The following is a 109,935-nucleotide window of genomic DNA, read 5'->3' as shown; positions in this document are numbered from 1 at the left end:
ATAATGCTTGAAAAATTTTAATTCATGTCAAACAATTGTATATATTATATTGGATATGAAAATTATTTAAAAAAAACCACAAAATTCTAAAACTAATTATGATATTATGGAGACCTTAGAATATAGAGAAGTTAGTAAAAACAACAATAAAATATGATGGTATAAATCTTATGCTAACAACATAAAATAAATTTTATATATTGGGCTATTTTGTTAGTGGACCTATTTTTAAGAAATCCTAAAATCTATGTTAAATTAGGAAGTGAAGTTTTGGAGGGAAAAAAATATTATGGTTGTTGTTTTATTATTTTATATAGATATAGATTCACTACCTCGGGAAACCGAGATGGTAACAGTCCTATTTATTTGGGAATGTCTAGCTAAAGGCTCCTGAATAAATGGGGGGGTGTTACAGAAACCACTTCCTATCAAACATACAATCATACAATCACAATCTAACATCAACAATACTCCTAAAACCCCCAAATTACCCAATTTGGGTTTAAACCAAAGTTAACGGATCAACATAAAAACGGTACAAGGATCTTACCCACAACCCTACGGACTCAACGGCGCAAAGAACACTGAATTCCGACGACTCAAGCCTTGGGATTTGATAACAATGCGAAGAAGGAGAAGTAACGTAACTTGTTTTTGTCTTTTATATCACATAACTCCGGTCAACATTTTTTCTCAGCTTACTTTTATCCTTTTTTTCTCTTTACACTCAACAATACCAATTAATAGCTCAACTCCTTATTACTTCTACCTAACTCTTTAGTGCTCCGGTTACCTTCTCATTGCTCCAAAGCTCAAATCCCATTATTTCATATTAATATCATCTCTCTCTTTCTTACCATGGATCTTTTCTTATCATACTATCACTCACTTTTTTTTTGGAATCCCCAAAACTCGGTTCATAACGTTACTTGCCCAAGGAAATCACACATTAGTTTCACTTCTTGATGATACAAATTCCCAAACTCACTCACTATCTGCAAATCCACGTCGCGATATGTCTCCATTAAGTTCACTATATACCACTCTTCTCAATCCCTTTAAAACGAACTTTCACTACATGTATTTTTAACCCACACGACTCCTAACAATCTCCCTCCATAATTCTTTACACATCTCAAGTTGCCACTATCCACATCCTTCCTTTCAACCTTTTCATTCTCACGTTCCTTAGACTCACATCATCCCTTGCCCACATTCACTTACTTTTACATTACTCAACACACAATCATATCACTCATCTCATCTCACAAAACATGTTCCATGCCTTAATAAGCCTTATCAATCTTCCTTTTCTTTTCCACTACCTATCACAACCACATATAACTCATGTCCTCCCCACCGAACTCATACTCACCACATGTGCCACTCCTTACATCACAAGATTGGGTAACTTACGCATCAGGACCAACACATACGTAAAACAATGCATAAGGAAGTAAAAGAACACCTTTGAATTAAACATAATAGGCAACGAAGTCAAAAGATAAACATATGACCCAAAATAGGGGTCACTAGATCGAGTACAGGTCACTCGATCGAGTAAGAGACTTACTCGATCGAGTAGGTGAAGGTCAGAGACACGTATGAAAAATTACCAGGACTACTCGATCGAGTAAGGGTTACTCGATCGAGTAACAAGAGGTGAACTCGATCGAGTGAGGGCCACTCGATCGAGTATCCTACGTATTTCTTAGCACTGTCCAATTTTCGTAAAACGGCCATAACTCACCCGTTTCTTGGTCGTTTTGGGCATGTGATCTATCGTTAGAATCATAAAAGAACAAGTTATTACCTCCAATTGGAATCACATTAAAATCATTTATTCATCTCAAGTTATAACAGTTTAAAGACAACTTCGTTGTAATCAGACAACATAACTATTCGATTTTTACTTCCAAACAACTTAAACAACAACAAGGTAAACAAAAACAACTCAATACTCATAAAACCAGTATCCCTAACCACATGTTACTATTTACAAAAGTCAAACAACAACTTCCATCATGCACATATATTATTCAACTTACCACTCATGTAACGCCCGCATGCTTTTATTCTATAGCCTTACGTAAGAACAATGACATAATATATAACATCAAATTCCCATTCACGTGTTATTAACATATCAACATTATAAAAATCCACTTCAGTCATATAAACATGCTTAAATCATGAAATCATATTCTTATGCAACATTATCTATCATCCATCATACACTTTATTTAACGCATGCATATAGTATATAACTTTATTATATAACTTTACGGAAACAAAATAATGTATAACCATATCACATCGCCTAATCTCATGTTACTAAGATTGCCACATTATAAATCATTCATCCTGCAACATCATTATTCATCACATATTATCATATATGAACTACTTTCTTTTTCCACCACATCATTCATCATTCTCATATACTTTTCTAACAAATCTAAACAACATTGTAAACCAACTATCATGCAACATGCCTATTCACAACACTTTATCATTTACCACATTCCTCATTCCACCACAATCATTTTGCAACATTTCTAAACAACACATCATTCAACATACGCAATAAAACATTAGCAAATACATAGCGGTCCCATGACACCCCATAGTGACAGGTTCAAAATTGTAGGGCGAGTTCGCGACTTTAGAACGTCTCCCAAGTCTTTGCATTAGCTCCTACAACTTCTACCCGGGTTCATTTTAGTCTGACTCCCTATGTTCATTAGGTTCATTGGTTACAAGTTTCAGGATCGTCGCTCTGATACCACTTTGTGACACCTCTATACTCCAAGTGCCTTACTAGGACCACTTAAGGTATGTGAACGTCACCATCTCGGTTACCCGAGGCAATGATAATCAAATGACAATAACGAAACGTACTTAATAAGAATAAAGTTTAAGTGATACAAGTCAAACTCCAAACTGATAAAGGAAATACAAGGTTCTCAAAACTGCCAACTACTAAACAACTACAAAATGTTCGACACAGCGGAAGACTTCTAAACTGCAACGTGAAGACTCATCTCAGCTATCCTATGCGCATTACCGTCTCATACCTGCTCAATAAATGCTCACCACCTCCGAATGGATCATCACAGTTTTTAAAACATTTAACGGGGTCAGTACTGATTACATAAAAACAACAACAACCACAATGAAACAGAAACACAGATAGCTCAAACAGCTCAAACCAATCCCAGTCTCCATCTCCAATCTCAACACAACTGACTACATACTAAAGTATGTAGCCCTGCCAGAATACCCATCGCAACAAGTACTCCACGCCGCCAGACACCAAATCCCCGCTCATCTCCATCGAGCGATAAACCCAAGTTCATTAATGTGCACATCCCTTTTGTGGCGGGTTTCACAGAAGGCGAATCAAGGGCGTGAAGCCACTCCCGCAAGTGACTCCACTCAGCCAGGGACGCGCCCCGAAGATCACAGACAGATACAAACCAATCAACAATACACAACCAACAACCGTTAAAATCAAACCAACAACTTAATTAACTAATAATCACAACAACAATCACCACACATTATGTAGCCAATAGTGAGTAGGGAAACCCTACCTGGAATAGCAATCGCCAAGATCGTCACAATCAGATAATCAAAATCGTTCTTCAATGAAATCACTTCCTATCAAACAAACAATCATAAAATCACAATCTAACATCAACAATACTCCTAAAACCCCCAAATTACCCAATTAGGGTTTAAACCAAAGTTAACGGATCAACATAAAAATGGTACAAGGATCTTACCCACAACCCTACGGACTCAACGGCGCAAAGAACACTGAATTCCGACGACTCAAGCCTTGGCATTCGATAACAATGCGAAGAAGGAGAAGTAACGTAACTTGTTTTTGTCTTTTATGAAACTTAGAACGAATAGGGTAAAATGAAAAGGAACTGACGAAAGATGCTTTTATATCCTTTTCGTGATACTATCAAAACCCGGCAAAATAACCCGTAAGACTCACTTACTCGATCGAGTACCCTACAGGCAGTCTACTGTTTTGCGTAAAAAGCTACTTACTCGACAGAGTAACCCCCACTCGATAGAGTACCCTTAGACACATAAAACCGTAGTATTACACTTATCTTCAATATACGCTCCATCTCCTAGCCACGTCTTATCCCTACTCTGAGGACCTCCCTCGATCCTCATATCCAGCGCCAAGTGTAGCTCGAGTTATAGCCCATCTCCGCATTCAAGAACGAGTTATGTTGAAAAAATTTTTCCCATAAAATTCTCGGCATAAGACTCATCCCATCCGTCAATAATCTCGATGCTTGATTGCCCAAAAGCGTAGCATTGAACTTATTCAAATGTAAATTCTGATTTATAGCCGAGGAAGAACATGTACTTTGATACGTGCATTTTATATAGTCTTTTTAGGCCTTTTTATTCACGTATTTCTATGCTATTATTGTAGTTTATGCTACGAAATGCCCCGAATATGCTACTTTGGTTTGTTTTGTCTTATTTGCAGGAATGAGCCAGAAAGTAGTGAAATCGAGCTTTTTACCGTCCTTTTAGCATGCATTTGGAGGAAGAGTGAATTTGGAGCAGGAATATAGCTATTTTGAGATGCGCAAAGAAGAAAGATAGCTAGGCGAGCAAAGGAAGGACTTCAAATTGCTAGTGCCTACTTTGAAGAGCTATATCTTGAGTTCTAAAACTGATATTCAGGTGATTCCAATTGTAGATGAAAGCTTGTCCTCTTAGCTTTCCAACGCCACTTGAATCGCCCTGTTTGCCCAAGTAACGAAGACATGGCAGCCGTTTGAAGTTCAGTGCGCAAAGCAGGAAATTGTGCGCTGGAAAGTACTCGATCGAGTATATTTATGTTCGATCGAGTCCTTTTTCTACTCGATCGAGTAGATTCAATTTAAGGTTTACTCGATCGAGTAAATTTTCTATTCGATCGAGTGGTTTAAGCTTTATTTTACTCGATCGAGTAGTTTAAAAGCACTCGATCGAGTGGTTTGCTATTGGGCTCGGGATTTTTAGTCCGTGATTGGGTTTATGTTTGTAAAATCTCGCTTCCCTATATAAAGGAAGTCGGGATTAAGTCATAATTATTCTGGATACTACTAGGACGACGCTTCTATCACACTTCATGCTTTTCCTTCTCTCTTTTCTCTGTAAAACACTTTTCCACCATTCTTTTCCGGATCTCTTAATCAGTAATTCCTTTCCTTACTCTTTTTCTTCCTTTACTTTATTTTTAATTTATGATGTTGTTTATTCCTTTATTTTTCGCTCTTGCTCTTCCCTTATCTATGTTTAGCTAATTCCCCTGCTAGGATTTAGGGGAGTCGATGAACCGATGTTAATTGCTAATTAGGTTTACGCATGTGTCGTTGTTGTTAAGTCTATGTTGTTAATCACTGCTTTAATTGTTTCTAGCTATTTGAATCGATGCATTTAGCCTACTTAATATTGGTAAGCCTTGACCTAGACCGAAAGATTGGAAGGGGTGAGACCCGCAGTGAGCAATAGGATGCTTTAGTGAGGACGAAAGTTAAGCTAATAGCATTTTAGGGCGAATTGAGACCGAAAGGAGATATTCGTTGCCCCTTAGACCGACACATCGACTAATTTGTGACCTTAGCTGCAATTGACTGACATTCATTGATGACCCGACAATCCTAGTTCTCTCTCTTTATTGTTAATCCCTTTATTTTTATCGCTCAATTTCTCTTGTCTCCTCTCTTAGTTTAGAAATCGTACTCAAACCCCCGTTACTCTTAGACTAACTTAAAACAGATAAATCTCATTTTTGCCTCCCTGTGGAGATCGACCCTACTTATCGCTAGCTTCTGTTAGTTATATTTAGGTATTTATTTTTGGTACATAACGACCATATCATACTTGATAGCTATATACAAAGTAAGGCCTTGTTCTTTTGAATTAAAATTATCTGAATTGAACTGAATCTAATGGACCTACACTAAATTGAACTGAACTTTTTGAATAATAACATAACAATAAGTAAAACTCTTCTGAACTGAACTAAATTGAACTTAATGGCGGACCTAAACAGAACTGAACTGCATTGAACTTAGTTGAATTTATAAGCCTTGAAGTTAAGTCCAAAGAACAAGTCTGTTCTTTTGGATTTAAATTTCAGCTCATTTTAGTTCAGTTCTATTCATTTTAGTTAAGTTCAATCCCCTATTTACCAAATGAATAGACGAAACTCTAAATTTTCCCGCCTAAAACATGCATCCTAGAATAGGGTTTTGTATTTTTAGCATATAATATAGGTATTTACATGACGGGTTATAAATGGGCATAATCTTTTATATTTGAATATTTATAACATTGAATATTCACATTCTGCATAAATTTATCTCCGGTCTTTCTATGATAAATAATTATTTATTTATTTCTTAAGAACTTTATGATAAAACTTCATTGATTATTTATGGTAAAAAGTTGCCGCTTACATGGCTTCTTACGATTTAATTTTTTATTTCTCAAATCAAAATACAATGATGAGAAAGATGAGAAATAGATGAATTTTCAATTTAAATTTCACAAATACTTAATACTAAAAAAAGTAAAACTCTAAAAATACCGTGCATATATCGCACGGGGTCTATACTAGTTTAGCTTAATTCAATGTAGTTCAGTTCAGTTTAGCGTTAATCTATTCACAAATTAACTGTTACTTTAATTCAGTTCAGCTCTATTCAATACACTTTCATAGTTCAGTTCAATTTAACTCTTTTCAACTTAAAGAAATCGGGCCTAAGTCGTTGATTATCAAGAGTTTGATTTCAATCCGATACTCAACTTAACAATTTACTCGAAAAAATAAATAAATTAATAGTTTATCAGCTTATTTTATATCCGGCTAGAGATCGAAAATATGACCTCTTTCCAAAACCTAGATGAAGATAAATTTCTATAAAACCCTAAAGAGATATAATTTCAATTTCAATAAAATCTCCATTATTAACTTTATCTACCCATCTCCTAAGTATTATATACCTCTCAATCAATTATTAATTATAAATATTATATTATTCTTCTTAGAGAAAACTTTAGCCATGAGTTGGGTGGACGATGATGATGATGATGTTCGTTATTTTTCTGACAACAGCTTCGTCAGTGATGACGGCCATTGTTACGGTATTGACGACAACGACAATGCCAACGAACAACCCGTAAATCGATACACCGTCTTGGCCGAGTCTGACATTCAAAACCGTCAAAACGAACAAATTTCACATCTCTCATCTCTTTTTTCCGTGTCGAATGCTGAAGCAATCGTTCTACTATGCCATTACAAGTGGGACCCGTCTCGCTTACTTGATCAGTGGTTTGACGATGAAGCAACCATCCGAAATAAGGCAGGATTGTTAGTTAAGGGCAATAATGTCGAAAAATCAAAATCCTTGAAAAATAAAAGGTATTCATGTGGTATTTGTTTCGAAGAGGATTTTTTAATCGAACAAATTTGTTCAGCTAATTGTAATAATCATTATTATTGTATAAGTTGTTGGAAAAGTTATATTAGTACGTCGATTAACGAAAGCGGGCTAGGGAGTCTTACACTTAGATGTCCGGAACCAAAGTGTCCTGCAATTGTAGGGCAGGACATGATTTCCAAATTGACATCTAAGAAAGATGAAAAAAAGTACTTACAATATTTTATTAGGTCTTACGTCGATTCTAGGGTGAATATTAAGTGGTGTCCGTCACCAGGGTGTGACCGTGCGGTGGAATTGGAACACGGTGGCACCGGTGAATATGATGTTACTTGCGATTGCTCGCATTCATTTTGTTGGAATTGCGGCGAGGATTGTCATCGTCCGCTGGAATGTAAGATTGTGTTAGATTGGATTGTGAAGAATAATTCGGAGGCTGAGAATACTATGTGGATTTTGGCTTATACTAAGCCTTGTCCCAAATGTAAGCGGCATATTGAGAAGAATCATGGTTGTAGTCATATGACTTGCTCTGCACCTTGCCGGTATAATTCCTTACTACTCTTTATCTTTTGTTTACCCTTGATAAAATACCCCGCACACCGTACTGGACCTAAGGGGGCCTAGTAGGGGCGGTCACCCCTACCAGATGAAATTTTCGAAATTTTAAGTTTGATTTTTTCGGGTTTTTTTTAGTGTACCTTATAATTTGCTCCCTTCAAAGTTTTCAAGCCTTAGTTTTAAATTCTGGTTCTGTCACTGCCCGCACAAAAGATAAACGAAGGTTACCGAACAAGTAATTTATTTTATTGTTTTTTTTTTTTTTTTTTTTTTGATCAAGCGAAGCGGAATACATCCATACTAGAGAAAAAGAAAACTATGGAAAACAAGAACAGAAACTATCTAAGACTCCAATTGAAGTCTAATTTCATCGTTTTCCTTTTGACACGTGACAAATCGACTATGATTCCTCAAACTACTTTTAATTCTTACTCGGAATTACACTGAGAATTATTACTTTGATTTCTTCTTGATTCTAATGTAGCATAATTAACAATTAGATGATGTTTGTGTAATACTGATTTTAAGTCGAATTGAACGTGATGAAATACTCCCTCTATCCTAGTGAATAGTTTACACTTGCTTTATTTCGTAAGAGAAAATTAAAAACTATTGACTGGAACGGAGGGAGTAACATTTACCCCGTGTTACGTGGCAAGCCTTAAGGAACTTAGTTATTATGCAGGTATGAGTTCTGCTGGTTGTGCCTAGGTGACTGGATGAACCACTCGGGGTGCAATCGGTACACTCAGACCGAAGAAAAACAAAGAACATTGGCACGCCAATCTATCATAAGGTACACTCACTACTATGAACGATGGGCAAGCAACCACAAGTCAATGCAAAAAGCTATACAAGACTTGCATAATTTGCAAACTATCCAATTACCCGAACTTAGTGATCGGGTATCCGTACCAGTGACCCAACTTGAATTTATTGTTGAAAGTTGGAAGCAAATAATTGAGTGTAGACGCGTACTTAAATGGACTTATGCTTACGGGTTTTTCATGCCTGAGCATGAAGATGTGAAGAAAAAGCTTTTCGAGTATTTGCAAGGGGAGGCCGAATTAGGTCTTGAGAGGCTACACCATTGTGCTGAAATTGAATTGTCGAAAAAATTATTGGGCGACGAGGGTGAGATTAAAGCCGAGTTTGGCGATTTTGGAAAGTTTCGGGCTGAATTGATTAAATTGACCAAGGTGACTGGTACTTATTTTGAGAATTTGGTTACGGGTTTGGAAAATGGTTTGTCTGAGGTGGTTTCTTCCGAAGTTCCTCCAGTAGATGATCCTTCGGATGTATTGTCTAAGACAATTTTTGGGCAACTAATGATTTAGACCTTGCTTGTTGAACTATGATTAATTGAAAACTATTTATAGTCTCATGTAAAATCATTGTTATTTACTTATCTCTGACGAATCCAAGTCATTTCATTTGTCAATATAGTTATCAATAATAATCATCCATAAAGATAGATCTGTTTCATAAAATGATTCATATAGTCATACCTCATACATCTCTTAAATAAGAATTCGCAACATGTGCCATTAACATGACGGCATGATAAAAGTAGATTAAACTTATTGTGAAATTGTCTTATATAAGACTAACCTTAATAACATCGTTTAATCGACCATCCTAGAGTCAATAACTAACAAAGTTAAAATGGACATATACTATTGCACGGTGTACGTGTACCTAATTACGCACTCAAGAGTCAAGAATGATAGAGCTAGAATCAATATGTTGGGGGTATATACCATATTTACAAAGCCGATCATATGAGAATAAAAGTTAACTCAAATGGTAAGAACGCACTTACTCCAGTCGGATCGCATAATCGTTTATGATTACTCTCCCTAACATAGATTTATGTAGACCTATACTCGGGCTAAGGGCGAGACAGGTTGGAATTTTAGGACCCGGGCCAGGCCCGGGCTAACGGCAGGTCAAGATCGGGCCGTATCAGGCCAAGTTGTATAAAATAACGGGCCAAGGCGGGACGGACTGGATCAGTCCGTGCTAATAGCCAGTTATAGATTTATGGAAAATGAGATGGCGACACCGGGTAAGATACACTCCTTTCAATTCATTTGGTTTCTTATGCTTATGAGCTATAGTCGTTTAGGATAGGGGTGTTAACGAGCCGAGCTTGAATTGGCTTTCCTCTGCTTGTGCTCATAAATTAAGACTCGAGCTCCAACCAATCTCGAGCATACCCGAGCTTGAAAAAATTGTGCTCGTTATCAAGCTTGTGAGCTTTAACGCGAGCTCGAGCCATATTCGAGCTCAACTAGAGCCTATATATAATTGTTGAATGTTCGTTTTTCTTTCTTTCAATATTTTCAATAACAAGGCTTAAAAGTTTTAAATACAAATATTGGAAAATCAATGAGACATTTTTGGTATGTGTGATACAAATATATAAATTATAATCATGACATAATATTTTGGGAAATACCCACTTGTACCCCTCTATTATAGGCTAATCCCACTTGTACCTCTACTTTTCAGGAAAGCCTATTTATACCCTTCAATTTACTAGTTATTCTCATTTATACCTCTCGAGTATAGATTACTCTCACGTGTACCCTTACTTTTAAAGAAAGTCTACACTCTAATATCATAATACTAATCACCAACAATTAAGACGTTAAGTGAATTCTCGCTCGTCATTATGAAGCGGGAAAGAAGTGTTAAGTACCCTTACATACAATGTTAAGGGCTATGTGTAAACAATATGATACTTTAATTGAAATATTTGGTTTTTCTCCAACAAACATCATTTTTCCCTCCAAATACATTTTTATATGCCTCCACTTCATCTTCAACGTTCATCTTTTACCCTTTTACCACACTTCATCCTCAATATTCATCATTTACTATACTTAAGGGGTATATGTGAGAATAACTAGAAAGTTGGAGGGTACAAGTGGGCTTTCCTGAAAAGTAGGGGTACAAGTGAGATTAACTCGTACCAGAGGGGTACAAGTGGGAATTTTCCTAATATTTTTAAAAAATATGAATAATATCTTATCTAATTATACAAGTTCGAGCCGAGCCAACGTTTGCTCGGCTTGACTCATTAAGCTCTCGAGCCGAGCTCACATGAGCCGAACCGAGTTCGAGTTGCTCGCGAGCTGTTCCGTCTCATAAACATCCCTAGTTTTGAGTGAGCCAAGCTCAAATTGATCACGAGTTGTCTCGTCTTATTATCACCCTTATGACGTGACCTATTATCACGATACCGCAGTGTTAGCCACTAGCGGTAGCCCTAACTATAATTATGAAGAGTTTGATTTGAATACAATACTCACTCAATTTAATAATTTTTCAACTTAAGTTTACATCCGGCTATAGAAAATATGATCTCTTTCCAAAAATCTTGCTGAAGATAAATTTAAGTAAACCCTAATTAAAGAGATATACTTCCAATAAAATTTCCGTTCTAAACTTTAGATTACACATCTCCTAAGTATTACTCCCTCCTATTCACTCATTTTGTCCCTCTTTCCTTATTGAAGCTAGTCGGGTTTTTGTCCCTCTTTCCTTTTTTGGTAAGTTTTTAAGTTGTGAATTTACCATCTTATCCTTGTCTATTTTTGCATATTACAACATTTGCCATTCACTAACCCACTTACTTAACATAACCCAAACCCACCTAACACTAACTAATCCAGCCCAAAACAATTAACAACCCAATTACCCCCCCAACTCCCGCCATATAATTCCCTAATCCTTCCCCAAACCCTAGCAGCCTATTTGAAAGATCTTCATCTTTCTAGAACCGTCCATCTCTTCATCTTCAACCCAGAAAACCCTAAATCCTTCCTCTCATCGCCTCCTTCCTCTCATCACCTCCCTCCTCTCATCTTTCCTGAATCCCTAAATCGTCTCTATCATAATCTGAGACACGCTTCTCATCTGTGATCTCCAATCTCTTAAAACCCGATCATCAACATGTCGCATCTTCAAATTAACAATGAATCCTCACGATTTGACTCTAAATCTCCAGATCTGACTCATCTTTTCTCCGATATTGAAGATGATCCTATTGTTGATGTTGACGTTGATGACTATGGCGATAGGGAGATGAGTATTGCACATGTTGAAGGCATGTCAATGAAGATCGTTCCTGATTCGTATGATGACTATTCATCATCTTATGATGAGTTTTCTGAGTTGGTTGTCCCTGAATCTGAAGTTGTTCCTGAATCTGATGTTGATGTTGTTCCTGAGACATGCATGGAGCCTGAACCTGAACTTGTTTACCAAACGTGCTTGACTGAGCAAGATGCTTTTAACATTTGGTTTAAGGAAGATGTTGAGGAGAGGACTAGGAAGAAGTTGGCAAGATATGAGACACCGGAGTATAAAAGAATGGCTTTATTGGAGATGTGCAATTTTTTACCTGCTATGAAGGTGCTCCTTGAAGAATAAGGGAGGTTAATTTCTTTAGATCCATAATTTTATTGTTTTTTTTTTATGTTTTTGTTGGTTGGGTTCGTCAAAATGGACTAGTGATGATTGTTTTTTACAGTTTGGGTATATTTCCTTTGTTAAAATGGACTAATGCCCAATGATCTGTTGTTGAGGGCGAAATCTGAACCTAAATCACTTACTGCATGCATAAAGCCACCACAACTCAAAGTGATGAGGCTATGCAAGCATTAAGTGCTTGGGATCTTGAATTCGTTAAGCTTCTAAATTTTAAAGTTGTACGCCAAGTGAATTGCAGTCAAATCTGATGTTCATAATATTTGTGTCCCAGTTTACATTTAAACATTGTGCAAAGTTCATAAATAAGCATCAAAATACACAAATTATGAAACATTTCTTCTGTTACTTGACTGATCTTCAAAATATGCTGATCTGCTGATGTTTAGAATCTGCTTGTATTCTGAGCTTGGTCTTCTTAACTGCAAAACATGTTCTTCTGCATTTGACAAAATATGGACCAATCTGATCTAGCATTTATGTTCATAATATGCTGCATAACTGTTAGCCAAAAACATGTAAACCACAGCATTGCCTGTATCCATGTTTCAACCTGTTCATTGGTTAGAACATAATGATCCTGTTGGTTCATTACTGCACCCAGGTGGTTCAGTAATGTTACCAACAAGTTCAGCATCTGCAGTAGCATCTGCAGTAGCATCTGCATTAACATTTGCATTAACATTTGCATCAACAACTAATGCATTAGCCTGTATCCATGTTTCAACCTGTTCATATGTCATATCACTGAAGAATGCTCCTGTTGGTTCATTACTGGGGCTCAACAGGTTCAGTAATGTTGCCAACAGGTTCATTTATATCATCATAATGTGCTTTCACTGCATCAACCAAATTTTTTATGCTAGAAGCATCACCCACATTGTTCAAGTATGTTATACACTCTTGCACCAAGTTCAAATCAGCAGTTAGATAGTCAGGCAATAAGCCTGCAGCTGCTAATTTGGATTTGTGCATGTGTGGTAAGGGGTAATCATTTCCTCCTTTCCTTTTCAAAACCTCTATCATGCATGCTTGTAGTGTTATGAAGACATAATTGAGTTTAATTACCTCCAACTTTTCAAAAGCATTATTAACTTCCACAACAAGTTTATCCAACTTGTAAGCATTTTTCCTTTGCTGAAGTGACTGAATAGCTCTGAAAAAACCCAAATCTAAGACATTCAAATCTGGTGAGTTTGGTGGTTGACAACTTAACTCAATATTCCACCCATCCTTGTTTGCTTCAGCTCTGAAATCTGGATCTGAATTCTTTATGTGTGGACGTGCATTATCTTGTTGTATGATAATGTGCTTATTTTCACCTTCAGGCCACTTTGCCTTAATTGCTGGAATAACAATTTTGAGTATCATATCTTTAACAACCTGTTTGTTAATTGATTCTATGCATTTTGTTTCCATTGTACCTGCAACTCTATTCCTAGAATTTCTCTTAGCTGGTACTTCAACTATGAAGGGCCATATACCTATCTTACCATCAAAAAGAACTTCACCGTTTGACCCATACCTTGGTCTGGCAACAGCACACATAAACATTACTTTTCCTATAAATTTTTTGGACTGAACACTTCTATATGGTTTTTTTTCACCTTTAGATAAGTAGAACCTCCTACTAGGCTGAGTTAAGTAAAACCATTTTTCATCCATGTGAATAACAATACTTTGATCATTGAATTTCACTTGCTTACATACCTCATCATAATGTAGCTGTCCAAGAGAGAAAAGTAATCTCTCTAGTTTGTTTTTGTCATTCAACTGAGGTTTGATTGCATTTGTGTGAGAAAGTATTGTCTTATCTGTTACCCATCTTGATATTGCTTTGATCGGCTTGTCCCATAAGCTTCAAAGAGTACTATGTTGAGTGGTCCTTTACGAAAGAGGGATTTTGTTGAACTTCTCAACATCAAACACCCGCCTTGTATGACACTTTTTGCCTTTCGGTTCTTTGTTAACATTGACTGTTTGGCTTTGCATCCAATCGCTTCTTTGTTTGATTCCATATCCTTGTGATACTCTTCCCGCAAACACTCGAATCGGGTTCCGCCACCTCTAGCATTACACCCCTTTTGATCTTTCCATTTTTGCTTTTTAACATTAAGATTTGAGAAATCTTACTTCTTTCTAAGTTTGTCAAGTTTTTAGTCTTCATTTATTCTTTGTTTGTGAGAAATAAATGTGGATGAATCAGATTTTTGGTCATTTGATGTGGATTTATTATTGTAGGAAAGTGTTTTTTTGGTTGTTTGTGTATAAATGATCAATTTAGTTGACACTATTCTATTTATAGCTAACTTGAACTTTGCACAAGTTTAAATTTGGTGAAAATTTTGGGCGCAAATTTTAGAACCATTTTCATTTTGGCTCCTTAAATGAATTTGGTGCCAAATTTGAATCAATAATGCACTTGGTGTCCTTTAGTTTGGCAGTTTGCTTATTCACTATGCACGTCCAGAATGAGAATGAAGGTATAAGGAAGCCCTTGATGAAATCTGAAGTCCAAATCCAACAACATTTTTTTTTTTTTAGCAAACTTGTGTAATATTCTTATGAAGTGTAATTTTTTTATGGCAGATGTAGAAAAAAAAAAATTATCAAGTACTGTAATCGTATGTAGAACAAAAAACTTGTATTGTACCGTATTTGTACTCTTTTTTTATCAAGTACTCTAATGGGAAATTATCAATGTAATCTCAAGTCTTAATCTTTTTGGAGGGAAAGCTTAGCATAAGCATTCCCACTTAAATTTCCTTAATCTTACTTTCCTCTCTCCATTCACCTTGGTCCACCATGTCCTTTATTCATTCTTTAATCCCTCCCTTAATTCTTGAGCACAAAATGAAAGGGACAAATTGAGTGAATAGGAGGGAGTATATACCTCTCAATTAATTTTCAATATAATTCTTGTTAAGTACAACTTAAGCCATGAATTGGGTGGACGATGATGAAGATGCTGCCGGTTATTTCTCCAATAACAGCATCGACAGTGATGACGGTCATTGTTACGGTATTGACGACAACGACGACAACAACAACAACGACGAAGCCAACAAACCATCCGAAAAACGCTACACCGTCTTAGCCGAGTCTGACATTCAACACCGTCAAAACGAACAAATTTCACATATCACATCTCTTTTCTCCGTGTCGAATGCTGAAGCAATCGTTCTACTATGTCACTACAAGTGGGACTCGTCTCGTTTGCTTGATCAGTGGTTCGACGATGAAGAAAGCATTCAAAATAAAGTAGGATTGTTGGCTAAGGGCAATGTCAAAAAATCAAAATCCTCGAAAAATAAAAGGTATTCATGTGAGATTTGTTTCGAAGAGAAACTTTTAGCTAAACAAGTTTGTTCAGCTAATTGTAATGATCATTATTATTGTATAACTTGTTGGAAAAGTTATATTAGTACGTCGATTAACGAAAGCGGGCTAGGGAGTCTTACACTTAGGTGTCCGGAACCAAAGTGTCCTGCCATTGTAGGGCAGGACATGATTTCCAAATTGACATCTAAGAAAGATGAAAAAAAGTACTTACAATATTTTATTAGGTCTTACGTCGAATCTAGGGTGAATATCAAGTGGTGTCCGTCACCAGGGTGTGACCGTGCGGTGGAATTGGAACACGGTGGCACCGGTGAATATGATGTTACGTGTGATTGCTCGCTTTCATTTTGTTGGAATTGCGGCGAGGATTGTCATCGTCCGCTGGAATGTAAGATTGTGTTAGATTGGATTGTGAAGAATAATTCGGAGGCTGAGAATACAATGTGGATATTGGCTTATACTAAGCCTTGTCCCAAATGTAAGCGGCATATTGAGAAGAATCATGGTTGTAGTCATATGACTTGCTCTGCACCTTGCCGGTATTATTCCTTGCTACTCTTTATGCTCCTTCCGTTCGAATCGTTTGTTTACTTTTGATAAAATACCTCCCACAGTGCTGGAGCTAGGGGAATAGTAGGGGCCCTCACCCCTAGCAGATGAGATTTTCGAAATTTTAAGTTAATTTTTTCAAAAATGATCTTAGTGTACCTTATAGTTTACCCCCTTCAAAGTTTTCGCACCCTAATTTCAAATTCTGGTTCTGTCACTGCCCGTAAATACTAAATAATTGAGACCGATTACCGAACAAGTAATTTATTTTATTGTGTGAAACTGTTTTAAAAAGTCGAGGCGAGATCATTGATCTATACTCCAATTGAAGTCTAATTTCATCGTTTTCTTTTTGACACGTTACAAATCGACTATGATGCCTCAAACTACTTTTGATTCTTACTCGGAATTACACTGAGATTTATTACTTTGATTTCTTCTTGATTCTAATGTAGCATAAAATTAACAATTAGATGATGTTTTTGTAATACTAGATATAATATATGATTAAAAATTACTGATTTTAAGTCGAATTGAACGTGATGAAATACTCCCTCTATCCTACTGAATAGTTTACACTTGTTTTATTTTGTGAGGTCGAATTAAAGCAAAAGTGTAAACTATTGACTGGAACGGAGGGAGTAACATTTACCCCGTGTTACGTGGCAAGCCTTAAGGAACATACTTATTATGCAGGTATGAGTTCTGCTGGTTGTGCCTAGGTGACTGGATGAACCACTCGGGGTGCAATCGGTACACTCAGACCGAAGAAAAACAAAGAACATTGGCACGCCAATCTATCATAAGGTACACTCACTACTATGAACGATGGGCAAGCAACCACAAGTCAATGCAAAAAGCTATACAAGACTTGCATAACTTGCAAACTATCCAATTACCCGAACTTAGTGATCGGGTATCCGTACCAGTTACCCAACTTGAATTCATTGTAGAAAGTTGGAAGCAAATAATTGAGTGTAGACGGGTACTTAAATGGACTTATGCTTACGGTTTTTTCATGCCTGAGCATGAAGATGTGAAGAAAAAGTTTTTCGAGTATTTGCAAGGGGAGGCCGAATTAGGTCTTGAGAGGCTCCACCATTGTGCTGAAATCGAAATGTCGAAAAAATTATTGGGTGACGACGGTGAGATTAAAGCCGAGTTTGGCGATTTTGGAAAGTTTCGGGCTGAATTGATTAAATTGACCAAGGTGACTGGTACTTATTTTGAGAATTTGGTTACGGGTTTGGAAAATGGTTTGTCTGAGGTGGTTTCTTCCGAAGTTCCTCCAGTAGATGATCCTTCGGATGTATTGTCTAAGAGAATTTTCGGGCAACTAATGATTTAGACCTTGCTTGTTGGACTATGATAAATTGAAAACTATTTATAGTCTCATGTAAAATCATTGTTATTTAGTTATCTGTGACGAATCCAAGTCATTTCATTTGTCAATATAGTTATCAATAATAATCATCCATAAAGATAGAGACGAATCCAAGTCATTTTCATTTGTCAATATACTTATCAATAATAATCATCCAAAAAGATAGATCTGTTTCATAAAATGATTCATATAGTCATACCTCATACATCTCTTAAATAAGAATTCGCAACATGTGCCATTAACATGACGGCATGATAAAAGCAGATTAAACTTATTATTGTTTAATCGACCATCTTAGAGTCAGGAGCAAATTGGTCAAGCAGATAATAAATGACATATTGGATTAACAGGTTTGACTAGTATATTTCAATTAGCAGATTTAGTAGAAATGTTTGGTAATTATCAGATTTTGGTTAATGGATTGTTGTATTTATGTGTAAATTGTTGACGGATTCATATTTCACAATCTACTAATGTGAATATGCTAGGTAGAGCAGCATATTGGAACACAGTATATTGAGCTCCAATCTACTCTTTCAATATGTCAGTTACCAAACACTCAAAATAGTAGATTGATAAGTCAAACATGCTAAAAGTCTTGAATATGCATAATCGTTTATGATTACTCAAATGGTAAGAACACACTTACTCCAGTCGGATCGCATAATCGTTTATGATTACTCTCCCTAACATAGATTTATGTCGACCTATACTCGGGCCAAGGGCGTGCCAGGCTGGAATTTTAGGACCCGGGCTAGGCCCGGACTAACGGTGGGTCAAGGTCGGGTCGTATGATACCAAGTTGCATAAAATAACGGGCTAAGGCGGACCGGACTGGGTCAGCCCGTCCTAATAGCCAGCTATAGATTTATGTATCTATCTAAGATATACTCCTTTCAATTCATTTGGTTTCTTATGCTTATGAGCTATAATCGTTTTGAATTAGGGGTGTTAACGAGCCGAGTCGAGTCGAGTCCGAGCTTGGCCTTCCTCTACTTGTGCTCATAAAGTAAAACTCGAGCTCGAGCCGATCTTTAGCTTACCCGAGCTTGAAAAAATTGTGCTCGTTATCAAGCTTGTGGGCTTTAACGCGAGCTCGAGCCACATTCGAGCCTCTATATAATTGTTGAATGTTCGTTTTTTTTTTCTCTCGATATTTTCAATAACAAGGCTCAAGTTTATATACAAATATTGGAAAATCAATGAGACATTTTTTATATGTGTGATACAAATATATATAAATTATAATCATGACATAATATTTTTAAAAAATATGACTAATATCTTATATAATTATACAAGTTCGAGCCTGCTCGCGAGCTTTTCAAGCCGAGCCAACGTTTGCTCGGCTTGACTCATTAAGCTCTCGAGCCGAGCTCACATGAGCCGAGCTTTGACCGAGCCGAGTTCGAGTTGCTCGCGAGCTGTTTCGTCTCATTAACATCCCTAGTTTTGAGTGAGCCAAGCTCAAATTGATCACGAGTTGTCTCGTCTTATTATCATCCTTATCGCGTGATCTATTATCACGATACCGCAGTCTTAGCCACTAGCGGTAGCCCTAACTATAATTATGAAGAGTTTGATTTGAATACAATACTCACTCAATTTAATAAATTTTCAACTTAAGTTTACATCCGGCTAGAGAAAATATGATCTCTTTCCAAAAATCTTGCTGAAGATAAATTTATGTAAACCCTAATTAAAGAGATATACTTTCAATAAAATTTTCGTTCTAAACTTTAGATTACACATCTCCTAAGTATTATATACCTCTCAATTAATTTTCAATATAATTCTTGTTAAGTACAACTTAAGCCATGAATTGGGTGGACGATGATGAAGATGCTGCCGGTTATTTCTCCAATAACAGCATCGACAGTGATGACGGTCATTGTTACGGTATTGACGACAACAACGACAACAACAACAACGACGAAGCCAACAAACCATCCGAAAAACGCTACACCGTCTTAGCCGAGTCTGACATTCAACACCGTCAAAACGAACAAATTTCACATATCACATCTCTTTTCTCCGTGTCGAATGCTGAAGCAAGCGTTCTACTATGTCACTACAAGTGGGACTCGTCTCGTTTGCTTGATCAGTGGTTCGACGATGAAGAAAGCATTCGAAATAAAGTAGGATTGTTGGCTAAGGGCAATGTCAAAAAATCAAAATCCTCGAAAAATAAAAGGTATTCATGTGAGATTTGTTTCGAAGAGAAACTTTTAGCTAAACAAGTTTGTTCAGCTAATTGTAATGATCATTATTATTGTATAACTTGTTGGAAAAGTTATATTAGTACATCGATAAGCGAAAGCGGGCTAGGGAGTCTCACACTCCGGTGTCCGGAACCAAAGTGTCCTGCCATTGTAGGGCAGGACATGATTTCCAAATTGACATCTAAGAAAGATGAAAAAAAGTACTTACAATATTTTATTAGGTCTTACGTCGAATCTAAGGAGAATATAAAGTGGTGTCCTGCACCAGGGTGCGACCATGCGGTGGAATTGGAACACGGTTGCACCGGTGAATATGATGTTACGTGTGATTGCTCGCACTCGTTTTGTTGGAATTGCGGCGAGGAGTGTCATCGTCCGCTGGAATGTAAGATTGTGTTAGATTGGATTGTGAAGAATAATTCGGAGGCTGAGAATACTATGTGGATATTGGCTTACACTAAGCCTTGTCCAAAGTGTAAGAGGCATATTGAGAAGAATCATGGTTGTAGTCATATGACTTGCTCTAAGCCTTGCCGGTATTATTCCTTATTACTAACATGATCTTATTCATTGTCTTTATTATTCATTGTCTTTATTAGCTAAATTCTTTAACTGATTGATTAATTTACTCATTCAGCCACCGATCACTCATTAACATGTCCTCATATGTATTAGGTCATCCAATATCCACTACCTCACTTAATAATCAATTAGCATTTAAAAAAAAAGGGCAAAACTTTCATTATTCTTTTATACTTCCTAGCGGTATTCAAAATTCAAAGTAATTTGTAATTGGTTATAGTTATAGTTAGTTTGTGATGATTATCGTAGAAGAAGATGATTTGGGCCATGTTTGGTACTTAGCAGATTATAATTAGCAGAAGTAGATTGGTCAAGCAGATTACAAATGACAGATTTGATTGGCATGTTTGACTAGTATATTACAATTAGCAGATTTAGTAGAAATATTTGGTAATTAGCGAGTTTAGATTAATAGATTGTTGAATACATGTGTAAATTATAGACAGATTCATTTTTTACCGTCTTCTAAAGTGAATATGCTGGGGGGAGCAACATATTGGAAAATAGTAGATTGTAGCTCAATCTACTGTTTCAATATGTCATTTACCAAACACGTAGTTTAGTAGATTTTTGAGTCAAACATGGTAAAAGGCTTAAATATGCTGAAATTTCATCAATCTATTGTTTACCAAATACCCTCCCATGATGTTAATCAGTGAGATTTGAGGTTAAAGAACGATTGTTGGGGAGATAAGGAGTGAAGATAGAGTTCAAAGAATTCATTATATAGACGAAGTAAAGAGTTCAGGATATAAAAAAAGCAGGGGTACAATATGGGAAACGCAAAAATTCAAAAGTACAATATAGGATTTCCCTTTTGTTTTTTAGTGCTTGGACCGGGCTGGACCAAGGAAAATGCGACAGTAGCCCGGTCCGAAGGGAGGAGCGGGTCGTGCTTGCCTGGCCGGGATAAACAATGTGACATAACATATTGTTGTAATGGTTGGAAAACTCGAGGTGAGATCCTCTATCCCAATTGAAGTCTCATTTCATTTTCCTTTCGATATGTTAATTAGATTATGTTTAAAATAATACGGAAAAGAATGCTAGCTAGATTTAGGGTGAAAAATCACAAATTTTATGCCAAACAATAACGTAAAATGACACTTGAAATTTTAGGCCGTCACCTAAATGTTGTCGCAACCTATGGTCACAAATGGGACGATATGTGATGGCTAACCCGTCACATATTTATGCAAAACGCGTGTATTTAACATTGGTTGAATATTAAGTATACAATTTCTTAATTCCGGATCATGTTACAGCTTTGTTACAAGTTTTTATTCTTTGTTAGAATATTTTCATAAAAGGTCAAATAAATACTTATGAGTTTTGAACACATTATCTGTATGTCTTGTGTAGGTATGAGTTCTGCTGGTTGTGCCTAGGTGACTGGAGGAAACACTCGGGCTGCAATCGGTATAACGACGAAAATCAGACCGCAGAAAAACAGAGAACATACGCACGCCAATCTATCGTAAGGTACACGCACTACTATGAACGATGGGCAAGCAACCACAAGTCAATGCAAAAAGCTATACAAGACTTGCATAAATTGCAAACTATCCAATTGCCCGAACTTAGTGATCGGGTATCCGTACCAGTGACCCAACTTGAATTCATTGTAGAAAGTTGGAAACAAATAATTGAGTGTAGACGGGTACTTAAATGGACTTATGCTTACGGTTTTTTCATACCTGAGCACGAAGATGTGAAGAAACAGCTTTTCGAGTATTTGCAAGGGGAGGCCGAATTGGGTCTTGAAAGGCTACACCATTGTGCTGAAATCGAAATGTCGAAAAAATTATTGGGTGACGAGGGTGAGATTAAAGCCGAGTTTGGCCATTTTGGAATGTTTCGGTCTGAATTGATTAAATTGACCAATGTGACTGGTACTTATTTTGAGAATTTGGTTACGGGTTTGGAAAATGGTTTGTCTGAGGTGGTTTCTCATGAAGTTCCTCCTGTAGAAGGTCCTTCGAAAGTATCCTCTAAGAGAATTTCCGGGCAAGTAAAAGCCCGGAAACGAAAGAGGAATACTTGGTATACTTGGTGATGCAGAGTTCGTTATTCTATTTCAAGTCTATTTCTGGTCTCAGGTAAAGACTTATTAGATGTGAATATTCGAATTGGGTCAATTGGTCGGCAATTTACCTATCGTTCTTTATCTTTTATTTACATTAAAACCAATATTATTTGAAAATGTTTCTGTTAGCGAATAGAGTTATTTGAATTATATTTCATTTTATTAATAATTTCGTTATTGTGCTAAAGCTTATGCTGGCGTAGTTGATGAATAACATTTTCTGGCATAATAAATAAACTATTCCTAAGCATAAAGTCATTCTACTCATTGGGCATATAACAGTATTCAACATATGGTTTTAGTTAAACCTGGTTTGAAACCGAGCTATAAACTGAATAGAGTATGTATTTATTCTATTCAGAAATGTCCTTGTTCTTAGTTCTTACCATAGGCCTCATGATATACCATGAGGAACATCAATAATCCTCAACCTAATCACAAATTATAGATTAAAACCGACTGACATTGTGCGCAGTGGTGTATACAGAAACGTACAAGTGTGTGCTCAATTTTAATGTAATTGTTATTGATTTTGTTGTTAAGGGGTTATAAAGACATAAAATTTTCAAATTAGACAAATTTTGATGATAAAAAACGTCAATTGTCGGAAAGTTGTGGAGTCTCAAGACCCCCGCTAACTTGTACAGTGTATGTGGCTACGCGACGTTCTTTTCTTGGTTAAACACTCAATAACCAATCTTTTCATGTATAAAAGACCGTCTTAGAGAGTCTTTTCATAAATAAAAAATCCGTCTCATGCTGTAAGACAGTCTTACACAATAATTACCGCAACTTAAAATGTTCTATGCATATAATCTTATTTATGTAATCAATCTACTCAACTAAATACTCCGTAGAGCAGAAGTACATCGATCAAAACCTCTATAAAAACCCCTCCCTTTCCCATAACACAAAACATAAATCCCCAAATCCATAACTAATCACCGTAACAGAAAATAACTAACTCCCAACTACCAAGAAAAACCTCCAAGAAACTCTCCCATGGCTTCCACTTCCACTTCCACTTCTGCCCTCCTCTTCATCATCTCCCTCCTCCTCACCACCGCCACCGCCACCACCAACACAACAACCGCCACCCACAAACAAACTAACACCACCACGCCACACACCACCCACAAACAAGCCCAATTAAACACCATAATGGATGCAATCATCGGCGCTAGCGACTTCACCAGCTGGTCTAAACTCCTTTCCGGCGCTGACATCAGCACCATCCCTCTCTCCGCCACCGTATTCATCCCCATCACCGCCTCCGCCTCCGCCACCGCCTCCCCTGTCGAAAACTCAAACTCCCCTGTTCTCCTCCCTTACCACATCATCCGCCGTCGGTTTTCCTTCGCGGAACTCCAACTCTTCCCAACCGGAACCCGTCTTCCAACTCTTTTACCCGGGACGACTCTCTGTATCACTAACAACTCTGCTGTCAATTTCACGGTCAACGGGGATAAGTTGACCGAACCCAATCTTTTCCAAAACGACATCGTTTGCGTTCATGGTGTTGAGGGGTTACTTCGCTTGAGCAATCTTTCGGTATCGACATCACCACCGCCTCGCTCGGTCGGGTTTAAGGGTTCTGACGCTTCCGTGACCCAACCAAGAAGGTATCCGCCACGTGTCACGGGCAGGAAACCGCCTCGAGTTTCGGGCAGGAGACCGCGTTTTGTGTGGGTGTCATCAGGCGTATCGGGTTCGTGCTCGTGGGTTCGTGTGATTGTGGGTTTGGTCATCCCCTGCATCTTGAAGGGCATTTTCGGTATTACAGTTGATGGTGTTTGAAGTTCTTGAGCAAGCATGCCTATGAGGTTCTACTTTTTTTTAGTTAATAAAAATAAAATAAAATGTCTGAGGGCATTTTCGGTATACTGTTTCTCTAATTTGATTGGTCCAGCATATGTTCGAAGGCTAGTTTCGGTATTACACTAGATGATACTTTGAAGTTCTTGAACTAAGATTGATTCTTGAAAAAGCATGCCTATAGAATTGGCTGTTGCTTTTAATTTTGTTTAATTCAACTTTGTGAATTTGTGATTTCGGTATTTCAGTCGTCTTTTGAGATGTATTTTCGCTATTACACTAGACTACCATTTACTCGAAGGGGTATTTTTGGTATTTCAGTCGTCTTTTGTAATGTAAAGATTAATCTTTGTGAATTTGTGACTCAAACAAATCAGTTTATTAATTCCTTGTTCTCAATTTCTTTTATTGATTGTTTGAAATTAATTAGCCAATTTTGATGTGAAATTGCAAAATTTCTTGATTAAAGTGATACTAGTTGCGTCCTTAGAGTACATGCCAATGGCCCTTGTATGAGATGTTTGACGATTAATATTTTTTATCGGAAAACCAAAAATTAATTTTCAATTCATTTATGCACACACTTTTGTCTCAGACTTTCCATTAAAATCCATTAACATTAGCAAAACCGAATTTCAGTTCACCCAAAATTTTTACTAATAATATTAACAATCAATTTCGCGATTTATCACGATTTATTTATATTAGAAAAACCGACTCACGATTTACATTCGAGACAAACACTCAGAACTTGTACTTAGATCAATATAAAGTTTCATTAGTAACAATTGTCCTAATAAATAGTTAAATTTCCAAAATAACATTTCTTAATCAAAAGAGTATTAACTAAAATGTTTTAGTCATTAACCCGAAAGCGACCCGACCCGAAATGACCAATACCCGACCTGCCCGAAATGAGCCGACCCGACCCATACCCGATCGGATTGACGCATTTGCCACCTCTACTTGTATTCCCGGCCCTATGTCCCGTCTTCTGTTATTTTGGGGTGTCTCAGTCAATTGTTTACCTTTATATGTTGGGAGTGCTTTTGATGAACAATTTGAATCTTCATTCTTCACACTCAATTTGGTCCTCTTTTCATCACACAATAACGAGCTCCCTTTTCTTTAATTTTTATGCCAAAACCAAATATAAATAAATAACCGAAACAGAGGGGATAACTGCGGTGCTTACTAATTTCACCAAGTCTTTTTTGTGCTATCATATGGTCCATAACATCAAACAACAATTACAAAACCCATATCCTTTAGCCCATACAAAGAACTCCTCCATAGTCCATACTACGTACGTGTTTGTGTTGGACGTTGGTTATAAAAGATCGTACCAAACTTCCTAAATAGAGGCAATACTATACTCCGTATATATTTCGTTAAAAACATTCCTAATATTAAACGGAATCCATCACTTTGATTTTTCAATATATTACCTAAACTGAATCCTCATTAAAATAGGACAATATTTTCTATCTATATAAATAGATACACTACGATATTAGGTTTTCAATCACTAATAATTTCATTCATATTACTCTCTCCTGCCGCCCTTGTATGTGAGACGTCTTACCTAAATATTACCGAGACCGTCTCTCCGGAGTTTTTGTGTTTAATCAATAATGCAACCTCAAGACGACGACGATATGTCAAATTCTTATGAAGACGACGATGATTATAACGATGATGATTACGGCTACGACTACGACTCGGACGACAACGATGACGATTGTATGGACCTTGAAGAAAAAACCGAGTCAGTGATTGAGAAAACCTACACGGTTTTACCCGAGTCGGAAATCCGAAATCGTCAAGAAGAAGGTATTTCTCATGTTTCATCAACTTTGTTCATATCACATGCTGCTGCTAGTAGACTTCTCTACTATTACAAGTGGGACGTGTCGAGGTTGCTCGACAACTGGTTCGCTGACGAGTCCAAGGTTCGATCTGAGGCCGGTTTACCGACCATTGAGACGGTTTTTCCTAACACAAAAGAGGAAACCTTATGTGGAATTTGTTTCGAGTTTTTTCCTCTTGATGATTTCCACTTTTACCCCTCTGATTGCGGTCACTACTATTGTGCGACCTGTTTAAACAGTTACGTTACTATATCAATCCAAGATGGGCCCGGGTGTTTGTCGTTGAAGTGTCCCGAACCAAAGTGCACTGCCTCGGTTTGTCGAGATATGGTTGACAAACTTGTAGGCCCTGATGAGAAGAAGAAATACGACCAATTTTTCCTCCGGTCGTTTATCGAGGAGAATAAGAAGAGCAAGTGGTGCCCTGCACCCGGGTGTCAGAACGCAGTTGAGTTTGACTCGGTCAATGACGTGTACGACGTCAAGTGCTTGTGTGAACACGCGTTCTGCTGGAATTGTGTCGAGGAGGTTCACCGACCTGCTGATTGCGAAACCGTTTCTAAGTGGATCTTGAAAAACAGCTCTGAATCTGAAAATACAGCTTGGATACTAGCTAATTCTAAACCGTGTCCGAAATGCAGTCGGGCTATCGAAAAGAACAATGGATGTATGCATATGACATGTACTCCACCCTGTAAATTCGAGTTTTGTTGGCTATGTCTTGGCGATTGGAAGAAACATGGAGAAACTACGGGCGGGTATTACGCTTGTAATAGATACTCAGAGGAAAAAGCGAAAGGGAAGTATGACGAAGAAGAGACGAAAAGGCGACTTGCTAAGCACCACGTAGAGAAGTACACTCATTATTATGAACGATGGGCGGGTAACCAAAAATCGAGGGAAAAGGCTGTCTCCGATATGAGAGAATTGAAAACGGTTAAATTCGAGAAGCTGAGTAAAATTTTGGACAAACCCGAAACTCAGTTTGAATTTATCCTAACGGCTTGGGAGCAAATTATCGAGTGTAGGCAAGTGTTGAAATGGACTTACGCGTATGGGTACTATATTCCCGCTGATCAACATCGAAAGAAGGCACTTTTCGAGTACATTCAAGGAGAAGCCGAGGCTAATCTTGAAGGACTTCATCAATGTGCTGAAAAGGAATTATCTGATTTCCTTCCTGAAGAAAATAGACGAGATTTTGGGATTTTGAATAATTATGCGGAACCTGAGAAAAAGGAGACAGAGACCGAAGAGGAAATACTGAAGAAAGAAATGGAAAGACTGGAGCAATTCACAAAGTTCCAATATAAATTGACAACGTTGACGAAAGTAACAGGCTCCCATTTCGAGAAACTGGTTCGTGATCTTGAGAAAGGGTTGTCGGAATTTGACATGATGGAAAACGAGTCAGGTGAAAATACAGCTAGTTCTGGCTTGTCGAGGTTTGATGAAGCTTTCGATGATTTGAACAAGTCTGAGTATTGGATTTGTGATGGTTGTACCTTTGCTAATCCAAATACATCAGATGAGTGTGAGATGTGCAGCCTTGGGCAACCATTTAGATAATCTTGATGCTTATCGTTGTCGATTCGCTAATGTTCTTCGATAACAATAATAATTTTAATTATTTTCGATTAGTTTGCGGTGATTGTTGCAATTTTGCAAACTGAACCTGTGGAATTTTACAGTTTGAGCATTCAGTATTTTTTTTTCTTCTTTTAAACGGTATTATTATAATAAGGAAATTGTTTCGGTGAAATGCATAACAATGGCATCCTACATAGAACATAGATTATTAGAATAAAAATAAAACGGTCTTACACTGTGAGAAGGTCCTTTTATAGCACTTAAGAGACGTCTTATCCCTGTAACTTGTTACTAGTAGCTTTCAAGAAGAAATCCGACTGCTGACTGTCAAGCACCTTATCGACTTCTTCAGCTGATGTTCCAAATGCAAGGTCTTTTGCTTCTTTCTGAATGTTCTTCATCAAGTTAACTTTTCCTGGTAAAATATATCAGCAAAAACACATTCAGAATCTTTTCGAGTCCTAATAATAAATTTTGTAAGGCTTTCTTGTGGGTATTTGTTGTTATACCTGCAAGCGAAAACTTCTGATTTCCTTTAGCATTGACTTCATAACAAATAGTTTCTAAAACTTCATCCTGAGAAGCCATGAGGACCATAGGATGCCCTGGAGGAATAACAAACACCACGCCCGGCTTCAATTCCGAGCTGATTTTCAAGTATTGAATTCCTATTGAGCCTTTTTCGACAGGGCGAGAGGCTGCCATCTCAACTCGGCCTCGTCCCTTTACCACCATTATGATTTTTGTTGCCCTTGAGCTAATAAATGGACTATTCATGCAGCCCTGTAAGAATATACGCATTCATGCCCTTTAAAGTCCGAATCACATAGATTCCATCGTTAAACATCGAAAACAAGTTCAGAACAAAAAATTATATACCGGTTCAAGGTTGCAAAAGGAGATGAACATGTTGAAGTCTTGTAGTTTCTTATATTCACAGTAATCAACCATGAAGAGTCTCCCACATTCATTCGACTCTCGAAGATAACTAAGGATTTGGCATGGCGCGAAATTGCTTTCCGTCACTTCTTCTTCAGCAGTCAGAGCTTTAATTTGCTCTTTGGATGCCTTCACTATCACTCCCTTCCCGGCCTGTTGCGAAAAGATCTTCTTTAGTGCTTCATTTGATTCCTGTTATCAGCAGAATCACAACATTAGCTTAATGTCATCTTATTGAATTAAAATTTGGGTAAGACGGTCTTACAGACGGTTACTTGTGGTTAAACAACAGCAACATAATTAACAGTGACCCGAAGTTTGCTATTCCTGTTTTCACATTTAAAACTCCGGCAGACCGGTTCAAGAGAAGAGTAACCCAAAAGAAGATACTTCTATTATGTAAAAAACGGTTTTTGACGGCACAATAATCATAAAGTCCAGGACTAGGAATCTTACATTGTAGGCTGCTTCAAGAACCTCAGTGCTGAATGCATATAGGAATGATTCAGGGTTTTGACCTCCTGCCGCGAAAAATGGCTACATGCAAACACAGGAGTATGTGAATAAATCACCCATATCAATATTTCACAAGTAACATTCTATGTTACTCTGACTCGTCTACAAGTGTCAGTGTCAACAAGTGTCCGAGTGTCGGTCACGCGACATGCAATCAAAGTAACACAGAGTTACATTCATACATAAAGTAAAACACAATGAATTTTTGAAGAGAAAAGGAGCAGTTACCACAAAATCACCAGGATTAGCAATAGAACTGAGAAACATTGAGAGGACTAATTTATCAGTGTCATCTGTGTTGATAATGTAGAATGTAACTCCAGCTGGTATTGTCATGAGATGCCCTTTTTCAATGTTGAAGCTTTCTCTCTTCTTTTCAAAAACCAAGGTGATTGTTCCTTTTCCTGCAATTAATCAAAACAACTTTAGACTAATCCGACACTCAGACACGCACCTGATTCCAGTAGCAGAACTAAAAGGGGGCTTGGACAATGCAAAATTTTAAATCTTTAGTTAATTTTTCCGACCTTTTTCAAGCTTACCTTATTGAATTACATATCATGGTTCCGTCACTACCTTTGTCCCACCGAGACCTTAATCTAACACTCGGCCACCTACCCACGTCCACAACTCCGATTTACACTATATTCTAATGGGCACATGTGTAATTTCTATAACTTTTTTTGTTATGCAGATATCAACTAGCTTAATTGGTAAGTCGTGAGAGATGGTACCAATAATAATCCGTGTTCAAATCCCTTTAGCATCAAAATTGCCCTTGTGGCTTTCTCTACCGCAAAACAACTTTTTTTTGTCAACAAATTTTTAATACTTTTACAATAAACTAGCCAAATCTAACACTTAAACATACGCATGTTAAGCATACTTCTAACCGAATCTGAGTAACATATCGACAACATATAGAAATAATAAACATACCTTGACCAACAAAGAAAATGATATCAGAATCCCAATGACTAGGAGTTAAAAAACTCAAGGGATTCGCTTCGAAAATCAACATCCTATAATTCTCAATCCCTCTTAAAACAACAGAAAATTCATTAAATTTCTGAAGAACTCTAAAACTTCCTTCTGGGGTATAAAACAATGTACTAAAATTTTCATCTTTGAACACATATGGCTTCCCATTTTCTCCATATTTTGCTTTTAAGGAAGCAATTGTCTCCCTCCTATAATCCTCCAATCTTATTTCCATTTAACAATGTACTAAAATTCTTATCTTTGTTATAGAGTATAAGATTAATGTTTATATTGAGCAAATTATATGTTTTGATGAAGTAAATAGAGTGAATTTATACAAGTGTTCAAATTACAGCTGTATGTGTCCTTGGTTTGGTTGGTAGATATGAGTAACGTGGACAATCTAAGGACATACAGTGGTAACGGATAAGTCTCAACTACCATCAAACCGTTGGTCACCGATCTTCTTATTCTCTCGTGTACAAAGGGTTCTACACTCGATATTTTGCATGTGATAAAATTGGCCTGATTGGTATAAGCCGACTCGATAAGACTGATTCGAGATTGACGGGCCCATTTATGGCCCTAAATCTAAATTGACCCAACCTAAACTAGACCTTACTCGAACTTTGATTGACCCAGTGTTAGACACGGCCCAAGTTGACCCGAGACAAAACCACCCGACCCATAATTAACCCGATCTGAAATGACCCGAAGTGACTTGAAGTTATAAGTATTATTAAGTCATTTTAATTATATTACATCAAAATAAAGTGTTTACTGGTTGCAAGTTGCAACGTTCCATGATACATATGAAGTAACTGATCTTGAAAGATATTCTTTATTATTGACATTAATACTAATTAGGCTATGTTCTTTTGGACTTAAAGTCACTTAATTTAAGTTCACTTCAGATCGTGTAAGTTCAGTTCAGTTCGATTCAGATACTATAAGTTTAGTTCAAATCTTATAAGTTCAGTTCAGATCCTATAATTTCAATTCAAATCAGATCCTATAAGTTCAGTTCAGATCATATACGTCACTTAAGGTAAGTTTACTTCAGATCCTATAAGTTCAGTTCAGATCTTATAAGTTCAGTTCAAATTTTATAAGTTTAGTTCAATTCAGATCCTATAAGTTCAGTCCAAAAGAACAGGGTCTTAAAGTATTTTAACCATTGGCCTATGACTTGGCCCACAATCACCTATACCTGTAAATGAACCTAACCCAAAATGACTAGATAACTTCATCTGAAACTGACTCGAAATCTGAAATTATCGAACTGGTCCGACTGGAACAAAATCTGTGGGAGACACAATTCTCAATTTGACTCATTTGCCCCATCTACTGAACACTAGTATATGGGTGTGATACTTGAACCACCTTAATTCAAGCAAAATAAGTGTAGTTTTCATATAAATAACCGAGTTTGGCACTTAGAACATGCAATGCAGTGGTGTTGGATAGTTCTAGACAGGTGGTGGAGCTGGGGGGCTAGCAAGGGCGGTCCCCCCCAACCCAATAAAATTTTCGAAATTTTTTCAAGTATACCTTATGAAAGTAGTCGTTCGTCCCTCCTAAAATTTTTCGCCCTCTAAATTCAAATCATGGCTCCGTCACTAGTTTTAGACAAGTATAAACAACATAAAGTATTACTCCCTCCTACTCAATGAATTATTTACCTTTTTAGTACTTTGTTAGAAGATTTTGATTTGATTCAACGCAAAAAAGAGACTTTGAATGAGAGGAGTTAAAAATAGGACATTCAGACTTTAATTGACACTTGCCATTTTTTCACCAAGAAAAGAGAACGTGGAAATAAGAGGTGGTGTAAACTGTAATCAATATTTTACGGCTTTAACCATACGACGGGTCAAATAGGACAGATGAAACAAAAGAATAAAGCCTAGGGAGTAGGGAGTTAGGGAGTAGGATTATCAAAATATTTGTCTCATCTATCAACAAGGTGTTATTTAACCTGTTTTAACTTTAAGACGAATATATTTGTCTTAACTCTTAAGGACCCTTGAATTACATACATATCATGGTTCTGTCACTACCTGAGTCCCACCGAGATCATAATCTAACAGTCGACCACATACCCGAGTCTAAACACTCAGATTTATACTCTGCTCTAATATGCACATGTCATTTCCGTAACAGTTTTTAACACCTTTTTATAACCAGTTAAGTCTTGCTTAAGACGGAGATAGTTGAAATTAACACTTCAAAATACGCATGTGAAGCACACTTCTAATCGAGTCTGAGTAACATATCGACAACATAAAAATAAACATACCTTGTCCAACAAAGAAAATGATATCAGAATCCCAATGACTAGGAGTTAAAAAACTCAATGGATTTGCTTCGAAAATCAACACTCTATAATTCTCAATCCCTCTTAAAACATCAGAATTTTGATTAAATTTCTGAAGAACACTTAAACTTCCTTCTTGGGTTTTAAACAATGTACTAAAATCTTCCTCTTTGAACACATATGGCTTCCCATTCTCCCCATTTCCATTTGACAAAGCCATTTTATCTTCTTAATTTCTTAATTTTGTGATTTATTTATGTAATTGTTATAAGATTAATGTTTTAATTGAGCAAATTACATATATTGATGAAGTAAGTAGAGTGAATAGAGTGAATTTATACAAGTGTTGAAATCACAGCTGCTATGTGTCCTTGGTTTGGTTGGTAGATATAAAAAAAACTTTTTCAGCAACGTGGACAATATAAGGACATTGGTAAGCGTCAACTACCACCAAAACGTTAGTCACTCATTCTTCTTACACAAATTCTCATTTGTAACGGCTGATATCCGTCACAAACTTGTGACGGGTCAAATAAAACCCACATGGGAAGATAAAGACAAGTCACTTGTGATTCCCTATGCATTCTACTTTTGTCTTATCTACTTATGTGGGTAATACTTGACTCGTCACAAGCTTGTGACGGAAGTAAAACCTATTGTTCTTCTTATTTTGTGTACCAGGGTTCAACACTCGACATTGAACTTAGCTTAGTTTTACCCGAATGATCAACCGATTTGATAAAAGTGATCCCAGACTCGAAAGTGATTCTAAATGTATGATTCGATTATGGCCCGAGAACGAAATTGATCTAATCCGCCTTAGAGTTGACCTGAACTTTGATTGACCCAATGTGACCCGGCCCGAGGTAAGTGTCAACTACCCACCAAATCATTAAACATCAATTCTCCTTATTATCTCATCCACCCGTGGAACCACGCTCGACACTAACATATGAGTGTGACACTTAAACACCTTGTATTAAACAAAAATAGGTGTATTTTTCAAATAATTAACCGAGTTTGACACTTGTACTTTTGCTTCATCCTATTCAATAAATTATTTACCTCTTTTCAATATTTTATTGGAAGGTTTTGATCTAATTTACAAAAATCATGAGAGGAGAAAAAAAATACTTCTTCCCATCAACTTCAAAGGTAACATGAATTCACTTTTTCTCTCATAAAAAGTGACTTTATGTTACCTTTGAAGTGGATGGAAGAGAGTAAAAGATTCGGATTTAAATAGACACTAGCCATTTTTTAACCAAGAAAAAGGATAATGTGGTAATAAGAAGTGGTGTAATCAATATGATATGATGTCTATGTAAGCATAATGCATAGGAGTGAGGATTCTTTGTTTCATTTGGTGTCCTAATATGTGTGTCAGTCCAATCATCTTCTAACACATCAACAAATTAATATAATTATTGCAATATTTTATTTTGCAACAAGTGATGTGTTGAAAGGTGAGTAGAGTGGCACACACAATAAGACACAAAAGTAGGACAAATGATCCTTATTAACTGCGTAGCTAATTTTACTGTAGACGACACTAATCGTCTTACTCTTAAAAATAACACCAAAATACTTATTACTCAAATCTGAAGCTAATTTTGCTGAGTATATTTATTAAATCCCGACATATATGGGGACTGGACTGTGGAGTGACCTTACAATTGGGGAATGTGTGGTAGTACCTACCTCACACTTGACACTCTCACAGCCACATGTGAAAACTAACCACGTATAAATAGCATTTTTTACTCAAACATGTAAAAGTCCTACAGTAGGTCTCTCTTGTGACGGGTCGGATCTTGCGACGGGTATTTTGTGAGTGAAAATGGGTAGAGGGAACAAGGTGGGCACCACCCCATGTGCTCCTTCTCTCACCCCTTATGAGTTTTTTGTGAGACAATATGATACCCGTCTCTTATTTGTAACGGATACCCTCCGTCACAAATAAGAATTTGTGAAAGTCCTATAAGATCATGCAAAGGTTTTACAACGATAAGATCATGTATACGACTATACGTCAACTTAGTGTTATTTTACAATGTAAAAACGCATATTTCGAAGAAATAACCTCCGGTAACATTAGAAAAAGTCAGTACAATTATTGAGTTCGAGATAGCCACAGCTAACCTTCAACAAACGAAAAAAAAAAAAAAAATAGTACATTCTTTACTTCAGCCAATTAGTCATATTTGACTTTTTTTTTCCTCCATACCTTAAATTAAAAATCAAATGAGGCTAATTGACTGAATTACAGCTGAATTGTTGGTGTCTTTAATATGCACCTCAACAATTTATTATTTCCGACGACACAGAAAATCTCAGACAAAGTTACCAACAGTCTTGATCTCAGTTTGTCTTCAGCGTCTCCGGCTTAATTTCTTCACTTCCCATCCAGAAAGCACAGTACTTCAACAGGACGGTCTCACACAGTCACACGATGAAACAATTATCAAACAATAGCCAATGAACATGAGTGAGTTTTAATTGACGGGTATACAGGCTCAGGAGTCAGGACTGATGGAGTAGCTCCTCAGAAAGTGGCGGTGTCTTGGGGATTAAATCGAGTAGGACCTCTCATGAAGAAATCTAGTTGTTGACTGTCAAGTATTTCGTCCACCTTTTCAGCTGAAGTTGCAAATGCCAACTCCTTCGCCTCCTTCTGGAAGTTTTTCATTATATTACCTCTTCCTGTGAAAATGCCACAATATCATGAACTCCCAACTTATACTACTTCCATGTTTTTTGTACTGCCTTTTACTTTGAAGATTAACTGATATCAACTTCGACCATTATTTTCCAAAACACAAGTGGCTATATATACGACATAAAACTTGCAACTTAAGGAATATAATTTATCTACAAGAAAACTATTTTCATTTTGTCATTTGAGAAAATATTGGTCAAAGGCGACATCAGAAATGAGTACAATATACATGGAATGGATGGAGAAATAATGTTTTGGTATTGAGATTCGGTTATCTTTGTAACTTTGTTCACTGTACCTGCAAGTAAGAATCTCTCATTTCCTTTTGCAAAGAATTCCAAGTTCAGAGTTTCCAAACTTTTGTCCTGCGATGCCATGATGACTGTTGGATGACCAGGAGGAATCACAAACACCATGCCTCTCCTCAGTTCTGAGCTGATTTTCTTATAACGGATCCGGGTTGATCCCTCTTCTTCATAGGGGGCTGCCATTTCAAAGCGGCCTTGCCCATTTACCACCATGATTATCTTTACGACCCTTGTGCTATGAAATGGAGTACTCATGCACCCCTACACAATCTAATCAGTCAGAACAAAAAATCATAGTAACTGATATCCTTACTCCTTACACTCATAAGTCATACCTTCCACATCTTAAAAAAAAAAAGTAAAAGTACATTTGAAGTGTCTCATAAAGTGATTGTAAAATCGTATTATTATGAAACTCCATAACACCTGCGAAAAATTCTGGTAGGTATTAAAGAAATCTCTTACAAGGGTATTTGACTATTTGGGCAATTACATGGAAGTTTTACAATCAAGCTTATGTAAACCCGTCTAACATAAGTATTTTTTAAATTTTATTTTACCAGTATAATGTTTGCAGCAATTAGTATTTAATTATACCTGTGAAGTGATGCTGAAGGAGATATACATATCCAATTCTTGAAGTTTCACATATTCAGAAGGATCAACCATGTACAGCTTCCCAAATTCAGTAGAATCTCTCAGATGACTGAAAATTTGACATGGTCCGAATTTTTTCAAGCAATAACTGTTTCCAAATGGTAATTGTGAGTCTTCCTCAGCTGTCAGAGCCTTAATTTGATCCTTAGTTGCCCTTATGATCACTCCCTTCCCCTGCTGCGAAAATGCCGTCTGTAGTCTGTCAATTGATGCCTGTTATTACAAGAATCAGGACATTAATCTGACTGCCTTTTTTTTCACTCAACTTAACTTTATATTCATTAACTTTGGGCTGAAGATCTTACATTAAAGGCGGTTTCAAGAACCTCAGGACTGAAGGCATAGTAAAATGATTCCGGGTCTTGACCTCCTACTCCAAAAAATGGCTGCATCAAAAGTCAAAATGTATTTACTCGTATCATATTACAGTAAATACAGCGGCAACATTACATGACAGCACCTCTACGGCTCACGCCTGTGTTACTATGGTAAATTCAATGAGTTTTTGGATGATCAATGACGAAAATTGAGTCCTAGAACGCATCAATTGTCAAATGCCTCATGTACAAGAAGCATAGAGAGTTTAGTGAGCTTACTCATTATACTATAAGCATTCTTTAATTTAAGATCTTTTATCCATACTATACTATGATAAAACAATGAATGAAGATCAGGTGATTACCGCAAAGTGGCCAGGATTTGCTATAGGCTTGACAAAAGAAGCCAAAACCAGTGTTTCATTCTCGTCACTGTTGATCATATAGAAAGTTATACCAGATGGTATCGTCATGAGATGCCCTTTTTGAATGTTGAAGCTCTCTCTCCTGTCTTCAAAAACAAGACTGATTGTTCCTCTTCCTGCAATTAATCAAAAAAATTCACCAGAAAATCAATGAATATATACACAATCAACAACTTGCTACTTTGCTAGTAGTGTTGCCTAGACTACGCTGTCAGACACAAAATCCTTCGTACTCCTATGTTCACAAACATTGGCCTGTATTATAACATCCAGCGCGTCTACTATGGGACAGACTCATATGTAAGACCAACTCAAATTCTTGTACACTCCTCAACAGATTGTGTGAGACCGTCTCACCAAAGTCTTTATATGGGTAGACACTTTTCTTACTCCCAGTACTTCATTTTTTCAGTAATCCAAATTATGCACAAAACATTTGGAGACTATTTTTTGACAGAAAATTGTTAAAAAACTAGCCCTGTGTCACCCTCGAACATGCACCCAAGTCAGATACTATGATACTCAAACCAAGCAATGTGTTATAACATATTTGAAAACTCAAAAAGACCGCCATGCTCGTAGTGTTAGCAGAGCTCAAGCTAGTCCTGACATGAGTTCGAAAGCTGCCAGTGTCAGAACTATTCTTATACGGAGTAACTCCATTTACCAACATTGACATAAATAACAAATCAAATTATAAATCGCAAATAACTTGGTTTATGTTTGACTCAACAGCACACTATGTTATGTTACTCCAAAAGTGAAAAAGTTTCACTTTCCCTATAGATTTCCAGTTCATCACCTGAAAGTTTCCGTGAACGACCTACAACAGCCCAACAGTATAGATAAGGTGCATAAGCTGTTATAAAGACAGTATACGCCGTACAATCGTCTTATTTCAACTTTGCATAAATCCTATGACACCCGGTCATGGAAATCACACTAGAAACTGATACTCCCCTTGTTCCGGTCAATTGTTTACCTTTGGTTTTGGCACAAAAACCAAGGAAAGAAAAGGGGCCAATTATTTGATGACAAGGGGACCAAATTGTGTGTGGAGGATCAAATTGCTCATTAAATGCATTCGCAAACTAGAAAGGCAAACAATTGACTAAGACACCAAAAAATGGAATAGGTAAACAAATGACCGGACGGAAGGAGTAAAAAATAAGCCAATTGAGTCAGTACAACACTCACACAAGCACACAAAACAATTTCTAGCACAACTGAAACCAATAAACATTACTACAATAAGCATTCCTTTCGTCACAGTCACTTGATTCTTTATAAGAACTATGTAATCAATTATCAAAGGTAAACAAATGATCGGGATAGACGGACTACAAACAGAGGAAAAGAAAGAACATACCCTGTGCAACAAAGAACAGAATGTCAGAATCCCAATGACTAGGAATAAAAAAAGTCTGAGGATTAGCTTCAAAAAACAACATCCTAATATTTTCAATCCCTCTAAAAAGCTCAGATCTTTCTGTAAATTTCTCAAGAACTTTGACTTTCCCTTCTTCGGTTTTAAACAATGTAGTAAAATCTTCATCATTGAATACATACGGGTTCCCATTTTCATGTCTCATCTCGCATTCGACACCGGAAAATGCTAGTATAACTATACAGATAATACATTTGAAAAAACCCATTTTTTTTCAGTGGGGAATTTCGTCGAACAGTTGATGTGCAAAATGTTGGAAAGATCATGAGCATACTGCCGAAGTAATAGGTGTATAAAAAGTGCTAAAACAACTAGAGTTGTTATATTGGGTGGTTCAAAATATGAGTAACGTAGTAAGTGTACTCAGATGTGTCACATGTGTTAACCACCATTCGTTTATATGTTAGTATGTGATGCTTGAATATATGCAAGGCGTCATGGTCCAATACTTTGTACCGAACATTGCACAACTTTTGTGAAATTGCACAGAAGTTGTATTTTCTCATAGGGATTTTTCAGTTCGCGGATATCAACTAAGTTAGTTATTAAATTATGAAAGGTCATATTTATGATCTGGGTTTGATCTCGTCTGCTTTTAAATTGTCAATGTAACCCAAATATTATCTTACAACTAGTTGTATAATAGTTATGTACAACCGCGTTAAAGTTATCGAGCTCTCACACAAAGTTGTTGAGTTATTTTACAAATTTTTGAGCTATTTTACGAAGTTATTGAGCTTAATAATTTATTCTGTTAAGCTCAACAACTTTGTATCATAACTCGATAATTTTATTAATAGAGCTCGACAACTTTGTAACAAAGCTCCACAACACTGAATAAGTACATTAGCTGCCAATGTAACACCAAAAAAATATGAAGTATGAATTTTATAGTGGCAGACTTTAATGCATGCAAATTAGGCTATAGGTTCTTAACCATTTTATATTACACAAATTCTCATTATAGACGGGGATATCCCGTCTATAGCTATAGATGGGCTAAATATTCACCCATTGTATGGTGGAGCCCAAAATTATCACCACTTTAAGCATATTTGACCCGTCTATAGTTATAGACGGATATATTCGTCTATAACAAGACTAATTGTTTATATTATCCGTATGAAAAAATAGCCGATTGCAATATGTAATCTTCGACCTGTCTTAACAAAAAATAGGACAATAACCGGGATAAAAAATGTATCACAACTCACAAGTACATATGGAATTCCGTCAAAGTACTATCGTTATTGATCTTAGAAGCTAAGTATTTAGAATCATATTATATATTCATAATTTGAAAATGTTGAACAATGAACATCTCTACTAAATACTGATTATTATTTGTAAAACATACACTAAGGTCCTGTTTTTTTGGCTATAGGAGCTAAACTGAACTAAATTGAACTGGATAAAGCTAAACTGAACTGAATGAAGCTAAAATAAGAGAATTTTTGAAAAGATGGACTAAACTACTCTAAATTGAACTAAACTAAAATGGGTTAAACTAAACTAAAATGAACTGAAAATAGGTAAAAAAAAATAGGGCCTAAGTGGACTTTAATTAGTTTAACATGCATAAGGTATGTGAAAAGTCTCCCACTCCCACTGTCCACTGGGCTGCTTATATAGATCCATAGTTGGACTTATTGGGCCAATAATTCGCACGCTAATACTCCTTGTTAGTCGGTCATTTCTGCCCTCTTTTCTAGTCGGTCATTTTTTCCCTCTTTCCTTATTTATATTAGTCGTATTTTCTTCTCTCTTTCCTTTTTTAGTATGGTTTGTGTGGTCCAAATTAATTTACATGTGGAGTAGAGTGTTTTGTGTGGTCCAAAATCATTTCCATATTTCTTGTGCAAAATAATAGGGGGAAGAAATGAGCGACTAGGAGGGAGTACATTATACCCCCACTCTCCCTTCGTTATTTGTTTACCTATTTCATTTTGGGATGTCTCAATCAATTGTTTACCTTTCTATTCTGTGAATACTTTTGATGGATAATTTAACCATTCACACTCAATTTGCTCCACTGAACATCCAATAATTGGTCCCCTCTTCTTTCCTTAGTTTTGTGCCAAAATCAAAAGTAAACAAATGACCGGGATAAGGAGAGTTGTAAATTTGGTCCATGTTCTCCCAATATCTCTTACATTGGGCCTGCTTTTGTTGTCCATGTTGAGCCCATTAGAGTTGCATAGGTCCTTTGTAAAGCTAGGTGCGTATACTGCGTAATGTGGCTCATCCTCGGCTAGGATCGATCAATTTGGAACCTGGTTTGGGTATATTAAGCATTAGGCAAGGTAGACGACACGACTACGCGACTTGTACAAAGGCGATATACCAACCGGCCTTATTGCCAATCTTGTCCGGACTCGACTCGATTTTACAAACATTTGAAGCACGACACTCGTTTGTGAAGCTAAACAAATACGGAGTATATGCTATTTTTCTCAAAATAATCGTGCTTCGAGCCCATTGGATCCTTGCTCCACAGATTAGAGTCAACAACTGTATTACTTTGCGTTATATACTTTGTCTCAATTATTTGTTTATCTTTAATTAAAACATCCTTAAATTCCATACAAACAAAAAAAAAATAAAAAAAAATAGTTAAGACGGAACACCTGTGAATTCACCTATGACTGTTCTTTTGGACTTAATTTCAGTTCTTATTAGTTCAGTTCAATTCAGTTCAGCTCTATTAAGTTTTGTTCGGTTCAGTTCAGTTTAGCTCCATTAAGTTCAGTTCAGTTTAGTTCAGTTCAGATTAGTTCTATTCAACATTATTATTATTCATATTATTTATTATTATTATTATTATTATTATTATTATTATTATTATTATTATTATTATTATTATTATTATTATTATTATTATTATTAATTTATTATTATATTTTGGGATATTTTACATGGTACCCCTATTTTTTTTCATATTGTATGGGGTACCTCTCTTTTTGAGCTAAAAATCTTTGACTGTCTATAATTCTTGGTCGTGAACTCGAAAACGACATTTTTTTTCAAATTTAAGATCTCGTAAAGACGATCAATTGATGAGGCGCCTTTTCCGGAGATCAAACGTGCAATTCGAATTCGTATTTTGCATGATTTGAGGAAGTGTTTAAAGGCCAGTGTAGGTATACGTAGAGCTGTGAAACGTGGCGGACTAGCCCGGCCCAACCCGGGTGCATGGATCGAAAAATGCCAGCTGGTCAGCACATAGACCGCCCTGGCCCAGCCCCTAGTGCCGAGCTAGTGCCACGACTTCCTCGGACCGGCCCGGTCCAACAATTTAAGGGATCGGCCCGGTCCAAACACAAATAAAAAACAATAGATATAAGGCCCAGTCTGGCCCGGCACTAGCCCGCTATTCAGTGGGCCGGGTTAGTGCCAGACAAAACTGGCCCAACACTACCCGGTCCTCATTTAGTGCAGTGCCAGTGCCAGTGCCGTAACCATCCACCCCGTACGCCCTTGTCCCGGCCCAGCCCGACCCAGCGCACACCTCTAGGTATACACGTATGACTCAAGGAAGGCTGGTAGACTTTGATGTCAAATATGATCGGTTGCCGACTTTCTTATTGGTTGAATATAGATCTTGCAATTTTATACTGTGTTCAAATGAAAACTTCTTGTTGGTTTTAAATCAAGTACATTGGGCCGTAGTGGCTTATTGGGCAGGTACATCACACATTATATTACCAAGTATTAAATTTATGATCTATTATCTCTCAGTTCCTCTTACAATGGGCCTATTTTGTTGTCCTTGTTGAGCCCATTAGAGTTGCATAGGTCCCTTGTAAGGCTAAGTGCGAAAGGTGGCTCGTCCTTGGCTACCCATTGATCAATTTGGAGCTTGGTTTGAGCGCATTGAGCATTAGCCATGGTAGATGTGACTGGTAGAAAGGCGATATACCAACCGTCCGTCCGTCCTTATTGCCACTTTTGTCCTGGCTTGACTCGATTTTGCAAACATTTGAAGCAGGACATTCGTTTATGAAGCTAAACATATATGCTATTTTTCTCAAAATAATCGTGCTTCTAGCCCATTGGCTCCTTGCTCTATAGATTACAGTCAACAATTGTATTACTTTGTGCGTCGTATACTTTATCTCAATCATTTGTCTATCTTTAATTAAAACACTCGATTCTAGACAAAACACCTATGAAGTCACCTATGACGGTAGTGATAGACTGATGGTGGTTCAGACTTCAGTACATCGACTAATAAGCCAATGGTGGTCACAGAAGAGGCAGAGGAGCTAAGTTTGGTGTGTTTTTCGTTGCCTACGAATCTGCGATGATATGAGTTATAACAGAGATACAAAACAGGAAAATTGATACTACAATTTAGTGTGTAATGAAATGACCTATCTTAGATTTAATTACTAGAGATTATGCATAATACTCTTTACGTCTCAACAGCAAATACCTTACGTTAATTTTATGGGGGTAAATATAAAACAAACGTAAATTATTGTCTGAATAAGAAGGAATAATACTTCTCGAAACTAGATGATATATTTGAAACATAAGAAGCGCTTTATTCATATTCCCCATGACTTATTTGTACAAGCATATGGTGGGTAAAACCAGAGCAGTACATTATATTAAATTAAGATTCATGAATTTTCAAGATTCCTTAGATTGTGCTTGAGATATTAAAATGCGACGCTTTTTGGCTGTCCATGTCGAGCCCATCCTCAATAGAATTGCATAGGTTCCTTGTAAGGCTAAGTGCATACGGTGGATCATCCACAGATAGCCATTGATTAATTTCGAACTTGGTTTGAGTGCATACATTGGTGGGGAACTCATTAGTGGTGACTTTTAGGTACTCAATGTACCAGCCAGCCCTTCGGACGTCATTTAACTGACTCAACTCGATTTTGCAAATTTTAGAAGAAAGACATTTGCTTTTAAAGCTAAACACGTCCAAGTTATTCCTCTCGAAATAGTTGTGGCCTGATGGCATTATCCCCTTGTAATATAGATCAGAGACACCAACTGAGTTACCTTGCGCGTCATATAACTTGACTGACACCAAGGCGTCTGTGCCTGCATCAACCTTATCTCCGGTCTTCAAATAGATGACATAAACGCAATCTAGCTACATAAAGTTAAATCCATGGGTGAGACATTGAGGCCTAAGAGATCACTTTTTTTTATATGAATATCCTAAAAATATTGATCAAAATGAAATTTATTTAGTGTTTAGTTTGATTTGTTTGATAAATAATACACGGAGTAGCTAAAGACTAAACTTAATAGTAAGAAATTAAAGTAATGTGATAAAGTAGCTGGATCCAATAATTACCTGCCCTGTCCAATACATCATTTGACACAAATGATCTGACAATTTTACCTTAATAACCTTTATATTAAGTTGTCTAAATAACAAATAAAAATATAAGTTAGTTCGGTTCAGTTCAGTTTAATTTCATTTTCCTTTCATTTATTATACTCATTGATCATTAAACACATTAATTCATAAAAGTTACTCCAATAACTACCAAAATCAGGAGTAACAAACTCAAACAATTCAGTTTAATACTTTGGAACAATATGTAACAAACTCAAACAATTCATAGAAGTTAATAACTACGGAGTATATCATAGAATCAAGATGCAAGAGCTCATCATGGAATATCAAACAATAATGTGAAACTCACAGAGCAAGTAGAACGATTATGATCAAGTCATAACTTCTCCGTCAATATTAGCAAAGCTGCAAAGCTACATGAATTTTTTTGGTATAAAGGAAATTATAAGAGCGATTTTAATGTTGAGGGGATTTAAATCCAAGTCATGAGCAGTTGAGCACCACCTCTCATGACTAAACCAACTACGCTAGTTGACAGAATCTAAAGCTACACGAAAGTAGACAAGAGAAACTCAATATTGTAGAGACTGTATTGACGATGAATGGGAGGAGAATCCAAGATTTTGGCTGTGGATAATTTTTTCTAATTTTTTTTAGGTTTAACTAGTTTAGCTATTTGTATTGTTTTTTTTTTAAAAAAAATTAAGTGGTTAATTTGATAATATTTTGATGAAACGGTTATTTTGGTGAATATTTTAAAATATAATCATATATGCGAATATTAGTCAAGAACATGCACGTACTTTGAATTGAATTGTAAAAAAAGAAGAAAAAAAAAGCTTGGAATTTGCAAATAAATAAAGTGGATGGGTTAAAAAAATCTTACAGAATTCACAAGATGTACAAATGCGAAAAAGAGCGAAAGACAAGTGAAGGCACCTAGCTTTGTCATAATGTTTTGTTTGAAGTTGTTTTTCCTTGATAAACTCCACGGCTATTTATAGACCAATTAGTAAGGTGATCGGCATCTAGCAAGTAGCAAACTATAGTAATCGGTTAGTCATTCTTAAGAGGGATGTCATTTTTTTTTCGTGTTAATGAGGGGATAAACCCCGTAAACTAATTGTTTGCTATTACACGGGGAATAGCCACCCCAAATATGTCCTCTCAGAGGATAGGACGTAGCTCAATTAAAGGTACATCTAAATAAATAGGAATATTACTAGCATTCACTCCTTTATTAGCTAACAAATCCGCAGCTCTGTTCGCCTCTCGATACGTATGTTCCACTTTGACCGTCCATGAATTATCTCGGATCAAATCTTGGCAATTTTTGACTATGAATTTCAAGTTGTTGCTAAGCAGCTGATTTTCCTTGATAATGTCGACACAAGGAGAATTATCTATATGTATGAGAAGTCTTCGTATTCCCATTGATTTGGCCCTTTTCAACCTGGTTTGGAGCGCTAAAAGCTCAGCCTTCATTGACGTACATGACCACATGAGAAGTAAAACGCATTTAGAAAATTACCCGTCTCATCTCTGAATATTCCACCTCCTCCATCTTAAGATTAATTGTTTTTTCTTATGCATTTTACTTTTGTATTCTTCCATTTGTGCATATAAAACAAATTAATTGTTTTTTCCATTTGTGCATATAAAACAAATTAATTGTTTTTTCTTATGCATTTTACTTTTGTCTTATTCATATTATTTGACTCGTTTTAAGCTTAAGATTGATATACCTAGAGCTGGCAAGTCTGACCCGACCCGAACCCGAGCAAACCCGACCCGACAGGACCCGAGAATAATGCAATCTGAAACCGATCCGACCCGATGGTGACCCGTAACCCGACATGACCCGATGACCAGTGACCTGAAACCAACCCGACCCGATGACGACCCGTAACTCGACATGGCCCGATGATCAGTGACTCGAACTCGACCCGACCCGACCAGGTCCGATACTGACCCGATTAAATTGATGAACTGACAATTATTTAGCTTAATATTGATCAAAATGAAAGTTATTTTGTATTTAGATTGATATGTTTGACTTAATAGTTAATAGTGAAGTAATTAAATCAAATAATGCTTTAAAACTAAATTTAATGGTAAAAAAATTGAAGTAATGTGATAAAGTAACCAGACCTGATAATGACCCGACTCAAACTCGACCTGTGAATCAGAGTCTCTGATAGTGCAACACAGGCAGAAGGACCACACTGCATCATCTTCTTCTACTGCAGCACAACAACATACAAGCACCTGTACATACAAACTTCCATAGGATTAGATATTTCTGATAGAAGCTTCTAGACTCCTCTAGAGGTTGTTAGAGAGTTTGTTAAAGTTTGTAACTACTTTGACTGATGTAACAGAATTTGACTAAGCTGACTAGATTATGACTAGGACAAGTTAGTTAGGCTATACTTGTATATATATACAACATCAACATCTGTACAAACTAATTATTCAATACAATACAAACTTTTATTTACCTCTGCTCTATCTTTCTAAATTCTCTCTACATTTCCTCTATTGAGCTTGAGCTCTTATCAATGGCGTCCGTTCAATGTTATGCCGCCATTGTTGCTCGTGTACTGGCACCATTTAACATGGTATCAGAGAAGGTGTAAAAACCTGTTTCTGCATATCTCTCATCATTTCTTCCGCATTTTTCCTCTGCAAATTTGCAGTATTCTCTGATTACACGATTGTTTTGATTTCTTTGCAAATTCTGCATTTTTCTTTCTTTTCTTCTTATATAACACAAAATCACAAATACTTACATCAAAATCTTAAAAATGTCGTCTGCTACTCCTGATAGTGAAGCTTCTTACAGCAATCCGTATGATGATCCCTTATTTTTGTCTAATTCTGAGACTGCAAACACTTCTTTGACTAATACTCCTTTTAATGGCACGAATTTCTTGTCCTGGAGCCGCGAAGTTATTCTTTCTCTTGGAACGAAGAATAAACAAGGCTTTATTACTGGAGCTGTTCCTATGCCTGCTGCAACTTCACCAAAACTGCTTCAATGGTTGCGGTGTGATAATATGGTGAGGTGTTGGCTTCTATACTCCATTGCTCCTTCAATTAAGGAAGGTTTTCTCTCTTGTAAGTCTGCAAAGCTGTTATGGACTGATCTTTGTGAGCGTTATGGTCAATCCAATGCGCCATTACTGTATCAGCTCAAGAAAGAGCTAAAGAACATTTCACAGGAAGATTCTTCGGTTGTTGAGTATTTCAATAAGCTCAAAAGGCACTGAGATGATATTGATGAATTAGAGCAACTTCCAGAATGCAGCTGTTGAGCTATGGCCAAGTGTTCATGCTGTCTTTACAAGAAATTGCTTGAAATAGCCTCTCGTGAGAAGGTTATCACTTTTTTCATGGGCCTAAGTGACACTTATGAGACCTTGAGGATGAATATTCTGTCCATGGATCCCGTTACTCCAATAAACAAGACCTATTCAATTGTTCAGCAAGTTGAGAGCCAAAAATTGATCACTAATGTGATTAATCTTAATCAGAATGCAAGTGCAATGAACTCATACAATAAATCAGGTGGAAAACAGCCTTGGAATGTTTGGAAGCGAGATCCTAAGAAAGCAAAGACTGATGAGCGTTGGTGTTCTAAATGCCAGAAGAAAGGACACACACTTGATACTTGTTTTGTCTTTGCATCCGAGTTAAAGGAGAAATTCTTGGCTAGGTTTTTCGCTAATGTCTAGCATCATGGTGATGGTTCTTATGTACCTGCTTATCAAAGTGCACCAGAGCACAATATGGCATCTACTTCAAAAAATCCGTCTGGAAGTTCTGGTTTTGACAAACCACCTGCTGCAGCACCTGTTACATCTGTGCATTTTGATCCTGTGATGTTAACATCTCTTTACAATCACATGATGCAGATGGCACAGGGAAAGCAGGATACTCCTTTTGATACTTCAGATGTTTCAGTCAACTTTGCAGGTATATCTCTTGCGCACAATCCTGCTACTGTTGCAGCTGATACAGAATGGATAATAGATTCAGGTGCTACAGATCACATGTGTGGCAATCCCTGTTTGTTTGACCAGTTATCCACACTAAAAATTCCCATTCGTATAGGCTTACCTGATGGTACTATGCAAACTGTTAGTCAAGTTGGTAGGATATCTTTGCAAAATGGTATTATTCTGCACAATGCATTATATGTGCCTACTTTTAGGCATAATCTATTATCCGTGGGGAAATTGCTTGCCACTACTGGGTTGCTAATTTAATTTTATGTGGATAAATGTCTCATACAGGACCCTGCTTCTAGCTGTCCTGTGGCAGTTGGATTGCACACAAGGGGCTTGTACAAGTTGCAGTCTAATAAACAGAAGCATCCTCTATCTCAGCATTCTACTACTTCTTCAAATGTAGTTGTTAATAAAACAGTTGTTGATAACTGTAAATGTTCAAATGCTTTAGAGTGTGAGCCACATATTGGTGTTGCTTTGCTTCATGCTAGACTAGGTCATACTTCTTTAGCCAAGATGCAATGTATTAGTGATAAAGAATGTAAAGGTTTGAAGTCTTATGCTTGTGACACTTGCTTTCAAGCAAAATTGCATAAAACTCATTTTAATAGAAGTGATAGTAGAGCTGCACATTGTTTTGATCTTATCCATGTTGATCTTTGGGGTCCTTATAAAGTATCCTCTGTTACTGGTGCTTATTACTTCTTTACAATAGTAGATGATCATTCTCGTGTTACTTGGACTTTTCTGCTCAAATACAAGACCCAAGTTGCTTCTATTTTTGAAGGGTTTTTGGCTGAGGTTGTTAATCAGTATCACTCTACTGTTAAGACAGTAAGAAGTGACAATGGCACTGAAATCATTCAGGAATACTGCCTGAAACTGATGCTTACCAAAGGTATTTTGCATCAGAAATCCATACCAGGAACACCTCAGCAAAATGGACGAGTTGAGCGAAAGTATAGGCATTTAGTTGAAACAGCTAGAGCTATGTTATTACATGCAAATTTGCCTAAAAGATTTTGGGGAGAAAGCTTATTAGCAGCCACACACATTATCAATAAACTTCCTACTTCTGTTCTTGGTTGGAAGTCACCTTATGAGATTTTGATGAAAACCAAACCTGACTATAGTGAGCTCAGGGTTTTTGGCTGTCAATGTTATGCCTTAAAATTTACTCCTCATAAAGATAAGTTTGCTCCTAAAGGAAGGAGATCAGTGTTTATAGGCTATCCTTATGGTCAGAAGGCCTTCAAGCTTTATGATTTGGAGACCCACCAGATTTTTGTCAGCAGGGATATAGTGTTTCAGGAAACTACTTTTCCTTTTCAAACACAGCAATGTATCTCCCCTTCTTCTCCCTCCAAATCTCCTCCTTTTTCTTCTGAGATTGATGACACAGATGGTGCAGCTATTCATCCTAATCCAACCACAACTCCTATACCTAATAATAGTTCTTCCCCAGTATCTGATACTACAACTTTTATCAATAATGATGCCATTCCCTCCACATTTTTTTATCAAAGCAATGATACCCCTCCACCTACATCTGATCATTCTTTCTCTCATATGCACTCCATTCCTTCTATCCCATCTTCATCTGGCCTTTCTCCTCCAATTACCACTGTCCCTAATGTCAGGCAGTCATCTAGACCTAAGTTTGTTTCTTCCAAACTTAAAGATTTTGTTGTGCCTTCTAAAATTCAGGCTATTCTTCCCTCTATTCCAAATGCTCCCACATCTGTTTCTTTTTCAGTTTTTAATACTGACACCCACTCACCCTTGTGGCCTGCTTATCTTAATGCTGTTTTAAACACTCCCGAGCCTTCCACTTATGAACAAGCCCAGAGTGATTCCAATTGGGTCAATGCCATGGATAGAGAACTTGAAGCTCTTGAAGCCAATGGGACTTGGGATTTGCTCTCTCTTCCACCAGGTGCTAAAGCCATAGGGTCCAAATGGGTTTACAAGGTCAAATTTCGGCCAGATGGTTCTGTGGAAAGGCATAAAGCCCGGCTACTGGCTAAAGGCTACAGTCAAGTAGAAGGTAGAAATTATAAGCACACCTTCTCTCCTGTGGCCAAGTTTGTCACTGTCAGGATATTATTAGCAGTAGTAGTTGCACGGCAATGGTCTATTCATCAATTAGACATCAACAACGCATTTTTACATGGGTTTCTGGATGAGATTGTGTATATGCAGCCTCCCAAAGGTTTTGCTAAGGCATTACCAGGGCAGGTTTGTCTCCTAAAACGTTCTCTATATGGTCTCAAACAAGCATCTCGTCAATGGAACAAAGAATTGACTAAATTGCTTCTTGAACTTGGTTTTGTGCAATCCAAGAGTGATTATTCCCTTTTTGTACGGGTTGTGGGTGACCTCATCACTATTGTTCTTGTTTATGTTGATGATTTGCTAATCACTAGGAATCATGTTTCTTTTATCCCTCATCTCAAGCAAGCACTTGACAAAGCTTTCACCATCAAAGACCTTGGTCTTATATGATATTTCTTGGGCTTGGAAGTTATGCAGTCAGCAGAGGGTATTCTGATCAGCCAGAGGAAGTATGTCCTAGACATTCTTCAAGATACTAGTTTGCAGGACTGTAAGCCTGCTTTGTTTCCCTTACCAAAAGGCTTACATTTGTCTACTGACACTGGTGTGCCAATTTCTGATCCCGAGGTGTACAGACGCCTTGTTGGTAGATTACTTTACTTAAATCTTACAAGGCCTGATCTTTCCTATGCTATTCAGCATTTAAGCCAGTTCTTAAGTGTTCCAAGGGAGCCTCATATGCAAGCTGCTTTGCACGTTGTCAGGTATCTCAAGGGGACACCTGATGCAGCCATTTTTTATCCATCTGCTACTCTTCTGCATCTCAGAGCATTCTGTGATGCAGACTAGGGGACATGTTCTTATAGCTGCAAGTCTGTCACAGGCCACTGGGTTTTCTTAGGGGATTCTCTTATTTCATGGAAAACTAAAAAACAGAAGACTGTACCAAAGAGTTTTGCAGAATCAGAGTATAGGGCAATGTCCTACACTAGATCAGAAATCGTTTGGATACATGCGTTACTCCAGGATTTTCAAATCTCAGTACCTCTCCCTATACAGTTGTACTGCGACAACAAAGCTGCTCAACATATTGCAGCTAACCCCGTATTCCACGAACGCACCAAACACATAAATATTGAGTGTCATCACATCAGAGAAAAGATACAAGATGGTTTTCTTAACACCATTCATGTCAGGTCTCATTTACAGTTAGCTGATTTAATGGCTAAACCCCTAGGTCAACAGCAGCATGAATTTCTTTCTGCCAAGTTGGGTTTGCTGTTGCATCCTTCCTCTGCAAACTCCAACTTGAAGGGGGGCTGTGAATCAGAGTCTCTGATAGTGCAACACAGGCAGAAGGACCACACTGCATCATCTTCTTCTACTGCAGCACAACAACATACAAGCACCTGTACATACAAACCTCCATAGGATTAGATATTTCTGATAGAAGCTTCTAGACTCCTTTAGAGGTTGTTAGAGAGTTTGTTAGAGTTTGTAACTGCTTTGACTGATGTAACAGAATTTGACTAAGCTGACTAGACTATGACTAGGACAAGTTAGTTAGGCTATACTTGTATATATATATACATCAACATCTGTACAAACTAATTATTCAATACAATAGAAACTTTTATTTACCTCTACTCTATCTTTCTAAATTCTCTCTACATTTCCTCTGTTGAGCTTGAGCTCTTATCAATGGCGTCCGTTCAATGTTATGCCGCCATTGTTGCTCGTGTACTGGCATCATTTAACACGACCCGACCCGATACATCATTTGACCTAAAATAACCCGACCCGATAATGACCCAAGCGCGACCCAATATGACCCGAACCCGATATAACTTGACCCGACTTAACTCGACCCAACTGACCCGATTACCACCTCTAGATATACGTACCCGTCTAGTGCATATTCCCGGTTTATTTTGTCTATTTCTAGTGCATATTCCCGGTTTCATTTTGTCTATTTCTTATACGATTACGTCTTTTGCAGCGGCAAGAACGAGATTTTTGACCCGAGGCCTTTTTTTTCTTAAGGGTAATTTTAATGTTGGTAATAGTGGTAATCCCTCTTGTACTAAGAAAGTAAGTAAGAGATTTTCAATATTTTCCCGCCTAAATGAAAATTACTCTATAGGTGGGTTTGATTTTATCATATCTACAATTGGGTCATCCGGTTTGATTCACCTGTAATAAATATATAATTTTATGTCATTTAATTAAAATAGGGGATTATACTTTTTTCAATTTGCTTAATTAGACATATTAATAGTATATTCTTATTATTTTGTTACATAAATAAAATTGTTCTAATTATAAGTATGATGTGAAAGAAATATTTTACTATTATTATTTTAAAACTAAACATGATGGCCACAAACACTTTCAAATGAAATATATTATTCCGTCTTTTAATACAAACATACTACAAGTTGAGAGTATTCATAGATTGTTTTTACTTCTAAAACGAAAAACTTACGTATGATATATCTTTTTTTCCTTACACTTTAACTTAATATCTATCATTGCTCCATATGAAGTGAACATTTAAATTTCGGTTAATTTTTTAATACAACATATATCTTATATGATTGTATTATTAAGAATATTACTTAACGTTTACGCTTTTAGTTGATATAATGATATAATAACAATATTTTAAAACAAAGTTAGCAAAATAGTTTCGGTAAAACAGGCAATCTTATACATATTAAAATGATTGAACCTTCTTTTTTCTACCTCTTAATACAAAACATTACTAATAGTAAATTTTATAATTAAATTTCAACAAAAGTTAAATACTACTTATTAGTATAATTATTAGTTTTTCTAATATGCCTATGTACAAAACCGCGTGTTTTGGTTAATCCGCGTGTTTTATCAAAAAGTTTTTAAAAACCCATATATTTCCGCCGCATGTTTACTATCTTAATTATCGTTATTACGCGGGGGTTCACATCAGGCCCTGCCGGACTTCTTAAATTTAACTTATATTTTATTTTATATGAATAAAATTTTGTTGACTTGCTTAATTCGTACATTTACCATTTATAATATATTTTTATATAAATTTCTTAATTTTATGATTAAGATAAAATTTAATAGAAAAGTAATGAGTCACATTCACTATTCTTATTCCTACTATGTTACTTTCATTATTCCCGTTGTTACAAATGTTACTTTCACTACTCTTGCTCAATTATTTTTACTTTTACTACTCACGTTGACGATTACGGTTATATTTATTACGTTCGATGCTCTTGCAATTATTTTAATACTTACATAGTTACTTTTATTACTCAAACCATACCTCAATACTTGGGAGGATGGAGTTGCTGCTTTATTTGTTGGACATAAAGAAGTTAAGGCCCAAAAACAAAGGTCCAAGTATGGAGTCGAGCGGAAAGCGAGGAAGCGAATGCCTGAAGAAGCCGCTATGTGCGGCTGGCGCCTGGCGTTCTTAACCCAGATATTAATTAGACATTAGAATGCACACAGAAGAGAGGAAAGAACTTGAGTTTTGAGGATCTTAGATTTCTCTGATATTTCTCTATGTAGCTATGTTCATTTGAACACAAATTCTTGTTTAAGACAAACATTATCGATCTTAAGTTTAAGACAGGTTAAATATACTCATGTGTAATAAATAAGTCAAAAGAAGAATGCATTAAAAAAAGGTAAAAGATTTGTTCTATATACACATATGGAGTAATACTTGATCCGTTTTAAGCAAAATTAGCTGTCATATAAAAACACTCGTTAACCTAACCAAACACTTAGATTTTAGCAAAACTAGCTATCTTATGATCATTCCCTTATTTGTACTAGCTATGTATAATTCGGATTTAGCTTATGTATGTACTCCGATTGTATCGGATTTTTGTGGACTCTTTTAAACGATAAACTTATTGTTGGCCTCTAGAGTGACTAGTCCTTATCAAACATTCAATGTACAATAATGGATTTTGATCCTCAATAATTAAGATCCACGTTTTTCCAATAAATGTGCACAAATAATTTCATATGGATGCCTAATTGAAGGCCATCAATAATTGGATATGATCATATTTGTCTTATACGGAGTATTATTGGTTTGTTAATATTTTAATGATTTGTTCTAAAAAAAGACAAAATTATTTGTGTATATGGCATATGACACGTATAGAGTTACTAAAATTTAATTCGCAATGCCCTAATCACGTGGGATAGAGAGGGGCCTTATTCATTTAATTTTCCATGCAAAAGTCACATGCATTGGCCCCGCATAGATGAGCAACTTCGAGAAAACCCTAAACAGGATCAAAATTATCATGAGTTAGTTAATTAGTTTTGTGTGAGGATCTAATAATGAAAAAGGGATTGAAACATAATTAGTTTTACACCCCGTGCATTAATGCACAGGTTGTTTTTAAAATATTAGGTGATTTTTTTTTCAAATTTAAATATTTTTATTTTTATCAATATAAATATTTATTATGTTTTACTGTGGTGATTTTTTCAATGCTAAAAAATCACCATAATAATTTAATCAGTATAATTATTATGGTATTATTTTTTCGAATTTTAAAAATTTTCATTTTAGTAATTTTTTTTGCAAGATCTTTTATACCTATATTTATTATGTTAGTTTATTCCTTAGTTATTAAATTTACTTAGTTAATGATGCATTAAAAATTAGGGAAGTAGGAAATTATTGATCAAAATTTATGTTAGTGATGGTATAAGTTGTGGTGGGGTCAAAAGTTTATTTATCTCCTTAATTTAAGCAGCCAATCATAAGTTTTAAAATGACTTAGCTTTTATATAATGTAGATTTATTAGTGGGTAAAAATGATTACTAAACTTATATAAAATCGCCTTGTATAAAATACTAGTTTTACACCCGTGCAAAAAAATGCACGGGTCGTAACAACAGATGTTAAGTGTTTAATATCGTAATAATTTAAATTGTCCATAGAGACGGTATTGAATTTAATCGGGCCTCTTATTTATTATTATAACCACATATAATAAATTGAGCTTCCTTATTCAAATGTTAAATTCAAATGACGGTATTGAAATTGTAAATATGATATTGTTGATGCCTGATTACTAAATAAATGTTTTTGTCTCATAATAATGCTTTGTAAGACTTGTGATTTTTTTTTAAATAAAAAAATTAGTGTTGGTAATTTTTTATAATCATTAAATTCTTTACCATGTGTATTTTTTTTAATATTATAATTATATGAATCTTCTTAAAATTTTGCTAAATTTTGTATATTTCTTAACATTATGAATTATAATTATATGAATGTGCTTTAATTTTTTATCGAGACTTGTATTTTTTTTTTTTGTATAGGAATGTTATTTAGGTACCTAGCAATAAGAAAACCAGTACAAATAATTTGTAATTTTATTCATTTTGTAATTTTTTTTAATTGTTTTCATTCACATGTATTCCTAACATTTTAGGAAAATATATATGTATAATATGTAATTATAAAAAAAAAAAAAAAAACTATGTATATGTTCACCCCACTGGGTTGTATTTAAGAAACCAAAAGAGGAAATAAATTCTTGATATATGCATTAAATGTATTGGTTAATGTGTAATTTAGTTTTTAATTTCTAAGTTAATACCCAAATTAGAAGGTATTTAATGCTTAAATACAAACCCGATGGGTTGTATTTAGCATTACCCAATTAAAATATCGTAAACTCAATAGTTTGAAAAGGAGAAAAAGAAAAGCAAATCAAGTGAAATATAGGAGAGAGGGTAATTAAATGTGTAGGATGAACATGGGGGGTCCTACCTTAATTTTTTTCTTTTTAATCATTAAAAACCATGGACCAATAAGAGAGCTTTATTGGCTTCAGCTTTTATAGATAAGGGATTTGTATTATCATAAAATGTAGTTAGAAGGACCTCACTTTTTATTTTGTAGCTTGAAGAACGTCGAATTATTTTTCTTGCAAAATTATCCTTACGTATACATTTCATATTGTGTAAAATGTATTAGTCTGATCCAAAACATTTATCCGATTGAAAGTTTGATCAAAACTAGAAAAATAGCTCCCATATTTTCATCAATAATATACTAATATAACTATTTTCAAACTACATTATCAAAATATTTTTATAAATTGCCTAGATATCTTCCGTTTGAAATAACCACAAAAAATTATTATGTAACATATATATTAATTTAGAAATTTGAATCGATAAAATAAAGGTAAAATATATAAGGGATTTTCTATGGTGTATCGCTATATTTTCTCAAATTCTAACATATACTCTCGATTTAAAAAAAAAATCTAATATACCCTTAAACTTTTGAATTAGCACCTAAAATAGTGCAAGTATCCAAATCCGAGTTTTGTCATTGTTACATATTGTCACAAAAAATTGTCTATTATTGATGAGAAAATAAGAATTATATTGATTGCTTTACATACTTTGAATGAGTAATCAACCAAAACCGTCCAAATATAATATTTAAAATAGAAAAGTTTTAGCATTTAGGGCATTTGTAGAACAATTTTTTGAGTTCAGGGAATTATCTTGTGTGATTATCATAAAATTTATTGAGAACAATTTGTGTGAAATGCATATGGTCCCTTGAAGTTTGTCATTTTGCATGAAATATGCAAAATTTTGATTCGGAAAACTTTAAGAGGTCATAACTCGTGTTAACGAGATTGAAATGTGACGACTTTTTTTCAAAAAAATCGTCTTTTCGAGAATTACGATTTGAAAAAAAAAATCAAGTTTGGAATTTGTGACCAAGAGATATGGTCACTGAATGTTTGTTCGGTAAAAAAACTTTGACATACAAAAACTCCTAGCCACAAAATCCAAAGACAACAATTTTTTTTCCAAATCGTAGTTCACGAAAAAACGATCGATTTGAAAAAAAAAAAAAAAAAAAAAAAAAACTGTCACATTCCGATCTCGTAAATACGAGTTATGGCCTCTTAAAGTTTTTCGGATCAAAATTGCAAACTTCAAGGGCACCGTGTGCATTTTCTGTTTAATCTTTCACGTACTTTATAATGCAATAATCATCCAATAACAAACACTACAAAAGTTTTCCCCTTTTTCTTTGGTCTTTTTATAAAAAAAAAGTTCAAAAAATTAAATGAGCGAGATAGAGAGAGTAACTGATGGTCTTCCACCTTGCATTTGTTGCGATGGCTCCCAGCCCTTTTCACGAGCTTAACCGTTCAACTAAATTTGGACCAAGCTTTGATCGGATCGATTCCTGGAACTTGGCGACCCGACTCAGCTCAGTTACTTCCCTAAGTTGCTATTTAGCAAAACTAATAAGCTAATTTATTCGATCAAAATTTCAGTTATCTTATTTTTTTTAAGTGTTTGGTAAGTAACTTATTTACCAAATAAACTAGCTGAAATGAAAAGTTACCTAGGGTAGCATGTGATAAATAAGCTACCTCTTTTATTTTATCTTTCTTTTTTGGCCCCTCAATTTATAGTATTAAATATTTATTATGTTCTTTTACGTCATTTAACTTACAACTACTCATTCAGCTAGTTTGACAAATATTTTTTGTATAAACAATCTTACCAGCTCTTAATTTTCAGTTAACTTTTCAGTTTTCTCACATTTTTATAAATTTCGGCTAATTTTTTGGATAATTTTACCGAACAGAGCCTAAGTGTCACGGTCCGCTACTTTTGCCGGACCGTGGCGCGCACCTTTGCCCCTTCTCTAGGCAAGATGCAAGCGACAAGGCTCTTCGTACTAGTGAGGGATCGCCCACTAGCACGATACTCGGGTCTCGGGGTGTGAGTCGGGATCCTAGTGTCGATCCCACAAACACGGCTTGTTAGTAAAGTGAAGGCTAAGAGTCGTTCACAACAAAGCAACAACAAGCAATACGAAGGCACAAGGTAGGAAGTAGATTTTCATTCACTAGTACTCCCTAAAGAGGGAAATTTGATATTTACATCCTGGTAGCAGGAAACATTGATTTTACAAGTTTAGTTCAGAATAGCGATATACCTATTTATGGAAACCTATTCTAAAACTACTAAGAAAATACTTACTACAATTGTACAAGGAAAATGAAATTACATAAGCATAAAATAAATCTAAGGGCTCAAGTGTGCGGATCGTCACACTCTCCCCCACCTAATCTGTTGCCGCCCTCGGCAACACAAAAATCTTGAACGGTGCTTGAGAGACATCCTCGGTGAGCTCGACTGTCCATGCAAAGTGTTGGGGATTGGCTTGTACAACTCGGCTTGAATGTGCGCTTCGTCCCAAACAATGACTGGCCTCTTCGTCCCTTCAAGGATAGGCTGGAGTTCCTTGACATAGAAGCTGCCGAACATCATGTTCTCCAAGTCCACCACGTGCTCCTTGTCTCTCGGGAACGCCCACTTTGCCGCCGCTTGAAAAGTGCTCTCTCGGGCTTTCTCAATGCGGCTCCAACGGACCTTCACTTTGTCTCTCCTCACTTCAAAGACCGCATTCAAGGGAATGTGAGATCTCCAGACGCCGAATCGGCATTTCGGCGCGCCCCGATGGTACGAGGCCTTCTCTCTTGGGTCGATGACCCAAAACCAGACGTCGATTCAACACATCGACGCGGCCCCCTGATGGTACGAGGCCTTATCTCTTGGGTCGATCGACCCGCAAACCAGACGTCGACTCGGCACATCGACGCGGCCCCCTGATGGTACGAGGCCTACTTGTTTGGGCATCTCGGCCCTCATTGTCTACTCCTCGGTGAGGGGGTAGACTCTTCTTTCGTCCCCCAGGCCACTTAGCATCGTAGTTAGCCTGGGTCTTGTTCGCCCTCGGCTCCATCGAACCTTTAGGCATTCTCCAAGGTCGCATCCCTTGTTTCGGCGTCGGTATCACCCTCATAGCCGAAATTCGATGCTGCCCCTTGTCTTCGTCGCTGTCTACCGTATTCACTACGATAGACCCCATTAGTAGCATCGATCCGTCACTCGGTTTCAATACCACCAATGCTTTCGAAAAGAACGCATCCCGAGTACTAACTTGAAGTCATCCAAATGCGAACGGTGGTGAAGTCGAGCTCTCCCGCCCACTCACCCACTTGGACCGCGACCTTCTTAGCCACTCCTTGGACGCGTCTCATTTTCCCATTGACCGCTTCAGGCAAACAGTTAGCATCCCGCAAAACTAGCCCCAACCGATCAGCTTCTTCTTTCGTAACAAAGTTGTGGGAGGCACCCGAGTCGATCAAAGCTCGTGCGTGCTTCCCATTCACCATCATGTCCACGTACATGAGCCCGTTGGATTTCTTGGCGGAGGAATCTTCGTATTTCCCCATCGCGCTGATCCGTTGGAGTGAGCCCATCTGTGGTTGGTCTTCATCATCACTCGAGTCTTCGTGACACTCTTGGTGATAGACGGCCAACGCCCCATCAAGACGTTCCTGAGCCCCTTTCGGCATCTTCTTGAACATGGCATTGAACTCCGCTTGGTTCGGACAATCAGCCATCTTGTGAGGACCCTTGCACACAAAACACGCGAACGGTCTCTTCGTTGTGGAAGCAGTAGAGTTTCCCGCCTTCGAAGACGAGCTTGAGGGCGAGTTTGTAGTGCTCGCCGATTGGGCTTGACTTCCTTGCGAGCGGAACCGACTGTTCCCAACGGAAATGGCGCTGTTTTGTGGCCTTTGTCCATTGTACCCACTCTGTGACGCACCAGTATTCCCCGTTGGTGCCACCACTCTTGGTGCCTCTCGCTCTCCGTGAAAGTCGAGTAGGCGCTCCGCAGCTGAGATGGCCGAGGACAGAGTTTTGGGATTCTGCCTCATGACCTCTTGTTGTGCCCACCTCTTCGACCCGTCAATGAACTCGAATGTCCTATCCGTCTCGGACATTTCGCTAATCTCGAGCATGCACGCTGAGAATTCCCTCACATATTCCCGGATTGATTTGGTGTGCTTGATTTCCTTCAGTTTCTTCCGAGCAACAAACTCCGTGTTCTCGGGGTAGAAGTGATCCTTCAAGATCCTCTTGAAGTCGGCCCACGATGTCACTGTAATCGTGCCCGCATCGATTTCCTTGTATCTAACCCTCCACCACATCTTGGCATCGTCGACTAGATACATGCTTGCCGTGACAACTTCCGCGTCTTCGTCGAGCCCACTTACTCGGAAGTATTGCTCCATATCGAAGATAAAGTTATCCACTGCTTTCGAATCCCTCGCCCCATCGTAGGCACGAGGTGGAGGGGCCTTCACCTTATGGCTCCCCACAGATTTTCCGTCATTGGCCACCGCTTTCACGAGCGTGGCGCAAGTGTTCTCTAACATCTCGACCTTTCGATGCAGATGATTGATCTCTTCCTCCCGATCGTCGGGGATCGCACCACTGATCGCTTGGATGCGGGTGTCCATCCCGTCCACCTTCGTCTCAAGGTCACAAACCGTCTTTTGCAACTCCTCGAGGCTCGCAGCCATCCGCATAACGATGCTCTCGAGTTTGGGAAGCTTGACGTCGATTGTGTCCATTAAGGCATCCACTCGGTCCTCGATTGTTTCGCCCATTTTCTCGATCTCGATAAACAAATGCGGCTCGCAGACGCCCGTCCGAACACCGGGCTCTGATACCAAATGTCACGGTCCGCTACTTTTGCCGGACCGTGGCGCGCACCTTTGCCCCTTCTCTAGGCAAGATGCAAGCGACAAGGCTCTTCGTACTAGTGAGGGATCGCCCACTAGCACGATACTCGGGTCTCGGGGTGTGAGTCGGGATCCTAGTGTCGATCCCACAAACACGGCTTGTTAGTAAAGTGAAGGCTAAGAGTCGTTCACAACAAAGCAACAACAAGCAATACGAAGGCACAAGGTAGGAAGTAGATTTTCATTCACTAGTACTCCCTAAAGAGGGAAATTTGATATTTACATCTTGGTAGCAGGAAACATTGATTTTACAAGTTTAGTTCAGAATAGCGATATACCTATTTATGGAAACCTATTCTAAAACTACTAAGAAAATACTTACTACAATTGTACAAGGAAAATGAAATTACATAAGCATAAAATAAATCTAAGGGCTCAAGTGTGCGGATCGTCACACTAAGTCTCGCCATTCATATCCGCAAACTTTTGTATTTGTACGTGAGATACCGAAATATGAGATGAAGAGTAATGTTGGGATATTTGTGGCAAAACACAAGAGACATAAGCTAAATAAAGGCGACGTTTGTTGACATATAATATGATGACTTACTAGTAATTTTAATTAGTATCGGGACAGAGAGAGTATCTTTATTTCATCTTAAAATGGTCAGTTGTTAGACTATAACCAATTGTATTATAGTTTTTGAATTTTATAATACATTATTTGAGCTTATATGTACATTATACGAGATTTATTAAAAACAATTTAAATTCCTTTATATAAATGTTAAACTCAAAATATTATAATAAAACTTAAAATAATACATATAATCGCGTTAAACAAGTAATGGTTGTCTTAACTCATTGGCTTATAATGTGATCAATTCTCTCCTCCTTTTTCGATATTAAACATTCACATATGACATTTACTTATTTACGTTGAACACTTGTTCTAAAAATCCGTTAAACAAACAATTGAAATTAAACATAAAAGCACACGAATGTCACTAGGTGGACTTATTTTACATGCATTATTTACCCTTTATTAATTTTGCTTAGGGAATTTAATTAAAGATAAACAAATGCGGTCATTGAGACGGAGAGATAAACTCGGGTTCTTAAATTGAAACTGGGAGTTGAAGAAGTGGCTCAGTATTGTTGAACTCAATAGAGTTGCTGCATAAGTCCCTTGTAAGGTACCTCGTGTAAGGTGGCTCACTCGTGGCTAGCCATTGATTAATTTCGAACGTTTTAGTGGTGCAATGACCGTCGTCGTGATCCGTGGTGATTTTTAAATAGGCAACGTACCAGCCCGCCTTAAAGCCCGAGTTATTGTGTCCCAGGCCGATTTTGCAAAAGTCGGCACACCGGGTTCTGACGCTAAAATAGTCCAAGTTATCCTGCTCAAAATAGTCATGGCCTGATTCCATGATCCCGTGGTTCCATAGATTAAGTATTTCAACCTTGTAATCTTGTGCGTCATATAATGCGACTTCCACGTTTGCGTCTGTGCCCGCACCATCCTTATCTCCGGTCTTCAAATGGATTATATACGCGCAATCCTCCTACATATATACGGAGTACAAAAGAAACAAAAGAATTTAATTGAATTACTCCCTACTCTGTCCCAATAATTTGTTTACCGATGAATAAAATTCTCTCACATAATAAAAAGAAGATAAATAAATAATGGAGAGATCTAGTATATTAATTTATACGGTATATATGCATAGTTAGGTAGTCAATCAATATATCGAGACCAAATGAGACCCTAAAATATATGCATGTACATTAATCGAAAGATTAGATCATACGGAGTATACGTGAAATGTTTTAAAACGATTAATTTCCATAATAATGAAAGGTTGTATGAATGGATTACAAATAAATAAAGTGAATGTGTTGAATAAACTTACAGAAGACACAAGAAGTGCAAATGAGAGGAGGAGAGTAAGACTAGTGAAGACTGCTGCTATCTTTGCCATAATGTTTTGTTTCTAGTGTGAATGGAGAAAGTGTACGTGGTGGTGTGTTTTTTCCGAATAAACTTCACACCTATTTATAGGCTAATTATTAGTAGGGTGATAGTTGACATAAATTACGGATGACCATAAAAATGAAACAAATAATCTCAATTCGTCTAAACTCTAATATATGTAACTGCTAGTACTTCACTTTTTTTTTAATCACGTAAAATAGAACAGTTATTTGAAGTTGGGGTGTTAAATATTAACGGCAGTAGTATCAACAGAAGTAGTGAAACTAATGGCAGACGCCAGACGGACATTGATACGACTCCCGATGTTGGAGGACTCACTTGGGCCTGAATAGAGGTGGACAGTGGGCCGACTTTTGTGGGCTGGGAGAGGGCCGGGTTGGTGGGAGTGAGCCCGAGTCTACACCATGGGCTGGGGTGTGGAGGTTGAGGGCGGGCCGGGCTGGGGTATGATATGATGGCCCTAAATTGGCCCAGATAGACATGAGGGGTTGGTGGGCCAAGCGGGCCATGCGTGCTGGGGCTTTGCCGGACAGAGCTACACCATTCACAACCTGAGCCCGACACGATTGGGTAAGCGGGTTGGACATGCTATGGACTCAGGGCAGCGGGCGATAGGAAAGGGAGGCCCGTTGGGCGGGGCGGGTTAGTGTGAGTCGGGCTAGCCCATAGTTATGTCCACCTCTAGACCTGAATGACCTTAGAAGCCTGATTGGCGTCACACAATGACCGCATCCTAATGATGTCACCCACTATTACTTAACTTTATATACTACATATGGTGAAGGTAAAGAGAAGAGGGAACTTATGCCAATCTTCCACTCTCTCTACCTCTCATATCTCTCTAAATACTTGTACATTCATGTATACACACTAACTTGAGTGCCGGAAGCTCTGCCCCTTGGAACCCCTGACTCGAAGTTCACCTTGTAGAATTACCGCCAATGTACATTTATAGGCCCGACCCGTCAAGCCTAGAGCAGGTAATTCGAGCCCAGGCACGACGGGCGGTCCGAACGCGACACGACTCAAACCCAACTCGGCACAAGCAAGAAGAATAGTGCGGGCCGGCATAGGCCTGGCATGATGGGCTTGTAACGGGCCACAACGCGAGGACGGAGGAAAAGCCCGGCCCGGCCCGGCCCAGCCCAGAAAAAGAACGAATTTAGCCGTTAAAATAGTCGTTTAGGAGGGGAACTGATAGACTATCACACACCTATAGAAAGATAATATTTATACCCTAGCAAAACAAATGAATGTAGTACGTAGGGGTCGAACCACAGAGAGACGGGAGTTGTTAATTATGTTCCGGGTGTGATTCCAGAGCAAGTATTGATACCACCCGTGGCTTGTAGAATGATGTCTTGAGTTGAATCCCTCTTGTCTTTATCGTTCCTCTCGGCCTCTCCTGCAACAATGAACGAACTGAGGGCTTGGCTTTGTGCCAAGCGTACTCACTCCGACGCTCAAGTCAGTAAACTTAGAGGGATAAGTTGTTACTTGGCTAACTGTATATTGTAGAGAGATAAGGAAGATAATACCAGATGAATAGTGATTCTTAGGTTAAGTTGTGGGATCCTTCCCTCAATGAAGGTTGAGGAGTATTTATAGACTTTCACCTTTTGTCACGTAGTGGCTAGCAGGTGGAAAGACCGTTCTACCCTCGGCCGATGGACCTATGGCAGGCCGGCCGAGGGTTCTTGGATATGAGTACGCGAATATGTGCCCCGGCTGGCTGGTTGCCATGCCGAGACCAAGGTGACAGAGCCGATGGGCTGCATCGGCTAGGCTTGTCAAAGTCGTTGACTTACTGTGGATATCTTTGACCTTGCTCAATATGTTGACTTGGTCAGCGGTGCAGAATATGCCCCATCAATTTGCCCCCAGCGTAGTCTATGCCGTGGTATGGGCTCCGATGTATGTTGAGCGTATATTCTGCACAAGTAATTTTGCAAAATTTTTCTGCGTCGGCTTCTTCTAATGCTCCGGCTTCTTCTACCTCGGTCTGGTTCTGCTTAGGCCGTACCATATCCCCCCTCCACATGGATGTGTAAAGGGCATCCGATGTGGAAAAGAAAGTGACGCTGGCCGAGACCAGGGTTGAGAGTGCCGGTTGTTTTTGATTGCCCCCGGCCGGTGCTACGTAGCTTGGTTGATCAAGAGGCCGGCGGAGAGCAGATACCTAGGAATTTGTTGAGGAAGACGAATAGGCGAAGAGATGTGAATGGGCGTGTTGAAGACGCTTGGTCACTGTTGCATTGATTGACGTTCAACTGTTACAACGATTGACATTCCGTGGTTGCATGTCCGACACGTGTGTCGTTCGATTGATTGGGTGCTTCATGGGTCATGCCCTGATTGGTCCTTCTTCATGGGCTTTTTCCTATAAATAGGGCAGTTATTCCGTGAAATTGGCCACCAATTTCATTCTCTCCAAAATTTTCTTCTCTCTAAACTTTCAAGGGCTTCTTTGTCTTCTAATTTTCAGAGTTGTTACTCCGGCGAGTGCTTTTCTTCAAGGTAACAAACAAACTTTCCAATTTTTTAACTTTGTAAGTTTTTGCTGTAAACATGTCTTCTGCTGATGCCGGGACTAGTAAACCGGCGCCGGGGGGTTCCCCGTCGCGTCTTGATGGGGAGGGGATACTAGATGCCATCCCGATAAGGTCTGGGGGCCCTAGGTCTCCTTCTCCTGAAGTTGATCCTCAAATTTTGGAGGAATGGGAGGATGATGATGATGTCGATGATGACGCAGACGACTTTGGTGATGATGCTGAAAAGGCTCGTCCTAATGAGGGGAGGCAGTACGTTATGGATCACGGCGACGCCTGTAAGGTCCGCCTTGACCGTGCTTGGACCCATAAGCTCGCCAGTTGTTCCGGCGAGACATTTTTCGAGAGCCATTTCTTCTTCGGCAGGGGATACAAAATTGTTATCCCTGAGGAGGGTCGGGCCGTCTGTTGCCCTCCACCGGGCTACACCGGCGTATACATGCGGCACTTGGAGTACGGGCTCCGGTTTCCGCTGAATGAGTACGTTATGGCCATTATTAGGGCCATGAACGTTGCCGTTGCCCAACTGCATCCGTTGGCTATGAGGACCATAGTCGGCTTTGTCTGGCTTTGTCTCTTCAAGGGAGAGGCCCCGACGGTGAATTTATTCTGCCGGCTTCATCATCTGCGGCCATCAATTTCTGGTCGCGTCGGATGGTACAGTGTGCACATGGAGCAGGGTTACGTCTCCGTTGACAAACTTTCTTCCTGCAAAGACTGGAAAGATCGGTGGGTGTATGTTAAGGTGCCGGATGACTACCCGCTGCCTCGCTCCTTCCAGCACCAAGTTAATTTGCGGTGTGAGACTAAGGCGGAGCATGACAGATGGGTCACTCGAAAAAAACTTAAGATGGATGCCAGCAAGGTCTCTCTTAAAGAGGATGAGAGGCTGGCGATGAGGCTTTTTGAGGCGGACAAGAGTGGGGTGCCGAAGAGATGGATTCCCCCAACGCAGATCATTCTTCAGGATGAGCCGCTCTGCCATGTCGGCCTCATACCGGCCCTAGCACAGGGTGAGTGGGGTCGGTGTGAGGCCCATCACCGTTCTCAATGTTCCTGTTTCTCGAATTTCGATTTATTTCTTCTACTTAACTCTTGCTTTGTTTCCTTTGCAGACCACTTCGGACCGGACCTGTCTGAGGATATCCTCCGGAGAATGGGGCTGCACAAAGATAAAACCGTTGCTAACTTGCATCCCAAGGCTCTAACCCATGACCGCAGGACGTCGCCGAATGACCTCGTGGATCAGCAGCTGAAAAGCTTGAATGTGGTGGAGGCCCAGGCGAAGGTTGTTAGTAACATGCCGCGCCATACGCGAAAAACAAAGTCTTCGGCGGCGATGGCGTCGTCATCAGTTCCACCTCCCATCCCTCCTGTCCAGAAGGGGTCGGTGGAGATCGTTGATATCACCAATGGGGGGGACACCGATGAGGAGGGGTCTCCCCTTGTACGTAAGAGAAAGGGGACAGCCTCTACCGCTGCCGTTGCTTCTGCTGCTGGCGAGGAAATGCGTCCTCCGGCCAAGAAGGCCAAGCATGGTACTGATCTATCCTGTGGCTCAGATTTAGCCGGTTTATTAGGCGCTGCTGATGACAGGCTCTCTGGCATGTCTATGCATGTTGATACTGATGCTTTCGTTAAATTTTGTAGATCAGCCGCTGTCGGCCGTCGCTCTTATTGAGCAGCAAGTGGAGGAGAACCCCGCGCAGGCTGGTGATCATAACGTCGCCACTGACTCTTCATCCCAGAAGGCTTCCTCCTCCCGACTGCAGGCTGGTGATCGAAATGTCACCACTGACCCTTCATCCCAGAAGGCTTCCCCCTCCCAGCTTGTAGCGGAAAGCGCGAGGTTGATCAAGAGGCTGGCGAGGTGGAACGAGCTGACCGGTGCTCGTATTATAGAGCAGGAGAAGGCCGTGGCTCAATCAGCTCTTGAGCTTAATGCCACTAAGAAGGTGGCCGTGAGGGTGAAGCTGGATCTCCTCAATGAGCAGAGGCTTAGGGGAGATCTTTGAGAGAAAGCGCTCTTGGGCGAGAGAAAGCTCGGGGAGGACGCCGAAAAGGAGGTCCTTCTTTGAGAGAGCCAAGGCCGAGGCTGCTGTGGCCGAAGTTGCAAAGCTGCTGGAGAAGTGTGACCTTGTTCGAGGCACGCCGACCTTTATTTCCAGCGAGAGGAATGAATTCGGGGACCGGTTTCGAGATCCGGGGAAGGTGATTCGGAGCAAGGAGGCCATCATCAGACAAAAGGAGGAGGACATTGAGATGCTCCAAACCGTCATGCTCCCTAACATGTGCGCCGAATTCCGGGATCCGGCGAAGAAGCCGCCGGGGAAGTGATTGGGGAGCTCTTCCCTCTTGATGGTTCCTTTCCGTGGGGCAAATTTGACGAGCTGTTTGACGACAAGCTCGAAGCTAAGGAGAAAGCCGTGGCGGAGAAGGCCAAGGAGGCGGTGAGGGTGAAGATAGAGAAAGAGGCGGCCGCGGAGAGAGCAGCCCTTGCTGAGGAGGCTAAGGCGGCCAAGGAGGAAGCCGAGAGAATGAGGGCAGCTGAGGCTGCCGAAGCTAAGGCTGAGGCTGCTGAAGCTGAGGCTGTTAGGAAAACTGCTGGGTTGCCCATCGAAGAAGATGCTGCTACCGCTGCTGATGGCAAGCAGCAACAGGCATAGGGAGACGGGCGGTTGTCACCAGGCTCACCCGGCGTCTCGGATAGCTTCAGCTGTTCGGGAGCCAATTATTAAGCCCTTCCTCCCTGCCATCTTTTGGCGTTCCAAATGACATATTTGTAACTTTTTGCTTTTCTTTCCCTGTACTTGTATAACTTTGGTAGGTTGTGTTTTGGCTTATCCCTATGGGGACGGCCGTCGTCTGCATTCTCCTCGCTTGTAACCTGTTATTATTTTTAATAAGAGTTCGTTTCTTCTCCCTCCGGCTTGGCCGAGGTCTTTACCTCATTTCTTTTTCTTGCACTAATAGTTGAGCGTCTCAACTGTACTTAGCGTTTTTACTTTGCCTCTGGCTTGGCCGAGGTCTTTTCTCGTCTTCGTCTGAGTTGTCTTCTTACGTTATTAATTGAGCTTCTCTTTTGCTTCCGCCTCGGCTTGGCCGAGGCAGTCTAGAGTGCGTATCTCAATTGTGTTTAACGCTTCCAAAGCATTTTGATCGCTTCAGCGAGTATCAACTGGGCTGGTCGTGACCGTCGCGGTGTCTGCTTCCTGAGGGTGATTGCCGCTCTTGTCGGTGTGACAGTGTGAGCCGGCGTCTGCTTCTTGTTAGTGACTTCCGTGGTGTCTACCACTTGGAGTGACTGCGACGGCGTCAAACCTCTTGGGGTGACTGCCGTGGCGTCTACTACTTGGGGTGACTGCGACGGCGCCTGCTTCTTGATGGAGACTGCCGTGGCGTCTACCACTTGGAGTGACTGCGACGGCGTCAAACCTCTTGGGGTGACTGCCGTGGCGTCTACTACTTGGGTGACTGCGACGGCGCACTTTGCTTCTTGATGGAGACTGCGCTCTTGTTGGTATGACAAAGTGTGAGCGCGTACATTTCTTATCGATAGAGATCTGCCGCTCTTGTCGGTATGACGTGTGAGCCGGCGTACGCTTATCGATAGAGACTGCCGCTCTTGTCGGTATGACAGTGTGTGCGCGCGTCGCACTTATAGAGATGCCGCTCTTGTCGGTATGACAGTGTGAGCCGGCGTCATTTCGATAGAGACTGCCGCTCTTGTCGGTATGACGGTGTGAGCGGCGTACGCTCGATAGAGATCTGCCGCTCTTGTCGGTATGACAGTGTGAGCCGGCGTCTGCTTACTTATAGAGACTGCCGCTCTTGTCGGTATGACAGTGTGAGCTGGCGTCTGCTACTTCCTAGTGACTATGGAAAAAATGAACATTTTGATGGAAGACTTGGACGATTTTTCATTAGATAAAAACATGCGTCGGGGTGCCCACAGCTGTTTTGGACACCTCCGCCGCTACACAAAGTTTTCCCGAGATTACCATCGTCCTAATGGCTCATCAAAGGCACACCTTCCCAGTCAACCGCTAGTTGCGTCCATGAGGTCGCCCTCCTGTTGTAAGGATGTACTTTTCCCCTTCTCTGATTTCTTTGCCACTTTGAGGGATTGCATGTTGCATCCTCTGGCAGCTATCTGGACGTTGACCACCTCGTCCTTCTCGTCCTTGGAGACGAGCTTATGCGCTTCCCCCCGGTCCGAGACATACATCAGTGTTAGGGCCCGGATGGACATCACCGCGTCGGCCTCGCTCAGAGTGACTCGGCCTATGAGAACGTTGTAGGCGGACGAGCCGTCAATGACCACGAACTCAGCTAGGACATTCTTAGCCGCATTCCCTTCGCCGAACATCATCGGCAGTCTGATTGACCCCTGTGGTACCAGGCCGGCCCCAGAGAAGCTGTACAGTGGATTGGTGCAGGGGCTTAAATCCTTGACTTTCAGACCGAGGCTGAGGAAGCACTCCCTGAACATGATGTTCGTGTAGGCGCCTGTGTCAATCAGGCACCTCTTGACCAGGTGGTTGGATATGTCCAAATTGACTACAAGTGGGTCGCTGTGAGGAGCGATGACTCCCTCGTAGTCCTTTCTTCCAATAGTCATATCGGGGATGTTGGAAGCGGGGGTGGCTGTGTTGGGCACAAAGTTGATGGCCTGATATAGCTCGTTCAGGTGCCGTTTGTGCCCATGAGCGGACCCTCCGTTCTCGTTGCCCCCGATGACAACATGGATCACTCCTATCCGTTCGAAGACGGATTTCTTATCTGAACTGCCGACGTCAGTCTTTTGGCCTTTGGCAACGTACTTGCCGAGGCTCCCCTTCCGGATCAGCTCTTCAATGACATTCTTCAGATGCCGGCAGTTGTCAGTAAGGTGACCGGTGTGGCCGTGGTACTCACGATCGGCTCGTGTCACCGTCTCCCTTCGGCTTGGGGGGCCTTTCCCACTTCTGGCCCTCGTTTTTGCTCAGGGCGAAGACCTCGGCGGCTGATACGACGAGAGGGGTTTTATCGTTATATCGCCTCTGGTGGTACGTTCCCGAACTCCACCCGGCGCCCGTCGAGTCCTGTTTCCTGGCAGATCTATCAGACCGTGACCTATTATTGTCACGACGTCTTTCATCGGACCGTGACCCATTGTTGTCACGGCGTCTTTCATCTGGGTTGTCCTCCCGTCGGCTCTTCTTTTCTGAGTGCCCGGCCTCGCTGGGGCCTACCCAGGTCTTGTGATAGTCCTCTACCTTGATGGCCTGGTCAGCCATCTTCCTGGCGGCATCCAAGCCCAGGCCTCCGCACTTGATGAGCTCATTTTTTAAGACTCCCCTTGGGAGGCCTTTCATCAACGCGAAGGCCGCCAGCTCGGGATTAATTTCTCGAATCTGCTGGACCTTGCCGTCGAACCTCTTCACATAACTTCGTAGAGACTCGCCCCCCTCCTGTTTGATAGTTAGGAGGTCCGACGTCTCCACGGCCCTCCTCTGATTGCAAGAGTACTGGGCTAGAAAGGCGTCCCTTAGGTCGGCGTAATAGTATACCGAGCCGTCGGGAAGCCCCTTATACCAATTTTGAGCCATCCCATGCAAGGTCGTTGGGAAGACTCGGCACCAGACTTCATCGGGTTGTTCCCACACCGACATGTATGACTCAAAGGCCTCGGCATGGTCGGTGGGGTCGCTATCCCCTTTGTATGTGAACGCCGGCAACTTCAGCTTAGTTGGCACGGCGACTTCAAGGACGTAGGCACTGAGGGGTTGTCTGACCACATGTCGAACGACACGCGGCGATCGACTCCTCGCATTCCTAGTCCGGCTCCTCTCCTCGTAGCGGGAAGGACTCCTTCTCCGACTCGGGCTTCTTCTTCGACTCTGCTGAGTCGGACTCCTCTGGCTCCTTTGGGGTAAGCCTCGTTCGTGCCGCGGCGACGCCGTCCTCCCACGAGTGCGGGAAGGACTTAGGTCTACCACGACCACTTTGGGCTCCCCCGGCGTCTTCACAGGGTCAGCTTCTCCTAGTGCTCCGTTTAAGTTTCTCGGAGTCACATTTTGGGCCCTGGTCTCCTGGATGGTTTCCGCCGCTCTTGTCGGTGTGACAGTGTGAGCAGGCGTACTACCAATTAGGTCCAGGAGCATCTTCAGTTTTGCTGCATCAACCACATGTCCCATGATGGTGACCTGGTTGGCAGGCAGAGGTGTGTCTGGTATTATCGGCATCCCGAATTCCGGTTGGATTATTCCGCCGGTGGAGGGCTGCACGACTCCAGAATTGTTGAAGGTATCATCTTGGTAGAGTGCGGTTTCGTCGGTCACGAATACCTCTTGTTGTTTCGACATCTTCTTAGCTTTTTGGGTGGGTTTTTGTGTTTTTTTTTTTTTTTTTTGTTTGGGAATGAATGTGACTAGCTTCTAGTGTCTTTCCCACAGACGACGCCAATTGTTCCGGGTGTGATTCCAGAGCAAGTATTGATACCACCCGTGGCTTGTAGAATGATGTCTTGAGTTGAATCCCTCTTGTCTTTATCGTTCCTCTCGGCCTCTCCTGCAACAATGAACGAACTGAGGGCTTGGCTTTGTGCCAAGCGTACTCACTCCGACGCTCAAGTCAGTAAACTTAGAGGGATAAGTTGTTACTTGGCTAACTGTATATTGTAGAGAGATAAGGAAGATAATACCAGATGAATAGTGATTCTTAGGTTAAGTTGTGGGATCCTTCCCTCAATGAAGGTTGAGGAGTATTTATAGACTTTCACCTTTTGTCACGTAGTGGCCAAGTGGCCAAGTGGCTAGCAGGTGGAAAGACCGTTCTACCCTCGGCCGATGGACCTATGGCAGGCCGACCGAGGGTTCTTGGATATGAGTACGCGGATATGTGCCCCGGCTGGCTGGTTGCCATGCCGAGACCCAGGTGACAGGCCGATGGGCTGCATCGGCTAGGCTGTCAAAGTCGTTGACTTGCTGTGGATATCTTTGACCTTGCTCAATATGTTGACTTGGTCAGCGGTGCAGAATATGCCCCATCAAATTAGTTGATATGGATTGAACTTTTATCTCGGTAGGTTAATGGTTGATTGATTGGCTTGGTTTGATGTGATGATAAAACAATAATAAAGAAAATGTCTAGGGAGGTCGGGTCACACATGCTAATTATGTAAATGCTCATGTCAAGTTACAAAGTTGATTTTACGATAAATGTTTAAGCTTAAAGACACCCACCTTACGATATTAGTGTCAACCATAGACCGGATCCTAGAGAAACTCTCGTCCATGACTAGGTCGTCCTACTACACATGCTTTGTCTAATTCAATTCCGTGCCTCTCGACTTTTAGAATGAATTAACAAACTTAATCAATGAATAAGGCATTTAAACATAGATTAAACGTGACGATGCAAACATGTGATAGAAACAATTTATCAATTTAACTTAGCCTCATTTTAACATTTACAATTTACTTAGTCATGCATGGTTTCCCTTACTCCTTAGACAAATGCAACTACTCTAACATGGTGGAAATGTAAACTACACTAATGATAATTAAAATGATAAACATAATGAAAATGTAAATAGAATTACCTTGAAATGGGAATGGAAATAGAAATAGAAGAATAATGAAACTAGAACAAACTTGAAATATAACTTGGAATCAAACTTGAAATGGAATTGTAATGTAATTGCTAAAATGAAATGTAAACAAACTAAACTAAACTAAGCTAACCTAAACTAACTACTAAAATTTAGAGAGAATTTAGATGGAAAAATATGTAGAAAGATGGTGTGTAGTGTTGAAGTCTACACCCTTTATATAGGAAATAAAGGGTGAACTTTGTAGAGCAAATACAAGGGGTCAACCCCAAATATTCTCTCTTAATTATTAGAGTAATTTCCTAGAGAATCCCATGTTGGCCATCAACACCTTCATAATTGCACAATTAGCATCCAAAGAGCATCTTAAGATGAGCATCCAAGGCATTCTCCCATCTTCTTCTACTTGAGCTTTAACACTTGATTTTATACTTGGGCTCATTTTTGACTTGTGTTGTGCATTTCTCAAATTAATCCACCACATTTGCTCATGCAAGTCCACACACTTCCAACACTTAGTCCAATCTTGCTCCTTTGTTAGCCAAGCTTCTAGTTTACTTGCAAATGTGTAGGATTAAGCTCCTAAAAGCTCTTATACCTATAAAACATGACAAAACATACAAATAGAACTAGAAAGCAAATATTAGCTCAATATCACTAAGATTAGTGCATAATGGCATGTAAATTAAAGCTAAAATATGGGGATAAAATATATATAAATTGGACTTATCAGGAACGTTGTTCTTCCTCTTTGTTTCTTTTTTTTATTGATTATACAATTTCTGACTCTATAAATACCCTTTCATTCCAATTCATTTTTTCACAAATCAATCCAAGTCGTCTTCTAATCTACTAAATACTTATCTTACAATAATATTACTCAATTATACATATATATTCTAAATATTCTTATATACAAAATCATTAAATAATTATTAGAATTTATAAATAAGAAAAAAAAATATAAAAATTCTTATACAAAAAAATTAGTTACTTGGGATCCGAATTTCCGAATTATGATCCATGTGTAAAGGATACTTCTCCTAAATAATATCAATATATCTTGAAAATAATATCGATATCTTGTCTTTGGGAAATTGTAATTAGTATTAATTGCGATTTTCCTTATTCCGAGTCTAGAATATTGCACACATTTTTTTTTCCTAATGTCTAGTATCTAGAGGTGATCATGGGTTGGGCCTATGTGGGCTTAGGCCGGGCCAAGATAATAAAAATAGCCCATACATGCGGGGCGGGCCAATTGTGTGGGCCTATTTAGCTAGCGATCAAACCCGACCCTTACGGGCTAAATTGGGCTTTTGGGCCTAAACGGGCTTTTTGGGCCTTAAAATTTATTACTTACCGAACGAGAAAAGTACGATAATACCTTCAACTATTACTTTAATAACATACTTCGTTTATAAAATCGTACAAAATATGATGAAACGCATATATTATTCTCTAAAAATAAAATGAACACAATTATCGACTCATTATAATACTTAGGCGCTGTTTGGTAAACGGCATATTGACTAATTTTTAGCATATTCAAGGATTTTAGCATGTTTGACCAATCAATATGCTAATTTTAGTGTTTGGTAAACAACATATTGAAACAACATATTTGGGGTCAATATGCTGTTTTACAATATGCTGCTTACCCTAGCATATTGTAAAATAGGAAATTTTTCTCCATTTTAGAAAGAAAACTAACAATCTACTAATCGTAATCTGCCAATTACCAAACACTCAAATTAATTCTGCTAGTTATAATATGCTAGTCAAACCTTCTGATAGAATCTGTCATTTATAATCTGCTTTTGCAATCTGTTTATGCTGAAATTAATCCGCTGTTTACCAAACAGGGCCTTAATCATATCAAGTAGATATGATATATGTTATGTAAACATCACTTTTAAATCTCAATAAATATATACATGAGTTTGTAAAAAATTATTTATAATTTTAACTTTGCTTAGACAAACTTTGTAAAAAAAAATATATTCTTTTATTAATTAATATGGGCCGGGCTGGGTCGGGCTAAACGCTTGGCCCAAACCCAACCCAAAAATACTTTGTGAACTTTTTTGGGCTGGCCCATGGGGTTTTTGGGCCAAAATATAAGGCCCGCTCTTTCATAAAAGGGGACTAGGCCGGACCAAGCCAATGGGCTTGGGCCTTGATCACCTCTACTAGGATCCTTATTGTATACTCCGACACTCCATAACATGGAGAGTAACTCTCCTATAGGACCGTCCTATAGCATAGGACGGGCCCAACAGAAGAAATTAGCCCAAATAGATAGGAAGTTGAGGAAAATAAAAACAAATCTAAAAAACTGATCATCATCTTCTATTTGTCGTGATATGTATGAACTTGAACTCCACCACCTCCCCACATGTTATCCTGCCATGTCCACACTCCACCATTGCTTTTAAACGCCACATCCTCACCACTATTAGTACCACCACCATCTCCTCCTCCTCCTCCTCTTGTACTAAACCAACAACGTATGCATTCACCACCTTTGCGATTGTCGTTTCCAACTCCGCTGATCAATGACGATTGCTAATAATCATTATTTTGACGACCTCTCGACGCCAACTACTATCAACAAGGCTTGGAAAATGATCAAAGTTCCAAATTTCAAAAGTAAAATTCAATATTTCTATATTTCACTACTATAATTTGAATACTAATGATTTTATACTGAAAACTTTCAATTTAGCCTCAAAGTTTTTAACTTAAAACATGATGTTTTCAAGTTAAAACCAAGTGTTAGATTTAAAGGGTTGAGGAAAGTATGATTTTTAGTTCAATGACAAATTGTTTGATAACTTAGTCTTTTATGTTAAAGACTCGTGGTCTTAAGATGATATTTAGGGCAGCGGCCGCGTTATTCATGGTGAGCGAGATGGTAAGGACAATATCGGAGATGCGGAGATGGTAGGTCCACCGTAGCTTTGGGCAGCGACGCACTACACATGGTTATGGTCATGGAGTAACTTGCTACTTGCTAGTATGCTGCAACAAGAGTTGGTTATCTATTTGGGACTTGGGAGTTGATTTGTGGTTTTTAATAATATAAATAAATAAAGTATTTGATTTCTTGGGCTTCTTGTTAATGGACTGGTCTTATAGTATAAGACTGTCCTATTAAACAATTTGTGATGGACGAATACACAATCATACAATTCCTTTACCATGATCTCTCTCAATTCCTCTTACATTGGGCCTGTTTTGTTGTCCATGTTGAGCCCATTAGAGTTGCTTAGGTTCCTTGTAAACCTAAGTGCGTAAGGTGGCTATTAAGAACGATATAATAGAATGGTTTGGGAGAAGCTTTCGATTGTGTTTTATTCAATATCTCAGTCTCAATTTATAGTACAACGTGAATCTCATATTTTCGGAAATACGATCATAATAATATTCTATCCTTACCTATCAATATTACCGTAATATTTCGAATATTACTTTCTATTGTGGCTCATCCTTGGCTAGGCATTGATCAATTTTGAGCTTGGTTTGGGTACATTGAGCATTAGCCAAAGCCAGACATGACTTGTATAAAGGCGATATACCAACCGGCCTTATTGCCAATCTTGTCATGACTCGACTCGATTTTGCAAACTTTCGAAGCACGGCATTCATTTTTGAAGCTGGTTTTCTCAAAATAGTCATGCTTCTAGCCTATTGGCTCGTTGCTCCATATATTAGATCAGATGACTCACCGATTGTGTTACTATCATTTATTTATCTTTGATTAAAACACCTTTCAATTCCTCACAAAAGAAACATACACTTTATTCATATTTCCCACAACAAAAATAAAATACGTACTGTATGAAAAAGAGGGAATAGTACATCTCGAAACAGGATGATATTATTGAAACAAAAGAAACACTTTATTCATAATTCCCACAACTTATTTATACAAGCATATGATAAAACGTACAGGCCGGCGGCAAGTCTCCAAACCTCCAATGTCGCAAATATATAGATCTAAGTGTGGTTTTTGGTTAGTGTCGCATATGACACTAACCACAACTACGCAGTACATTATATTAAATTAAGATCCATGATTTTTCAATTTTCAAGATCCCTTAGATTGTGTTTGAGGTATTAAAATGCGATGCTTTTTGGTTGTCCATGTCGATCCCGTTAATAGAATTGCATAGGTCCCTTGTAAGACTAAGTGCATAAGGCGGATCATCCTCGGATAGCCATTGATTAATTTGGAACTCGGTTATTGTGCAATCATCGGTGTGGAAATCATCAGTGCTGACTTTTAGGTACTCGACGTACCAGCCACCCCTTCGGGCGACATTGTCCTGACTCAACACGATTTTGCAAACTTTAGAAGCAAGACACTTGCTTTTAATGCTAAACACGTCCAAGCTATTCCTCTCAAAATAGTCGTGGTATCGTTCCATTACTCCTGTGTTCCATAGATTAGTCTGACTAACCGAGTTACCTTGCGCGTCATATAACTTGAGTGACACCGTTGAGTCTGTGCCTGCATCAACCTTATCTCCGGTCTTCAAATAGATTATTTGGACGCAATCTTGCTACATAAAGTTGCAATAATTGTGGATTAGTTCATTTCTCCCAGGAAAATGTAAATTCTTGGTGTTTTTACTATGAATATCCTACAAATTAAATTATGTATATCATAGGTATATATATATATATGCTCGTACTACATAATCGATGTATTCAGTGGCGGAACCAGGATTTGAAGTCAGCGGGGCCAAAAAATTTCACCGAGGGCGAAAGGGTAATTTTATAAAGGGACCTCGAAATTTTTTAAAACTTCAAACGTCAGCAGGGACGAGCGCCCCTGCTAACTCCCTTGCTCCACCAGTGGATTATTAAAGCATACCAAATTTCCATTTCTTATAGTGTGTATCAAAATAGCCATTTTATTTAGATAATGTCCAAACTAATCCTATGACAAATTGACAACTATAATAATTAGTTTAAGAACCATTATATTAAGCGGCCTAGAAAACAAATACACCGTAATAATACCAGTTGGTTTGGTTTGGTTTGATTTGGTTCAATTCGGTTTAGTTTAATTTAAAACATTATATCTACCAATCATTAAACACGTTTAATTATCTAAGCTTAAGAAAAATAATGATCAATCAAGCTCATAGCTACCAAAAGAATTCATTATAACATTATCATGGGGGAGAGACAAATATCAATTGATAAAATACTTTGAATTGGAACAATAAGCAACAAACTCAAGCAATGCTTAACAGTCAATAACTAAATAGCAAAATTCAATAATTCCAAATCAAATCCAAAATTATACTCCGTATATATATCATACTGAATATATTATATACTCTGTATTATACATCGTTATTTGCATTGGCAGTTAATCGATATATCATGATCAAACGAGCAGGAAAATATTAGTTAAGAACATGTATGAAATAATAGACCCTAAGGGCATACATTAGTAGCCTAAATATGGTAGTTTTGCAAGATATTCTCATTGAATATTCAAGTATAAACTCATTTCTACCATAATTAGTGAGAATATTTTGCAAGTCTTATCACATTTAGGTTTTTAATGGGTTAGAAAACCGATAATCGGTATATTAGAATCATACAGAGTGTATGTCTTGTTCACATTGAATTGAATTAATTTTTTTTTTCTTAAAAAAAAATACAAACATGGGTTGCAATTTGCACATAAATAAAGTTGATGGGTTAAAATAATCTTACAGAATACACAAGATGTGCAAATGCGAAAAGGATTGTAAGACTAGTGAAGGCACCTAGCTTTGCCATAGTGTTTTGTTTCTAGTGTGATAAGGCCCCAAGAGAAAGCATATGTTTTTCTTGAATAAACTCCACACCTATTTATATAGAGTATAGACCAAATATTCGTAAGGTGATCGTCATGCCATGTTTTTTTGAACTGAAATTAATCTGATCTGAATAACTGAACTAAATTTATAGGATTTGAACTAAACTGAACCGAACTTATAGGATCTGAACTGAATTTATAGGATTTGAATTGAACTGAACTTATAGGATCTGAAATTCTGAACTCAACTTAACTTATAGGATCGGAACTGAACTTAAATTAAGTGACGTATAAGATCTGAACTGAATTTATAGGATCTATGAATTGAACTGAATGAACTGAACTGAACTTATAGGATCTGAATTGAACTGAACTGAACTTACAGAATTTGAAAAAACTTAAATTAAGTGATTTTAAGTCCAAAAAAACAGAGCCTTAGTCTAATATCAATACCCATTCTTTGTTCCATTTTGTTTATGCCCTACGATCTCTCTTGTGCGACTATGTATGTTTGCAGTGGTAGAAACAAAATTTACGATTATGGAGACATTTTTCTTTTCTCGAGTGATTTCATCATGATATTGTCTAAGACCACGTTCTATTATTTGTTCTAGCGGCTTGTGCTAAATGTGACCAGTATAACTTTACAAAAGTAAAGTTAAATATGTAAGTTTGAAATCAAAAACTCAGTTTTCTTTTATAAAATCTTAGACAGTATTATGCTTAACTAGGTTTGTGATCCGTGAAATTCACGGGTTTATCTGTTTTAGTTTTGATATTTTTATCGTATTGTTAATATTTGTTTGAGCAATTAGTTGTTGATCTATTTAAAAATATACAGTCTTGAAATACATAGAAATTAGTTAGTTAATACCTTATTTCTTTGACAACTTTGGTCTATTTTTTTAAATCGAATCATGCAAGTGACAATGTGGTAGCTACTAATTTTGAGAAACTTGACAACGGAGCAATGACAAAGACGACTCATTATATATACGTGTGTTTTACTCCGCAATATAATAAAGTGAGTTTTTAAAATATTAAAAGTTGAAACCATCCGTATATAATAAATTCCGTATGGAAAAATCTTCAATGACGCCTTATAAGGTTGTAAACTCAATACCTCAATATAGTCATCTCCAAATTATTTCTAGACCTCTCCATCAACCCTCCCATAGAAATATCTTTGAAGTCTTATCACCACGTGCATGCTTCAAATATTATTTACATCCGAAAAACATTTATTATATCGATAGAAAAATATTAGATACTATTCAACGGTATGGTCGGTATCTACTCCATGTATTACGAATTAAATTTTCATTTCAATTGCTCAATAATCTAAAAAACTATATTCCCTAAATTCGAATTCCAAAAGGTTCATAAATTTTTTTAAGTTCTTTATTACTATTTCAAGAATTTGATCCATCTCTTGTTATACTTATTATGTCCATGATCCTATATAAAAATAAAATAAGTATTAAAGACTATAAAATAATCTATTCCGGTTTTGAAAAAAAAAACAAATAAACTTAAAAATATACGGATTAGAATTAGAAACTATACTATTTAATATTTATCTGAAGGTTCACTTTCGCTTCCTTTTAGTACGCTTCCTTTTAGTACATGCTTTGGTAATAGTTCATATGAAATGAAAAAGAAAAATATATGTTAGAGATGATTATACTCATGAATACAAATATACAAATTCAAATAGGTTGATCGGGAAAGCATAATAGTAAAATTGCACAACAATATACGCTTTATAACAAATTTAAAGAAATATTATAAGATCTCCATTTTGAGATCAACGATCATCTTATAATGGTTAAAAAAGCATAAACCACTTAAAAAAGTAAAGTAAATTTTATAGAAAAATAATCAAAAGGTGGGAGTTGGAGAAAACTTAAACTGGAAGAGGAAATGACATATTTAAAATGATTAATTATTATCATGATGGTTCAAAAAGTAAATTGTGAAATTTTAAAGATTTTTGATTCAATTATTTGTACTTATTTATTTTCCATTAATTATGAGAGTAGTTTTTTTTTTATAGGAAATTATGAGAGTAAGTTTTATGTATTATTCCTATTTTGACAAAAAAACACATAAACTTAAAAACATACGAAGTAGAATTTAGAAATCATACTATTTAATATTTACCCGAAGGTTCACTTTTGTTTCCTTTTATTACATGCCTTGATAATAGTTCATATAAAATGAAAAAGAAAAATATATGTTAGAGATAATTATACTCGTGAATACAAAAATACAAATTCAAATAGGTTGATCAGGAAAGTATAATAGTAAAATTACACCACAATATACGTTTAATAACAAATTAAAAGAAATATTATAAGACTTCTATTTTGAGATCAACAATCGTCCATTACTTATCAGTTTCTACCTTACGTTTTTTTACCTTTAATTTTACCTCAGTTTCGTGCCTTTTGTATTTCTTCCCTCTTCAGATTACCCACGTGATGGTTTGCCTTATCTGCATTCACATACATTTCATGGTGCTTTAAAATTATATAAAAAATATATTGACCAAAAGATAAAACATCAACCTGACAAAAACTTGACAAACGAATCAAAACATTGTCACATGTGAATCACTTAAATTAAACCAACTGGAAAACATGAATTCAAATATAAAGCAAACGATTCATAAAACCAACAACATAACAAATTAAAATATACTTTATTGGACGACGACGACGACGACAACGACAACAACAACAACAACAACAACAACAACAACAACAACAACAACAACAACAACAACAACAACAACAACAACAACAACAACAACAACAACAACAACAACAACAACAACAACAACAACAACAACAACAACAACAACAACAACAACAACAACAACAACAACAACAACAACAACAACAACAACAACAACAACAACAACAACAACAACAACAACAACAACAACAACAACAACAACAACAACAACAACAACAACAACAACAACAACAACAACAACAACAACAACAACAACAACAACAACAACAACAACAACAACAACAACAACAACAACAACAACAACAACAACAACAACAACAACAACAACAACAACAACAACAACAACAACAACAACAACAACAACAACAACAACAACAACAACAACAACAACAACAACAACAACAACAACAACAACAACAACAACAACAACAACAACAACAACAACAACAACAACAACAACAACAACAACAACAACAACAACAACAACAACAACAACAACAACAACAACAACAACAACAACAACAACAACAACAACAACAACAACAACAACAACAACAACAACAACAACAACAACAACAACAACAACAACAACAACAACAACAACAACAACAACAACAACAACAACAACAACAACAACAACAACAACAACAACAACAACAACAACAACAATATAATCAAATAAATAAATTAAACCATAAAATACAATCCACAACTTAGAAACTCATGACAAATGAGCATATTTTAAATAAATAAAGTGAATAGAAACTATTATAGGTATTGTAGGTTTTATAATCATTACACAACCATAAATTCCCATATTTTAATTAAATTTTAATTTATTTTATGGTATTATTAAATTATATAATTGATTGCCGAGTACCTCAAGAGATGAATTAAATAGGAAAAAATGTTAATGAAAATTATGGGTGTTGAGTAATATAAGGAGTTTTAATAAAATTATTAACATATTATATTACAAAAATTAATTAAATAGGAAAAACTTTTAATTAATTTGGTGTGTGTTAAGTTTTATGAAGAGTTTTAATCAATTTATTACCATGTTTAATTAAAAAAAATTAAATAGGAAAATGTTAATAATGGTGGGTGTTCGGTAATATGAAGAGGTTTAATTAATTTATTAACATATTTCATTACAAAATTTTTAAAAACAGTGAATTAAATAGGAAAATATTAATAATGGTGAGTGTTTAGCAATATAAAGAGGTTTAATTAATTCCTTAACATGTTTTATTACAAAAATTTCAATTTTAATTATAAATTATGAAATTTATTAACATATTTTATTACAAAAAATTCAATTAAAATATTAATATTAATTATAAATTATGAAATTTGATGTAAATTTGTAAGGGTTATATAAATTTTGGAAGACAATATATTTAATATACAAAATTAATTTAAGAATAATGATAATGTCCTTTCATATTATAGATATAAGTGAATTAAATTAATTTATAGATAAATGATTTAAATTAATGTCATGTAATAATAAATTGATAATCCATGTCATATTAATTCGTCATGTCACATTAAAAATATGCAACATCACATTTAAATATGCCACGTCACATTAAATTTTAATCTAGGTGGCTTTTTGGATCCTACGTGACTTTGTCTAGGTGGCGTTTATTTGTCATTTTATGGTAGCCTTTTAATTATATTTTATAGATGGTCTTAAACAATATCACGATAAATTTAAAAACGTTATGCTCCACTTGAGTACGGTCAAGTGGAGACGTTGGTAAGAATAACTAAATTTTTGTAAAGAAAACGGGTATAGGTGTAGAAAATTTTCCCTAAAAAATAACGTTAGGTAAAATTCTATTTACATTATGTTGTCGGTTTGTATAAAATATAAAGAGCCTCTTACTGCTATTTGAACCGCTGTTTTCCTAATAACATGTTACTTAATGAGGATTGGAACAATACAGAAATGTATGTTAATACCTACTTATCCTTAGTTTCCTTGCAATATTATTCCTATTGCCCAACTTTTTGCTAATATTGTGGAGTAGATACATATCTCGGGTTTCTTTCCGCTATGGAGTCCAAGTGGCTTAAGTATTAGACCGACATTCCTTATATTTATGTTTTTTCTATTATTTTGGACCCCGGGTTGAAATTTGAAGGTGTTATATCCTTAGCTACTCTTTATAAGCAATTTATGTGTGTAGATTCCTTATATTTATGTTTTTTTACTGTATTTAACCATTATAAGTCTACTTCTAGTCACATAACTCGTGTTTCTTCCGTTCCTAGTGCAGCTAGTAGTGGTGGCGTGGTTTTCGAGGAGTGATCCTTAACGCTCTAATTAAGGGTTTAGTAGGTAACTAGTATAGATCTCACACAATAAACTCGTGGTATTTATAGAGTTTTTTACCTTTTTAGTTTATTACTTATTCATTCCAAATTTATACCTTAATATTTTCATATTTCACCTCATTATATTTTGATATGAGAAAAAAATTAAACTGCAAAACTAATAAAAAAATTTAGTATGTCATAAAATTTTTTTTAATCACAAAGTTATTGATTTCATTTTATAACTTTTCTTAAATTATCTTAATGAATTTTTTTCACGAAGCTAATAATATTTGTTTATTTTAATATTGTATACAGTGTAAGTATGCATCAAGTCATTTTCTAAGAAAAACTAGCAATTTTGTATTTTATAATTTTATACCCCTTTTATTTTATTTTGATTAAACATTATAATTATAATTTAGAATTTAATGGAAAAAAAATCATACCTTAAATGAAAAATAATAATTTAATGGAAAAATCTCATTTCTTTCCTGATATTAGTATGTTGAGTTTGGTGGGAAAACTTGAGAATTTTTATTCTCTTATTAGTAAATAAAGGGGAATTTTATACCCCATTTATTTTATTTTGATTAAACGTTATAATTATAATTTAGAATTTAAAGAAAAAATTCATGCTTTAAAAGAAAAATAATAATTTAATGGGAATATCAAAAATCAATATAAATCAGAATTTGATCAAGAGCAAATTAACATTTCAGGTATATGATTTGGTCAAAGTAGCTTATTGACCAAAATTCCAAGTACCTTATTTTTTTGTAAGCGTTTGGCAAATAACTTATTTAATCAAATAAGCTACCTGAAATGAAATGCTACCTAGAGTAGCATCTGAGATTTCAGGTACCTGTTTTGATTTGATTTTCCGTTTTTACCCCTTAAATTTATACTATTAAATAATTATCATATCCCTTTACGTCATTTCATCAAAATCAGTTAGCTTTTCAGTTAGTTTGTCAAACACTTTTTTATATAATCAGTTAACTTATCAGTTCCTAATTTTCAGCTACCTAATCAGTTACCTTTTCAAGTTCCAGTTAACTTTTCAGTTTTCAGCTGCCTTTTCAGTTTTCAGCTAATTTTACCAAACAGAACCTTAATATGATTCCAAAATTGAATTTCTTGGGCTTTGGCTCTATTTGGCAAAACTACCTGAAAAGGTAGCTGAAACCTGAAAAGGTAGCTGAAAACTGAAAAGCTAACTGAAATTTGAAAAGGTTACTGATAAGGTAGCTGAAAATTAGGAGCTGATAAGATAACTGTGTAACACCCCCATACTCCAAGTGCCTTACCAGGACCACTTAAGGCATAGAATTGCTACCATCTCGGTTACCCGAGACAATGATAATCAAATAGACTATAAAGAAACGTACTTTAATAATAAAGTTTAAAGCGATACAAACCAAATCTGAAACTGCTAAAAAGAAATACAATTGTTCTCAAAATGTTAAACCAACTAAACAAATGAAGATTGTTCGACACAGCGGAAGACTTCTAATACAGCTCGTGATGACTCAACCCAGCTATCCCATGCGCATCAATCATACCTGCTCAATAACTGCTCACCATCCGCGAATAGATCACCACAGTTTTTAAAACATTTAAACGGGGTCAGTACTGATTACATAAAACAAACAGCTGCAATAAAACAATACTACAAACAACTCAATCAGCACAACTCCATCTCATCTCCACACACCTGACTACACACTGAAGTGTGTAGTCCTGCCAGAGTACCCATCGCAACAAGTACTCCACACCGCCAGTAGGGAACCGCAACCGTTCTCACCTAAGCCCCGCTCATCTCATCCGAGCGATAAACCCATGTTCCTTTATGTGCACATCCCTTCTATGGCGGGTTCCACCGAAGGCGAATCAAGGGCATGGAGCCACTCCCGCAAGTAACTCCACTTAGCCGAGGACGCACCTCGCAAACCACAGACAATTACACAACCAACAATACAAACAACAATCACCAAAACCAATACCGATAGGATATACAATAACAACAACAATCAATTATCACCAATGCCATGTAAACAATACTGAGTAGGGAAACCCTACCTTGAATCACAATCACCACAGACCATCTAGCAGCTAATCAGAATTTCTCCTCTACGAATCCTCCTCCTATAATACGTACACATATAATTACTACCAATACTACACAAAACACCCAAAACCCCCAACATGAACCAATTAGGGTTTTAACGAAACTCAACCAAACGCTATAAAAGTTATATAGGAAGCTTACCCTCGACACAACGATCACAACGGCGTAAAGAACAGAACAATCCGACAAACCAAGCCTTGGGATTTGCTAATAATGCGGCGAAAGCGAACAACGTAACTTTCAATCTTCTCTTGAAAGGTTTTTGGATGATAAAAGTGATTAAGGAAGAGTGAGGGAAGCTTTTTATACTAATCCCGCATTATTAACAAAACCCGGCTAAACATCCCGTAAAACACACTTACTCGATCGAGTAAGTGACTTACTCGATCGAGTGACCCTTACTCGATCGAGTGACCCTTACTCGATCGAGTCCCGAACTTACTCGATCGAGTACCCTACAGGCAGATTACTGTTTTGCTTAAAAAGCTACTTACTCGACAGAGTAAGCCCCACTCGATAGAGTACCCATAGAAACAGAAAACCGTAGTATTACAAACTGATTATATAAAAATGTATTTGACAAACTAGCTGAAACGGTAGCTGATTTTGGTAATGACGTAAAGGGATATGAAAATTATTTAATATTATAGAAAAAAGGGGTACAAAATGGAAAAAAAAGTCATTTCAGGTACCTGATTTCTCAAATGCTACTTGATGTGGCATTTCATTTCAGGTACCTTATTTGACCAAATAAGTTACTTGCCAAACACTTGCAAAAAAAATCAGGTAGTTGAAATTTTGGTCAAATAAGCTATTTTGGTCAAATCAGCTACCTGAAGTGTCGTGTCAAACGGAGCCTTTGTGTCGAGGTATCATTTTGATTTTTTTCCCTTTGTTCCCATTGATTAACAATCATACAAAACCATTAACATTGATGAATATTAAGGGTGTGTTTGGATTGGGAAATTTGGAGGGAAAAGAAAGAGGGGAGGATTGGGGAGGGGGGGCCACACACACTTTTGCTATCCAAACACACCCTAAATCTTGTAGGGATTTTATTTATCCTTTTCTTCCATAAAGGGTAATCTTAGTCTTAGAATTGAACCATTGTCCTTACCTAAGGGTGTGTTTGGTTTGAAGGATTTGGAGAGAAAAGAAATGGAGGGAGAATAGGGGATTTAAAATTTTCTTGTTTAGATACCAAATAATGGTAAGGGGAAATGAAAGGAAAAAGATTGGGAGCAGGGGCGGACCCAGGGGTGCGCACAACACCCCACGTGCGCACCCATGAATGGCGTATTTTTTTTTTCTAAACATCAAGCTAGTTACGTATGTATACAGTTCGCGTGTTGAAAAACTCATTGAAGACACATTGTCTCAGCGAAAAAGGGTGGGTATATGGCACGGTGAATGAGGGTTCGACCCCTCACAAGCACCATTTTTTTTTTTTATATTCTTTTTTCCCTAAGCTCACTACTCGGTAAATTGTTAATTTGAAATTATCTTTTACAAATTAATTCTATAAATGTTTTCTACTTTATTTTTGATGGTTGTCAGTTGTCACTCTTGTTGTGATTTTGTGTTGTAAATTTTGATTATTTGTTATTTGGTAGTGTAATTGATATTCCAAATTTTAAATTTATCAAACCTACTTTTGATAATCTCAACTAAAATTTTAAATTTTGCTACTCTCGTTGTATGGCGTTAAATCTTTAGTATTTGTAATTTTTTAACGTGTTATTTACTGTATAAAGACGATAAAAAATTTTAATATCTAATTATCCTTTATATATAAAAGCTAAAGCATTTAGACCATTCTCATTGGTACCTTGATTTCAGGAAAAAAAAAACAAATGCTCAACTTTTTCAAACGTGCTCTTCCTTTATTTTAGGAGGTTTTATTTTTATCTCTCCATTCTACATATCTACATTATTTACAATTCTATAAACTATACAAACACATAGAATAAACTATATAAACTATACAAAATCATACATAGCTATACGAAACTATACATGATATTAAAAATTAATTGTGAACATCAAGAAATTACAAATTGAAAATGTAATACTCCGTATTTATAAGTCTTGGGGTACTCTATCGAGTAGGCCTTACTCTGTCGAGTAAGGGTAAGTTGCGTTTTAGAAAAGTTTCTGACCTGTAGGGTACTCTATCAAGTAGCCTTAGGTACTCGATAGAGTAAGGGGGTACTCTATCAAGTAGCCTTAGGTACTCGATAGAGTAAGGGGGTACTCTATCGAGTAGCCTTAGGTACTCGATAGAGTAAGGGGGTACTCGATCGAGTAGCCTTGGGTACTCGATCGAGTAGCCTGGTTTCTGAGGGGAGTTTTCTCGGGTTTTGTTAATTATGCGATTAAGGTATATAAGCTTTGTCGTCATTATTCTAAATCACTTTTGCAAAACCTAAATTACTGTTTAAGAGAGAAAGCAAGCAAGTTCTTCATCCTAATCGCATTATTAGCAATACCCGAGTTTGGAAGGTCGATTACGAGCGTTGATTATACCGTTGAGTTCCTTGCGTCGAGGGTAAGATCTATGTACCCTTTTTATTGTCTTTCCTTTAAGTTGGTTAAACCCTAATCTAGGGATTTGGGGGTTTTTGAGTAGTTTGTGATTTGGTAGCATTTGTATGTTGTATGATAGGAGGAGGTTTCGTAGAAGAGCCTTTTTGAGACAGCTGTAGAGATCGTCTGATAGTTGTGCTTTCCAGGTAGGATTTCCTACTCAGTATTAGTCCCATAATGGGATATTGGTTGATGTGTTGAGATTGATTGTTGAAATAGTAATTGTATTGTGACGGTTGTAATTGCGATTGTGTTTGTGATTGTTGTCTGTGGTTCTCGAGCGTGTCCTCGGGGAGTGGGGTCACTTGCGGGAGTGGCTTCACGCCCTAGTTTCGCCTTCTATGGAACCCGCCATAGAAGGGATGTGCACATTAATGGACAGGGTTATCGCTCACTTTGTGGAGCGGGGATTTGGTGGGTACGGCCGCGGTCCCCCATCGCGGGTGTCCAGTGGACGATCGATGATTGAGACGATTGGAATTGGTTGGTTGTGTGTGTGTTTCTGATTAAGTCTGTCTGTGTATCTTATTGTTGATATATATGTATAAATTGTGTGATTAGTACTGACCCGGTTGTTGTTTTGTAAACTGCGGTGATCCATTCGGGATGGTGAGCGGATATTGAGCAGTATGAGATGAGTCTTGGGATAGCCGGGATTGCCACGACATGATGATAGGAGTCTTCATTGTAGCTTATTAGTTATTTACATTTCAGTTAGAACAGTCAGTTTGAGAACATGTATTGCACTTTTGGTTTGGTTTTGGGAATTGTAACTCTTCACTAAGTATTTATATTTAAACGTTGTTTCTTCATTGTTTATTTGATTATCATTGCCTCGGGCAACCGAGATGGTAATGTCTTCATACCTGAGTGGTCCTGGTAAGGCACTTGGAGTATGGGGGTGTTACAAATGGTATCAGAGCGACGATCCTGAAACCTGTAACCAATGAACCCAATGAATATAGGAAGTCAATTAAAATGAACCCGGGGTAAAGGTTGTAGGAGCTAATGCAAAGACTTGGGAGACGTCCTAAAGTCGCGAACTCGCCCTACAATTTTGAACCGGTCACCATGGGATATGAGTCGGAATCGCTATGTGTTTATCGTGTGAATTGTGTACCTATATGGTGATGTGTGGCATGAATCAGTGGATGTATGTATGTGGAGAATGAGGAATGTGTAGAAAAGATGGTGATAATGTGATTTCGTATGTTGTTGACTGAAAGCATGTTGTATGATAGTTGGTTTACAATGTTGGTTGGAATTGTTAGAAAAGTGTATGAGAATGATGAGTAATGTGTTGGAAATGGATGAATTGATTGGAAAAGATGGAGTAGCAATTGCATGAGAATATGAATTTTGTGATTACGAATATGTTTAGGTGACGAAGTGTATTTGTAATGTTGTTGTATTAGTAACATAGAAATAGGATTTGTAATGTATGAGAATGTTGTGTTACGAAAAGTTATAAAATTTAAAGTATGCGGTTAGTACATGACTAATGAGTTAAATAATATATGTGCATGATGGATGTTGTTGCTTGATTTTTGAAGATGGTAACATGAGATTAGCAATACTGGTTTTATGTGTACTGAGTCGTTTCGTCTACCTTGTTGTTGTTTAAGTCGTTTGGGAAGTAAAAATCAATAGTTGTGTTTTTCGTTTATAAAGAGGTTGTCTTTAAACTGTTATAACTTGAGATGCATAAATGATTTTGATGTAATTCCAATTGGAGGTGATAGCTTGCTCTTTTACGATTCTAACGATAGGTCACACGCCCAAAACGACCAAGAAATGAGTGAGTTATGACTGTTTTACGAAAACTGGACAGTGCTGAGAAATGCGTAAGTACTCGATCGAGTAGCCTTGGTACTCGATCGAGTAGGGGGGTACTCGATCGAGTACGTCAGTTACTCGATCGAGTGTCCCTGGTAATTTGTTTTACGTGCTTCTGATCTTCACCTACTCGATCGAGTAAGTCCCGTACTCGATCGAGTGGCCTGAACTCGATCTAGTGACCCCTGTTTTGGGTCATATGCTTATCGTTTGACATTCGTTGCATATTATGTTTAATTCAAAGTTGTTATATTACTTCTTTATGCACTGTTTTACGTTTGTGTTGGTCCTAAAGCGTAAGTTACCTAACCTTATGGTGTAAAGAGTGGCACCTATGATGAGTGTGAGTTCGATGGGGAGGACATGAGTTATACGTGGTTGTGATAGATAGTGAAAAAAAAAAAAAAAAAAAGGAAGATCGTTATGGCTTAATTGAGATATAGAACAGGTTTTGTGAGACGAGATGAGTGATATGATTGTGTGTTGGGTAATGTAAATGTAAGTGAATGTGGGCAAGGCATGATGTAAGTTTAAGGAACGTGAGAATGAAAAGATTGAAAGAAAAGATGTGGATAGTAGCAACCTGAGATGTATAATGAATTATGGAGAGAGATGGTTAGAAATAGTGTTGAGTAAGAATATATGTAATGAAAGGTTTTAGAGGAATTGAGAAGAGTGGTTTATAGCGAACTTAATGGGACATGTCGCGACGTGGATTTGCAGATAGTGACTGAGTTTGGAAATTTGTGTTATCGAGAGACGAAACTAATGTGTGATTTCCTTGGGTAATTAACGGTATAAAAGAATTTTGATTTCTAGAGATGTAAAAAGGGAGATGTAATTGTTTGAACATTAAACGTTGATTTTTATGGATCAGTGGCAAGGGTGATTAATGGCATAATAAGAGAACATTTTATGGTAAGGAAGAGTGAGATAATATCGATAAGAAATAACGGGATTGGAATTGTGGAGCAATGAGAAAGTGATCGGAGCACTAAAGAGTTAGGAAGAAGTAATAAGGAGTTGAATGGTTAATTGTTTTAGTCGGGTGTAAAAAAAAAAAAAAAAAAAAAAAAAAAAAAAAAGGAGGGGAGTAAAACTAAGAAAATGTTCACCGGAGTTGTGTGATATAAAAGTAAGGAATCGTCAAGATGCATGATACTATCACGAGGAATTGAATTAATGGTTATATAGGAGTTTCGGAATAACATGATTAGTCTTGAGTTTTGAGGAATTAAGGAAAGTAAGAAGTTGGTAGAATATCTGCAGGATATGAGATTTTGGTGGAGAGTTAAATGATGATACAATTAAGAATAGTATTGGGAATTATGTTGAGGTAATTTTGGTTGATGGATTTGATGCTCGTTATTGGAGATGATAACCAAAGATAGGGAAGAAACGGTGATGTTTGGAGATGAGTGTAAGAAGTTGATGTACGAACGGTAGTTGTGTGGAGGAGTTGTCTCTAGTGGTTAAGGTTAATGATAAATAGGAAAGATGGCAATTCTAAATAGGCTGATTTTGTAGAGATTGAATTGATAGGTATGGTTGTGAGGAAGTATAAGACATAGTCTTAGGAGGCGGTTTCTCCTAGTGAGTGTTAGCTGTATAGTTAAGTGTGGCAGAAGGTGAGGGTTATGCGAATGGAAGAATGTGATGAGGGGCATGCGAGTTAAACTCGGGCGACAGGTAACCTATGTTGAGTGGTAACTTACGTGATCGGGATTGATTGGTTGGATGTGATTATGGGTCTATGTCATATATAAATGTTTGTGTGAAGTTCTGACCTCACAAAAAAAAATGGTATGGTGTGATAATTATAAAGTTGTTATCTCAATTTTCTCAGAATACATGTTGGATACGGGAACGTAATGGAATGATGTTTAAAAAGGTAATAATTTGACTGTTTTGGCATGACTAGTTATGCTTGTCTGTATTCATGGTACATGTCAATCTGTGATATGGTAAGGGGATGATATTCACGAGGTAATTATCTGTTTAATTCATAAAATATGTTGTGTTATGATTTAGTAAAGCGGATTTGAGTAAGTTTTTCTTGTCGAGAAATTATTCCAGTCGGTATTTATGGGAGTTGTATGCAATTGTGATGACTATCGATGTGGTTGTTGTGCCTCGGGTGGTGATCCGGACACGGTACATAGTCTTTGTGATGCGGGTATTTTCGCATGCCTGGTGTGGTTGTTGGTGGCGGTGTTGTGATGCCGTCACCGGTTGTGGTGGAGTAGGTGGGATGATTATGATTCGAGTTTCCAAAGTACATACCAGTCATACATAGATTGTTGTTTTGTTTGATGTTGCTTCCTGTGAGTTTCAGTTTGTACAGATAGACAGTTGTTTTGTTATTGATGTTTCTTACCAAGTTAAGTTGGGAATGAGGGTATAATATGATATGAAATAGAGTCGTATATGTTTTCATTGTTGTCATGGTATAGTGATATTCTGTTGATGGGACACGGTTGTGAGAGGTTGTTCTGATAATTTTGATCTTGTTCTAGATAAGGCTTTAGTGGACATGGTAATGGCAAGTGATTCGTAGAACATGTGTGGTAATGATCTGATATATGCAGGTGGTTCATAATCCTTTGTTGAGACAGTGAGTGTAGGGCGTTGAGTAATTAGTGTCGTGTTAAGTTATGTATGAGGCTTGCGGTAATAAAAGAAAGGAACTTGAGGATCTAGTGTGAGTGTACGTAACAAGTGTGGATCGTGAGTTATGCTTTTGGCGGTAAGAGTTTTATGTAGTTTATATAGAGAGGTGTGTCATGTTGCGGTAATAGGGAACAAGTGAAGTTTTGGGTTAAATTAAGGATTTTGTGGTATAGGTTAGGTGGTGTGACGAGAGAAGTGAAGTATGAGAGTTGTTTAAGTAAGTGAGCCTTGGGTAGGTGCATGGCGAGTGTTTAGATTATAGGTGGTTATCTTTGACATGCGATGGTGATGAGGATTATGAAAAGATATATCTAGGATTTAGTATTAGTGAGTTACGAGGACGTAACATTTATCTTAAGAGGAGTAGGAGGCGATAAAAGAGAGTTTCATGGTGGTGCATGTTGTAATATAATTGGAAGTAGAGTGTTAGCGTAGCGTAAAGGAGGGATTTGTTTTGTGGATAATACTTATAAAAGGCCATGGCCGTGCTTGTAGTAGTGTGATGCTTCGGAGTATGAGAATATTTTATATAATGTTGACAGTTGGAGGATGATGTTATGAGTCTGAGTAAACTTCGAGGACGAAGTTCCTTTTAAGGGTGGTAGAATGTAACATTCCGTTTGATGTTTATGAGTGTTTTGATTTTGGATTTGATAGTGGATGATATTATGGAGCTAGCAGTGTTAGTGGATGGTGGTTGGTTATGTATGAAGTTGGTGTCGTGAGAGATATATATGTGGTGGATACGATATCGTGAGTCATGTTAAGGAAGTAAACATAGTTGGTGAAGTGGGTGTTAAGAGTTCGTGTTTTATGTTTGGTCGAGTTTTTGAGTTCTTAGTTATGTTGTTGTGTCTTGGTCGAGTTAGTATGGTTGTTTTTAGAGTATGGGTTGAACTTCGGGGACGTAGTTCTTTTTAAGGAGGGAAGACTGTAATACTCCGTATTTATAAGTCTTGGGGTACTCTATCGAGTAGGCCTTACTCTGTCGAGTAAGGGTAAGTTGCGTTTAGAAAAGTTTCGACTGTAGGGTACTCTATCAAGTAGCCTTAGGTACTCGATAGAGTAAGGGGGTACTCTATCAAGTAGCCTTAGGTACTCGATAGAGTAAGGGGGTACTCTATCGAGTAGCCTTAGGTACTCGATAGAGTAAGAGGGTACTCGATCGAGTAGCCTTGGGTACTCGATCGAGTAGCCGGTTTTACGGGGAGTTTTCTCGGGTTTTGTTAATTATGCGATTAAGGTATATAAGCTTTGTCGTCATTATTCTAAATCACTTTTGCAAAACCTAAATTACTGTTTAAGAGAGAAAGTAAGCAAGTTCTTCATCCTAATCGCATTATTAGCAATACCCGGAGTTTGGAAGGTCAGTTCTGAGCGTTGAGTTCCTTGCGTCGAGTGTAAGATCTATGTACCCTTTTTATTGTCTTTCCTTTAAGTTGGTTAAACCCTAATCTAGGGATTTGGGGGTTTTTGAGTAGTTTGTGATTTGGTAGCATTTGTATGTTGTATGATAGGAGGAGGTTTCGTAGAAGAGCCTTTTTGAGACAGCTGTAGAGATCGTCTGATAGTTGTGCTTTCCAGGTAGGATTTCCTACTCAGTATTAGTCCCATAATGGGATATTGGTTGATGTGTTGAGATTGATTGTTGAAATAGTAATTGTATTGTGACGGTTGTAATTGCGATTGTGTTTGTGATTGTTGTCTGTGGTTCTCGAGGCGTGTCCTCGGCTGAGTGGGGTCACTTGCGGGAGTGACTTCACGCCCTAGTTTCGCCTTCTTTGGAACCCGCCACAGAAGGGATGTGCACATTAATGGACAGGGTTATCGCTCACTGTGTGGAGCGGGGATTTGGTGGGTACGGCTGCGGTCCCCCATCGCGGGTAGGTCCGGTGGACGATCGATGATTGAGACGATTGGAATTGGTTGGTTGTGTGTGTGTGATTTAAGTCGTCTTTGTATCTTATTGTTGATATATATGTATAAATTGTGTGATTAGTACGACCCGGTTGTTGTTTTGTAAACTGCGGTGATCCATTCGGGGATGGTGAGCGATATTGAGCGGTATGAGATGAGTCTTGGGATAGGCCGGGATTGCCACGACATGATGATAGGAGTCTTCCGCCGTAGCTTATTAGTTATTTACATTTCATTAGAATGTCGGTTTGAGAACATGTATTGCACTTTTGGTTTGGTTTTGGGAATTGTAACTCTTCACTAAGTATTTATATTTAAACGTTGTTTCTTCATTGTTTATTTGATTATCATTGCCTCGGGCAACCGAGATGGTAATGTCTTCATACCTGAGTGGTCCTGGTAAGGCACTTGGAGTATGGGGGTGTTACAGAAAAATTACAATTACAAGTTTTAACAAAAGCATATTCAAATAAAATAAAAATATAGTTAAAATAAAAATATACAAGTACTCTTAAAAATAAATTACACAATGATATGATAGTAAAGCTGCTTGACTCGTTGGTTACTTAATATTAACAAAAAATTATAATCATAATTAAGAAATAAATTAACTTGATAAAATATACAAAAAGACAACACAAAATAAAAAAATAAAGCACCCAAAATAAAAGAAAAAATGATGTACTCTGGTACAAAAAAAAAAACAAGGATACAATATATTGTTTTGAAAAAAATTGAAATGGTCATTTAATTCGTGAACTCTATACAATGATAAAAGTTTGTTTATCGATAATTGAACATAATGAATAAATCGGAAGTTGAAAACTATTCACATCCTCAAATAAGATGTTGATAGATCTAGACTAATAATGAAAATGATAATCTTTGCCAAAATATTGATGAACGAAAAATGATGACTTAAATTTGTAGTTAACGATAGTGAATGATATGAAAGTAGGGAGGGAAGATTTCTAATTGAACATAATGAATGAGAAAATCAGAGAGGAGAAATAGAGATAGAATCGGCGGAAAATGAAAAAGGGGTTATTTTATAGCATTATTCACACTTATTAAAGATGTTTAAATGTAACATAATAAATAAAAAATGAACAAACTCCTATAAGAAAGGATTTACTTATTATTTATTTTATCTAATCTAAAAAAAAAAGACTTTTTTATGGTGGCAAACTCACACCAAATTTCATCTTTTTCCCAAGATAATCAAAACAATTAGTTGTTATATTCATATATGTATATTAAGAAATCTTTTTTATATAGAAATAAAAATTAAAATGATTTTGTGCCTATATCCAATCCCCTATTTACTAAATGAATAGGCGAAACTCTTATTTTTCCCGCCTAAATAATATTTCCTAAAATAAAGTGTAGTATTTTTAGCATATATTATCTCACAATCTTTTAATGACACAATCTTTTAATAAATTTAATATTTAAAACATTCTATTTTATTTCACATTATACATAAATTTATCTCCATTATTATATGATAAAAATATACAGTATTTTTAAAAAAAATAATGGTACATAAAAATTCATTGACTTTTAATGATAAGAAGTTGCACAAAAAATGTTAATAGTAAAAATATTTTAAAAATAACATCATTAAGTTCTCGGTAAAAAAACTTTCATTAAAATATTCATTTCATGACTTTTTACAATTTTAATTTTTATTGCTCAAATTAAAATAAAGTGATGAGAAACATAAAAAAATAAGTGAATTATCAATTTAAAATTCATAACTAATACGGAGCACACTAAAAAATAAAATTTTATAAATATTGTGCATATATTGCACGGGATCTAAATTAGTTAATATATTAACATTATAAAATAAGAAAAAAAAGGTAGCGTTTGATCAATAATCTTCCAATCATTTGTTAACAATTAGGAAGTAATAAATATACTACTCATGGAGAGTAAAAAAGATTAAAAATGAGGGGCAACCTCGAAAAACTAATTAGCTACTACATGGGAAATAGCTGCCTCAAGAATGTCCTCACGCAGAATATTACGAAGCTCAGCCGATGGATACTCGACAAATGTTTTAGTAATGCTCGCCCCTATTCCCTGATTCGCAAGCCAATCCATCGGTCTATTAGATTTTCTATAGCTATGCTCCATCACGGCTATTATCGAAAATAAGACCCTTACATTTCTAACCAAAGCGCGGAGATTATAATGTGCATGGAGTAGATGAATAATTTAATTTACTTTACTCATAATTGATCTTTTAAAAGTAGACCCGTAAAATTTACATGAAACACGAATGTATATTATCTAAATATTCTCTTATACTTCCAATATTAGAATTTTAAAAAGACCCGTGCATTTTTTGCACGGGTTAAAACTAGTTTTGTTATATTGTTCGTTTTTTTTTTTCAATTGTGCACCCCCATTTAGAAATTTTTGGGTTCGCCACTGATTGGGAGGGATTCATTTTCCCTCCTCCAAGGCAAATTAAAATCTCTCTACAACAGACAAGATTTGAAAGGAAAACACCACACAAATTTTTATTTTTGACGTGCCGTTTTTCCGTCTGAAATAAGACGGATAAAATGTTGCCATTTTTTAAGAAAATGTAACCATTTAATTCACAAAATGTTATAATTAGAGATGTTACTTTTTACCCTGAAAATAATGTGGAAAATAATGGTAACATGTTATCAAAAAATAGCAACATTTTATTATAAAATGATAACATGTTGTCCATCTTATTTCAGACGGTAAACAACCGTCTAAAGCAAGACGCGTTTTTAATTCTCCTTTAGCACCAATGCACCATGTTGTGCCATTTTCGCTCACATGGGCGTTGTAGTAGGGGTTACGTGTATTGAATGTGATTCTGCGCAATTTAATTTTTTTTTTTTTTAGGTGCAAACATAGAAGGTTAACATTCGAAACACAGAGCAACTTCGCTAACTCGGACTTAGAGGATTGGTGCTTTAGTTGTTGGACAAAAAGAAAGAAGTCAAGGCCCAGAAGCAAAGGTCCAAGCGGAAAAGCGAGGAAGTCGATGCCAAGGAAACCGCTACCCGCTACAAGCGAGAAAGAAGTTGAGTTTGAGGAGCTTAGATTTCTCTTGTACTTATCTATGTTCATTAAAATACACTCCTTAGCTGTACCCATAACACTCATATTCCCTCTCATTTAAACTAAAGGTAACACTTCTACAATATATGTGAGGAGTATTATATTGAAATGTTACTTTTGGTTTGGATTGGAGGGGGTATGTATGAATGACAAACTTATTACAGATTTACAGTAATAAGTCTCTCTGGCTATCCGTCTTAAGTTTGAGACGAGACTTGTGTATATATATGAATGCATAGGAAAAAAGTAATACTATATAATATATGACTCGTCTTAAGATTAAGACGGATAGTACTGTCTTAAACGAAAATTTGGGAACTTATTATTGGTATCCAAGGCCATATTGTCAAACTTCCAAGTTCCAATGTACAACATTTGATTTGATCCTCAATAATTAAGATCATCGTTTTCCAATCAATAAGTGTCAATAATTTGTCCGGCAAACACATCAATAATTAGTACTGTACAAATCAAAAATTGGATATGCAATGCCTAATTGTAGGTAATTATAACAATAATGATTAATGGGTGTTTGTCTTATAGGGAGTATTATTGGGCATATGACACGTATAGACCTACTAGAATTTAATTATTTTCTGTAGCCAGAATTATTTGTGGGCATATGACACGTATAGAATTTCTACAATATAATAGTAATTATTAATTAGCAATGCCCATAATCACGTGGGATAGAGAGGGGCGTTGTTCCTTTAATTTCCCATGCAACTCACATGCGTTGGCCCCGCCTAGATATGTATTGCCGTAATTAATTTCGCGCAACAGGATCTAAATTATTGTGCTAAATTATATTCTCTGTTGAGTTTATTGGTTGTTCTATTTTATTTTAGGGTGAGAGTCCTTTCTATTTTAGAAATGTATTTGATGAGTAATTTAATCATTCACACTCCATTTAGTCCGCTTGTCATTTAATAATTGGTCTCATTCTCTTTCCTTAGTCTTTGTGTCAAAACCAAAGAACAACTATTGACCGGGACGGAGAGAGCAATAAAAAAGGGAAATGATTATTATAGGTATCATTATTGAGTGCCAAGTGAACAAGAGTTATTTGGATGAACAAATTACCCTTTAAAAAATATTTCTACTATATAAAAAAAAAATAACTGAGACATATAAATGGAATAGATAAATAAATGAAATGATTATTAAAAGCACAAAGATCTTCCAACTTTCATTTCCAAGACGCGATTTTGGCAAGCTGAGGATATCCGATAAACGTGTGATCACCCTTATCTTTCTATCCCGCCCGTAACCCTTAATAATTAGGGTTATTTTATGAAAATAATCCAAACTAAGTCCTCTGTTCTCATATTAACCCAAACTAATGTTTAACTCAGAAAAATCCAAACTATTGCATCATTTAACTTGTACCGATCTCGTCCCATATTTGACCTGATACAACCTGTTGCCCAACAGGTCATGAGTTGAGCCCACTGTATTTTTTCTTCTTCCTTTCTTCATGGTCATTCACATATTCTTCTTCTTTCTACATTTCTTCATTCTCTCGGCAACTTTTACAAAAGCCAAAACCCCTCCAATTTCTTCTCCTTCCTTCTCTCCATTTCTATGTAACCCTAAAATTGCAAATGTTTCCCATAGATATAATAACAAAACGGCTGCCTTCATCATAACCTCCTTAACCCTGTAATTCTTATTCAATGCTTATTTAGGACAATTCAACCATTAAACCACCCTAAAATTCCAAATTTCAAGTATACTTCACTATTACAATCAAGATTTTCAAAAATGGAAGCAAACTGGATCATATCACGAATTATATCCCAAATTAAGCATTAATTATAAGCAAATATCTCGATTTAATGAACTAAAAATACTGTATTAGGCCTAATAATTACCAGATGAGAGTGAAGAGAATCAAAGCCCCAATTGAAATAATGGCGCAAATCGCCATAGATTGAAAGCATTAAACCAACAATTCAATTCAAATTTGACGATTAATCAATCATTCTCGCTGTATTAATTGGGGAAGAACAGGGAAAAGTGAGGAGAGAGAAGAGAGAATAAGGTATTGTGAAGGAATTAATTAGCGCAAATGGAAGTTCATATGTTTTTCATATTGCCCAGATTTTCTAGGTTTTGTTTTAATTTGGTGAAAAATTTAGTTTTTGTTTTCTTTTTGTTAAACGTGACTTGATCAGTAGGTAGCCGGTTACCGGGTGCATTGTGAGAAAAATGACGGGATAATTCGGATTATTTTGAGTTAAAGTATAATATGGATTAATATAAGTGCAAATGATTTGACCGGCAAAAAAAATCAATGAACAGTTCAAATCAATAAATGGATAGTGCTACATCCATTATTGAATCCATTATTGAATGCGATACACAAACAGTGGTTTAATAAGTATGGTATATAGCATGCTAAATTTTTTAAGGGATCATTTGGTTTAACAATAGAATAGAATGGAATGGAGTTTAATAGTATACTAGTTTAGATCCCGCACAATAAATGCGCGGTATTTGTAAAGTTTTTATTTTTAGAAAAAAAAAATTAACTATAAAACTAATCAAAAAATTGAGTAATGTCATAAAGCGTATATATTTTTAAACAAAATTAATGAAATTGTTTATAATTTTTTCTATTAGCATATCATTTAGTTACGTTTTAGCATACAAAGAACGAATTTTTTATCGCAAAATTCTTAGAGACAAATATTAAATAAGGATTTATATCAAAATAGAAAAGTAAATAAGAGATTTTATCAAAATAGGAATTGTGGTTTAGGTGGGAAAACTTGAAATTTTTTCTACTCTTTTAATAAAATACGGGATCAAATGATAATAATGTAATGAATAAATCTTTTTCGTTTCCTTATTTAACTTGGTGCTTTTGGAGGGAGAATCTTGCAGAATTTTATTCTCTTAGTATATAGGGGATGAGATATTTTAATTATAACAATGATTGATAATTCATCCAGTTTACATTATATTTTTTATTTTATTTTTTGAGCTTGCAGATTTGGCCCATAGTGTGCTCAGAAGAATGTAAAATTAAAGGCCCAAATAGAAGATAATATAGTTAGGCGGGAAAAAACGTAGAATCACCTATTCATTTAGTAAATAGGGGATGAGTATGTTATTTGACAAGAATAATGGATATCAGATTCAAAGGGGTTGAAATAAAATTAAAATCCATTAGATATCTAACTAAATTTCAAATCACTGCAACCAAACAACAAAATGGACAAAATCCATTCCAACTCCCTATAACTCTATAATATCATACCTTTATAATATAAGCTATATTGGCAAGTTTTTGTCAATATCAGAAATAGGATATTTTTGAATAATAATGCATTAGGCAATATTACAAAGTTTTTTTTAGCAATGCTATAAAAACTTTGGGTGCAACAACAAAATTAGTAGGAAATTTCTAAGCATTATACTGTTATAGTTTTTATATAGAGTTTACTATAAAGTTTTTGATCATTACGAAAATGTTTCTGAGTATTATGACAAATAGCCATTTCGATCAATGTTGTAAATTTCTAACCTCAACAATTATAAGAATGAACTCAATGACTTTATAAGAAGCCTCGGAAAGTTTAGAACAAAGTTTAGAAACTTAATCCATTGTGTATCGCATCAATTACTTAATCCATGACAAAAATAACTAACAGGCTTTAGTAACAAAGCTGATGCCAAAGTCATTAAAACGTATGATCGAGTGCTCGAGTATATATTGTAGGGAGGAAATGAGGGGGGTTTATAGGGAAATTGAGTGTTATGAAGGGTGAATTGACGGAACGAGAGGTGAAATTAAAGGAGTTGAGGGAACGGAACATGATTCCAGAAGTGGGAATTAAAATCGAATGGAAACCACCTGACTTTGAAGAAGATCTCGGTTTATTAAGGTTGAACCCAGATTGTCAACCCAGAAATCGAGTTTATTATTGAAGAACGAGTACTAAATTAAACCTTCTAACAAACCCTAGAATGCATGGTTGCAATTGGAGGTTAAGCACCTTAAGCTTGACGGAGTTAAGGTGACATCGGTTGTGAAAGTATAAGACTTCACTGCATATAAACATCAGCAACAACCAGTCATCATCATCCCCTACTCCATCCTCTTCTTCAGATATTATCACACCAAAGTTCCAGATGCTTCTAGAAGTAGTCATAGCTGTAAATATCTGTAACAAACTCGTAACAAACTTTGACTTCCATAACTGCTTTGACTATAGTTGTTAGATTGTATATAAACCTTCATCCTGTACATTGCTCATTAAGTTAATACAACACAAACATTTTATTTACATTTTCTCTCATTCTCTTACTTGCTTAAGCTTGATTGTTCATCAATGGCGTGTTGTTCTACCATTGTTGTGCTCACCTTGCTACCATTTCACATGGTATCAGAGCAGGACTAGTTCCTGTTTCTGCATATCGTTCTTCCGCATTGATTACTCTGTTTTTCTTACTTTTCTTTCTTCTTCTTTCATCTCAATTGTTTACATTTTGTTTCATTAAATCACAAAATCCTAAAAATTCACAAAATTCATACAATTCACAAAACAAATGACGAATTCAACTGAGACTCCTACTGCTGATACTGCTTATAGCAATCCTTACGATGATCCACTTTTTTTGTCAAATTCTGATCATGCGAACATGCCGTTGACTACTACGCTCTTCAATGGCGTCAATTTCATCTCCTGGCGTAAAGGTGTAGCAATGGCGCTCAATTCGAAGAACAAGTTAGGGTTTCTCACTGGAGTTATTGCGATTCCTGCTGTTGATTCTTCGAAGTATCCTTCGTGGTTCAGATGTGACAACATGATTCGCTGCTGGTTGCTGAACTCTATTTCTCCGTAGATTAAGGAAGGATTTCTCTCTTGTAAGTCTGCAAAGCTGTTGTGGACAGATATCTGTGAGCGTTATGGTCAATCGAATGCTCCACGATTGTATCAGCTCAAGAAGGAATTAAAGAATATTTCACAGGAAAATTCATCTGTCGTTAAGTATTTCAACAAGCTCAAACGACACTGGGATGATATTGAGGAGCTTGAAGACATTCCAGAATGTGATTGTGGTGCCATGGATAAATGTACATGTAATTTGTACAAGAAATTGCTTGATATTGCGTCCAGAGAGAAGGTTATCAACTTTTTGATGGGATTAGGAGACGCTTATGAGAATCTGCGCACAAATATCTTGTCTATGGATCCTGTTCCTCCCATAAACAAGACATATTCTATTGTGCAGCAAGTTGAGAGTCAAAAGTTGATCACTAATGTGATCAATTCTAGTCCAGATGCCAGTGCTATGAATTCGTACAGGCCTGCTAGTGCTGGTGCTGCTGGTAAGCAGCCTTGGAATGTTTGGAAGAGGGATAAAGATCCTAAGAAAGCTAAGGTTGATGAGAGGTGTTGTCCTAAGTGTCAGAAGAAAGGACATACTTTGGACACATGTTTTGTGCTCAATCCAGCTCTCAGAGAGAAGTTTTATGCCAGGTTTTCTGGCAATGTTGCTAGTTCTACTTCAAAGAGGCCTGTTTGTGCTCCTGTGACACAATTTGGGGCCTTCACTTCTCCAGCTGGTCCTTCTTATTCTGCTGTACAAGGCTCAGTTCCATCACCTTCTGTTATGCCTGGACCACATTCTGATGCTCCTGTACAATTTGATCCAGTGATGCTGACTAATTTTTATAATCAGATGATGCACTGGAATCAAGCTAAGCAGCAGGATAATCCTTTTGATTCTTCTGATGTGTCAGTGAACTTTGCAGGTATATCTTTGGCTCATCAATCTCCTGTCTCTTGTCCTGATAATGATTGGATCATAGATTCAGGAGCCTCTGACCATATGTCTGGAAATTCTACTTTGTTTGTTCACATGCATAAATTAGACATACCTATACAAATTGGTTTGCCTGATGGGACTGTGCAGTGTGTCAATCATGTTGGTGATGTTCATTTGGAAAATGGCATTGTTTTGGTCAAAGTGTTATTTGTCCCTGCTTTTAAGCACAATTTGCTGTCAGTAGGGAAACTGATTGCTACTACTGGTTTACTGATTCAGTTTTTTGTGAATCATTGCATCATACAGGACCCTGTTTCAAGCTGTCAGGTGGCAGTTGGATTACAAGAAAGGGGCCTGTACAAGTTGAAGTCTAAGAATAAACAATTTTCTTCTTCAAAGCATATGTCCTTAGGACTCAATAATACTGTAAATAAAGCTGCTATAGTCAGTTGTTCTTGCTCTAGTTCTAATGGTTGTAAGAAGCATGTAAACAATAACACAATTTGTAAGAATCATGCAACTGTTGAGTTGTTGCATGCTAGACTAGGGCATACTTCTCTAGCTAAGATGCAATGTGTTGATCCTACTGAATGTAAGAAATTGAAGAGCTATAATTGTGATACTTGTTTTCAGGCAAAATTACATAAATCCTCTTTTACTAGAAGTGATAGTAGAGCTGCTCTATGTTTTGATTTGATCCATGTTGATCTTTGGGGACCCTATAAAACCCCATCTGTTACTGGTGCTTACTATTTTTTTACAATAGTAGATGATCATTCTAGGGTTACTTGGACTTTTCTTCTTAAGTATAAAACCCAAGTTGCTTCTGTTTTTGAGGGTTTTTTGGCCCAAGTTCAGAATTTACACCATACCACAGTTAAAACTGTGAGAAGTGATAATGGCACAGAGATTGTGCAAGAGTATTGTCTTGGCTTGATGAATAGGAAATGTATTTTGCATCAGAAAAGTATACCAGGGACTCCACAGCAGAATGGTAGAGTCGAAAGAAAGCACAGGCACTTGGTAGAGACTGCACGAGCTATGCTACTCCATGCTAATTTGCCTAAAAAGTTTTGGGGTGAGAGTTTATTGGCTGCCACTCACATCATTAATAAGCTACCTTCTGCAGTACTGGGTTGGAAGTCCCCTTATGAAGTCTTGTTTCACAAAGCTCCTGATTATACTGATTTAAGGGTGTTTGGTTGTCAGTGTTATGCTTTGCAATATACTCCTGCCAAAGATAAGTTTGCTTCTAAGGGCAAGAAGTGCATTTTTATTGGCTATCCTTTTGGCCAAAAAGCATACAAATTATATAACCTGGAGACTCACACAATCTTTGTTAGTAGAGATGTGGTCTTCCAAGAATCCACATTTCCTTATAAATCCATTCCTATTACAACTCAATCATCCTCTGAGATTTTATCCCCTGATGCCCACTCTTTTGAAGAAGAGTTCATCCTCCCTCCTTCTAACACCACTCCTAATCCTGATATTATCTCTCCTTCAAATGATACTATTACTAATATTTTTTTTGATACTGATAATACTACCAATTCTACTATGACATCTCCCCAACATTCAGAAAATTTTATTCCATCTATTGTGCCTAGACAATCTACAAGATCCAGGACCATTTCTTCTAAAATAAAAGATTATGTGATTCCTTCTAAAATACAGTCTATTTTACCATCTGCATCTTTGAATGCTGTCCTTAATACTTCTGAACCATCTACCTATTCTCAAGCTAAGGATGATCCCCACTGGATTGATGCCATGGAGAAAGAGTTGCAGGCTTTGGAAGCCAATGGCACTTGGGAGTTGGTTTCTTTACCTTCTGGTTTTAAAGCCATTGGGTCTAAATGGGTGTACAAGGTTAAGTTCAAACCTGATGGTTCTGTAGAAAGATATAAAGCAAGATTAGTGGCTAAAGGCTACAGTCAAGAAGAGGGCAAGGATTATAAGCACACGTTTTCTCCTGTTGCTAAGTTTGTCACAGTGAGAATTCTCTTAGCAGTAGCAGCTGCAAAGCAGTGGGATATCCATCAGTTGGACATTAACAACGCCTTTTTACATGGGTTTTTGGATGAGGTAGTATATATGCAACCTCCAGAAGGGTATACCAAGGCTCTTCCTGGACAAGTTTGCAAATTAAAGAGGTCTTTGTATGGCTTGAAGCAGGCTTCTAGGTAGTGGAACAAAGAACTGACTAAACTTTTGCTTCATCATGGTTTTATCCAGTCCAGGAGTGATTATAGTTTGTTTGTTCGACACAAAGATAGTCTGACCACAATTGTGCTGGTTTATGTGGATGATCTTCTCATTACTGGTAATCATACCTCTTTCATTCCAGTATTAAAGAAAGCTCTTGATCAAGCTTTTACTATTAAAGATTTGGGATTGATTAAATACTTCTTAGGCTTAGAAGTTATGCAGTCTACTGAAGGTATTCTGGTGAACCAGAGAAAATATGTGATGGACATTCTTAAAGATACTGGAATGCAGGATGCCAAGCCTGCACCATTTCCTTTGCCAAAAGGATTGCATTTATCTACTGATACAGGAGCTTTGCTTCCTGATCCAGAAGTTTATAGGAGACTTATTGGGAGACTCTTATATCTGAATTTGACCAGACCTGATCTCTCTTATGCTGTGCAGCATTTGAGTCAGTTTCTAAGTGCACCAAGAGAGCCACATATGCAAGCTGCATTACATGTGGTCAGATATCTCAGGGGTTCAGCTGAAGCAGCATTGTTTTATCCTGCACACAGTGATTTTCAGCTTAAAGCTTTCTGTGATGCAGATTATGGAGCATGTGCTTATAGTTGCAGGTCTGTCACAGGACATTGTGTATTCTTGGGCAATTCACTTATCTCTTGGAAAACAAAAAAGCAAAAAACAGTGTCCAAAAGTTCAGCAGAATCTGAATACAGGGCCATGTCTTATACTACTTCTGAAATCATTTGGGTTCATGCTCTTTTACAAGATTTTCAAATTACAGTTCCCTTACCAATTCCATTACATTGTGATAATAGGGCTGCCCAGCATATTGCTGCTAACCCTGTTTTTCACGAGCGTACTAAACATATTAATGTTGACTGTCATCACATCAGAGAACGACTTGAAGAGGGTTTTATGAAGACAGTCCATGTGAAGTCCAGTCTACAACTTGCTGATCTAATGACTAAGCCTCTGGGACAACAACAGCATCATTTCTTGAGTTCCAAGTTGGGTTTGCTCTTAACACCTTTTTATGCAACTCCAACTTGAGGGGGGGGGGGGGGCTGTGAAAGTATAAGACTTCACTGCATATAAACATCAGCAACAACCAGTCATCATCATCCCCTACTCCATCCTCTTCTTCAGATATTATCACACCAAACTTCCAGATGCTTCTAGAAGTAGTCATAGCTGTAAATATCTGTAACAAACTCGTAACAAACTTTGACTTCCATAACCGCTTTGACTATAGTTGTTAGATTGTATATAAACCTTCATCCTGTACATTGCTCATTAAGTTAATACAACACAAACATTTTATTTACATTTTCTCTCATTCTCTTACTTGCTTAAGCTTGATTGTTCATCAATGGCGTGTTGTTCTACCATTGTTGTGCTCACCTTGCTACCATTTCACATCGGTGATAATCATGGGTCACTAACTTAAAGGGATGGGATGTGCACCTCTAGGCTCATTACTTTGTCCTCACTTACGCCCAAAAGCACAACTCCTTTAATTGTTACTGAGTGTTAGGTGAAGTTTCTTATAAACTTCACACAAGCTACGTATTTTTTTCACAATGTGGTTATTTCCTATTATAATAGGTTAAAAATGACTCTGAAACATTACGAGAATAGGGGCCAATGCTATGGAATATTCTGAGTTAAAGTGTAGTATGAAAGAGTATGAGATGAGGAGGTATAATTTGGTTTATTCTCATTAAAGGACCCTAAGAAGAAACACAAAATCTCATTGAAGACGGCGATATCCGTCACAAGCTTGTGACGGATACCATTTCCTCTCATAAAATACCCATGAGAGGTGAGTGGGGAAGACACGTGGGGATCTTCCCACCTTATCCCTCTCCTTTTTGTGAGAGTGCTTGTTTAATGACAAAGATTAGCGTCACACAAAAGCAAAGACGTTTTGAAGAAGAAATGGGAAAAGAGCTCTCTATTTGCTTTTTGTTAAGGTCAAAGGAGAGTACAAACGGAAATTAGTTCTCCATTTAAAAGGTATTTCAAATAGATATGTGAGAGATAACGACTCTCCATTTAAAAAGTGTTTAGTACGTACTCGTAATTATCTAGCTTGTATATTGTAATTTTTCTTTGTAAAATGAAGTATATTGACTCTGAATATGTTGTTTTAATATATTATTTATCAACGTTTGAAATTGACTATTGACATATCGATTGGTCAAACATGTTAAAAGCCTTTGGTATGCTATAAATCTTTCTGACAAACCATTTACTGAACACTCTCAATAATTTTGTTTTCTTTTCTTTTGAGATCAAATATAAAAGAGCATATATTAGAATTTTCCTACTGTAGATGTAAAATTGATTAGCTTTCTAATGAGAGAGGGGTGCAAATGGAAAACAAACAAGTGCTCTCCGTAATTTTAAAGAAAAAATTACAAATAACCACAATGTATTTACCTTTTTACAAATATCACACCACATGGGTATGTAGGACAAATGTTTTGTTTTTCCTGTTTTCTACTTTTGTCTTATTCATCTCACATAAGTATATTTAACTCGTCTTGAATGAGAATTTGCTTTGGGATAATATATTGAAAAATTCAACTCAAACGGAAAGACGTAGATCATACAAAGTAGCTCACACACATAACATAAACAATTAAACATACTAACACACGAATGTCATAAGTAGACTTATTTGACATGCATTATTTTTTTTTAAGGAAATTTTAATTAAAGGTAAACAAGTGCGATTGAGGTGAAGATATCTGAATTCTGAAGCTCTCTTAAATTGAAACTGGGAGTTGAAGAAGTGGCTCTGTAGTGTTACTCTTATTGTTGAACTGATCAATGGAGTTACTGCATTGGTCCATTGTAAGGGAACGCGAGTAATTAGGTGGCTCATCCGTGGCTAGCCATTGATAAATTTCAAACGTATTTCGGTAGCAATGGCCGTCGTCGAAATGAGTGGTGACTTTTAGATAGGCAACGTACCAGCCAGATTTAAAGCCAGCATCGTCGTGTAACAGTTGTATTTTGCAAACTTCGAAACAATTGTATCTGAAGCTAAAATAGTCTAAGGTATTCCTCTCAAAATAGTCGTGCCCATATTCCATGATCCCATTGTACCATAGATTTACGTTTTTAAACCCGTTACCTTGTGCGTCAAATAACCTGAGTTCCACGTTAGCGTCTGTGCCCGCACCGTCAACATCTCCGGTCTTCAAATGGATTACATAGGTGCAAATTTCCTACATATAAAAGTACGTATGTAGTGAAATATGTAATCATATTGGGTTTTTCGTGTGCCTTAAGGACACACATTAATAATCTATATGTGGAAATAATAACAAGATAATCTATATATCACTATATCAGCCAAGAACATACAAGTACATATATAAATCAAAATATTAGATCATACGGAGTATACGTGAAAGGTTTTAAAGCGATTAATTTCGATAATAATGAAAGGTTGTATACATGAATTGCAAATAAATAAAGTGAATGAGTTAAATAAACTTACAGAAGACACAAGAAGTGCAAATGTGAGAAGGAGAGTAAGACTAGTGAAGACTGCTGCTATCTTTGCCATAATGTTTTGTTTCTAGTGTGAATGGAGAAAGTGTACGTGGTTGTGCGTTTTTCCCAAATAAACTTCACCCCTATTTATAGGCTAATTATTAGTGGGCAATCGCATCTCTGTACCAGTATCTTCCCTTTCAATATCACTAGGTCTCACTATCCATTTTAAGTTTAAAACGTGTTAAATACTATCACACATTTACATGATGATAATAAAGACAAAACTTTTATTATTTTCTAATCAATTTACCATGTGAATTGGTAATTTGGTACGTATTTATCGGTCTTAAGCTTAAGATGGATATTGACCGTCTTAAATAAGAATTTGTGGTGCAATATATCACCAGTAGAGATGACGATGTGTTCAGGTTTGATCGGATATTGAGAGCTTTTGATCCGATCCACTTACTTATTGGTTAACTGATCCATATCAAAACCAGATCTATATTCAAAACTTTAAAAA

At 37.2% G+C, this 109,935-nt stretch overlaps 8 protein-coding genes and 4 long non-coding RNA genes across 13 annotated transcripts; 5 read left to right on the top strand and 7 right to left on the bottom strand.

The window, feature by feature from the left end:
* The first annotated feature begins 6,927 nt into the window (after positions 1–6,927).
* Positions 6,928–9,418, top strand: LOC141652092 (putative E3 ubiquitin-protein ligase ARI10). The gene is made up of 2 exons (XM_074459734.1): positions 6,928–8,017; positions 8,719–9,418. Exons 1-2 carry the CDS (start codon positions 6,933–6,935, stop codon positions 9,368–9,370), a joined length of 1,737 nt encoding a protein of 578 aa, XP_074315835.1. The 5' UTR covers positions 6,928–6,932; the 3' UTR covers positions 9,371–9,418.
* Positions 9,419–13,301: 3,883 nt separating this feature from the next.
* LOC141651095 (uncharacterized) lies at positions 13,302–14,084 on the bottom strand. Its single transcript, XM_074458821.1, has one exon. It carries the CDS (start codon positions 14,082–14,084, stop codon positions 13,302–13,304), a length of 783 nt encoding a protein of 260 aa, XP_074314922.1.
* A 1,341-nt stretch (positions 14,085–15,425) lies between these two features.
* On the top strand, positions 15,426–17,844 carry LOC141652091 (putative E3 ubiquitin-protein ligase ARI7). The gene is made up of 2 exons (XM_074459733.1): positions 15,426–16,411; positions 17,118–17,844. Exons 1-2 carry the CDS (start codon positions 15,471–15,473, stop codon positions 17,767–17,769), a joined length of 1,593 nt encoding a protein of 530 aa, XP_074315834.1. The 5' UTR covers positions 15,426–15,470; the 3' UTR covers positions 17,770–17,844.
* A 1,612-nt stretch (positions 17,845–19,456) lies between these two features.
* Positions 19,457–22,873, top strand: LOC141653010 (putative E3 ubiquitin-protein ligase ARI5). Its single transcript, XM_074460653.1, has 2 exons — positions 19,457–20,563; positions 21,972–22,873. The coding sequence occupies exons 1-2, from the start codon at positions 19,623–19,625 to the stop codon at positions 22,663–22,665; spliced, it is 1,635 nt and encodes a 544-aa protein (XP_074316754.1). The 5' UTR covers positions 19,457–19,622; the 3' UTR covers positions 22,666–22,873.
* A 747-nt stretch (positions 22,874–23,620) lies between these two features.
* On the top strand, positions 23,621–24,527 carry LOC141653013 (FAS1 domain-containing protein SELMODRAFT_448915-like). Its single transcript, XM_074460656.1, has one exon. It carries the CDS (start codon positions 23,698–23,700, stop codon positions 24,490–24,492), a length of 795 nt encoding a protein of 264 aa, XP_074316757.1. The 5' UTR covers positions 23,621–23,697; the 3' UTR covers positions 24,493–24,527.
* Positions 24,528–25,931: 1,404 nt separating this feature from the next.
* On the top strand, positions 25,932–28,016 carry LOC141653009 (putative E3 ubiquitin-protein ligase ARI5). The gene has a single exon (XM_074460652.1). It carries the CDS (start codon positions 26,145–26,147, stop codon positions 27,948–27,950), a length of 1,806 nt encoding a protein of 601 aa, XP_074316753.1. The 5' UTR covers positions 25,932–26,144; the 3' UTR covers positions 27,951–28,016.
* A 20-nt stretch (positions 28,017–28,036) lies between these two features.
* LOC141653011 (vicilin Jug r 6.0101-like) lies at positions 28,037–33,115 on the bottom strand. Of its 2 annotated transcripts, none has more exons than XM_074460655.1 (6): positions 32,707–33,115; positions 29,655–29,830; positions 29,367–29,447; positions 28,851–29,102; positions 28,481–28,754; positions 28,037–28,386 (listed from the first exon to the last, which is right to left on the bottom strand). In XM_074460655.1, the coding sequence occupies exons 1-6, from the start codon at positions 32,942–32,944 to the stop codon at positions 28,244–28,246; spliced, it is 1,164 nt and encodes a 387-aa protein (XP_074316756.1). In that variant the 5' UTR covers positions 32,945–33,115; the 3' UTR covers positions 28,037–28,243. The 2 variants fall into 2 exon arrangements, with proteins under 2 accessions (XP_074316756.1, XP_074316755.1); XM_074460654.1 differs by lacking the exon at positions 32,707–33,115 and adding an exon at positions 30,366–30,740.
* Positions 33,116–34,792: 1,677 nt separating this feature from the next.
* LOC141653008 (vicilin Cor a 11.0101-like) lies at positions 34,793–38,892 on the bottom strand. The gene is made up of 6 exons (XM_074460651.1): positions 38,520–38,892; positions 37,091–37,266; positions 36,714–36,794; positions 36,349–36,621; positions 35,742–36,012; positions 34,793–35,427 (listed from the first exon to the last, which is right to left on the bottom strand). The coding sequence occupies exons 1-6, from the start codon at positions 38,803–38,805 to the stop codon at positions 35,270–35,272; spliced, it is 1,245 nt and encodes a 414-aa protein (XP_074316752.1). The 5' UTR covers positions 38,806–38,892; the 3' UTR covers positions 34,793–35,269.
* A 4,229-nt stretch (positions 38,893–43,121) lies between these two features.
* LOC141653007 (uncharacterized) lies at positions 43,122–44,903 on the bottom strand. Its single transcript, XR_012547291.1, has 2 exons — positions 44,810–44,903; positions 43,122–43,710 (listed from the first exon to the last, which is right to left on the bottom strand). It is a non-coding gene; the product is annotated as an uncharacterized LOC141653007 (long non-coding RNA).
* A 16,571-nt stretch (positions 44,904–61,474) lies between these two features.
* Positions 61,475–62,699, bottom strand: LOC141653004 (uncharacterized). Its single transcript, XR_012547288.1, has 2 exons — positions 62,522–62,699; positions 61,475–62,170 (listed from the first exon to the last, which is right to left on the bottom strand). It is a non-coding gene; the product is annotated as an uncharacterized LOC141653004 (long non-coding RNA).
* A 13,931-nt stretch (positions 62,700–76,630) lies between these two features.
* On the bottom strand, positions 76,631–78,602 carry LOC141652090 (uncharacterized). Its single transcript, XR_012546965.1, has 2 exons — positions 78,487–78,602; positions 76,631–77,315 (listed from the first exon to the last, which is right to left on the bottom strand). It is a non-coding gene; the product is annotated as an uncharacterized LOC141652090 (long non-coding RNA).
* Positions 78,603–108,450: 29,848 nt separating this feature from the next.
* On the bottom strand, positions 108,451–109,523 carry LOC141653005 (uncharacterized). The gene is made up of 2 exons (XR_012547289.1): positions 109,414–109,523; positions 108,451–109,138 (listed from the first exon to the last, which is right to left on the bottom strand). It is a non-coding gene; the product is annotated as an uncharacterized LOC141653005 (long non-coding RNA).
* Positions 109,524–109,935: the final 412 nt, after the last annotated feature.

The sequence above is a fragment of the Silene latifolia genome, chromosome 4 (assembly GCF_048544455.1).
Source record: "Silene latifolia isolate original U9 population chromosome 4, ASM4854445v1, whole genome shotgun sequence".
Taxonomy (NCBI): Eukaryota; Viridiplantae; Streptophyta; class Magnoliopsida; order Caryophyllales; family Caryophyllaceae; genus Silene; species Silene latifolia.
This window is presented reverse-complemented; position numbering and strand designations above follow the sequence as displayed.

Coding starts and splice junctions, on each gene's coding strand:
- LOC141651095 (XM_074458821.1), bottom strand. CDS start 14,084: ATGTTTATGTGTGCTGTTGCCAGACCAAGGTATGGGTCAAACGGTGAA.
- LOC141652092 (XM_074459734.1), top strand. CDS start 6,933: ATGAAGATAAATTTCTATAAAACCCTAAAGAGATATAATTTCAATTTC. Junction 8,018..8,718: donor ACTTGCTCTGCACCTTGCCG/GTATAATTCCTT, acceptor GTTATTATGCAG/GTATGAGTTCTGCTGGTTGT.
- LOC141653013 (XM_074460656.1), top strand. CDS start 23,698: ATGGCTTCCACTTCCACTTCCACTTCTGCCCTCCTCTTCATCATCTCC.
- LOC141653010 (XM_074460653.1), top strand. CDS start 19,623: ATGAATTGGGTGGACGATGATGAAGATGCTGCCGGTTATTTCTCCAAT. Junction 20,564..21,971: donor ACTTGCTCTAAGCCTTGCCG/GTATTATTCCTT, acceptor TGTCTTGTGTAG/GTATGAGTTCTGCTGGTTGT.
- LOC141653011 (XM_074460654.1), bottom strand. CDS start 30,642: ATGGAAATAAGATTGGAGGATTATAGGAGGGAGACAATTGCTTCCTTA. Junction 29,831..30,365: donor CATTTTCTTTGTTGGTCAAG/GTATGTTTATTA, acceptor GATTAATTGCAG/GAAAAGGAACAATCACCTTG. Junction 28,755..28,850: donor CCTTTTGCAACCTTGAACCG/GTATATAATTTT, acceptor ATATTCTTACAG/GGCTGCATGAATAGTCCATT.
- LOC141653009 (XM_074460652.1), top strand. CDS start 26,145: ATGCAACCTCAAGACGACGACGATATGTCAAATTCTTATGAAGACGAC.
- LOC141652091 (XM_074459733.1), top strand. CDS start 15,471: ATGAATTGGGTGGACGATGATGAAGATGCTGCCGGTTATTTCTCCAAT. Junction 16,412..17,117: donor ACTTGCTCTGCACCTTGCCG/GTATTATTCCTT, acceptor CTTATTATGCAG/GTATGAGTTCTGCTGGTTGT.
- LOC141653008 (XM_074460651.1), bottom strand. CDS start 38,805: ATGGGTTTTTTCAAATGTATTATCTGTATAGTTATACTAGCATTTTCC. Junction 36,795..37,090: donor CAAATCCTGGCCACTTTGCG/GTAATCACCTGA, acceptor CTTTTGATGCAG/CCATTTTTTGGAGTAGGAGG. Junction 36,013..36,348: donor CCTTCAGCATCACTTCACAG/GTATAATTAAAT, acceptor TAGATTGTGTAG/GGGTGCATGAGTACTCCATT.